This window comes from Lissotriton vulgaris, chromosome 7 (assembly GCF_964263255.1).
Source record: "Lissotriton vulgaris chromosome 7, aLisVul1.2, whole genome shotgun sequence".
Taxonomy (NCBI): domain Eukaryota; kingdom Metazoa; phylum Chordata; class Amphibia; order Caudata; family Salamandridae; genus Lissotriton; species Lissotriton vulgaris.
In genome coordinates, this window is record NC_141695.1 from 152,255,314 (window position 1) to 152,399,492 (window position 144,179).

General features: G+C 44.5%; 1 protein-coding gene across 1 annotated transcript; it reads right to left on the reverse strand.

The window, feature by feature from the left end:
* Positions 1–5,285: 5,285 nt before the first annotated feature.
* Positions 5,286–112,237, reverse strand: LOC147701035 (protein RoBo-1-like). The gene is made up of 7 exons (XM_086929295.1): positions 111,982–112,237; positions 111,213–111,290; positions 104,146–104,265; positions 102,335–102,490; positions 92,510–92,647; positions 36,913–36,924; positions 5,286–5,416 (listed from the first exon to the last, which is right to left on the reverse strand). The coding sequence occupies exons 1-7, from the start codon at positions 112,235–112,237 to the stop codon at positions 5,286–5,288; spliced, it is 891 nt and encodes a 296-aa protein (XP_086785421.1).
* Positions 112,238–144,179: the final 31,942 nt, after the last annotated feature.

Genomic DNA, 144,179 nt, shown 5'->3' on the forward strand with positions numbered 1-144,179 from the left:
TTTGTACGGCCAAAAGGACCTCCTTCAAAGAACGCATAAACAACAATGCACACAATAGCAAAGAGTTCTTCAACATTGTGAAGGAACTTGCCAGTCCCAGCTCCAACAACATCCCGCTATCACAAGACCTCTGCAACTCTCTCGCTACCTTCTTCCACTGCAAGATCGCAGACATCCACGACAGCTTTAACACCCACACCTCTACCACAGCCGCCGAAACCCAGACTCACCGCCCCCCAGTCACACAGGCCGCCTGACCTCCTGGACCCCACCAACCACGCACGCAACCTGGGGTTCCTCCTGGACTCCTCTCTGTCAATGACCCAACAAGCCAACACCGTCTCCTCCTCCTGCTTCAACACCCTCCGCATGCTTCGCAAGATCTACAGATGGATCCCCACCGAAACCAGACTGATGGTCACCCAGGCCCTCGTCACCAGCAGGTTGGACTACAGCAACACCCTCTAACGTGAACCACAACCATACTGCAGAAGAGACTCCAATGCATACAAAACACCTCTGCAAGCCTCATCCTCAACATCTACCGCCACAGCCACATCACTGCCCACCTGAAGGACCTACACTGGCTTCCCATCAACAAAGGATCACCTTCAAGCTCCTCATCCACGCTCACAAAGAACTACATGACGCCAGACCAACATACCTCAACATACTACTCACCTTCTTCACCCCCAACTGCCAGCTCCGCTCTGCTGACCTCGCCCTCACAACCGTTCCACGCATCCACTGAATAACCACCGGCGGTAGATCCTTCTCCCACCTCGCCACCAAGATTCGGAACACCCTCCCTTTCCACCTGCGACAGACCGATGACCTGCTGACCTTCCGGCAACTCCTCAAGACCTGGCTGTTTGATCAGGAGCTGCTCCCCTTAACCTCCAGCGCTTTGAGACCCTTACGGGTGAGTAACGCGCTTTACAAATATCTGATTGATTGATAGCAAAGTCATTGTACAAAACTGGATACATGTGGTGCTATCTACTAGGGCCTTACAAATACATTAAATGTGTAGCTTAGTGGTATACCAATTCTAAAATTTTTAGAGATCAGATCACAAGCACTTTGCCACTGGTTAGCAGTAGTAATATGTACACAGTCCTAAGGCCAGCAAAAACGGATACAGATAAAGAAGTCAGAAATCTGGGGGAATACCACACAAAAGATGATTATGATAAACAGTCATGAAGGCTCTAAGATACATGAAGAAAGCTGCTTCTAATTTTCAAACCAAAAATGTGTCACGCTGCCATCACCACAGTTGCCAGGTGCAGAAGTATGAAAGTGTCCCACTGATGTCTATTGTTTTCTTCCACTCTGGTCTACCCTTTTCTTGGAAGTCAGCACCTTGACACCTGCGGGTAGTAGTGTGCTTTATAAATCATAATTTAATTTCATTATCAAATGAAATTTAATGACAGATTTGTTTGCCCAGGCCGCTTTCCCTGTGTTTGCTTGTTACCACCCACAAAACGTGATGTGGCAGAGCAGGATGGATATGGGAAGACACAGGAAAGTCCCACAAATATAAGTGCATTCTATGTATTAGAAGTGTGGAAAATTGGTGTGGGGGGACATTGGCCAGAGGTGGAGAAGATCATGGGGATATTCAGCTACAGTGTTTGATCATCAGCACTTTTCTGTGTTGTGAGAAGCTGTCTTAGGATATGGTGCACACTTATGTAAGTGGGCACCCTGCACTAATCCAGACAACCCTTTTGGTAATGTTAGTGCTCGTAGACAACCTTAGAAAGCTCTTTAAGAGGTAGCTATGGAGAGCAGCCTTTTGACTTAGTCCAGAAGGAGTGTAAAGCAGCTTGTTTTATCAAACCATATTCTTATTGGTAGGGATTAAGTGAGAAAGAATCACACAGTGTAATTATAAAAATATGTATTTATTATAAGACACTCACTAATACATACAAATATCTCCTACACGGAGATATATACAATGCACACAATACTTTGCAATAAAAACAGGTAGGTAGCACAAATACACGGTGGTTTTCATGGAAAGGCAAAATCATGTGCTAAAATATTGATATGTGAACCATGACTCATTTCAAGACTACACCCAGAAGATGCAGAAGTGCCAGGGACCCAAGGAACTATCTGAGGTAAGTAACGAGGACCGCAGGCTCATTACAAGTCAATGGGTAAGTCACAGTTGCAATTTGAAAGAAAAGGACCCCTCCCTGCAGACCCGGAGGAAGCCCCATGGAAGACAGAGGGTTGGAGAGCCACCCCACTCGTGGAGCCCTAGGAACCATGAAACCTCCACCACGGAAGCCAGGTGCATAGGTGTGAAGCGGCTTTAGAAACCACAGTCGAACTCAAAGGAGGACTTCGAGAAGATGCCGCTGCTGGAGAAGGAAAATGTGTCAGGTGGAACCCAAAGGTGGACTCAAGATGAATTGTACCTTCAAGCAGAGGGTATAGAGTCTATTCCACTCAGGAGTGACCAGGAAGCACAGAAGACAAATGTCCACAGATGTCAGGAGTTGCAGGAGAATTGACGTGATCTTGGAGCTGCAGCTGTGAGGACAAAGCAATGCTGTGGAAGACCAGGAGCTGTTCACAAGATGCCCCATGTCTGATGTTGAGAGCTGAGAGATCCATGTGCGTCAGGAACACCAACTAGCCTTGGCAGCTTCAAACAATGTGGAAAGCAAAGAAGGTGTAGTTTCGGGACCAGCAAGGTCCAGGTGACTCACCACAAGCAGGGGAGTCAGGGCAGACCCCAAGCAATCATGGGAGCCCACAGAAATCAAAGAAGACCCTCAAGAGGATTCAGAGGTCGGAGGCACTGGAGGCACAAGAGGACCTCGAGCAGCTCACCAAAGATGCAGAATCACGGTGCAAGTGATGTGGTGAGGATGAAGATCATGGTCACAGGAGATACTTGAGGTTGGGGCTATTTGGAGCCCGAAGGTCAAGGAGGAAGGAAGCCAATATGTATTTGCAACGGCAAATAGACACGGTGCACAGGGGTTCTGTTCCTGCAGCTCCGACCAGGAACACTGGCCTCAAACTTGGTGAGAAGAGAGGGCAGGCTTCAAGGGATGTGAAGGACTACCACCAGTGTTGCTGAGCCTTTTGGAGTCCAGGGGAGCCCATGATCAGCAGACATGTCAGATTAGTTGCAGTGCCTGCTGATAAATGGAAGTAACTCCTTCACTTCAAGTGAGATTCCTTCAGGTGTCTTGGATGTCTACAGGACTTGTAAGGTTCCTGTATAGAGCACAGGCATGTACATTGCAGCAGACTAGCAGGGCAACAAGACCAGAAGCAGCAGGAGTCATTCTAGTTGCAGCGAAGTCCAGAGTGCCCAGACGGTTGAAGAAGAAGTGGTGTCTTGAAAGTAATATTGTCTCACGATAAATCTAGGGACCTACCTACAGGTAAGCCCTTAAGTACCCTACGGAAAGTGTTGGGATGATTCAGGAATCCCTCTCAGGGGAGGGGGAGGACAGTGGGGAGGATAATCCCATGTCATTTGTCCAGTTTCACACCGAATCGGGAGCCAATGGCTCCCTGAGCTGGTTTGAACTGGACTATGCAAGGAGGGCACCAAATGAGCCCCTCAAGCAGACTGAGTGGTGCTGGCAACATCTCCCAACAGCCCCAATCCACTAAACGCTATCTGGGAGGTGTTCACATATACCTGTGACATGATATCTATTGTTCTGCCTTCCCCTGCATGAGCTTGGCTCAGCAGCAGGAGGTAAAAATCGTTTCTCTGGTCAGCAGCAACCATGATGTGCTATACAGGTCTAGAGACTGGCAATGGGAGCACTGGGGGCCTCTCAGAGGAGCTTCACAGTGCATGGAATCATATTTGTGGGGGTATGATTCCAACATGTTTGATACCAAACATGGCAGGGTTCGTAACATCCAATTTAACAATGGTCTTCACGTAATGATGCATGGCCACTCTATGTTTTATAATGGCTGATGCACTTACAAACCAGGAAAATGGACTCCAAAGGTTGTAGAGGTGTCCTGCTCATGCAGGGGCAACCTCACACTTAGAACCGAGCACCCTGCCTTCAGGATTGAAAGTACTGCTTTAGGGGTGACTGATAGATTTTAAGTACAGTGACCTCAGATATATGGAAACCTATATCTGTTGTAAGAAGTGCTAGCACCAGATTACGCAGGCTGCAATGGCAGGTCTGTAGTTACAGTTTGAGTGATCCCCCATGGATGGCTTAATGTATGCCCTAGCCCATGGGGGACCCCTGGTGTACCTATGGCCTGGGTTCCTCAGTTGCCTATACTAGGAACTTATTAGGGTACACTATTGTCCAATTCGGGATGCACCTTAGTATTTACCATTCCAACTTAGGGGAGAAATCACAAAGACTGGGGTCCTGATTAGTACAGTCAAACTAGTCAGAAACAGCATAGCACCAGGCAAAACGTGGGGGAACCATAAAAGCAGATCCTACTTTCCTACAAGAGTCCTCTCTCAGAGGTGAGTGGGCCTTTTCTTGCTAGTCCTCATAGAGGCTGTTCAATTTTGAGATGATTCTGGGAAGAAAGTCATGCATTAGATAGCCATGCATCCTGCACCATATTGCAAGGATAATCAGGATCAGCCATGGCATCCCTCTTTCAAATTCTCATTTGTCTCAGATACAATGTCAGTAGGAAGTTAAACCACTTTGAAGTCTGGTTCATTGGTCAAACCTGCCCCAGGCATCCTGCCTCTGGGACCAATGACATCAGAAATGTTGGACAGTACTAAAATAACTTATGCCTAAGTTTTGACTAATCATATAGATGTTCAACATAATGCTCATGGTGGCTATCATCTTTATGGCTCTTCAAAGTTCACCACTCAGAGCTGTATCCTTGTTCCAAAAATTCCATCTCCTCTTTGTCTGCCCACTCTGTACTGTCGTACTCTATCATCCACATCACTCCATTTCCTCTCTATAAGTGACATACATATATACATAAGGATAATAAATGCTAAAGGCGTCAATGTGCCTACAGGTCGAACCCCTACTACAGACAAAGCTGGCCCAATGGAAATGGGATTGGCCCACAAACAGCATGGTGTATTTAGAATGTGCTTCACTTTGGCCTGATTAGTCGCCAGGATGGTGATAAGGAGATGTGGTTAGTTCAAACTGCGGTCCTGTTCATAAAACCTGACTCTTGGCATCAGATGGTTCCGGTGGCCAGAGTAAATTATCAGTGATGCTACGTATGATTAACAAGGCTGAGAAAACAATGGATTGTAAATTTCAAGGGGCATTTTAAACTTTATTGGAAGGAAAACACTTTAAATCAACATCATGTAATGTAGATGGCTCTATGTCGAAGTGTCCACCATCACAGACATCCGTGGTAGCACACCCTTGAATGATGAACCTTTTCACTGGTTTACCTGAAACACAAAGACAGCACACCTCAGTTTCTCATCCTCTAGTGTATTTTGGAAGTTGGTAACACTGTAGAACTCTGCATAACATGAATTGCTTGACTGGGTGAGTTAATGTGTGAGTATGAAAAGCTGTACATCACATAGTTTGCATGTTTGATGATTGAACTGACACTTTTTTCTACATAAAGAAGACACAAAACAATGGATTTATTTCTGTTCAGTTATGATACTAAGAACCTAATAAGAGAACATGATGTGCTACTGACTGCACTTGTTCAGAACCTCATACCCTGATGGGTAAATTTCTAAGGGCAAAAATAATACATATCTAGAATGAACACTTTTGTTGCAATAAGTCTCTTCAGTATTATATTATTTGTTCAGTATTTGTTCATTGTTGCTTTCTAAAGGATGGATTGGGCAATAAAACTCAACACAATATCAAAATTTTAAATAAATAAAAACCTCATTCCAAAGTTTATCTTCTATTTTCTCAGGTATGCAGTAAGTATATTAGTGGAATTAAGGCATCATGTGCTTGACTAACAGTACATTTTAAGAGCCCATTCTTCCACAGCAATAAGTGCCAAGCAGCCAGGACACTGAGAAATAAGGATATCAGTGATGTATATTTTAGTGGAAAGACAGCAGGTGCACTTAGAGGGGTAATAGCTTGGTATGTGGTTATCAAGCATGTTTCATATATATGTTTATTTTTTTTTATTTTTGAAGCTTATAAAGCACACGGCTACCCCCGACAGGGGTGTCCCGCGCTGCAGACAGCAGGCTGAAAAAAAAGGATGGTAGCAGCTAGAGACTGGAAAACAGCCAAGTTTTCAGTTTACTCCGAACAGCGATTCCGATGGAGTCAGCCTAAGATCTAATGGGAGGCTGTTCCAGAGTTTGGCGGTCCCTACTGTAAAGGCCCTGCCCCCCATTCTGGACCGACAAAAATGCGGGGTACCAAGAAGGCGGAGATTGCTACATCTGAGAGCTCTGGTTGAGTGGACAGGTTTGCAAATAGACTGGGCCGAGGCCATTGGGAGCCCGGAAAGCAAAAACCAGTGCTTTAAATTTAATACGCCGGGCCACTGGCCACCAGTGCAGCTTCCTCAGGAATGGGGCGATCGAATGGCTGTAGGGAATGTTACCGATCAGCCTAGCAGCCGCGTTCTGCACGATCTGCAACCGATTAATCAAGTAGGCTGGAGCTCCAAAATGCAAACTATTTGAGTAGTCCAGATGAGAGGTAATTAAGGCGTGGACAACAGTCCTGCGGGAATCAAGAGGGAGTTATGGAAAAATGTCCCTGATCATACGGAGTTTGCCAAAGCAGGCTGCAGTAACTTTGTTAATGTGGGTTTTACAGGATAAGGCGTTGTCAAATTGGAAACCCAAATTACGAGCTGCTTGAACTGGATCCGGTGGGGGATTTAACTCCGAGGGCCACCAGATTGTAGGGGAGAGTGGGGACGTCTGATTAAAGAACAAGACTTCCGTCTTATCTGTAATAAGTTTGAGATTATTAGAAGTCATCCAGGAGTAGATGTTAATAAGGCAATGATGAAAGTTGGAAAAACTGCAGTCAGAGTGATCTCTAAAGGACAACACAAGCTGAGTGTCATCAGCATAAGAGATCACTCTGACCCCCCAGGTTTCAGCCACCTTTGCTAGAGGAGTAAGGTAGATATTAATAAAATACAGAGCTGAGTGCTGAGCCCTGAGGAACACCGCAGAGAAGAGATTTTTCTTCAGATACAAAAGGCCGGAGGAAGACCTGTTGGGATCTACCCTTAAGAAAAGACCTGACCCAAGCCAGGGGGATACAGCCAATTCCAATGCTAGGCAGGTGGTCCAATAGAATGTCATGAGACACAGTATCAAAAGCTGCGGATAGGTCCAGGAGAATCAACATGGCATCCTCGTCCGCATCCATGCACTCTCGAATGGACACCTCGAGAAGTGCCGTCCCGGTGCTGAAGCCCGGACTAAAACCAGACTGGGAATCATGCAAAAGATGTTTAGATTCCAGAAAGTCAGTCAATTGCTCCTGTACCACTTTCTCGAGAATTTTTGCTGGCTTGGGGAGTAAGGATATAGGCCGATAGTTGATGAACAATAATGGGTCAGTGTCAGCCTTCTTGATAATTGGAATCAACATAGCCTGCTTCCAGGAAGAGGGAAATTGGCCTGTGAGTAGTGAAGTGTTCCAGATCGCAAGAAGTGGGCTGATCACCAGAGGGGCCAGGTCACTTAGGACCTTTGCTGGGGCCGGGGCAAGAGGTGACCCCAATCTACATCGGTCCAACAGAGTCAGAGCCGTCTCCATGGTTAGCTTCTTAAAAGATACAAAGGTCTCCTCCTGTGTGGCTTTGCGATCAGGTAGGAACAAAGCTGTGTCCTGATTAAAGGTGGATGAAATATTCTTGATCTTATCATGAAAGAAATTGGAGAGACCATCGCAAAGGGTTTGGCTGGGGGCAATCAGGATGGCCAAGGCTAGGGGATTGGAAAATTCCTTAATGATATTAAATAAGGTTTTTGCTGAGTTTTCGGCTGTCTTAATTTTCTCTACAAAAATTCCCTCATAGTGGCTCGCTTTAGTTTATGGAAATTCTTTAATACCGTTTTTTAGATGGCTTTCGCGGACGAATCATACGTCAATTGCCATTTATGTTCTAATTTTTTGCATCTGGTCCTTTACTCACGTAATGCCGAAGAGAACAAGGGCGCAGATGGTCTTGACCTTAAGGAGGCTAACGGTGCCATTGGGGCAACAAGATCTATAGAGAAGGAAAGGGAGGCGTTAAACTTGGCTACGTCTGCATTCAGATCATAGGAGGGCTGCCCTATTAGTTTAGGAAAGATAAGTTCTTGGGCAGCACAGGTAATCTTTTACCATTTCCTCCCTTGATCCCTACCTATTACTGGGAGGTCAGATGGAAGTGGCAAAGTCAGCTCAAGCGGAATCAGGTAGTGATCCGTCTAGATAAGGGGTAGGGAGGGGCGAGTAACTAGACCAGGATGATTCGAGAAAACCAGGTCAAGGGTATGACCAGCTGAATGTGTAGGTCCCTGGACCAACAGGATCAAATTTAGAACGAGCATGGAGTCTCGGAAGCTATTAGCCCGGGTGCATGTGGCCTTATCTAAGAGGAGATTAAACACTGCCAGAACAGTGAAGTGAGGGTGCTTAAGGGAAAGGTCTGCGATCATGTCGACCAGTGAAGAAAGCGAAGATGGTAGAGCGCAAGGAGGGTTATACACCAAAACACCCGCTCAAATAATGGTGTAAGTATTTGCAATAGTAAAATACAAGACCTAATTTAGTAATTTTCCTAGTGGTTATTTTTAAATGAGATTGCAGAATAACAGCACCCCCCCCTGCCTTTGTGCCCTCCCAATTTAATCCCACAAAGTGATAGCCAGGGGGGTAGCACGGTTTATATCCGGATTGGAAGAGTCTTTAATCCAGGTCTCTGTTAAAAACAAGATGTCCCATGCATGGGTAGATAGTGATGACCAGATATCGCTGGCATGATGAGGCAGCAAGCGACAATTGACTAACCCAGCCTTAAGGGTCACAGTGCGACAAGCTAATCCAGGGATTCTAGCTTGCAAGATGGAGGGGGGTTCAACTACTAGAGAGCATTGTGAACACCTAAAAGGCTGCCCTTCAAACTCCGCAGGATTGCACCGTGCTGCTGGGGTACAAGCACCGAGTCTCATTTTCAGGAGCTGAGATCTGGTCCAGCACAATCGGGTAGTCAGACACCGACCTGCAGTATGGCTGGCGCTGGTCGCGGGCCCGGCGCGGACGGGCGCAGACAGGCTTTCCTTTGGCGTGCCTTCGGCGACCCATCGGTGCACCCGCTGCGCACGTCCGCTGCACATCGTGAACTGCATGGAATTAAATAGATTAGCCCGCTAACCGCTGACTCCACCCTCGTGACTGGAAGTGATGCGCGGTCGCCCTCGGTGGACCTGGGTAGGAGGGAAAATGAGTGAAGGTTCAAGGTAGGTGAGCAAAGTAAATATGCGAGCAGAAATAAGGCAAGACAGAAATTAAAATCAGTTTGAAGTAATTTTTTTCAAAGCAATGGCAGTGTACTAGCAGCTAGCGCAACCAACCAATGTGTTGTAATATCATAGCTGCTGTGGCTGTTCAGGATAGCATTCACTTAACCATTGTGCATTTTTCTAACTGTTCCCCCCATTGTACATATGGGGGCTCAACAATTTTTTTATCTTTTATAGTTCATGGTAAGAAGAAGCTAATCTTGGGGAGATTCACTTTGGCTTTCCAGGCAAACAAAAATAATAGCATCTCACATCGGTCTACAGATGACTACATGTTTGCCATCCCCAAGTCGTCCATGCCAAAGCTGTTCCTACTGGCCACCCGTAGCCATTGAAAATGGTGCAAGTGCAGGGCCTAGTTCTGATTGGGTGAATGCTTAGTCAATCTGATTCTCCAACAACATGATCTTTCAAAAATTCTGTTTGGGCATGCTTTCAACCAATTACTAGATATTTCATATAGTTAAGTCAATTCTGATCTGGCTGCTACTGATTGTGTGTGACTGGGTGCAAAACCTGCATTTGCCACCTTTCTCTAGTCTGCTCTTGTGGCTTTTTTTTGCAGTTTTATACCCTGTGATCTTGGTTCACAAGGAGGGTTCTATGTTAGACTATATTATATATATATGTGTGTCTTGTAGGGTAGCATAATGTAAAGATCTAGAGTGGAGGTCTCTAGTTGGGGGATAGGTTCAGAAAAGAGAAGCCAAGTAACTGTCAGTGGTGAGGCTGTATATGGCCCAGAAACATAAGATCTTCAATAACCAATACTTGCTCATATGGAGCCAGTAAAGGAGAGGAAGATGGACAGAAATGCTAGTTTTCCTGCTCAGCCCCAGAATCAGCACTCTGATTAAGTGGTAGTTTTTAGCAGAGCTAGATGACAGTTCTACAAAAGAGAATTGCAATAGTGCAACCTAGCGATGATTAGGGCCTGAAATAGGTTTTTTCTAGAGCAGCTCTCCAAGAACTGAGTAATTTTCCTGATTATTTTAAGCATAAGGAAGCAGGTGGTAAGCTTCTCAATATGTACCACAAAAGAGTTTGTTATAAAAAATAATGTACAGAATTATTAGACAACAACTTACCTGTGAACAATAATTCGGCAGAACCTAAAATCAAATTACCGGGCCCATAATCCCCTACCTAACTGTCAAATAGATCCTGTCAAAATACACATACTGCATTTTTTTAGGGCAATGCATTTGTCACATTTTTTAGGCTAATGCATTTTGTCACATTTTTATATGATCTACTTGAAGCAAATGCCTTATTCTTTCAAATGGCTGCAAGTGCAGTAGTATTAAACTAAACAATATTTTCCCACATTGAAAGGTAAAGCATCATAAGTGTTTGCACCCAAGTAACTTTATTTATTTATTGCTTATTGAGCGCAGCTGTCACCCAAAGGGTATCCTGGCGCTGAGACCTGACCATGCATCTATTAAAAAAGCTACATTACTCTGGGGAACAAGTAAGTTTTAAGGTCCTTTTTAAAAGTAAGCAGATCAGGGCAACTCCTTAATGCCAGGGGGAGAGTGTTCCACAGCGTGGCAGAGGTAAAACTGAAAGCGCGACCACCCATTCTCATTCTATTGATTTTAGGGACTTTTACCAGGAACGCCGAAGATGATCTTAGAGGTCTGGCTGCCTGATACCAGAGGAAAAGAGTCTGAAGAGGTATTGGTCCCAGTCCATGCAGGGCCCTAAAAACAAGGCAGAGAGCTTTAAACGCAATTCTCTGCTGGACTGGGAGCCAATGCAAATCGGCCAAAGCTGCCGATGAAGAGGCGGACCGCGGTCGAGACAAGGCCAGTTTAGCGGCCATATTCTGTATCCTTTGGAGCTTTAGAACCAGAATCTTCGGGGCACCCAGAAGTAGTGCATTGCAGTAGTCGATCCTACTGAGAATGGAACTACGCACTACCTCAACTCTGGAGCCCCGTGGGAGATGTGGCAAGATTTTCCGTAGAGCACGGAGCAAACCCATACACGTTGCTGCCGTTTTGTTTACGGAGGCATCAAGCTGCAAATTGGGTTCGAATAGAACTCCCAGGTTGCGAGCTGACTCTGCCGCCTCCACCGAGCCCGGGATGGACACTGGCCAAAAATCGGCCAGTAGTGTACGGGGAGTTCGGTCCAAGGAGCAGTGGAGTACCTCTGTTTTTGACCGATTGAATTGCAACGCATTGGCTCGCAACCATGCTGCTGTGGCTGCCATACAACGGTGAAAGGCATCCCTTGAAATGGACTCTGAGCCCTCAAATGAAAAAATCAACTGAGTGTCATCGGCATAGTTGACAACAGATATGCCGAATGACTTTATCAGTGCTATCAAGGGACGGAGATATATATTAAATAGGATCGGACTAATTGCCGATCCTTGAGGAACTCCCTGTTTCACCTGCCTAGTGGCTGATCGAAATGGTGGTAATGCCACGGCTTGTTGTCGGTTATCCAAATAGGAAGTGAGCCAGTCTAGGGCCAGACCGCTCACTCCCGCACTCCGAAGACGGCCAAGTAGTACTTCATGGTCCACCGTGTCGAACGCGGCCGACATGTCAAGTAGCACCAAGAATGCAGACTTGCCCTTGTCGACTCGCGTTCGCAGATCATCCAACAAGGTGACCAAGGCCGTCTCGGTGCTGTGCGCTGGCCTGAAGCCAAATTGTGCAGCATCCAGACATAGATTTGTTTCCAGGAAGTTGGATAAGGCTCTTGTGACCCATCTCTCGAGAATTTTTATCGCAAATGGTAATAGCGAAATTGGCCTGTAATTAGCCGAACAGAGAGGGTCCAGAGACGCCTTTTTCAACAGAGGTGTTACAATAGCCAACTTCCAGCTGTCTGGGACAAACGCTGTGGTCAATGATTGACAGCAGATGGAGTGCAACGGAAGGAAAAGCTCATCTTGAGAAGCCTTCCAGATCTTATGAGGCATTGGATCCAGCGGTGATCCTGACGATACACTGCTTGCCAGGATAACAAATTCCTCTAACGAGGGAAAGGGAAAGCTGGACAACTGAGGCATACCTTCCTTGTTAGGTGCCCAATTGGAGCCCAGGTTGTCAGAAGGTTCCAAGGAAGAGACTGCAGATGTTACAGATTGTTCAGAATTTTTGAGTCCAGTCAGGATGGTCCTGATTTTCTCCTCAAATGCAAGGGCCAGCGAGTCGCACAGTGCCTGCGAGGCCGGGATAGTAGACGCCGTGCAAGGCGGGTCAGACAAAGTCTTGACCAATCTGAACAGGGTCTGAGATTTGTTAGAGGCCTTCGCCAAAGTGTCTTCCAAAAACTTAGCTTTTGCGATTCTTAGCTGGGCCTTGTATTCGTGCAGGGCTGCTTTATAAGCCACCTTATCCTACTCCCTATATCCTCTCCTCCATGTACGCTCCGCCTGTTTGCAGCGAAGTTTGAAGTGCCCCAGCTCTTCGCTGAACCAGGCATTTAGGCCTCTGGGCCTGTCTCTCACCTTACGCAAAGGGGCCAGGTCATCAAGAGATGATACAATATGCCGGCAGAGAGAAGCATAGCTCTTGTCCACATTCTCCTCCATCTGAAAGGTTCCCGGTAGCAGTGTGGGTCGAATCGGCTCCCTAAGGAGACGACTCCATTGCCGATTCAACTTCCTGCCGGTCGGTTTATTGGGTCTCCATGGGGCAGGCATAAGAAGGGACAAAACAATCAGGGAATGATCGGTCCAACCCTGGGCCTCGACCTTATCTACCACAACCAAGTTCTTATCAGCAAATACCAAGTCTAGTATGTGTCCCCTATCATGGGTGGGTACCTGGATCAGTTGAGCAAGTTGGATATTGCTACAGGCTTGGCACAGTTCTCGAAAGGCCAAGTCATGGGGGCCAGAAGGCCACAGGTTGAAATCACCCAGTACTAGAAAATTGGTATGCGAGTTGGAAAGGTCATAGATCAGATCAATCAGAGATTGAAGGGCTGTCGTGGGCAGAGAGGGCGGTCTGTAGCATAGAAGACCTGCTACTAAAGTACCTCCTTGAGCCACGATGGAAAAGCCCATAAGCTCAAACCCTGCTACCTCCGTAATCACCAATGCGGTCAAGGAGATAGAGTCTCTGAAGATGTACCCTACCCCACCACCCCTGCCTGAGGTGCGGGGAGTGTGCCTTATCAAATAGCCTGGCGGGCAAGCCCAGCCCAGTTCCATGCCACAGTCCTTCGTGGCCCACGTTTCAGTCACGAACAGTATATCTAGCTGTGACGATTCAATTAATAAAGCAGTCTCAGCGTGGTGCTTTATCAAAGAGCGTGCATTCAACAAGCCGCAAGACAATGTCTTGTGCGGGGTAGGAATGGACTCGGGCTCTAAGTCCTCAGTGGGAGCAGGGCAGGAATCAGCAGGGTATGGAGGGGCAGGTGCGCCAGAGGCGCCCGGGACGCGAACGGGCGCAAATGGGCTTACCTCTGGTGCACCTCCGGCGCATCTACGGCGCCTCCGCTGCACGCATACGCTGCGCGTCTGCCTACACATTCTAGTTATGGTATTACACCGAGCGGGCTTCCGGCTGCTCGAGCCTCTGACCCCAACCAATATGGCGCCTGAGTATCTCCCAGAGCGTCACTACCTACCCAAGATGGCGGACGAATCACCAGGACCAGGGACCCCAATAACTCAGTCTCGCAAACGCGGCTTGTGGGGGCACAATTTAAATGCAAGGTAAGCCTATCTAATCGCCAGGTGACAGCAGTAACAAGCGCCCAGAAAAAACAACAGCAAAATACAGCAGCGCAAATACGGTGACGCAAATTTAAAATTATCGAACTGTGCAAGTTAAAATCAAGAATCCGAAGTAATGCGCGTGATGGCAGGAAAGGTCTAAAGAGCGAGAGCTAAGAGCAGCTTTTATAAGCTCTCCAAGTGCGGGCTTCCGGCTGCTCGAGCCTCTGACCCCAACCAATATGGCGCCTGAGTATCTCCCAGAGCGTCACTACCTACCCAAGATGGCGGACGAATCACCAGGACCAGGGACCCCACTAACTCAGTCTCGCAAACGCGGCTTGTGGGGGCACAATTTAAATGCAAGGTAAGCCTATCTAATCCCCAGGTGACAGCAGTAACAAGCGCCCAGAAAAAACAACAGCACAATACAGCAGCGCAAATACGGTGACGCAAATTTAAAATTATCGAACTGTGCAAGTTAAAATCAAGAATCCGAAGTAATGCGCGTGATGGCAGGAAAGTAAATGTGATACAGTGTTCATCAATTCCATTTGACTGTAAAAGAGCAAATAGGCAAGATCCCCTTGCAGAAGTTAACATAGAAAGGCTTTACAAAGTGGAGTTTGATCTCATCCAAGAATGTTCCCGGGCGGTAATCTACATTGAACTCTAAAAAAGAAACAGTACGATAACTGGCCATAAGAGGGTATAGAGTTTGTTTGTCCGTATACCCGCCAATAGGTGCCTTTTAGCTAAGATTTCAAATGAACCCAGCATCAGTCGGGAAAACCAAAGATTCTTGTACCCAGTCTGGCCCGGCGATCTTTCATTTTCTGAAGCCAAGCAATCTTATAGGTCCTCTATGGCCATATGAAATGTCATGAGCTCTGTTGTAACTCAGAGTTACCTGTTACCTGCACAAAAGTGGCACTCTCCCAGCAGACCCTTTTGTTCTTTGCTCCAAATGCAACTGGTTGTACCAAGAACCAAGAAGAAGTGGGGGGAGATAGCATTCTCGGTGGTCTCAGATCTATCCCCCTTCTGCTCCCCTTCAGAAAAGCTCTTAAAACCTGGCTTTTTGTGTCTAGCATCTAGCTGGAGAATCTATCTATTTCTATTTCCTGTGTGTGGATGACTGGTCTCTAGCGCCTTGATGCCTTAGGGTAATTGCTGCGCTTTCTAAATCTCAAATCAAAAGCAGTATTAACCCAGCTGTGTCGCGGATTAACATGTTTTACAATGATACATTGTGTACATATAGTTTATAGAATTGACATTGAATGTTGCGTTAATCTGTTTTGGTTTATAGAAATATCCCCTGGAAGAAGGCAGTTTATATGCCGAAATGCATTGGGAAAGCCAAAATGTTTGCTGGGAGAGCTAAAATGTTTGCTCATGAATGAAAATGAACAATTATGAACTTTACATCCATGTGATGAAAATATGATGAAATAAAATGTCAAGTTTCAAACAGTTAAACTATCGCACAAATTTATTGAACCTTCCACATAGGAGGACCTACTGGAGCCCGGGGGACATACCCTAGATTTATGGGGGTGCAACCATAAGAGTTATTTCCTCACACTTGTTTCGGAGAGTGATAGCTCGGAGCACCATACAACCACTAAGACTTTCATGAATTGCGTAGTGCGCCCCTTCCAACCTGTTGTTACTGATACAGCTAAGGCCATAATCTAAATTTAGCCGGACAAGCAGGGTGCTAGTTGTCAAGCTACTTAAGTTCCCCATAAAAACTATTTTCTATATTCTCTAAGAGTCTGGTGCCCCCGAAGACGAAATGTTCTCCACTGTACAGAGTGGCTCCTAGTGCCTGATTTATGTCAATTTCAAGGACTGGAGTCACCATATGAAAAAAGGAGCAGCGGTGAGCCCTCAAAATACACCCACAATGTAGTTTGCGTCCACACATCTGCATAATCATTCAGATCATTATGTGAGTGTAACCTCCAGATCATCGAATATCTGAACACTCTTAAGAAGAGTCACTCCACTGAGAGTCGTATTTGCATGGGTAGTTGGGCAGGTATTGATAGCCATGTATTTTGTAATGCTGAGGTTAATCATCTGCCTCTGCTGCTGTCAAAAAGACCCAAAACAATCTATGAGAATCTAGAGTCGTATCGGAAATGTTGTTAATAAAAGGGTGTTGTCTGCAAACAATACGGTTGGGATCTTAACCCAAGCACAACGACGGTCATCACTCTCACATTTCTCAAGCTGTGATACTAAATCATTAATATATAAGAGAAAGAGGATAGGAGCCAGCACACACCCCTGCCTTACTCCCTGATTATATGGGATGGGATGTGTTAGTTCACCCTGGGGCCCGCATCTGACCTGGACATAATTGGTTGAATGTAGTCTAGTTAAAACTTCTATAAGATACTCAGGGACCCCCATCTCTGCCAATACCTTCCACAGAGATTCTCTGGGGGCTAGATCAAAAGCAGACTGAAGGTCCAAAAATATAACATAAAGTCTGCCACCTCCCCCAAGTGAATGTATATACATTTCAAAATGCAGCTTTTGGAAAGGTCATTTGAGGACTTGAGGCAGCTTTGTAAACTAAAGAAAATTAAAGAAAATGTGATTGTACTGTGCTGTTTAAAAGAAAGGAAGGTATGAAGGAAGGAATACATTAAAGAAGTCAGCAAAAAATGAATGCAGGCAGGAAGGGGAGCACAGGAGAGAGGAAATGAATAAGCAATGGATGAAAAAAGGCTGAAATAGAAAAGAATGTGAAAGGAAGAAATGATGGGGTAGAGGGTGAAAGGAAGTGAACAAAGTGTGATGGATGAATAGAAAGGAGGTAGAAAAGTATGAGGAAGGATAAGAAAGGGAAAAATTAAAGAAGGGGTGAAGGAAGGAGCAGGAAATATTAAAGTAAGTAATAGATGAAGGAAGAAGGAAATATTGCACTGAGGCAGGAAGAATGGAGAATGAATGAGGAAACAAGAATGGAAAGAAGAAAGTAGGCATGGAGGTACTGGGTCACAGAGGGACAGCTAGAATAAAAACAGTGTAATATTGCAAATAATATTAAAAAACAAAAGATTAAAATACATTTCGGTGTCCTTAAGACACCATGTATGCTTGTAAAGCACATATATCCACCAGAGAGGGGCTTGACACCAAATAAAAAATGCTTTTATCCAACTCATTGGCATTAATTTTACCTTTTAAGTTAACTCAGTGCTTAACTCTTAACCCCTTGCATGCTCATGACGGCCCCCAGCTGTCATGTTTCACGGTTGGCGCGTGCGGAGGACGGCCCCTGGCTGTCCTAATCCTGCCTAATTATAAAAATGCTCTCACAGCGCAAAAATTTGCAGCACATTGAAGGGGTTAAAGTAAGTACTGAGGAGGGCTAAAAACACCAGCTTTAGGCAATTCTGATTATTTATGTACCGACCAGAACATTAAAATAGCATTGGTCCCATTAGAAACCGACCAGGTGGAAACCCTAGAAAGTGCAGGGAATGGGGCAAATACATTTGTGGTGGAGCTTTGCGGGGTCAGGGGCATATGCCCACATCTCAACAACAGCAGGGTAGACTCCATTGAATTTTATGCTTTATTAGTTCAAAAGTGCATGTTAATTCCTCTCTGAACGGAGTTGAATGTCTGACTTCATTTTGAAATAGGTGGCAATGAGATTTTGTGTCTCATGGCCAGATCTTGCAACAGAACTATTTGTTTACATTGATTAGACAGGCCCAAAAATGATACAGCCCTGTCATCCCTCAACTTTACAACATTAATTACTCTATATTTAATAAAGCAGAGGTGTACTCTTTTCTTCCTCTCCCTCAGTATCTGCTTTTATTCCTCCTCTTCACACCTCACTCCTTCCCTTGTCACCAAGCTCCCTTCACTTTCTGACCTACGTTTGCGTTTCCGCTTAATTGCAGCCTCCCGCACTAACTGCTTTTCATTTTTCACCTTCCCATCTTTCTCTTCCACTCGCCTTTCATGTGTTCCTAGCTATCTGATTTTCTTCCCTTACTTTTCTCCTCTTTTCACTTTTAATTCTAATCATGTTCCAATCCAATCGTGCACTCACAATCTCTGCTTTCCCCACTTCTCTTCAAACTCTTCATCTCCCATATCTACCTTTGCCATCAGACCTCTCCTACTTCGTCAAGCTACCTTTTATGTTTTTGCTTCTTGCACATATCTTTATATCCACTCCCGGAATTCCCATTTGAGTTCAGGGTCATACATTAAAATCTTGGAGTGGCCACTCAGTCTTTCATCTTTCTGAGGACCCAGGAAAGCCCAGCCAAACAGTGTAAAATGACATCAAATGTTCCCCAGAAGAATCTTGAAAACAGAGCAACTTGGAGAACAGCAGCCACTAATAAAATAATGCAAATGCCTTGCGCACACCTGGAAACTGGTTTATAAATTACATATCAAGTTAGGGCACAGGACCCTAACCCGGTTATACGATCTACAGGAAAGATAGAAGGGATGGCAGAGGAGGGGGACTGGCCATTACGCTACACTCTACTAACTTTGACCTCAACACAATTAAGGGAGCGGAAAGCCTTGGCTTTTGCCTCTCCCTAAATGCCTCCATCTCCTTCTCAGGAGTCCTGATTTACCGTCCTCCGGGTCAGAGTACCACCTTTATAGACTCATCTAGGGATGCCTTTACTTATCTCCTGCTCAGATTCGCCAATTCTACTTTGTTAGGAGATTTTAACCTCCACTTGGAAGGCAGAACCGAACCAGGTGTAGACAACTGTCTTCAAATTATGGAACTATTCTCATTGCACCAACTGGTGGAGGGCCCAACACACCGGGCGGGCCACACATTGGATGGGGTCTGTACCAACTTTGCCTCATTATCGGTCGACACCCCACACCTCGGATATGGTCAGGCCACCTCTTTGTCCCCCTTACACTTAGGGTTCCACAAATGAGCCACCCTTACAAGTCACCCCTGAAGCCCAACGTGGGCGCAAATGGGCACAATTAGCAGACAACCCTAAGCTAGCAACCTCTGTCCAAGCTCAAACCCTCATTCTAACAGGGAAACAGGGTTGGACTCACACCTCATCCACTCCTGGCTAACCATTTTTTTTTTAAACTTTTTTATTTGCAAACTGATGAGGAAGACATAACAATGTTTGTATAATAAAAAAGAAAAACAATTACATAAGGTACCAAGTAAATGTAACATGATCACAACAAAAGCTAGTTGCATTTCCCACTTGGAACAAATTACAAAATCATTTCTTTTGTACAGACATACATAGTGTCGAAGTCAGGGGAGGGATGTAATCAATTTCAAAATGCCTATCCGTAGTTAAAAAAAAAAGGGAGAGAGGAGCATATAGGTCTCCTATAAAATAAATCCTAACTTTACTACTACTAAATTGAGAAAAATCCTAATTTCAAGACTTTCGGTATTCACAGAAGGCATTTAGGAGTCCTAAAGTTAGGAGTCCTAACTTTACTACTACTAAATTGAGAAAAATCCTAATTTTAGGACTTTCGGTATTCACAGAAGGCATTTAGGAGTCCTAAAGTTAGTAGTCCTAACTTTACTACTACTAAATTGAGAAAAATCCTAATTTTAAGACTTTCGGTATTCACAGAAGGCATTTAGGAGTCCTAAAGTTAGTAGTCCTAACTTCTGTGAATACCGAAATGAGTAAGTTCATTCTGTGACTACCAATAGTAGTAAGTGCATTCTGTGAATGCCAAAAGTAGTAAGCTCATTCTGTGAATCGGGCCCTAGAATATTAAGTAGCTGTTTCTTTCTGATTAGGAAATCGTGTATTTGTATGTATTTAAACCTCATAATTTCCGTCAGATTGTAGAGAGTTTGTAAAGTATGAAAGTCTAAAAACCCTTGAGCGCCATATAGGTCCCCCAAAGTATTGATACCATGAGTTGACCATCTGTGGGCCATTCCATCGTTGAAAATTCCCGGAAGGCCAGGATTGCTCCAAAGCTGTACTTTCGGGTGGTAAAAAGAGGTTTTGCAATAGGTCAGAATGTTAGCCCATATCCTGATAATGTCTTTGGCGGTCTTGAATTTCACCCTTTTGTAATAGTTAGGATCGTTAGTTCGTAGTAAAAACATATTAGATTCAGTTTTTAGCATGAATACGTGAAAAAACAAAGTATTTTCATTGTGTAGCAGTGATCGAAGGCGTTTGATAAATGAGGACCAAAAGTATAACATAACATCTGGAAAGTTTAAGCCACCTTTGTCTGTACTATTTTTAAGAAGCTTCAGCGATCTTCTAGCTTTTTTGTATCCCCATATAAAGCAGCTGAAAATCCCATCCAGCTGTTTAAAAAAGGAATTATTTAGAGCGAGAGGGATCGAGCGGAATAAGTATAAGAATTTGGGAAGTATCTTCATTTTAATAAGGTTGATTCTGCCTATTAAATTCAGAGGTAGTCTATGCCTTTTTTTTTTTTTTTTTTTTTTACAAATTTTTATTAAACATTTTCAAAAAAAATTTCTCCGCATTATCCTGCATTTGGTTACAGCACAATCTGATTACATAAATATTTAAGTACATTATCATACATTTTGTGGCACACAAAAAACAAAAAAAACAAAAAATAAATAAAAATCCTATGCATAAATGATACCCACATTTATACATCAATTGATAACAGAATGACAACTGAATAGAAAATGAAATAAAAGGGGGAAATAAACAGGAAAAAGACCATAAAAATGCAAAAAAAGAAGAAAGAGTCTTTCTTTCACTGTACTGGATTCATCCTACTATTTTCCACCCCGTAATAGGTTGCCATATTCTATTACCTAAAACCTTAGCCCTCCTTCCTTTTCTTTCATAAATTGCTTTTTCTAGGTTGTATATTGACAGAAGACTTGCAATCCATTCCTGGAATGGGGGGGGGGAGCTTTATTCAGCCAGTTTCTTGCTACACATAAACGATAGACTGCAAGTGAGACAAAAATAAACTCTACTGGCATATCTTCTGCCGTGCAACCCACCCCTAGTATAACTAATTTATCAGTAAGTTGGATCTTAAGGCTGAGTGATTTGTCAAAAAAATCCTCTATGGCTTTTTTCAAGGTAAACAATTGTGGGCATTGCGAGAACATGTGTATGATATCTGCTTCATTTGAATTGCATCGGGGGCATGTTATACCTGACGTGCCACCCCATTGTGCTATTCTGGCCGGGGTATGATAGAGGGAAAATACCGTCTTGAAGTGCTGCGATTGAAGAGTCGCGGAGCATAGCACTGTTCTGCCCAAATCCAAAGACGTCTGGAAAGTTTCTAATCCTGACTCCAATTTTTCAGCCCATTTTTGTGCATACTTTGTCCTTTCATCTGTTTTATTTCCTTTCAGTTCTGCATAAAGTTGTCTAATTGTACACTTATTAGTTATTTCTAAATATTCCATCAATTTACAATGTCCCATTCCTGCCGGACCACCATGTTTTTGAGTTAAAAAGCTCCTAACCTGGAAATATTTGAAAAAGCTATTATTTTCTAGCCCAAATTTCCTTTTTAAGGTCGCAAACTGTAACATGTTCCCCTGATTGTCCATTAAGTTCCCTATTTTCCCTATCCCCTTATTATGCCAATCTCGCATAGTGCCATCCCTAAAAATCTCCTCCGGTAATGAACAATTTGAAAATAGCCGCGTATAGTTATTAAATCTACCCAACCCCAGTTTTTTCGACACTCCTTGCCACACCCTGTAGGCTGCCTTCAAGGTCTTAAATCTTGTATGCTTGAAATAACTAAAATCTGTTGTATTTAAAAACCCATTTTCAGCCTCCTCCCCCAGCAGTGTGGTATAGACATTGTAGGCATTATGCCATTTTTTTAATGTAACAATGGTTGATTTAATTAATTCATTATAGTTAAGATTATTGATTTCTCGTATTTTTGAAGTGATTTTTACACCTAAGTAGGTAGCAGTCTTACATATTTCAGGAACATTTACAGCTGGTAAGTAATTTGCTATAATTTGGTTTTTTTTTTTAGTTTAGTTTGTAACAGGATACTTCACCAAATTTAAGGGCCTCTATATTAATTCCCTCTAGGGTCTGAATAATGTCAGAAGAATATACAGCAATGTCGTTGGCATATGCCGTGATTTTCAGCACCTAAGCATTAGATTTAAACAGTATAATTTTGGGTTGTGTTTGAAGGGAGTGTAAAAATGGTTCAAGTGAGAGGGCAAATAATAACTCCTGGCTAACCACTGTATGCAATGAACTTATCCCACTGGAGAGACTTGATAAGTACAAGAAACCAAAAATTCATAAAGTCCCTTGGTTTACACCCGCCCTGGCACAAGCAGATCTACTATATAAGCAGCACGAGCGTAAGTGGAGAAGATGGTACAACGCTGAAGAAAGAATAGCTTATAAAAATGGAAGAAAGCTCTATCACCACCAGATCAAAATCGCCCAAAAAAGAGTGCTACTCAAAGAAAATACAGGAGGCTAACCAAGACCATAAAGTAATTTTTTCGGTCGTAAAGTCCTTTACAAACCCTAAAGTGCTACAGAAAGAATTATCCCCCTCGCTAACACGTTATAATAATATTTCAGTGTTTTTCGAAGAAAAAATTGAAAAAATCCAAAAGGACTTTTCAATGGCACCTCTCCAGGACCTGAATGTCACCCCCGAGCTAGTTCCCGTGATCACCGCTCATTCTATCCAAACTTTTGAGCCAATTTCACCAGAACAAACTCGCAAGGCCATAGGAGCATGCAAATCAGGCTCACCATAGGACGCCTGCCCCCCCATGATTCTCTGCTAAATCATAAATACGGTCAATCTAATTATAAATCAGAAAATTAACTCTTCTCTAAGCTCAGGCATAAGTCTACATGCCCACCCGCCAGCTACGATCGACCAGCCACGCACTCGCCACCGTACCACGCATCCGCAAAGCCACCGCCGGAGGAAGATCCTTCGCCTACCTGGAACCCAAGACTTGGAATTCCCTCCCCACCCACCTTCGGCGAACCCAAGATCATCTCTCCTTCAGGAAGCAGCTCAAGACCTGGCTATTCGAGCAGTAAACTACCCCTCCGCCAGCGCCTTCAGACCCTCCCGAGTGAGTAGCGCGCTATACAAATGCCGTGATTGATTGATTGATGAATGGAAGTGTGCACTGGTAAAACCAATGAAAAAGAAACAAAAAATCGACCCCACTGTGCTCTCAAACCTCTGCCCTATTTCCCTACTCCCCCTGTTAGGCAAAATCACCAAAGGAATTGTTCACAAAGAAGTAAGTGAATTCACTGAAGACACTAATATTCTTCACCATCAACAATCTGGCTTTCGCCCCAAGCATTTCACAGAATCGTCTCTGGAAATAATGAACGCACTAAATACTATAGCTGACAGTGGCAGGAAAGCGGTTTAGATCCTACTCGACTTGTCGGTCGCATTCGATACCATCTCGCACAGTACCCTCCTGAAGCGCCTCGAACGCTGCGGCATCTCTGGTACCACTCTGGAATGGATAAAATCATTTCTCACCAACCGCAGACAAGCGGTTATCCTTGGTACTTTCCTCTCAGTAGAACGCAACATAACAACAGGAGTCCCACAGGGCTCATCATTTATATGACCCCGCTCATTTCTCTGATAGGATACTTTGAATTTGAAGTAAGTCCTACGCAGACGATACCCAAATGATCTTTCTCTGGATAGTAATTTTACAGAGGCCGAACTTAACTTTAAATGCTGCCGATCTGCAGTCATCCAGTTGATAAGGGACACCCACCTTAGATGCAACACCTACAAAACTGAAATCCTCCCTATATGGAAAGATGTCCTATTCCAGGCTTGTAATTCGTGGCCTGAGGGAACAACACCCCCGCCTGACATAGTCAAGGTAGTCAAAAAACTAGGAGTACTATTTGACCCTGCGCACTCCTTCCTTCCACACGCTACGGCCATAGCAGGGACCTGTTTTAGCCTAATCAAATAGCAAAAAAAAATCTTTCATCTAATACCACTTGGCCCAAGGAAATCAGTGGCAGTGGCCTTGATTATCTAGCGTCTAGACTATTGCAACAGCCTTGTGGCAGGAGCCAAAAAACATCGCTAAAGAAGCTACAAGTTGTCCAACACACTGCGGCACGTTTAGATCTAAAACTCCCATGAAGATTTTCGGCATATGCAGCATTAAAAGTTCTTCACTGGCCTCCGCTGCACAAGAGAATTCTAAAATCTTAATCACCTATAGAGCCGGGCCTAAATTGGGACCTAAGTATCTCTCGGCACGGTTCACTCCTTCTATAGCAACCAGGACTCTCAGGTCATCATCAGCCAGCCTCCTCAAACCACCCATTTTTAGATGTTAAACTAAAGGAGGAAAAACACTGGCCGCCTTGGGGACCAAAGCCTGGAACCTGCTACCACCTCATCTAAGATTTCTAAAAACAGAAACACAATTCAGGAAGGCTCTGAGGCATTTAGCACTCCAGACAAATTATGACTTTCTCTTATTTAGTATCCTTAGGGCCCCCTCTTACCTCCAACCAACCAGCGCCAGGATGCTCCTTGCAGAGTGGCAGTCAGCGCTTTACGAATATCAACTTACATTACATTACAAATGAGCCAGGAGGTACAGGGATGTAAAATGACCAAGAGGAGACCAGGGACTAAAACATCCTCTATTAAAACCAACTTCTCTATGGAGACTCAAGCCCGGCTCAAGTCCACCCCGGCCGTACATTCAAATTCGAGTGTCATGACAATCTGCAAGTACTTCAGGCTAACACCTGCTGCGCTATTAGTTAAAGGGGGGCCAGGCAGTAAGACTACACCTTGCGAACCATCCTTAGCAAATCAGGTCAGAGTCTGGAACCTAACTCGCACCATTGTGAGAAGCCTGCCAATGGGAGTAATTCTTGCCCCTTGAATAGTGGATCTAATTGCCCCTTGATCCAGTAATCCAAGCAGGGCGACAACCCAAAGTCCTAGGAATATCATCAACACTGGACTCCCCGAAACGTAAAATGCAAAAATCCAGAAGGGAAAAGCAAGGCGACCCAATGGATGAGTGGCAGTGGCCCTCATTATGATCTGTCACTTTCAGAAATTATGTTAGCAATGAAGCCCTACACTCTCAACCAAAGTTTCTCTCTTTTGGGACTGGGAGACAATAGACCCTTGGGGGACCAGAACGCTTACCATCTACTTGGCGAGAAATAGCTCACAACTCAATCTGACTGCTCCCACCAAAGTTCTCTCTTATCCTCAATAAACTCAACATTAACAACCGCCATTATTGCTCTCATTATTGCACACACGGCAAACACAGAAACTTGACATTTAAATGGATACCATGCAGGCAAAAGCATCAGCTATAAAGAACATAGCAGCCAAACTTTATAAATTAGAAGGAAATCTGGAAATGTTGAAGAAGCGGTGTTCATGCCTTCCAATCGTTGACAAGCTCAGCTCTCTGCCAGACTTTTTTACATCAGTAGTCACAGAATTAAAACAAAGACAAATAGTGATCACAGACAATCAGGATCATCGCATAGAGAACAGGGCTCCAACCAAATTAAAAAACAACCTTCCCACAGTCGATAACAATGAACAGCCCAAATCATGCTCCACATAATCAATGTGTAGAAGTCAAGTCTCCTACCCACATTAAAAATCAAGCTAGTAACCTTATTGCAGGCACAGACACCCCTCCTACCTCTTCGCAGCAGGCAACAGCAATGACTCAAAATAAAATCCCTAATGACTCAACAGAAATGGGCAAAGCCACGCTTAGGAGGAAAGGTCAGACGGACAACCTTGAAGAGACCGCTGAACTTATTAAATTGCTTTCCAGAAGGGAAAACAAAAACCTGAATAAGAATACAAAAAACAATAAACACTGTCATTGTGTAAAGGAACTACAATTAAACCTGTAAGCATTAGACGTGAACCCTGGTTGCAAAACGAAACCAAAGGATGACCAACAACCAAAGCCACTTAGGCCACAGAAACTCTACCCAATCTTTCAAAAGGCGAGGTCCACTGTCAGTCCAAGGAATGACCAGCAATCCATTGCACCTGTAACACAACCACTCACAACACAGCTCCGTGGAGATGGCCCGGCTGACAAAGGGCAGAAGCAAGCCCTTCAGGAGTTCGATCTCTCTCACCAAATTGACAGTAGGGAGGGCATTGACAAAGCACAGCAGGCAGGAGCAAGATGTGCTACCACCCAATAGAGATGGCAGAAGAACACTTCTCCCCTAAATAAACAGTAAGGGACTTCGGGAGATCAATGCAGCCCAAACAGACATCAGAGCAAATGTAAAAAATAGATACTGCCCGGAAACATTCGCTGTTACAATAAGGCCAAGGGTCTACACCGGAAAGGAATCAGAAAACTACATCATAGTGCTTACACCTAAATATAAATATCACGGAGGTTTAGATATATTAAATATTTTACAAGTTTTCAAATATATTCCAGTTAATACATTGCACAATAGAAGATCTTATCCGCGTTCAATTCAAGGCCCTGAACAACAATACAAGAGAATCGACAATAGCAACATGGAAAACCAGGTCAAAAGCCCAAATGATCATGACAGAAAAGGCCAAATTTGCAAAATTGGGGATCAATGTATATGAACCCGAAGTGGAAAAATACCCACGCATGCTAATAGGCAGACCCAGCAACAGAAATAGACAGTCGCAGAGAAAGTCCATTTTAAGAGGCACAACTCAAGCTGCTTATCCTAAATCATTCTCCAACTAGAGAATACATTTCTCATCTATCTCCTCTGCAACAGGGTGCAAAATCATCAAAAGAGGAAAAGCCGAGCTGCATATATACGATCCAGATGGAGCAGTAATAACACTGTCAGATCGGCTATCAAACTGCTCCTAGCCGAAAGAGATCCAACTCGCCTGCGAGCAGACAGAACAAGACCATAAAAATAATTTCATCGAACTTGTATGGGCTGAAAACTATGCTAAAGAACAGAACTGCCTTTCAATTTTTAAAGACAGGGAACAATGCTGTGTATCGAGGAAACCTGGCTTCTCGCCCCATTGGTTATACCAGGATTTGAGAAATTTCAACAACCAGGCTAAAAAGCATGATGTAGTCCGAAGACCATAGGGGGCCTATCATTCTACGTAAGCTTGGGTACTACCATAATGTCAGCAAAATCCCCAATAAGCACCAACATGGTCCAAGCCTTATACTTGCAAGGCCTGAAATTGAATGTGACCCCAATAACAATCCTGCTCTTGAATGTTTACTTCAATTGCAAAGATCGCCCGAGACATGTCAAGATGAGGCAACTGGTTGACACTCTTGAAGAGATGCTCTGCAACGACCTGAATTGCGGAATAATAATGATAGGCGTCTTCAATACTCATAACCTGGGAACAGAAATAGACATCCTACCACAAAGGAATTGCACTGGTAATTTGCCTAATAAATTTATGAACACTTACAGACTAAGGTCCGTACAACAGACACAAGCCGCAAACCACGGTACGATTAAAGATTCCCAGGGTAAACCCAAATCAACTATTGATCACATTTTTATGAGCTATTGACTTCAAGTAAAAGTGGTAGAATTTTTAAAACTAGTACAGCAGACCAGTGATCAAATCCCACTGTTCACAGCTCTTTCCTTGCAAACGGTTAGCCTGCAGCACATTATTCCCCTGTGAGCATCTAATGGGGAGGAAATACAAACGTTCTTAAGTCGACTAAAGGAAAAATTGGCCAATACTCAACATCGACTACACTGATGTGAATATATCTGAAAATTGGTCAAAACTGGTGCTGGAGCTGTACCACCTTCTACTAGGCACAAAACCAAACCATCGGTCAGAATCCAAAGAAAGGGTGTGCTGCCAATTTCAGACAAGTTGTCAAAAAAATCCAACAAAGCAAGAAGGCACTGAGACAAGCCAACTGCAACTACAAACGTGTAAGAGATGAAACTCCAAAAACAGCTGTCAGCCAGGAATACACACAAAAGAAACATATGGAACTTTCAAATATTCCCAATGGCTGTATATCCACAGTCTTTGAATGCCAAGTAGACAAGCAGAATTTTGGCTATACATCAACATGCTGTTCAGGCACCACCACAACCGGCAAACCGGAGTTCCAAGTCACACATAGAATACCATGTGGAAACACTCTACTGCAAGTCTTCTTACTATCGCTTCCAGAGTATCAATGATCACTTACAAGCAACAGCCAGCAGAATGTCACTGGTAAAAAAATTGGGGCAAATCAAACAATCATGGAAAAAACAAGTGAACTTCCTCATGTGTACAACCGTGTGCTAATAATATTAAATAACATCAGAACCAACAGAGTCCCCCGGGCCCAACGGCCTACCCGGTCACCTATATGAATAATTCAACAACCCCCGTGGCTTCGAAAGGCTCCCTACTACAACTAATCCATAAAAAAGGCAACACTGAAGATCCAACCAACTACAGGATGATTGCTCTTCTGGACATTGAGGCAAAGGCATGCCGAAATCTCCTCTTACAAGATCTACTAATGACGAGCTAACACTACCAGTCTACCAATCTGGCTTCAGGGCAAGAGAATCAAAATTGGATAATATTTTAGACCTAGCCTACCTGGTCGAACAGTCCACCTTAGAAAAACAGCACTCCCTTTTTGCATGCTTCATTGACTATTCTGCAGCGTTCAACTGTGTCAATAAGAATTTATTTTGTCAAAAACTACAAAACTGGGGGATCCCAACCATGCAGTTAAATGGCATAATTTCCTTCTACACCAGAACCTGGGTGCACGTTAAACTAACTCCGGACACAGCAACAAAGAAGGTGTACATGGACCGAGGGCTGAAAAAAAGGTTGTGTATTGGCACCTTTACTTTTATCTCATCTACTGCAGGCCTTGACACCATAAATTGGGCTGACCCGAAAGTTCTTAATGTTATAGGCTGATGGCATGGACTCGATGGACCACACGAAGATGGGCCTGCAAAGTGCACTGGACACAGTAAGCACCTACAATGACAAAAATGAATTGACAGCAACTGCTAGTAAAACAAAGGTAGTGATCTTTTGAAAATATGCTATCAAACTCAAATACCAATGGAGAATGGGTAACCTAAAATAACAACAGCAACTAAGTATAACTATCTGATGGTTTGGATCATGATCAATGGCAAGGGTACAGCAAATATTGCCTCCATAGATACAAAAGCCAAGGTGGTGACGTACGCCCTCTGCAAACTCAACTCCAAACTGCGCAGGCCAACAACCAAGCTTATCCAACAGGTTATAAAAGCCAAGTTACTTCCCTCAATTTCTTACAGGCAATTAGTCTTTCCTGGGTCACTAATTAACACCATGAAGTATGCCAACTGCTGAGTATTTAAACAGATTTTCCAGATACCAGCCCATACCGGGAATGCTTTAGTAAATCAAATCAAATCAAATCAAATTGACTTTATTTCGGATATATTGCAATCCATAAAAGCACAAAATCATTACACATTTCATTATAAAAACACCATAATATTTACAGAGTCAATCATAATTCATACATCATACACTTTTCTTAGAAGAGTGAGTAGACAAAATCAGTACCACAGATAAAGTGCAAGTAGTGCCCACGTACAACAAAGTGCATTGGTGCATTGGACTTCAGCTAATTCATAATTACTCATCTAAACATTTTCTTAATCTCACAGTTAGTTTTAAAAATTCTAGCACCTGGAGGACACTGTCAGTGTGCAAGAGCTGTAAATACATGAGGGCAGGTCTAATTTGATTGAAATGTAATCTCTTTAAAAGAGTGACAAGATACTGCCTACGGGGGTATTCGTAAAATCTGCATAAAAATATAAAATGCGGCATATCCTGTGGAGACTTCCCGTCGCAGCCACAGGGAGCTGCAGTTTTCTTAAAAATGTCCAACTTTGGTCTGATTAAAAGGTGATGGAAGATGTTAAACCTGAACCGGGTCAGCAAGAATTTTTCATGGGAGGTAAAGGAGCATGTTAGGTACAGTTCCATGGTATCACAAGTTCTTAACATGATATACTTCCTAACATTGGGTTTCAAGAGCTCAACGTCTTCTCTTAGGGCACTGCGACTGCAACATCACCCTTAACTATTTCACTCGGGTTTTCAAACAAGTTCAGGCGTCCAAGCTTCAGAAATTGGGACTTCAAGTATTTAAGCCATGGTACACACATTGCATGATCAAGCAATACAAGATCTCCCACTATCTGATGGGTTAAAGGAATTTCCTGATTTAACCATAATTTTACCCAGCATAACAGTGGTCTTAATCCAACAATGTCGGATAAGTGCTGGCTTCCCAGCTCTTCATGTACCACTAAATTCGGTGTACTTACTGGGACACATAGCAGACGCTTTAAAAAGTTATTTTCAGCTATTTGTAGTTGATCGCCGTTTGCATAGCCCCATATTTCGCTGCCGTAGAGTGCGGTGGCTATTGATTTAGCATTGTATAATTTCATCATGGCCACATTTGGCTTTTTCCCCAGTTTAGTGGCAAAGATGAAAATGGAGCCATTTACTCTGGTCATTTCCCACTTCTTCCTTGCCACATGTGGAGCCCAACTAAGCTTTGTATTAAATAAGACACCCAGATATGAAAACGTGTGGGTGATGGGGATCAGGACATCATTTAGTTTAAAAATGAACTTCTTTTTTGGTTGACGGCCAAAATTGCACTATGTAGGATTTAGAATTGTTGACCTTAAGGTCCCTATCAGACATGAAGTTATTAAAAACATTCAAGAGTGCCTGGAGACCCTTTTCTGTTCTTGAAATTAAAACCGCATCATCTGCGTATAAAAGTAAAGGAATACCCCTCGTACCAACTCTAGGACAATCTGATTTTACCTCCTGCAGTACGGCATCTAAATCATTTATATAAAAATTCAAAAGAAATGGGGCCAGGATACAGCCCTGACGTACTCCTTTATTGATGCTAAAATTACCTGTGGTTTCCCCGTTCAATGAGAACCTCACATTTTTGCGGGCCTGGATCCCGGGGGTGGCTCACTGTGGGCGCCATTTTGGGTAGGGCTGTGAAGATAGCTTCGGGCGCCATCTTGGAGCGTCCTCGCGCTCGCGCTAGGATTGGCGAGCCTACTTAAGGCGGACTCAGTTTCGAGGCGGCCTTGACAGATGCTCATTTTATTGCACACACGCTGTTGCTGGCGCTGCTGCAGGCGCTTCGCTGCGCTTTTAATTCTCCTGATTTTGTGATTTTGTTTTAACTTTACTTTGCTGCACTTCTTCCCTGTTTTTAGCAGGGTCTTGGCCCCCTTCCTCATACCGCATATAATCGGCTCCCTCACCGCCGTTTGGCGGGCCTGGATCCCGGGGGTGGCTCACTGTGGGCGCCATTTTGGGTAGGGCTGTGAAGATAGCTTCGGGCGCCATCTTGGAGCGTCCTCGCGCTCGCGCTAGGATTGGCGAGCCTACTTAAGGCGGACTCAGTTTCGAGGCGGCCTTGACAGATGCTCATTTTATTGCACACACGCTGTTGCTGGCGCTGCTGCAGGCGCTTCGCTGCGCTTTTAATTCTCCTGATTTTGTGATTTTGTTTTAACTTTACTTTGCTGCACTTCTTCCCTGTTTTTAGCAGGGTCTTGGCCCCCTTCCTCATACCGCATATAATCGGCTCCCTCACCGCCGTTTTGGCGGGCCTGGATCCCGGGGGTGGCTCACTGTGGGCGCCATTTTGGGTAGGGCTGTGAAGATAGCTTCGGGCGCCATCTTGGAGCGTCCTCGCGCTCGCGCTAGGATTGGCGAGCCTACTTAAGGCGGACTCAGTTTCGAGGCGGCCTTGACAGATGCTCATTTTATTGCACACACGCTGTTGCTGGCGCTGCTGCAGGCGCTTCGCTGCGCTTTTAATTCTCCTGATTTTGTGATTTTGTTTTAACTTTACTTTGCTGCACTTCTTCCCTGTTTTTAGCAGGGTCTTGGCCCCCTTCCTCATACCGCATATAATCGGCTCCCTCACCACCGTTTTGGCGGGCCTGGATCCCGGGGGTGGCTCACTGTGGGCGCCATTTTAGGTAGGGCTGTGAAGATAGCTTCGGGCGCCATCTTGGAGCGTCCTCGCGCTCGTGCTAGGATTGGCGAGCCTACTTAAAGCTCCCCTCTCCCGCGCAGCGGGACACGCAGGTGAGGACGCCGTCGCTTAGCCGGAGTCGTGCCAGAGTCCTGCCCGTCTGCGCTCGTCCGCGTCGAGGCAGCGCGAGGCGGGGCAGGCTCTGTTTTACACCCTAGTGTTGCTTCGCCGTTCCTGGCAGGTATGTTGTCCTACACACGGTCAGAGCTGCTGGCCATAGGGCAAATGTCCAAGGGATGTCATTGTAAGCCTGTGGACCCATTAGCTGGTCCTTATAGCTGTGCCTGTAAAGGCTGGTCACTTAAGAGCCCTACTAAAATCCGTTCCCTGGAAGATGCTACTCCTGTCACACGAAAGTGTGTTGCATCTCGAGATCTTCGTATCTGGTGCCAAAACGTTAGATCACTGGTAAAGCACCACCTGTCCATCTATGATTTGATAGAGAAAGAGGAACCCGATGTCTTCCTAATGACAGAAACCTGGCTTCAGGATTCTGATACTGCCATATTGAATCTTGCATTCCCTCAGAACTATACCGTCTTCACTTCCAATAGAACCACACGAGGTGGTGGTATTGCTATGGCAGTCAAATCCTGCTTTCCGGCTGAATGGAAACTGTCGGGACTACCTGCATGCGAAAGTGCTATCTTTAAAGTAGCTTTTTCCCATCAATTCACTTTCAGTGGTATGCTCATCTACCGTCCTCCCGGAAATGATTCTGTCTTCAGGTCCGCACTGGCCGATATGGTCAGTCCCATAGCGCTCGGTTGTGCCAATTTCAACATCTTGGGGGACCTCAATATCCATTTCGATAATGGGTCATCCACAACCGTGAGCACTTTGCTGGCGGATCTTGAAGCTCTTCAACTCACCCAGCTAGTCACCCTTCCAACCCACTCAGGTGGCCATATTCTGGACCCTTTCTTTTCCACACTTGACGGGGTGAGGTTGTCAGATCCGAGGATGATGGGGTGGACTGATCATCTGCTGGTAGAAGCCTTCTGTCCGGTCCACGATAAGCCTTTTACATCTGTAGACAGGCCTATTTTAAAAAGGCTTTGGCACAAGCTTAGGCTTGAAGAGTTCTACAGTATACTGGGACAGAAACCTCTGAGCACTTTTATCAATGTGGAACAAGGTTACCAACAGTTCTGCGCCTGGATCACCGATGCTCTGGACTCTCTTATACCTCTGCGCTGGTCGAGAGGCCGGACAAAAACACCCAGTCCTTGGTATAATGAGTCTCTCGCAGTACTGAAAGAATCCTGCCGAAAAACAGAGAGGGAATGGAGAAGATCCTATGACCCTGCTCTGAAAACTCGGTATTTTACTGAGCTGAAGCTCTACCACAGAGCTATCTGCAGAACACGAGCCGCATTTTACGCTCAAGAATTTGCTACCAGCCCCAATCCTTCAAAACTGATCTTCAAGGTACTGAAGGACCTTATGAAAAACAGATCTACCTCAGAGGTGATTTGCACAGACTCCCACTGTGATAAACTGGCCTCCTTTTTTGTGGAGAAAGTGAAAAAAATCTACCAAGGTTTTGACACACTCCACCAGAATCGTGAGGTTAATGTCCCTGATACGATGGGATATGAGACCCTGGCCATGTTACCTGAACTGACTATTGAGACCTTTGATAGGCTTAGCCTCAGGGTCAAGTCAGGTTCTCCCTCGGACCCGTTAAAGCCAGCCTTTATCAACACTCTTTCCCCGCTGTGCCGTGACCCCATATTGAATCTTATCAATATGTCATTGTCCAACGGAACGGTACCCACGGCATGGAAACAGGCAGTGGTCACTCCTATACTAAAAAAAGCCAACTCTGACCCCCGGTTGCCAGAAAATTATCGACCCATATCCCTGTTGCCTTGGATTGCTAAAGTGACAGAAGCCCATGTCAACTCTGTTCTGTCTGAGCATCTGGCTCGCAACCAGATATTGGATCCCAGTCAGAACGGCTTCCGGTCGGGACACAGTACCGAGACGGCATTACTCTACATCACGGAACATCTTCTCCAGGTACTGGACTCAGGTCGTACTGCAGCGCTTTTACTATTAGATTTAAGCACTGCCTTCGATACTGTGTCCCACCAGATACTGATCCAACGCTTACAGGAGGCGGGAGTGACTGATATCGCTCTCCAGTGGTTTCGGTCCTTTTCTTTCGGATCGTTCCTTTAAAGTGGCTATACCACCTGGCCAATCCGCCACCTATCAACTGGATTTGGGGGTACCACAGGGATCCTCGTTGAGCCCTACAATGTTCAACCTCTATGTGAAACCGTTGGCTGGTGTCGTCAAACAGTGGGGTCTTACGATGGCCTCATACGCGGACGACACACAGCTAGCGGTGACACTTAGTGGAGACCCTGAGGTGGAGGCCCCCAGATTCCGAGCGGGTCTTGCGGCAGTAGCAAGCTGGCTTCGCACCAACTGCCTTCAGTTGAATGCCACCAAAACGGAGGTGTTGGTACTAGGGAAGCACGCTGAGCTATGGGGTAACCAATGGTGGCCATCAGAGTTGGGTGTCACTCCTATTCCAGCCTCTGGAGTGAGAAATTTAGGCATTTGGTTGGACTCCGCGCTCACCTTCAGAGACCACACCAAGAAGGTGGCTGCCACGTGCTACGGCATTCTGCGGGGAACAAGGCCGGTTTTAAAGTATTTTGATCCCCCTACCAGACAGCTTGTGGTCCAGGCCTCAATACTATCTCGGCTGGACTACGGCAGCTCGCTGATGCTAGGGGTGAATCAAGCGGAGGCCTCTAGGCTCCAAAGGGTAAAAAACGCCGCGGCACGGGCCATTGTGGGCCTTCCCAGACATTGCTCAGTGTCTGGAACCATCACGGCCTTACATTGGCTCCCGGTCAGACAGCGAATTAAGTTTAAAGCGCTGTGCCTGGCCTTTAAAATTTTGAAATTTTCTTCGCCGCCGGCACTTGCCAACCTACTCACGCCCTATACTCCTACAAGATCCTTGAGATCGGAGGGGCTTCACTTGGCTGCCTGTCCACGCTTTAAATTGAGCAGAATGGGTGGCCGCTCCTTTAGGGTGCTTGCGGCAGGTTTATGGAATTCGCTTCCGGTACACATCCGAACTCTTGAAGACTTGCTCGCCTTCAGGCAGGCGATTAAAACTTTCCTGTTTCCCTTGTCTGGTTAATTTCCCTTTCTTTTGTGTGTTATGTTATAGTGTCTGTCAAAGCGCCAGGACGCCCCTTTGCTGGGGCAGCTGTGCGCTATAAAAATATAAATAACATAACATAACATAACATAACATTGGCTCTTGTGTCATTGTGCAAATCCGCTAGGAAATCCACAATCCCCCTATCAACACCTTTATCCCTCATGGTCTGCCACAGCCTCCCCCTATTTACACAGTCGAAGGCTGAGGACAGATCCATGAAGGCAAGGTGAACTGCTCCCTTCTGTACAACAGTGTATTTATTCAGAATAAGAAACAGGTTGAGACACTGGGTTATGGTAGAGCGGCCTTCACAGAAACCGTATTGGGAAGTAGACATAATATTATTTTCAATCGACCAGCTTGTTAAACGTTGAAGTAGGACTCTCCCCATGATCTTAACCATTGAATCTATTAGGGATATTGGTCGGTAACAGAAAACACTTCCCCTATCTCCCTTCTTGAAGACAGGGACTATAGTTGACAATCCCCACGTTCCCGGACAACCCACTATGGTAGCAGCATTAAATACAGCCACCAGAATGGGTGCCCAGAAAGCTGGATCAGATTTGTAAAGATCCAGTGGTATTCCGTCAGGTCCCAGGGCTTTATTTGCAGTAAGACCCATTATGGCAGCCAAGACCTCACTTTTGTCAAATATAATAGTGCCACCCCTGTCAGGGGGGGCAACATCCATGGTTCCAGGATCCTCAGAGTGATACAAGTTTTTAAAGTGACTTTCCCAATTCTCTTTGGTTATGCAGCAGTCAAGTCCATCTCCTGGGTCCTCAGCCAAAAAAGGTTTTTTAAACAGTGCCCAGAACTTGGTGCTGCTATTCAGAGTGGAGGGATCAAGTAATTTCTCCCAGGCCTCTTTTCCTAGGGACTCCTTGCGAGAGGCAGTGATAGCCTTATATTCCTTTCTGCATAATTTTACGTTCTCCCGATTCCTCGGGGTAGCTGACAAAGTAAGCCTCAATTTGCGAGCAGCTTTAGTGCAATCATGGCTGAACCACCTCAGACCTATTTTCACCTGGTTTTTATTAGGGACAGATAATAGCTCTGACACCTTCTCCGAAACATTTTGATAAGCCGCTAGAACCTGCCTAGGATCACCCCCCTCAATGGTACAATCTTTGATATCCTCTGCACACCTTTCAGCAATATTTTTATAGAGAATATCCGCAGAGACCATTGACCATTTTAACCGCCTCCTCCCATCTGTTGTTCCCAGCCTGCCTTGACTATTAAACTTCTTTCCCTTTTTTACCCAGGGACATTATAGGCAGATTGTTAGAGGGTTATGGTCACTAAATTCGCTTGAGACAATGCAGAAAGAATCTAAGAAAGTTTGCATCGTCCGAGAGACCAGTATATATGGTCTATGAAGGTACCCTTACCATGCCCTTTAAAGGTGGGGATATCAAAACAATATAGCGGGTCCCTTAGTGTCATAGCCAGTGAAAGGTCAAAGTCATCCAACAAGTCATTACACAATTCCCCCTCCTTAGTGTGCTCCATGTGGAGACAGCCCGCACGTTCACAAAACATTTCTGGTAAACACTTATTCAGTGGATCTACGCAAGGATGCACATTAAAATCCCCCATAATCATGAGGTTATGGCCCAGATCTTTCATAGAACTAGAAACAAAAGAATTTAATATAAGAATTTGATTCCTGCCTGCACTATCTTGAGTAGCATTATAAAAACTCACCATGCCAACATGGCAATTACCTCCAGATAAAACTAAGCCCATTACACCTGTATGCTGTGATTCAATTCTTCGTACTTCACAGGGTATTAATATGGAAACAAAAATTCAAGACCCCCCTTAGGCCTACCCCTTATTGATGGCAAAGCTGGCACATAGAAGGCCTTATACCCTTCCAAAAAGAGGTTACATCCCACCTCCCAAGTTTCTTGTAAGCAGATGATCGTAAATTGCTTAATATAGGTCACCCAGTTTTCATCAGACATTTTGGCCGTGAGGCCTGCGATATTCCATGAGACAACATGACATCCTGACGTTATACCCACCGGGTTTTCTGAGTTTATAGATTCACCTGTAGCCACAGTATCCTGAGCCGCAGGTACCACCCGTCAATCACACAGCTCAAGACCGGATAACACTTCGTACCTGTTCTGTGTGTTGACATTCGACCCCTATTGATGTCGCCCAACACTAGTATTCCTGTTATAAATTTTGTTTGGTCCACCTGACCCACAGGGATTAGTGATGTTATAGAAGAATTGAGTGTTCTGAACTGGAGTATAAGGTTCAAACACCCGCCTGGTTAAACTCTGTTGGGGTGTGGGTTTGCACAAATGTGCATAAAAGTATCGCAGGGGGCGCACACAGATGCTATTCTCATTGTATATCAGTGAGGAAGCTCTCAGAAAGACAGTTGCCACATGCTGGGGGTGTTTAAAATTTATAACTATACAGTCTTTTTGGAAGGTCCCACCCAGTTTACACGCCTTACTGCCATTATCTGGTCAGAATATGAAATGGGAAATCCACAATTTTTGTTAAGCCACGCCACTGCCTTATTTTTTAAAGAGGTGTGCGATTCATCATAAGGAGATGCGGGATGGGTGCCACTAGGGAGAGCATTGGTCAGTACTGCCACAAACGGTGCACAGTCTGGTGGTAAGTTTAGATAGTGATTATACCTCGGGGTCTAGGGGCTCTACTACTTTGGGGGGCTATAGTCGGTTGTAGCTGCAAGGCAGTTACCACAGGGGTGTCCAAACGGTTAGGTGTTTCAGACCCCATGGCAACTGCTGCAACAGTATTCCCCCTCCCCTTATTCCGCAGATCATTAACTTTCACAGCTTCTTTCCCTTTTCCCCCAGAGTGTACATTTCCAATAGATGTTGCAATCTGCTGTGTCGATACCAGACCACCCAGCCTTGCCACTTCCTTTACCAGGTTTTCAATCTTATTAGTTAATGGTTTAATAAGCTCCTCTATCTTTGCTGTTAAAGAAACGTCTAGATTTTTTATAAGTGAAGCAAGCAAATCAGAGTTTAAATTACCACCATTACCATTAGTGCCAGTAAATACCAAAGGGGTTATAGCAGGACTATTAAGTGCCTTGCCGTTTTTTTTTTAGCCTTAGAGTTATTGTGCTTCCCAGCCTCTTTTTGAGGTGCTGTCCTACAAGTTCTCAGGGGCCTAGTTTCAGGCTGGGTCTCATTCAGCACACCGGTATCTTCGCATAACAAGGCCAGTGAATCTGAATGGACCTCAACACTCACTACAATGGGCAATGGAGGATCTACAGAAATAACATCACTCGTATTAACCTCAATGTCTTGGATCAGAGTAGTTGGGGATTTTTCTGATAGTTCCGCTGTCATAGTGCCCTTCCCCAGAGAGGCACGTCTATCATTGTTTATCTGATTTACTTTCTTAACCAGATAATTATCCAGAGAGGCGGGACCCACCACCACCTTATCAGTTTTGGATTTAGACATTATAAACAGTAATGGTACAAAACTTACACACTAATACCCTCTGGTCTACACACTCACAAGAATAGTCAAAAGATTTGACAAAAAAGGTCTTACGTGCTGGCAGCACGTTGGAGGTCCGAATAAAACGATGTAAAGTCCCTGGCCCAGTCCAGTCTCCTCAGGCCTCTGAGGGCCACAGAGGGCCTGCCCTTTGCCCAGGCTTAGCCCGGCGCGACCCGCGCGCGTCCCGCGGGAAGAGGAGGCGTTGTCTCCTTTATGCGCCGCCCGGCGATTCCTGCTTGCGTGGGCGGCGTCCTAATGCGCTGAGGCTGCTGGGGGTTGGAATTTCTGCGTCCCCCCAGCGGAGCCAAGCCCAGCCGGGAACACCACGGTGAGGAGAAACAATGGGGGAGAAAAGCCCGGCCAGGAACACCACAGCGGAGCCAAGCCCGGCCGTGTACTGCAGCAGGTCTGTGAATTCGCCTCCCACCGAGCTCCTCGGCGTTGTCTCCTTTATGCGCGGCCAGGTGCTTCCTGCTTGCGTGGGCGGCATCCTAATGCGCTGAGGCTGCTGGGGGTTGGAGTTTCTGCGTCCCCCCGGCGGAGCCAAGCCCGGCCGGGAACACCACGGTGAGGAGAAACAATGGCGGAGCCAAGCCCGGACAGGAACACCACAGCGGAGCCAAGCCCGGCCGTGTACTGCAGCAGGTCTTTGAATTCGCCTCCCACCGAGCTCCTCGGCGTTGTCTCCTTTATGCGCTGCCCGGTGCTTCCTGCTTGCGTGGGCGGCGTCCTAATGCGCTGAGGCTGCTGGGGGTTGGAGTTTTTGTGTCCCCCCGGCAGAGCCAAGCCCGGCCGTGAGCACTATGGTGAGGAGAAACAATGGCGGACCCAAGCCCGGCCAGGAACACCACAGCAGAGCCAAGCCCGGCCGTGTACTGCAGCAGGTCTGTGAATTCGCCTCCCACCGAGCTCCTCGGCGTTGTCTCCTTTATGCGCCACCCGGCGCTTCTTGCTTGCGTGGCGGCATCCTAATGCGCTGAGGCTGCTGGGGGTTGGAGTTTCTGCGTCCCCCCGACGGAGCCAAGCCCGGCCGGGAACACCACGGTGAGGAGAAAGAATGGCGGAGCCAAGCCCGGCCAGGAACACCACAGCGGAGCCAAGCCCGGCCGTGTACTGCAGCAGGTCTGTGAATTTGCCTCCTTTAGTATTGCTGGAATTCAGACTAAGCAAACAATATTATGAACAATGGGCATCGATCATCTGTTACTACCAAGGGACAAGTGCAGCCCCCATAACTCAAAGAAAGCAACCCTGAAATAAATGTTCACGAAAGGCAAAAATACTTAGTCAGACTGTCTATCTACTGCCCCCACTGAATTGCACCTTGACTTGTCTAACTGGGGGAATTTTATTAATCAACAGGGATTTCTAAAAAACAGTTTTAGGAAATGAAAAAGACCATTATCCAAGCAAGATGACTTGGAGTTTATAGAGTCCTCTAGTAGCAACATTGGGATATTAGCCAGCTCCTACAAGGATAAATTGAGGCATCCATATCTTGAAGCAGTTCTGAATGAATCAATTCTAAAGCAAATATTCACTTGAAATCCCTAGAGGCAGTCTCTTTTGGCAGATTGTGTCATCGCTACGAGGAGTTTTTGGCCCACTTAGTTTGTATTTGCTCTTGATTGAGTCATGCGTGCTGCACTTTATTAAAACCTTTGATTTTATTATAGGGCACCTGTAACTGCCTAGACAAAATGAAACTCCTCTTTTACTTAGAGATCCCTGAGGAACTGGCCAGATGAGCAAAATTTGCATGTAAACTTAACAAACTTAAGCCGTGGTCTAAAGGCAGACCTTAGGCCCAATTTTTCTGCATGTGTTGCATTTCCTGGATTCCTAATTTTTGCCCTGTGTAACTGTTCGAAATTTACTAAATGAAATGATACAAGGTTTTTTTATTAACGACTGAAGATTCTTTGAATCTCAGCCTTGTGTGGACAAGATTATCCTTTATCATTGAATAGTACTCCCAGATATTTGAAAGTTCTTACCTGTTCTAATGGCAAGTTTTGGTGGAACCATTTATACTGATACTTTGATTTTAGGTTTTTGTTAACCTCCATCATTTCTGTCTTGGCATCGCTTATAACCATACCATTGTCTTGGGAGTAACTTGAGATCTTATTTATCAGGTACTGTAGCTCAACCTTTGTTTGGCTTAATAGGATAACATTGTCTGCATATAACAGATTTGATATATGAGTACCAGCTAATTTGGTGGATAGGTATTCATTTCATTCATTGCTTGTGTTAGGTCCGATAGAAACAGATTAAAAAGCAATGGGGCCGGACACACCCTGGCTTTAGGCCACTGGATGTTGCAATTTCCTTAGATACATACAAGCTATCACCCATCCAAACTCTTACCCAGGTCTTCGAACAGAGTAGTTGGACGGATCTTAAGAGGAAAGGTGGCATTCTTTGCTCTTTCATCTTCTGCAACAGTAGTTGCCTTTGGACACAAATAGAACAGATACAACTGCATATGTATTCATTAATACGAATAACACCAATATATTTGTTGTGCTTCCTAATCCTTTAATGAACCCCGTTTGGTTCAGAGGCATTATGGGTGTCTCTATTGCCCATGTGATTAATTCTGCGAGTAGGACTCCAGAAAATATTTTAGCTTCAGTATCCTGTAAGGCAATTAAACAGTCAATACCAGGCTGTGCCCAATCTCCTTTTTTATATATTGGTGATATTAACAACTCCTGCCTTATTTTCAGATATTGTTGATGTTTCGACATTTTCCATAAACACCTTTGTGAGATATTCTGCCCATAAAGCCAGACTTTTTTAATATAATGCGAATGGAATGCCATTGGGACCAGGAGCACCATCTTTATGTTTTTGAATTACTTTGCATACTTTGTAATGCAGTTCCTATATTCACAATAGGCTATGCGCATTGGAATAACATAAACAGCAGTGTAGACATAGGACTGAGGTCATTTAGGTCTCTACTGACTATGTTAGACTTAATTAGTTTTGCCAGCTAGCTCAGAGGTCACTAGAAGCTTTCTCGAATGTTCAGGAAAGAGTGAACCATTCTGATTTAGACAAGAAGGGATTCGTTTCTGACAACTTCATAAACATGACAACTTTGCTCCCTCAGAATAAAGAGTGTATCTCTAGAGTCGTGTGAAAACAATAGACAGCTATTTCACTCAGTCAATCGTGCATGCTTAGTTCCACCAGAATGCAGAGAAATAGAGAGACAGGCATTTTCAATAAAAAGGTGTTATTTTATTGAGCAGTATTCTTTCTCATGCAAGAGAAATGAATTGCCACACTTGCAATACTTACGATAAAGTAAAGTGCGTACAGTAAACATAGTATTATGAAATAATACTGTAAAAGCATTGATATGGTTTCTTAGCCATATGATACTTTAAAATGGATACAATATATACATACATAGAAACATTGACTAACAGACTCAACTTATGCTTCTAAGATACGCCTACCCCAGTGTACCTGACCTAAGCCTGATATGTGGGAAGGAGTAAGTAAGTAGCAGTTTTAAGTTAAAGTTAGGTTTTTGCCAAGGATCGGAATCAAGAATTCCCTCTAAGGTTTTAAGCAGCTCCGTACCTTGGTTATAGAATGAAGGAGGTCTTGTATCTCGCTTCTCAGGACTCAATCTCCCAGAAACCCGCGAGGGTAACTCGGGAACACCGAAGCTGTATTTCTCGGCGTGTGAAAAGGCAGCTTCTCCAGCGAGTCAAAAAGGGAGGGGCGGCTTCCTTCGGCTCTGGCAACAGCTGGGCTCTCGGACAAGTAGAACGTCGCTCTGCTCCCCACCACCGTGTGTTTGCTTAAGGCAACGTTGGTATATTTATACCTGAAAGGTGCCGGGTTTGACGTAAGGTTGGACATAAGACGTCACTAAGAACTAACAGTTCTTTCTGGACTCTAGGCGTTCTTGTGCAAATCAAAACAAAAGCAGCTGGAGGCTTGGTTTGTTTAAAGAACGCGTTGTGCTTTCTAGGAGTCTATGGGAGTAGCCGTGCCATGCTTTGGACTGCATGGGTTATTACTAAATATGGATATGATTCTTATGCCTTTATAAGGATATCATTTATTATAACCACGTAAGGGCATGAATCGGGAATATCGAATTAGGGTCCTAGATAGAAATACAACACCCACTCCACATATTAATTTCCATCATTACTAAATAATAAGCAATATTAAACATACGATGCATGTGTGTTTTCCAACCCACCACAAAATACATAATTGCATTTGAAATGGTGTATGGTTTATACACGAAAATGAGTATTGGTACTGTACGTTTTTTAAGCAGGGTTATCATTCAGGTAAATGCATATATATCAGCTGAACGAATTGCGAAAATTACACATGAAATGGCTCTGTATACAGAAAAGAAGGTCGAGACCATTCCATCACATATCTATACGATACTGTACATGTGCGAAAGGCTGAGGTAAAATATTGTCTCTAATGTGTCTAAAAATAAAAGCTCTGTTCTCTAAGAATAGTTCTACTTTAAGCAAAGTACCATGTGCCGGAAAAAATTGTAAATATTTTGATTTGAAAGAAAAAAATAATTTCGTTTTCTGGGGAAAAATAGTTCCAAATGTTTTCAGTTTGCTTTGTTTAACAGAACTGAAGGCCAAATTCAGAGTTCAGGGAATGCTGTGTGCATGTTGTTTTTAAAAGTTATTCTCGTTGTTCAGGGGAGAACATCATATCAGATAGGCTTGCAAAAAATTTGTCTACAACATCAGGTGAAAGTTCGACCAAGTTCGAAAATACTGAAAATGTGCAGTTCTGTGCGTGATTGCTATCATCGATGTTTGGATCAGCAATGCTCACAGAAGGTAGTACCTGTTTGATGCTGCTCTCCTCTCGTATCGATATCCATTGGTACTGCTGATGGTAGTGTAAGACAGACGTCCAACACGCATTCTTCTCCGCATAGCAGACACCGAAGCACAGGTAAGATGCAATCCTGCCAGATTGGTCTGAATGAAAGAAACCAAGTTGTACTCAGATCTCTTAGCCGGGCCAAACCGAGGACCTTAGTGATACGGTATCGTATTGCTAGTATTGTTTCTTCCATCGTTGCTGGAGTCTTGTCTGTGGATCGGCTTGCCATATCAGAGCAGAAGGAACAAAAATAAAATTCCTGCTACGAGTCCCAAAATTAAAGGTAGGCCGCCAAAGACAGAATGGACAAAATTCGGGAAGATGCCCAGAACTGTTTCAAATGGTGTTAACAGTCCCGAAAAAATTGTCTTAAATACATGTTCGATGCCACTGGTATCAGACGTGTTTAAAATTTGGCTTAACATTTCTGCGAAATGCACGGGGCAATTTGTCGATAAAAGGGTATGTATCTCTGCCGCTGTCCTTGCAACTTGCAGTTCATACGTTTCTTTGGACGAGGTCAATGGCACAGTTGTCTGTAAAAGAATAGACATCATTCTACTTAAAGTATGAATAGAAGAGATATTCACATGAGGCCATATTGCCACCTCCATATCTGGGTTGCTGTTTGTATACAATACTTGCATACAGCAAACAACCCTGGAAGTAACAGTTACGAGATAGCATTCTCCTGGCACCATTCCACAACAGCTGTGGTTGGTTATTAGAACGTAGCTACCGTTGGAGAGTTGTCTGAAGAATGGTTCTATCTGTGTTGCAGGAGTAGCGTGCAGGTGACATGAAAGGTTATTTGAAGACCCTTTGCAGGCTCCATGCAAGTTAATACCTTGACACAGAAGTGTACCGCTTAGTGATTTTTTAAAATTATTGCCACTAAGGAATACCTCCTTTTTCCTTTCACTATAACATTTGTGTGCTTAAGGTAAATCCCAGGTTGATTTGATATAACCTTTACCCAACCTTTCATACTGGCCTGCTGGTATATATTCTTGGCAATATTTAAACTGGAAAGTTGTTATTGGAATTGTAATTGTTCCGTGTATTATCCACTCAATGTCAGGTCTCTCTGAGATTGTCAATGGTAATCTGTCAAGTTTTTCAATGCTCAGAATCGTATAATCTGCTCCTTTGTGTGCCAAACAGATTTGTTTATCAGTAAGGTTAAAGATAGAAAATAATGACGTTATGTTGATTAGACGCCATGGTACGTAGCCTGAACATAGATTTTGCAACGTCCAGCCAAGCTGTACAATAGAACGTAATTGGGACTGACCATGTTGTAACATTAGCAAGTCTTGCTCTATTATATCAAAGGCAGATGATACAATACTGTCGAATTAATAAATTCTGGAAGACAGAGTGGTTGACCTATTGTCCACTACAGAAAGTGATTTTTCCAAATTTATACGATCAATTTCTCATATTTTTTCTGCTGTTTCAATTTGCAATACTTTCCAAACTTCGTTGTATGCAGCGTATATACCGGCCGCTATGAAACGTTTTTGACGCTGTTTGCGAGGTCCAATTATGAAATCTCGCAAGTCAGCACCTTCTTTAAGTAAAGTCAAGTGTTGCTTAATTTCAGCCAGTGTGGATTTCTGTAGCCACTCAAGGCATAATTTCCCTACACTGTATGTTGTAACTATCCCTGGATGTTGTCTTTGGGAATATCTTGGGTCTGGCCTGGTCATTTTGAACCCCTGTCTTTTTTTTCAGGAATCTATCTTGACAGTTGTTTGTGTCTGTGGGCCAGATCAACCATTTTTTTCCAATCAGGATTTGTTCTGTTTTGGTGAAAAATATGGGATACGTCTAATTCCACATCCAGATTGCTTTTGCCATCAGGTATGGGCTTCGTAATAGACGGTTTATTTAAGTCTTTTATCTTAGCTAAACCAAGAGAAGTAGTTTGTTGAATGGTATAATTCAGGAATATTATTTGTTCTGGGATCATGCAGGCTCTAAATAATGATTCTAGACCTTGTACCTGCCATTCTTTTGTACCCCAATTTAGTATTTGTCAACATTGTTTTCATTCCTGTCTTATTTAACATTTTAAAATAAAACGTTTCTGGATCACTGGTATTAAACCCTGAGAAGTATGGAAATGTCTCTTAAAATGTTTTTGAACTTCCTTTTGGTGGAGTTGGACAATGTTCCCATTGATTATAAGTAAAGACATTTCTAGGTTGTGCAGATTTATGCAAATAGTGATGACCATAGTGATTGTAACAGTATAATTCTTCATAGTTTGATGAACCCTGTAAATATTCATGTTCTGTAAATGTGGCTGACATTACTAAATCTGACATCATATTATTAATATTTTCAAAATCCCAATCATCAGAAAAAGAACTTGGTTTCACAAAATCGCTTAAGGAAATTTTAAACTGGTGTGGATACTTCAAGAGTTCAATCGGGCCATAAATATCATAGTCAGTTCTGTCCCATGCAATACCCCCAGGTATTGGGTTGGCTGTGATGTTTACTGATGATAGTTCTCTTTTCTCGATTAGATATGATCTGTGAGACTTTAAGACCAAGTTGATGTTCTGACTTGCTGTGTCCATTGTACTATATTTTCCATCAATGAATCTACCCAAACATAAAACCATGATGAGCCAAATGAGGGGGAAAAGTACACCTAACACAATCCAAAATTCAATCCATGGTGAAATCAGATATGTCTCTTTTAGTTGGTGAAACAGATCGGTAATTTTTTCTTTGAAGGTTTTTGTTGCTGGCTTGTCTCCATGTTCACTTGGATCATCGGAAAAGTCATCAAAGTTGATTAAATAGCCAGATGCAGTTCTGTAAACTGGTGGGATCGCTTCTGGATTTCCATTGATCTTTGCATTTTCTTTTGTTACATTTGTACATTCTGATGCTACATCATTGTTGCAATTTGGGTTTCAAGAGGCACAAGTTCCATGGCTTTGTTGCATAGTCCTTTTTTATTTACTGCAGGTTTATCTAATGTGATTAGTCTTTCAGTTTGAACCTCTTGGATTGTAGCAAAGTTTGGTCTTCTGCTATTTTTTGGTAGTCCACTGGGCCTGCTATTTATTATCAGCCACATGTTTGTGGTTTCACCAGGTTGATGGAAACAATTCTGTTTTCCTTTTTACCAGCAAGTGGCGGTAGTGCTACTGATCTTGTTCCGCTGACAGCTAAGTCAGGTACTGCTTTTCTGTAGGAAGGCCAAAATTCCTTCTTCACCGTGATCTTTTCTCTGAACAGATACCCAATTTTTGGTATCCAGACAAGTCCTGCTGGGACAGGTGGTTCTTCAGTGGTTGTTGGCTTACTCTTTATGTTACTTAGACTCTTTCATGTTTCATTCAAGTCCTGTAAAACAGCCAAACGATCTTTGATATCAAAAGTTTTTTCTTCTACCACTGAAGTCTGACGATCCAGATCCTGGATAATCATTCTAGTACCAAACAAAAGTTTGTATGGACTGATACCTCCTAGAGAATTTCTTGCCATGTTATTAGGACTACGTTGGACACCTATTAGATGTTTGACCCACCCATCACCCGAACCTAATACCCTCGCCGTTATAGATTGCTTTATGTCATGTTTTTTTCTTTCCACTACCGCATTTCCCTCAGGATGGAAGGGAGAAGAGTACCGCAATGCAATGCCCATGCTGGTCATGGCCTCTTTGTAAGCTCGAGAGCTAAACGCAGGACCCTGGTCAGAATGTAGCATGCCAATTGCGTATGTGCTGATAAAGACTCGCAAATCTTTTATAACAGTTCTGGCGTCAGCCGAGCGCTGGGGTCTACATTTTTTGTGAATCAAGTCTTAATAATTATGGGACCGTATTTGTCCGGTGGAACTTTTGCGCATAGATAGCCTGATGCTATCCAATAGTGGTGTCTGGGCAGGTGTCTGGTCCGGTTCACAACTGGGATCTCTGTTGCAGTCAGGACAATCCATTGCAAATTTGTAAATTTGTAAGCTCATCCCCAGCCACCAGTATTCTGATTGTAATTCTATTAGAGATTTCAAGATCTGTTGGTACCTCGGACCCAGTCCCATGTGTGCGTCTTCCATCAAGAAAACCTTCCGGTTCGTGTTTGGAATTGCTCTATCCCCCACTCCAGGGATTTGAGCAAAAGGAACAGAGTTTGCATCGATTAGGTACGTATTGTATGTATGTATGAGCGCTCCTCTGACAGTAAATCAACATCAATCTGGATCAACTGCCGTGAATGAACTACCGCCTTCAAGGAGAGTGGTAACAAACTGGCAACTGTTTGACGATATTTCATTTTCTTCCTGCCTGAATAGCGTAAGATCTGCTCACCTCGTGATCCGGTACAAGCAAAGATTTTAAAGTTGCTGGATCTCAAATTGCGGCGAGTTCTCATGAGACCTCTGACTGCGTCCTTAAATGAGTCTCACGTGCTACAGGACTGGAAGCACGCAATGGTTGTCCCTCTCCTAAAAAGGGCTGGAGCTGATACGTCCAACCTTGCCAATTTCGGACCTATAACCCTGTTGCCTGTTCTATCTAAAGTGCTGTAGAGGCATGTAAACACTCAGCTGACCCATCTGGTAGAAAATCAGGGTTTTTTACACCCTTCCCAGTCCGGATTTCGTGTGCATCATTCTACTGAGACTGCGCTACTCGGGGTAACGGAGAGGCTACGGCATGTTATCGATCGCGGAGAAACTTCTGCCCTCATCCTTTTGGATTTGAGCGGGCGTTTGATACCGTGTCTCATTCCATCTTATTGAACTCTCTCCGGTCCCTAGGAGTAGATGGTCCTGCATTGGTCTGGATTGCCCCCTTTTTAAGTGAGCGCACTTTCCAGGTCTTTTCTACAAAAGCCGCATCTACCATTTGTCCTTCGGCGTATGGCGTCCCTCAGGGGTCCATTCTCAGCCCCTTATTATTTAATATTTACATCAAACCCCTAGCTTCCATCGTGGAGGACGCTGGGCTGACCATTTTTTCATACGCCGATGATACTCAAATTGTTTTTCCCTCTCCAGCACTGAAGGCGACAATATGTCCAGTCTAAAAATCGGACTGTCACGAGTGTCTGAGTGGGTGCATAGGCATCTCCTCAAGCTAAACGGTGACAAGACCGAGATTGTTATCCTTGGGAAACATAAAGATCTTTGGGGCCCGCAAAATTGGCCTTGTGCCATGGGTCCCCTTCCTCAACCGTTCTCTGTGGTTCGCAACTTGGGATTCCTCATAGATGACAAGCTCTCTATGAGGCAACAGGCTACCAAAGTGGCTGCAATCTGTTTTACCACCTTAAGATGGCTCCAAAAAATTCTATGGATGTTGCCATACACTACCAGGAGAACTGTCATCCAGGCGTTAGTAACATCTCGCCTGGACTATGGTAACGTCCTCTACCTTGGTGCCGATGCTGCGACCATAAAGAAACTGCAGGTTGTACAAAATTCATCGGCTCGACTTTTATTTGTAACATCCCGAGGAGATCCTAGGCTACCCAGGCTCTTCGCCATTTACATTGGCTCAAGGTCTCGAGCCGCATTAAATTTAAAGCCCTGTGTTACCTTTTTAAAATCAAGCAGGGCTTAGCCCCACTGTACCTTCAGAGTCTTGTTCAATATTACAGGCCCAGTCGTACATTAAGATCTTCGGCTAATTGTGACTTTGTTATTCCAAGATTTAAACTTGTGAAGATGGGGGGAAGATCTTTCTCCCATCTTGGCCCTAAGTCTTGGAATGCACTATCTACTGCTCTGAAATCTGAGACGAATATGTTTTGCTTCCGTAAAAAACTGAAAACTTTACTTTTTCAGTAGATTTTCTGCTGCTCTAGCTGTTAATAATACTGTTGTGATATCCACCCTTTCTGCTCTAGTCTATCCCTTGCGCCGGGAAACCCACTGCGGGTAGCTGTTGCGCATTATACGTTTTAAATAAATAAATGTATTACTGAGTGGATAGTTGAGAGGTAGTGCTGCATACTCGCCTTTTAATGACACTTTTACCGCCAGCATGGTTTCTCCATCTATCTTTTTTTTCTGAACGCTTTTTAGTGGCTACGGAAGCCGGTTGAACTGCTTCCGCTGTGGCTCTATTAGCCAATGAATTCCCTGCAACGTGAACGCCATCACGTCGATGACTCAGTGCGTGTATCACGTGAGTCTTTTGTAGTTCTTTCTGTAAAAGAACTACTTGTTCCCAAAGCTTTTTATGTTTTATTGTGGCACCTGTTTCATCTCTGTAACCGTTTTTGCTCCATGTCTGCATGTCACTGTTATATGACTTGACGCAGTAATGCGAATCGCACACTATTAGTGTGGGGAATTCGCGATCGGCATTTTCATGAGCCATCTTTAAAGATCTTATTTCAGCTCACTGGGCTGAACAATTTCGGATTGATTCAGTTTTGGTAATCATTGGTTTGAATTTAACAGAGTGCCAGCGACCTTTAACAATCGTGCACGCTGCATTGTAGGATTTTTTCTCTATATCGTGATGGTGTGCAAATCTGTCCATATACATCACACATGTATATTGTTCGAGAGGCAGAATTTCGATTGCCAGCGGATATTCTTGTTCGTATTCTAGATCATCTAGTTTTTTCAATTTCGGTTCAAAATAGTATTTCACATCTTCTGTAGCGAGAGAATTTTCCCATTGTATCTATTTTGGATCTAATACAACTGTAATCAGATTGGGCTGATTCTGCTGTATAAACAGTTATTCTTTTGCCTTGGGCTAGGGCTCTTTTTCCTGCTACAGCAGTTTGAACCGCTGTCAGAATTTTTTCTGTAGGGCTGAATTTCATTTCAACTTGAGTGTACAAGTGTGATTTGTAAGCTATAGGTACCATTTCTCCCTCATTGGAGGTCAGGTATGTGAATCGCATTTTCCTGGGATTACTCAGATTACAAGGTTGCATACGTTGTCGCGAGTTTGCAATTTTGTTTTAGTTAACATGTCTGTTTGCAATGATCTCAAAATGTATGTGTGTTTTTGAGTACAATGTATTGGTTTGTAATCAGGTTTTATTAATTTATAGAGAGGTTTAACCCTCTCTGCATAATTTAGAATGTATGTTCTACCGAAATTCAGGAAGCCTAGTATTAATTGTAAATTTTTCAGCGTTTTCGGTGCTTGGAGTACTGTGCACTTCTCTAAGAAGTTGTCTGCCAGGCTTTTGCCTTCACTTGATAATTCATATCCTAAAAATAGGACTGTTAGATGGGAAATTCTTGACTTTTTAAAGTTGAATTTGTAACCCTCTGATGCAAACCCAAGAATTCTGGTGTTCACTCTTTTTAAGTGAGTCTCCAGGTCATCGTCCGTAAGATAGATGTCATCGACATATGATAATGCCTCATCGTCATATATTTATAGTAACTCTGTTACCCTTGCTGAGAATAATCCTGGGTTATTCTTGAATCCCTGTGGGAGTCGGCAAAATTGTTTTTTGCGATCCCCCTATTGAGAAAGCGGTCAAATACCTGCTTTCAGGTGCAATGTTTTGACAGAAGAATCCTTTTTTTTTTTTTTTTCTAAAATTTTTATTAGCATCATGAGTAACATCAGACAAATAACTCAAAAAAGCTCAAAATAGTAGGGGTATACAAAGGCATCAAACAAAACATAAGAGATACAGCATCACTGCAAACAGTATGGAAAATCAATATATCAGTTAAAACATTAAGACATAATTGATCCCCATATTTTTTCTACTTTTCATTTTTTCCCCTGTCCCCTAGTTACCGCCAAAGAGCTTTCCATGTTATAAATGTCTTTAACCAAGAGCCACCATTCCATAACCGTGGGGGGATGATTTTGAATCCACACCCTAGCAATAACTAATGTGGCACATGTCAAAAGTATATTCATCAAGTCCCGAGATATATTGTTTTCCCCAGCGACCCCAATCATAACTTCAAGTTGCGTGAGTACATTTGGCCTAGCCAGTTTAGCTGAGATAACACTAACTACATCCTTCCAAAAAATAGATAAATCAGGGCATGAAAAAAACATATGAACAATATCTGCCCCCTTGAGTGCACATATTTAGGACATTTTGTACGATAACTCAAATCGATATCACGAGCCCATTTTAGAATCCTGTCTGGAGAATAGTACAATTGGAATAAAGTTCTAAACAGCTGTAGTTTCAGACTTGACGATTGAACTGCATTATTTAGACTGTTCAGTGAAGAAGTTATCATATCAGGGGTTACATTCACCTCTAACTTTGTACTCCACTTTTCTGCCACCTTACTGATGTCATCCTTGTGTAAAGCAGAAAAAGTCCTATATCCATAACTGATTAATGCTTTGTCAGAATCTCTATACATACAGCTCCAGACTTCGGATTCGGCTATACTATTAAGGCCTAATCTGCGAGTGAGATAATCCTTGATCTGATTGTATTTAAACCAAGCCACTTCTGGTAGATTATACGTTATCTTTAGCTTTTCAAAAGTAGAAAATCCAATATGGTCAAACAGGTCTCCGAGATTACTTATGCCATGATCCGAGAACATAGTGTTAGCTGAATCATGAAACACTCCTGGCAAGCCTGGGTTAAACCAGAGGGGCGTTTTGGCATGAAATAAAGAGATATTATTCCTATTAAGAATGGAGCGCCAAATATTAACCGTGTCTTGCATCGTCTTAAACTGTACTCGTTTGAAGTAGTTAGGGTCATTAAGTCTATACAAAAACATCATAGCCTCCCCCCCTAATATGAATCTATGAAAATAAAGACAATTGTCAGGGAGAAGCAAGCTGTGAAAACGAGTTAGGAAAGCAGACCAATAGTACAATTTCAAGTCTGGTAACCCGAGTCCACCATGATCATAGGGGAGTTTAAGCAGAGATAAAGCCCGTCGTGCTTTCTTAAACCCCCATATGAAGCTGCTGATGATACCCTCCGGTCTACTAAAATATGTATTACACACTCTTAAAGGTATAGACCAAAAAAGGTATAAAAATCTAGGCAAGATCTTCATTTTTACTAAGTTAATTCGACCCAAAATCCCCAGCAGAAGTTTATGCAATTTCTTAAGGAGAATAGAGGTTTCTTTTAATAGGAGTTCGTAGTTAAGTGCTATTATTGATTCAGGATTAGAAGAGATTTTTACCCCGAGATATGTTGCCACATTACATACCCCAACTAGTGGTGTGAGTGGGGGGGAATTTATGATTACTTGCGTTTTGCTCATATTTAATCGATACCCTGATACTAAACCATATTTCTCTGCTTCGGTACCTATACCTCGTATCGCATCAGGGACATTTGTGGAGAAAACCGCTACATCATCTGAATAAGCAGTTATTTTTAGTACATTAAGATCATTTTTAAACGGGATAATCATCTCTGGCTTATGCAGTGCAATCAAAAAAAAAGGTTCTATTACTAAAGCAAATAACAAAGAAGATAAAGGACACCCCTGTCGTGTACCAGGTTTGATTGGAAAAGTAGGTGAGCATAGTCCTGAATAACATACCTTACCCCTTGGTTGATCGTACAGGGATTTAACCCATTTCAAGTATTGGCCTTTTATGCCGAATGCAGCCAGAACTGCCCAAAGGAAGTCCCACCCCACACGATCAAATGCTTTTTCTGCATCTAAAAAGATCATACCGAGCGGGGTGGGACACGTCCTAGCGATATCAAATGCTACTATAGCAGTATTATTATGGGCAGTAGTATCCCGTTTAGGGATAAACCCATGATGAAATGGTGAAACCATCTGTGACATTAGTGGTGCAAGCCTTGTTGCTAGAGTTTTTGCAAATATCTTTGCGTCGGCATTAATTAATGATATTGGGCTATAAGACCCTCTCTCTTGTGGGGGTTTACCCTTTTTAAGAAAAAATATGATTTGAGTATGATTCCAAGATTTTGGAACTTTTTCTCCTCTGCCAATAGCCTTAATGACCATTAATAGGAGCGGAATTAATTCTTCCATGCATTTTTTGTAAAGCTCTAGGGGAATTGCATCTTCGCCTACAGCTTTTCCCAGTGCTAGGGAATTAATAGCTGCCTGAATTTCTCCTGCTGTTATATCTGCCTCTAAGCGATCAGCTTGCTCATCCTCTATGTTCTGTACAACATTTTCTATCAAATAGGCTTTTATGTTATCTCCTATTGGGGTCGTTTCAGGTGTGTATAGCTTTTGATAGTAGGGGGCAAACTGAAGTAAGATTGATTTAGAGTCTTGATGTAGTTGTCCGTCGTCACCTTTTATTTCCTTAATCAGCATTTGGGCTCGGTCTTCTGCCACTTTATATGCTAAAATTTGTCCTATCCTCTCCCCACCTTCATATTGATTCAACCTGTATTTAGCTAATTTGGAAATGCTTTTCTCCCTAAAGAGATTTTTCAATGCTAATCTTGATTCCATTAATTTTAAAATTAAAGCTTCAACCTCTTTTGCCCCTGTAGTAGTAGCTAACATCTTAGATAGCCTATCTTCAATATTAGATATATCATCTAGTAACTTTTTGTTTTGAATTCTACCAGCTTTATTTTGTTGCCAGACAAACTGTTGGGTAAGCCCACGGATGCTAGCCTTACACGCATTCCATACCATCAAAGGAGATGTAGAAAACCTATTGATATCAATTAAATCCTCTATATGCTCTTTTAGCAAGCTCACAAACTTAGGATCGGAGAATAAATACCTAGGAAAGGAGAAGGGCCTAGGTGAGCGCATTTCTGTAACAACTTCTATTGAAAATAAAAGCGGGTTGTGGTCCGATGTTACCCTAGGGCAGATTGACATTGTACTGGCTGACAAAATAGAGTCAGAAGCTAAAACCATATTGATGTGTGAGCAGAGTTTGTGAGCAGATGAGTAATAAGTATAACCTGCTATGTGAGGATATAAATACCTCCAAGCATCTTTAATCGCATGTATAGTGGCCAAGTCTAGAATTGCTGCCCTCGTCTTACGCATCCTCTGGAACAAACCCTTTCTAGTTGTATCCAAATTATAATTCATAATACAATTAAAATCACCTAACACTATCCGCTCCCCCTCCCATGTAAGTAGCTCCATATTAACCTGATCGATTATTCTTGGTTCATCTTGGTTCTCCTAGCTCTTTTATAGGGTCAATAAATTATTTGAGCTGCCAACGCCGTTCCATCGTAAGTTTACTTATATCAGACCTTACAGAAAATGTGGTGGAATCAGAGGTAACCGGGGTATTTGGCCTTGCTTTAATCGATATTGCTTGACGTAATAAAAAGTTTCCGATGCAGAGCAACATTGGACGTGGAAATTGACCCCCTTTATTTCTCTGTACTAGTGGCAGTTGATGCGCCCTCTGAATCTGAGAGTCCCAATCCCAGTCAGATAAATCGGGGAAAGCTTTCTGGAATAGATTAACCATTGAGTTGCAAGCCTCTGAGGCGGAAGCCGGAGGACCGTGCCTACACCTGTTTTTAAGAACTGTTATTTTTCCTTTGTAATTGGTTTTTAACCTGCACAGAGCTCACCTGCACAAAAGCGCCGTGTTGTTGCGCTCTCACCTCCCTTCTAAGACCACCCCTGTCTCAGCGACCCCAGCGCCGCTGCAGGGCAACGCCCACACCGCCAGCGCGGTCAGAAGGCGGAAGCCACGCCCTCTGCGAGGCCACGCCCATCTTAGAACGACGAAGGCGTTAGCCACGCTTTCTGCGAGGCCACGCCCATCTTAGCCTACTTAACGCTGATCTCCAGCGCGTCGCCCTGTCATTGAGTTGCAAGCCTCTGAGGCGGAAGCCGGAGGACCGTGCCTACACCTGTTTTTAAAAACTGTTATTTTTCCTTTGTAATTGGTTTTTAACCTGCACAGAGCTCACCTGCACAAAAGCGCCGTGTTGTTGCGCTCTCACCTCCCTTCTAAGACCACCCCTGTCTCAGCGACCCCAGCGCCGCTGCAGGGCAACGCCCACACCGCCAGCGCGGTCAGAAGGCGGAAGCCACGCCCTCTGCGAGGCCACGCCCATCTTAGAACGACGAAGGCGTTAGCCACGCTCTCTGCGAGGCCACGCCCATCTTAGCCTACTTAACGCTGATCTCCAGCGCGTCGCCCTGTCATTGAGTTGCAAGCCTCTGAGGCGGAAGCCGGAGGACCGTGCCTACACCTGTTTTTAAAAACTGTTATTTTTCCTTTGTAATTGGTTTTTAACCTGCACAGAGCTCACCTGCACAAAAGCGCCGTGTTGTTGCGCTCTCACCTCCCTTCTAAGACCACCCCTGTCTCAGCGACCCCAGCGCCGCTGCAGGGCAACGCCCACACCGCCAGCGCGGTCAGAAGGCGGAAGCCACGCCCTCTGCGAGGCCACGCCCATCTTAGAACGACGAAGGCGTTAGCCACGCTCTCTGCGAGGCCACGCCCACAACACCGACCACAAATGTGCCGGCCATACCAGCGCAGCGGACGAGCGCAGCGGGAGCGCCGTTTGCGCGCCGAAGGCGCGCCTAAGGCAAGCCCGTCTGCGCCCGTCCGCGCACGACCGGGCCTAGGGCCAGACTCTATGCCTGTCCCAGCCGCCTCTAAGGTAAGCTTCTCCCGTAGAGAGCTTCTCAGCCTTAGACCTACTAAAAACAGCGCCTGTCTGGCACTTCACGACCCTACTGCCCCTTTTCTTCGCTGTGATAAATGCAAACCAGGCAATCTCTCTCTTCCGAAACCCCCGGTCCCTCCCCCTGTCCTTAAAATCTCGACTCTTAACTGCAGATCACTCCCTAAACATGCCCTGCTTATCAACCATCTTATTGCCGGCCTTAATCTGGACATACTTTTCCTCACAGAAACCTGGATTACGGAGCATTCCAACGCTGACATTGTCCTGGCCCTCCCCCCGGGTTTCCTCATCATGTCTCAACCTCGCCCCTTAGGTAGAGGAGGTGGACTGGCCATTATCCACAGGGACCACTTTACCTGTCGAACCAAAGACTGCGCGATTCAAGACTCAGAGAGCTGCCTCTTCACGATTCAGCTGTCTTCGACCAACTCCCTGTCAGGCCTCCTGGTGTATCGGCCGCCCGGCTACTCGGGCCCCTTCACAGCCGCCCTGCTGGAAACCGTCTCCTCCGCAGCACACCTGACACCCAACTTCATTATAACAGGCGACCTAAACATCCATCTCGAGGATCCCCTTGACACTGGGGCAACCGACCTTATCGACGATCTAGCAGCCTTGGGTCTGCTTCTCGCCAACTCTGATCCAACACACACGAAAGGGCACCTTCTCGACCCGGTGTTCTCCAACATCCCCTCCCTCCTTTACATCAATTCCCAACCCCTCCCGTGGACGGACCACTTTCTGGTCACGACCCATCTCCCTGGAGCTTTCAAAAGGCCTCAAAAATCCTCCACCTTCGCCAGAGACAGAGCGTGGGCCAGACTCTCGGTGGAGGATTGGTCCACAGCCCTGGACGCTTCGACCCCCAGTCTTTCTGAGGACCCCGCCACCGCCGACTCCCAAGTCAGAGACTGGATATCCTCCACCCTCGACAAACTCATCCCCATAAAAAATCGGGAGATCAAAAACAGGATAAAGGGCCAAGCCCCCTGGTACACTTCTGACCTCAGGGACCTACGCAAAGAGTGCAAAAAGGCCGAGAGGCAATGGAGAAAGGACTGGCTCCACAGTAACAAAGACCTCTACAATAGTGCAGTAAGACGCTATAAATCAGCTCTCAAACTTGCCAAGGCAGGATTCTATGACAACAGAATACAAAACGCCACCAATTCCACAAAAGAAGCGTACTTGATTGTCAAAGAACTCCTCAACATTCCATCGGCCCCCACCGTTTCCCATGCCCCCCCAGACAGAAGTAATGACCTTGCCTCCTTCTTCGACTCTAAAATCTCGCGAATACTGGACTCTCTCCCCATCATCACCCCCCACAACTCCACCGATACTGAGGTCTGCACGAACAGCCCGCGGCTGTCCTCCTTTAGAGCAACCTCCCTCATTGAGGTCACCTCCACGTTAGCCAAAATGAAAAGCGGCTCACCTCTTGACCCGGCCCTGGCCAGAATATTAAAAGCTGCCGCCCCCAGCATAGCCACCACCATCAGGGATCTCATTAACATCTCCTTACGCCAAGGCACAGTGCCGCCCAACTGGAAAAACGCGGTTGTCAAAGCCCTGCTAAAAAAACCCCATCTGAATCCTGACGACATGTCTAATTATAGACCCATATCACTCCTTCCCTGCATCAGCAAGATGGCGGAGAAACTAGTTAATTCCCAACTCTCCCAATTCCTTGAGACCAACAAAATCCTGCGCCCATCTCAAACCGGCTTTCGGCCCGGCCAGGGCACGGACACAGCCCTCCTCTCCGTCATTGAGGAATCAAGGCGCATTCTGGACTCAGGAGGATCAGTGGCGGTGATCCTCCTGGACCTCAGTGCCGCCTTTGATACGGTGGATCACCGTGTCCTTCTACATCGCCTGGCCAGGGCAGGAATCGTGGGTTCAGCACACGCCTGGATTAACTCCTTCCTATCAGGCCGTTCATTTCAGGTGTGGGACGGCAACTCTCGCTCAGACCCCCTTCCACTCACATGTGGAGTCCCGCAGGGGTCCTCGCTTAGTCCCACCCTGTTTAATGTTTACATGGCCCCCCTAGAAGATGTTGTGACCCCCTATGGGATCAAGGTTGTCAACTACGCTGATGACACCCAACTTGTCGTCTCCCTCTCCCAGCTGGACAAACATCCAGACAGCCTGCGGAACTGTCTCCAGGACATTTACTCCTGGATGTGCGAATCCTCCCTAAAATTGAACGGTGCTAAAACCGAAATTATGCTCCTGGGTAACAAATGGTCCTCAATCCCCGCCGCGGTGTGGCCGGACACCTTTGGTGAGATTCCCACTCCAAAGACCGAAGTCAAAACGCTAGGCGTTTGGCTGGAACCAAGCCTCACCATGAAGACCCAGGCAACCAAGACCGCTGGAACATGCTTTGGCCTCCTGCGGTCAACCCGCAAGATCCTCCCTCTCCTCCCTCCGCTCTCCAGGAAACTGCTGGTTCAAGGGCTCATCTTAGCCAGACTTGACTATAGCAATGCCGTCTACCTCGGTGCACCGGAGTTTACCTTAGCCAAACTCCAACGGGCACAAAACGCCGCGGCAAGACTCATAATGGACCTCCCCCCTAGAGCCTCTGCCAAACCAGCCCTCAAGGCCCTTCACTGGCTCCCTGTCCGCCAGCGAGTTGAGTTTAAAGCAATGTGCACCAGTCATAAACTCATTAATGGTGCCGGCCCGGCCGCCCTGAAAGACCTTGTCGCCCCCTACAAAGCCTCAAGGTCACTGCGCTCGGACGACGAGCATCTGGCCATCGTCCCTAAATTTAAGAAGGCTCGTACCGGCGGCCGTCGCTTCTCGGTCAAAGCCTCCTCAGGGTGGAATGCACTGCCTCGCCACTTGCGTCTGGAACCCTGCCACGCCCTCTTCCGGAAAAAACTAAAGACTTTCTTATTCCCTAAATAGTCTTCCGGTCCCCCCTCCTCTTGGATATCGCAACTCTATAGCGCGGGGATGCCTCCGGGTCACCAGGCGCTCTATAAATTTATAAATAAATAAATAAATAAATATGTTCTCGCATCAGCCCCTTCTGCCCCTTCCGCTATTCCAAAAACACGTAGGTTCTGTCTGCGTTGCCTGTTTTCCAAGTCCTCCAACTTTGCCTGCATTTGACAAATCTGAGCATCATGCTTATTTACTACAACTTCCGAACGGGTTGATCTTTCCTCAGTTACAACCACTCTGTGTTGAAGTTCCTCCATATCCTGTGATACAGTATTTACTTTACAAGACATCTCCTGCAGGGATGATTGAGTTCTTCTACTATCTTCCCGCATCTGCTCGTAATGTGCTTGTGCTTCACGTTTCTGCTCATTCAGTAGTTGGAGGATCATTTGAAAAGAAGAAGAAACCTCTCCCTGAAGGTTCCAGTTCGTATTTGTATTTAGATTCATATTACTCCCGCAAGCACCATCTGGAGGCAGATTGCTAGCATTGTGTTGTGATCCTCTGAGGCGGAAGCCGGAGGACTGTATTTGCAACTTGTGTTTTAAAAATTGCACTATTTGTCACATTTCTTTGATTTTAATCATCGCCGATCTCACCTGTTTAAAAGCGCCGATCTAAACGAGCTCTGACAGCCCTTCGTGACCAACCCTGAGACAGCGACCCCAGCGCTGAACAGGGAAACGCCCAAAGGCGGTAGCCATGCCCACTGCGAGGCCACGCCCCCTCTTACGAGTACAAAACGCTGATTGAAAGCGGATTTGGCACTCTTGTGTTGTGATCCTCTGAGGCGGAAGCCGGAGGACTGTATTTGCAACTTGTGTTTTAAAAATTGCACTATTTGTCACATTTCTTTGATTTTAATCATCGCCGATCTCACTTGTTTAAAAGCGCCGATCTAAACGCGCTCTGACAGCCCTTCGTGACCACCCCTGAGACAGCAACCCCAGCGCTGAACAGGGAAACGCCCAAAGGTGGTAGCCACGCCCACTGTGAGGCCACTCCCCCTCTTACGAGTACAAAACGCTGATTGAAAGCGGATTTGGCACTCTTGTGTTGTGATCCTCTGAGGCGGAAGCCGGAGGACTGTATTTGCAACTTGTGTTTTAAAAATTGCACTATTTGTTACATTTCTTTGATTTTAATCATCGCCGATCTCACCTGTTTAAAAGCGCCGATCTAAACGCGCTCTGACAGCCCTTCGTGACCACCCCTGAGACAGCGACCCCAGCGCTGAACAGGGAAACGCCCAAAGGCAGTAGCCACGCCCACTGCGAGGCCACGCCCTCTCGTACGAGTACAAAACGCTGATTGAAAGCGGATTTGGCACTCTTGTGTTGTGATACTCTGAGGCGGAAGCCGGAGGACTGTATTTGCAACTTGTGTTTTAAAAATTGCACTATTTGTCACATTTCTTTGATTTTAATCATCGCCGATCTCACCTGTTTAAAAGCGCCGATCTAAACGCGCTCTGACAGCCCTTCGTGACCACCCCTGAGACAGCGACCCCAGCGCTGAACAGGGAAACGCCCAAAGGCGGTAGCCACGCCCACTGCGAGGCCACACCCCCTCTTATGAGTACAAATGTGCCAGCCATACCAGCGCAGCGGGAGCGCCGTTTGCGCGCCGAAGGCGCGCCTAAGGCAAGCCCGTCTGCGCCCGTCCGCGCACAGCCGGGCCCAGGGCCAGAATCCCTGCCTAAAGCAGCCAACCCAAAGGTAAGCTACTCACGCAGAGAGCTACTATGTCTTAGACCCCCAACCTCTTCCTGTGATTACATCCATAATCTAAATGGACCTTTCACTCGCTGCTCTCTATGTAAGCCAGCCCAGCTTACGCTCCCTACAAAACCTGACAAACCCACCTCCCTCAAACTTGCCTCACTGAACTGTCGCTCACTTCCCAAACACGCGACACAGATTAACCATCTCATAGAAGACCTGGAGATAGATATCCTCTTCCTCACGGAAATGTGGCTCGGCCCACATTCACAATCAGACATGGCACTAGCAACCCCTCCGGGCTACTGCATTCAGTCCCTACCCCGCCCCTTAGGCAGAGGTGGTGGTGTCGCCATTATTCACCGAGACTATCTCCACTGTAAAACCTGCGATGCGCAGATTACCGACTCAGAAAGTCTTCACTTCACTATCAAACTAAACCCAACCAACTCACTAACAGGAACACTTGTGTACCGTCCCCCCGGCCTCCCAGGTCCCTTCGCTAGTTCCCTTCTGGACTCAGTTACAACCCAGGCCCACTCCCTATCAAACTTTATGATAGTAGGTGACCTGAACATCCATCTGGAAGACCCGGTAGACTCGGTAGCTAACGACCTGATCTTAGATCTGGCGGCACTTGACATCCGCCTACTTAACTCCGGAGCCACCCACATCAAGGGTCATCTATTGGACCCGGTGTTCACTAGCTCTCCCTCGATGCAAGCGAAGGAGGCCCTTCCCCTTCCCTGGACAGACCACTTCCTAGTCCCCTTCCAACTACCTGGAACTTTCAGGAAACCCCAAAAACCTCCCACCTACAGCAAGAACAGGACCTGGTCCAGACTCCCCACAGAAGAATGGGCTAAGACCCTTGAAAGGACCACCCCTGCACATGCAGAAGACCCGGCCACCGCAGACAAAAAATTCAGAGACTGGATCACCTCCTCCCTAGACTTAGTACTCCCACTTAGAACTAGGGAAGACAAAAACGGCAAACCTGGTTCGGCCCCGTGGTACACCGCGGACCTCCGAATACTTCGCAAAAATTGCAAAAAAGCCGAACGGCTCTGGAGGAGAAACTGGCAACATGCCAACAAAGAAGCTTACCAGACCACAGTCAAACTCTATAAAGAGGCCATCAGACAAGCTAAAGCCTCATACTACGATACGCGGATACAAGAATCATCCAACTCAGCCAGAGAATCCTTCTTAATCGTAAAGGAGCTGCTCAAAGTCCCCATCACTCCCCCCTCCACCACCCCCAAAGTTGACAGAAGTAATGAGCTAGCGAATTACTTTAATGACAAAATCACCCGTACCCTGACCTCTCTCCCACCCCCCGGTTCCCCTAGCCACCCGGAAAGCCGTTTATCCCCCGACCAGGCTGAAAGTAACCTACGCCCCATACTGCCGACATTCCGGCCAGTAACCTGCCTAGAGGTTGAACGAACCTTAACGAAAATGAAAAGCGGATCACCTTTGGATCCAGCACCAATCAGGTTCCTCAAAACCGTAGCCTCAGTCATCGTACCCACTGTCACAGAACTCATCAACAGCTCGCTCACCCACGGATCTGTCCCCGACAGCTGGAAGAGTGCGGTGGTGAAAGCACTTAAAAAAAAACCTCAGATAGACCCAGCAGACTTGTCTAATTACCGACCAATATCTCTACTCCCTGGTATCAGCAAAGTAACTGAGAAATTGGTAAACACACAATTATCCCAGTTCCTTGAAACCAACAACTTGCTTAGACAATCCCAAACTGGATTCCGCCCGGGCCTTGGCACAGACACCGCACTTCTTGCCATCATTGAAGAAGCAAGGCGCATACTGGATTCAGGAGGATCAGTGGCAGTGATCCTCCTGGATCTAAGCGCAGCCTTCGACACAGTCAACCACCGTGTCCTTCTGCATAGACTGGCGGATGCAGGACTCACCGGGACGGCACTCAGTTGGATTGAATCCTTCCTTACAGGGCGCACGTTCCAAGTGTGGGACGACAATCATCACTCATCCACCCTCCCACTCACAAGCGGCGTCCCTCAGGGCTCCTCCCTGAGTCCGACGCTTTTTAATGTTTACATTGCCCCTCTTGAGGACGTGGTAACACCATTTAACATAAAAATGGTAAGCTATGCTGACGACACTCAGTTGGTCGTCTCCTTGTCCCAACTGATCGACCACCCAGAAAACCTGACCAACTGCCTTACAGGAATTCATAACTGGATGAATACTTCATCATTAAAACTAAATGGGACAAAGACGGAGGTGATGCTCCTAGGAAAACAATGGACGACCATCCCTCCAGCACTCTGGCCCGACGTGTTCAGGGAAATCCCCCCCCCCCGAAACGTGAAATTAAGACACTCGGTGTGTGGCTCGAACCAGAGCTTACTATGAAAACACAAGCAACCAAAACCTCGGGCACCTGCTTCGGGCTCATGCGCACGACCCGCAAGATCCTCCCCTTACTGCCACCAACTTCCAGGAAACTACTCATCCAGGGACTAGTACTGTCCCGCCTGGACTACAGCAATCTGGTCTACCTGGGAGCCCCTGAGGCCACCCTAACGAAACTCCAGCGGACACAGAATGCGGCGGCACGCCTGCTCACTAACATCCCCTCCAGAATGTCCGCCAAGCCGGCCCTCAAAGCTCTGCACTGGCTCCCTGTGCGCCAAAGAGTGCAATTCAAAGCGATGTGCACGACACATAAGCTGATCAACGGATCTGGTCCGGGGATCCTCAGCAAAATGATCACCCCCTACACAGCAACCAGATCCCTACGATCCCAGAATGAGAACCTAGCTAGCATTCCTAGATTCAAAAGAACTCGCACAGGAGGACGACAATTTTCCGTTCAAGCAGCTACGGGATGGAACGCTCTTCCCCGATCCCTCAGACTTGAACCCAACTACTTGGCATTTTGCAAGAAATTAAAGACTCATTTATTCCCTAAATAGAATCCCCTATAATTGTCTCCCCCCCCTCTCCCTCCCCCTCAACAGGATCACAAATCTTATAGCGCGGGGATGCCCCTGGGTCACCAGGCACTTTAGAAATCGTTATTAAATTAAATTAAATTAAAAATTGTCACAGACTAGTAAGTCATGTCCAGAAGGTAGATGAGATAAAGAGGAAGATCTGGAAGTCACACCAGAAATAGTTGATGTCGTTAAAGGAGGTGTTACAATGTGTACAGATCCCGGGGTTGGGATTACCCGTGCAGATGTCAGGATCGTTGACCCACGTGATAGAAGAGTGTTGTTGTTGTTGGATCGGCCTTAGTCATCTCTGATCTTATATTTGTTGTATCAGCATTGAGGGTAGAAGCAATAAGGTGACTACTGGCTGATAAAGGAGGGTCCGTTGATGTGATATTATCCATAGCTTCAGTGCTCACGGTTTCTGTAGGAGATATAATTACCCCCTCTATCTCTTCTGGCCCCATGCTTGTCTCAGTAGGGCTGTTGCCTGATAGCCTTAGTACGATAGATTTCACCCCACCTTTAGCTTGTACCCATTTTCTAATAGGACTGTTCTCTTCCATCACTTTCATTGTAGCAGACTTAGGCTTGCTTATATTCCTCCTAACCTTATTCTTTATCTTTGATCTGTCTTTTTCAATACTGTTAGCCTTATCTTTGGCATGCGTTATAGATGTATTACTGCCAGAATCTAATAGTTCACAGTATTCTTCATCTGTTTCAGCATTACTGACTTGTTCTGCATCATCTGTATTTTCCAGTTCTTGTATCGCCCGTATCAAATCTTCAGCAATTATTACTGGGATTGACTCCTCAGTCGTCACCGCTGGGGCCGTAGTGCTGATAATAGTGTCTGCACCTTCATTCGTTTGATAGATCACAGTTATTGCCTGCGCGATTGGTGATCCGGTATTCTCCTCACCAACTATAACATGCGTAGAAGCGGGTGTGTGGGTAACACCAACAACGCTGGGTGGTCCTGTTGCTAGTTGCTTACCTACTATTCTCTTCCCGGCATCTGGGACTGTTCTTTGTTCAGCCCCCACTACCAGAGTAGGAGTAATTATAGAAGCGGGTGTGTTAACCTCTGCCCCGATGCCTGCTGATATCTGCTTTGCTGTTGTGGTCCGGGTATTTCTCCCCTGAAGCTTGGGAGCCATGACCCCGATCCTTGCTTTTCTCCCAGCCGCACGTGCTAAACTTATCTTACAGGTCAGTGAGCCCAACTGCTCATAAGAAGTCCAGTTTTTCCACAATGGCAAAAAGGAGTGTGGGAGACGTGCCAGACCCAGCAGCTCCCTCACCCGTCTTTCAATTAGCTGTAACCACTGCATTAATCGCCACCTCCCCTCAGCTGGATAGTGTAAATCTTTCTCCTGGGTACAGAATACTTATTTCGGCTCTGTAACTCCACAAAAGAAAACCAGGAAGTTTGTGCCAAGCTAACAAGAGTAATTAGTAGATTCTTTTTTTTCTCTTTTCCTTTGTTTTTTACTGAAATATACTTGAAGCCACTACGTTGCACTGTTCTCACCCTTTTACAGCCACACGTTGATAAACAGTGTGCCTCCTTCTTCTTGAACACCGTAGTTAGCTGGTACCAGTTAATGTGTTCTTTCAAGTAATCACTACCTGGCAATGGTCCCCGCGCAATTCCTATATGGATCAGAGGTTCTCCTCCTTAGCGGGAAAAAAGGTTGGGATAAAGAGGAGGGTATGATCCTAAAAACCTTGTTCTCGTTGCCGAAATCAGCAATGGTACAAGCAGCAAGATTGGAGATAGGAGTCACTTCTTGGGCAATTACATCCAGGATGGCACTAATACGGTTCTGGCAGCGTCTGGAGACAGGGGAACCTCCCAGAAAAATATCACAGTGGTGTAGAGAGGAAATTGCCTCCAGCGAGTTATCGTGGGCTAAAGAAACAAGACTCTCACTAAAGGAAGCCTATGGGAAGCTAGGGATAGAACTAGATACCCAGTTAGGACATACCAATATAGGCAAAAAAGAACTACGGTCATTGGGAGCGGATGTGTCCTGCATATGCGATCAAGAGTATCTCCGACAAAAAATATCGGTGTCCCATATGATCCAAGTATGGATTTCAGAAGTCCACTCCTACCCTTACTTGGATAGGTTGCCGAATCAGCACTTAAGAAGAGAGGTTTTAAAACTGAGAATGGGCATAAACCCCTGTTATGTAAATAACAGGGTTAAAAATTATATGATAAATAGTAATGGCAATTGCACATGTACGCTAGGTACCTCCTGTGATATTATTCATATTTTATTAGACTGTAGGATGACCCTTGATATACGTAAGGAGATTTTAGGCCCGCTATTCAAAACTTATAGGATTATGAATAGAAAGCAAGCTGTAGATCTCCTGGTGGGGATGGTAAATCTGGATATAGCCTGCGCCTTGGGTAAATACATGAGCCGAGTCAGGGGGTTTCTCCAGAGTACAGAGGTATAGGCGTATGGTAACGAGATTGCACTTCAATGTATGTATTATGTTTGGAAGACCTGGTCACATATGTTTTCTCATGTTCACCCTTGTAATTTTCACATCCTAGGAGGATACTGATTAATAACAAAGTTACTGGGGTTTCCTCCCGGAAAGGACTGATTTGCAATTTTACAAATTTTATATATTTTGTGTTTTTATAAAGTTTTATAAATGTATTGTGTATACTTTTATGGTTGTAATAACCCGAATAAAGTTTTAATGACTGACTGACTGACTGAAGTAATCACTCACTTCTTTTGCCTCGAACACCATGCACCGCTCCGTTACATCAGCCCGCCTCAGTCCTGTGAGCTGCAGTTTTTCCCAGTCATCAGCGGCAGACCCAGCTCAGCTGCTCCATCCCTTTTCGCTGCCTCGCTGAGAGACCGCTCGCCTCGAGTTCACAGATTTATTTATTATTTATTATTTAATGATTTTGTTAAGCGCGTAGTAACTCAAAAGAGCATCCCAGCGCTGACCTGCTTCTTCCGGGGTTTCTGCCGTCTGGTGTGTTTATGTTTGGGGGAAAAGGGAGGTCTTAAGGGCTTTTCTGAACTGGAGATAGTTCGTTTCTGTCCTGAGTCTTCGTGGGAGAAGGTTCCAATGTTTAGCAGTGTGGACCGAAAACCGACGTCCGCCAGTCTTGGCTTTTTTGACTCTGGGAGCCGAGATGAAATTTTCTGTACTGGATCGAAGGTCTCTTTTCGATTTATTGGGATTTAAGATTTCCTTGAGAAGAGGGGGGCCGTTGTTGTTGAGGGTTTTGTGGGCCAAGCAGAGGGCCTTAAAGATAACCCTCTCTCTCACTGGGAGCCAGTGGAGGGATTTAAGAGACGGTTTGGCAGAGGATCTTCCTGGTGTTCCTGTGAGTAGGCGGGCGGCGGCATTTTGGACTTTTTGTAGTGTGTTCATGGTGGCTTCCGGAGCTCCCAGGTAGATGGCGTTGCAGTAATCTAGTCTTGCCAGGATTAGACCCTGAATGAGAAGCCTTCTTGCGGTGTCGGGGAGCAGGGGGAAGATCTTCCTGCAGGCTCTGAGTAACCCGAAACAAGTTCCTGCTGTCTTTTTAGCCTGGGTCCTGAAGCTCATGTATTTCTCGATCCATACCCCGAGGCTCTTAACCTCTTCCTTGGGAGCGGGGGGTCACCTAGGCAGCTAGGCCAAAGGTGAGATGGCAGAGATGGTTCCTTGTGGCCCATCAGGAGTATCTCGGTCTTAGAGCCGTTTAGTTTCAGCGAGGATAGATTCATCCATCGGTGGACTTCAGACAAGCAGCTGTGGAGGTCAGAATCCCGCACACCCTCGAGAAAAGTGTGATTTGCTGCAGCCGAGAGCCTACCATGACTCCACCTATGCAGCAAGCAGTAAGAAATGTCCTCCTCTCGTTGTCATTCCACTCCGTGTAATTTGTTTGGGGTTTAGCAGCCGGAGAAATGGGTGGAGATGCGGGCGGACAGGCGTGCGGGCAGGTGAGCCAGCGGGCGGGCGGGCAGGCTGGCGCGCTTTTCTCTCTTCTCTCTCTGGGTGTCCAAGCTTCTTATTTGGGCACCCCCAAAGCTGCCACTGATATAATGCAGCTTTATAACAAGTATTTGCTTGCTATGGTTGCTATCAATCACTTTTTCCATATGGAAAGATGACAATTTGTTAAAAATATTCAAAGATGCTATTGTATTATCAATTCTTGATTTAATGCTGTGTGAATGATATGTCCATGCTGGGGGGGTGTATCTTGTGGAAACCTCCCTTTCAAAATTCTTGATCCCAATACTTCTATATCTTTATGGAAAGTTAGTCCTATTTTACTTCGTGTCATTCTCATTTCAGCAGGTGATATCTGTTGAGGAATTGCCCATGATAATCCTGTTTTACAATTGAGTCATCTCTAAGATAGGGCACTAATAGATTTAAATTAAAATCCCCTAGAAGATATATTCAATAAATGGATCCTCAATTGTTTGCTGCAGTAAGAAACTAATAGGAATAGAACACATGTTCTTCCTTGAGCTTACTGTAGGATGTGTATATACGTTTATAAGCAATAATGGCTTCATTTCTTGTTTTCCATGTACCGTAGCCTTACTGTTAGCAAGTTGTTATAATTTAAAACAAGTGCTCCATTTTCCTATCTATAGCTATAAATGTTGGTAGGCCCAACTAGGGCGACCATATTTATTTAGTTTAATTGGCTGCTCAAGGTATCCTTTATAGCCTTCAAACATACGTGAGTTTGTACCCCAAGTTTCCAGTAAGAATATAATATGATAGTTATTTAGCACTGAAGTTAGATATGCATTTTTTATTTTTGAACGTATCACATTTATGTTAGAAGTACAAAGTTGTATAGATTCACTAAGTTTATTTATTCCCTCCCTAGGCCTTTTAGAGTTATACTGTCAAGGTTGTTTTCTCCTGTGAAGTCCCTCTGTAATCCAGCCTTAATTTAACCTGATTGTCTTTTTTGGTTTTATCCCTTTTTCCTATATTTCAAGACCTGTTGATTTATATTTTCCTGTTGCTATTTGGGGCTATTTGAGGCTCTCTTTTGAAGTAAACGGACTTGGGTATGGTGTTTGGTAAGGCCTACTAATTTGTATTCCCCAACTTAGGGACGTTGACAGAATTCAGAGTTATCAATGTAATTTCATGGGTACTTTCTTTATTTGAAAATTCAATAACATAGATGTTCTCATTTGTGATTTCTTCTAGGGAAGGGATAGCTTTAAAAAGACGTAGGATATTCTCTCAGTTTAATATATCATTTCTTCCCCTTGAGCAATATTTAGGATTAAATATGAGTTGGATATTACCATTGATTGTTGACTTCTCACTTCCATCTTTTACAATAATTACTTAAATGTTTCCCTTTTTGATAAGTTCCAGTGACCATTTATTGGCTCCATTGATCCCTTTGGTGTCGGCAACATACTCGTATTTGGGCGGTTTTGGTTTTGATATTGTTTTGAATTTTGTGTTTGACTTTGGTTTAAATTTTAATGTACTCGGATTGTTCTTTGTATTGGAATCATTGGATAACTTTCTGTTTCCTGATTCCCAGGTTCTTCAGTTTTTACCTGAGTCAATGAAGGCTTCTTTATTTCATCCTTTTCTAGCAGTATATCTGCTCTAGCAACTGACATCTTCTCTAGTGGATTATGATCTTCTAACTACACTACTACTTTTTCCGTTTTGTTTATATGAAACTCTTCTATGTCTGGTTCATAAGGATGTAATCCACTTTTTCCTACTATCAAAGGTGAATTCTGTTAATCACATGACTCAGTGTCCACTTTACTCAGTTCCTTTAGCGTTTTTTTCTTTTTTACTCTTTTCGAATAGAGAACAGTACTTCATGTTTTTTCTGTTAGATTGAATAGACTTTTTTTCTGTGTGATTCTGTATTCTGATTTCCTGATGGTTCATTCCATTTGTTTTTACTTATTGTACTAGTATCCTTGCCTTCCAATTTCTTGGTGTTGTACTCTGTTATACGAGTTACGTTTAGCCTTGTTTCTTGCTTTATGTAGCTTTTTCCTATTTTTGTTGACAATGTAGAAGTTAGTTGCTTGTCCCCCAGGTCCTCAGTGTTTTCATCTACAGATAATCCTAAGGGTTTTTGATGATTGTTTGGCATCAACCCTTCTTGTTGTTGGTCTTGTCCTATTGACAATATTGTATAATGCATATTTATTCTTTTTCCCCAGTGATGTCAATTGAACTACATAACGTTGTAGGTTTATACTTCTGATTGATTCAATATCCTTTATTTTCCTATTTTCCAGTTGTTCATTCGACCTTTCTGTTTAAAGACTTAGGCATATTATCAACAACTAGTGATATTTATCGCTAAAGAAGCTTAGCACTTTTTTTTTTACCGCCAAGCATCGTCGGATTTTATTGCAGAGACAAATAACCGGCGATAGCGGCGAAATGCGTGAATATCACTGGAAAACCAGCGATAATCATGCATCATCACCAATAGGGTCTTAGCCAGAATTTCCACCTCACATTGGATATAATGGGTAAGAACTGGTCTGAGCAGGTGTTAGTTTTTAGCGATATTCGTGCTTAGCGCAATTTGTTTTTTATCGCTACGTCTGCCTTGCTAATAGGTGATAGTGACGTTAGCGACTGCTTTCAGTCGATAACTGGTTGGGTACTCCCACTTTGCATGTAATCAGCGATAAATATCGCTGACATGCAAAGCGGGACCCAAACCGCTCGCTATCGCCTAAAAGCTGTCGTTATCTGATGTTAGCGACAGCTTGCTAATAGGGCGATGAAATTATCTCCACTCTGTGGCCAAAAACAGCTGCAAAAGCGGCGATAATTTCATTTTGCCTGCCTTGATAATATGCCCCTTAAATTTAAGACTTTGAGGATAGTATTCATCACATTCGGTAATTTTGCCAATTTATTGATTATTGGGGCACATGTACTTTCTAAATAGGACGCAGCTGTTTGTGTTTGAGCTCTAATTATCAGGCTGTGTTCATTGATAGTTTCTGATCTATTCCGGCCACCACATTTGCCATGACATTGAGTAAATCAATTTGAACCTCCATTTTATTTGATTGAAGCATAAGAGCTTTTAATGTTAAGTGTGAAGATCTATAAAATATGTCCCATATTGACCCTAAATCCTGTTTACCCAAATTTAGTGAGCTTTGAGTTTGCTGGCATTCAGAGTCACATAGTGCTGTTTTTATGGAGCCAACTAGATAATTTAATTGCTCATCCTCTTTCTTTTTTGTCATACTTGGATCTTTTCATTTGTCCCTGTAGGTGAGGAAAAGTGTTCTTCTGATCGGTATCATTTGTACCGGGACTCCATTGCTTTTTCATTGCCATCTTGTGTCAAACACTTCTACATGACCCACCTGGTCATTTCTGCTGATGCCTGAGGAAATTCTAACTGACACGACAAAAACCATCTTGCAGCCTGCATTTCTGCCCAGGAACTGTCGCACACCCAAACCCCCTGTTCTTTTCAGTTCAACTGAAAGCCACGAGACACTCACACCCTGAGTAAAAGATTTATTTTCCATCTCCTGCTCCCAGCCTGGTAAACATCCTTGACACCGTGATCAGGTTGTCTGGACAATGGTCTGACTGATGGCCCTTGATAAGGTTGATTAAACAATGACTTGAAAGAGCAGGCTTTGATCAGGGCAATTGAACAATGACCTGAAAGACTGAACCTTGATCAAAGCCGAGTGAACAATGTTTTGTGTACCAAGCCTTGACCAGGATACCATCTACAAACATCGTCTGGATCTGGTTATCAACTGCAAATACTGCCCTGATTAAACAATGAACTAAGTCAAAGTCAAAGTCAAAGTCAGATAATTTATATAGCGCGCTACATACCCAGAGGGTCTCAAGGCGCTTGAGGAAGGGTGGGGACTTACTTGTCGAATATCCAGGTTTTAAGTTGCTTTCTGAATGCTAGGTGGTTTTGAGTGAGGCGAAGGTGAATGGGAAGTGAGTTCCAGGTTTTAGCCGCCAGGTAGGAGAAGGATCTTCCTCCCATGGTGATTTTGTTGATGCGGGGAACAGAAGCAAGGGCTTGGTTGGAAGAGCGTAGCTGGCGGGAGGGGGTGTAGAAGGAAAGTCGCGTGTTGAGGCATTGGGGTCCAAGCTCGTAAAGTGCTTTGTGTGCATGGGTGAGGAGGCAGAAAGTTATCCTCTTATTGATGGGGAGCCAGTGGAGGTTTTTCAGGTGACCAGAAATGTGGTCTTTACGCGGGATGTCTAGTAGGAGTCTGGCTGATGCGTTCTGGATGCGTTGGAGTTTTTTCTGAAGTTTTGCGGTGGTACCGGCGTATAGGGTGTTTCCGTAGTCCAGGCGGCTTGTAACCAGTGCGTGGGTGACTGTTTTTCTAGTTTCGGTGGGGATACAGCGAAATGTTTTTTTGAGCATGCGAAGAATGTTGAAGCAAGATGATGAAACGGTGTTGACTTGTCTGGTCATCGAGAGTGAGGAGTCCAGGATGACGCCCAGGTTCCGTGCGTGGTCCGTCGGGATGGGTGCTTTTCCAAGGGCCTCTGGCCACCAAGAGTTGTCTTGGGCGGAGGAGGAGGTACCTAAGATAAGGACTTCTGTTTTGTCTGAATTCAGTTTCAGACGGCTGTGCTTCATCCACTCGGCTATTTCTTTCATTCCTTTATGTAGGTTGATTTTGGTGGTGTTAGGGTCATTGGTGAGTGAGAGGATCAGTTGAGTGTCATCTGCGTAGGAGATGATATTGAGGTTGTGTTGGCGTGCGATGGTCGCGAGGGGGCTCATGTAAACGTTGAAGAGGGTGGGGCTAAGAGAGGATCCTTGTGGCACGCCGCAAATGACTTCGGTGGCTCCTGACTTGAACGGTGGGAGGAGGACTCTCTGAGCTCTTCCGGCAAGGAACGAGGTGATCCATTCCAGTGCTTTTCCTTGGATTCTGATGTTTCTGAGGCGTTGTAACAGGGTACTATGACAGACTGTGTTGAAGGCTGCAGAGAGGTCAAGGAGGATGAGGGCGACTGTGTCTCCATTGTCCAGTAGAGTTCGAATGTCGTCTGTTGCTGCGATGAGTGCGGTCTCAGTGCTGTGTTTGGCTCGGAAGCTGGACTGTGAGGAGTTGAGGGATTTGTTGGTTTCGAGGAAGGCAGCGAGCTGGTTGTTGACAGCTTTCTCAATGACTTTGGCCGGGAATGGAATGAGCGAGATGGGGCGGTAGTTTTTGAGTTCGGTGGGGTCAGCTGTGGGTTTTTTCAGAAGGGCGCTGAGTTCGGCGTGCTTCCAGCTTTCCGAGAAGGTGGCGGAGTTGAGGGAGCAGTTGATGACGTCTCGGAGGTGTGGTGCTATGATGGAGTCTGCTTTGTTGAAGATGTGGTGAGGGCATGGGTCTGTGGGGGATCCTGAGTGGATGGAGTTCATCAGGCGGATGGTGTCCGCAGTGGAGATTGGGTTCCAGTTTTTAAGGATGTTCAAGGGGGGTGAAGGTATGGTAGAAGGTTGGGTGGCTTGGTCTCCGGGTTGGGAAAGCATGAGCTGTGCATTCCTGGAGTAACACTGATCATACAAGAGATTTCCTGAGACAGAGCAGAGTGTTACACACAAAGTATAGTAGTCTTGGTTTTCAAACAACAACAGTATCATGCACTAATAGGCAATGACTTTAACTAGCAGATCTATACCCAGGTAATATAGAACCTACATAGATCGGATTTGGTATGACAGAAAAAAAGTATTTTGGCCTACATTTACTAAAGCGCTTTTGCAATGTGTCACAAAGCGATGTATAGGTATTCATTTTCTAGTACAAAGTATGTGTTACGCAGTGAAGGTGCCCTTTTCTGACAAAAAAGCTTTTCACTGCTTCGCAGTACTTTAGGTTTTTGGGCGGATCAGTGCAAATCCCCATACATTTTCACGTGGAACTTCACCTGCCAAGATGCCAGACTAGTCTTCACATAAAAAAACAACAAAAAAATACCACCACATTGAAGCAGGTGTTAACAAGGGGAAATGTGTTTCTTCCTCAAAACACACATGCAGGCCTGCGCGCTGAAGTGCATAGCACACATCCAATGCCAGAGATCTGTTTGAGTTTGCCTAGGAACAGAATTTTGCACTATGGTTCTGGTGCAAAAGCTATGCTAGACAATGCTTACTCACCTCTACGCCATAGTGCGGAGCAGCAGGCCAATCTTAGTAGATATAGGTCTCCGCTGCTTTTTCTGCATTGTGCAATGCAGCACTGCACATTTGGTTACTGTGCTATGTTGCTTCAAAATAAGCAAATATGGTCCTGTGTCTCAGGATACAAGGAACTGGGCCAGTCCCCTTAAAGAGTTATTGCTCAACAAACAACATAAACATCCAGGTTATAGACAGCAGTCTAACTCTCAGGTGACAGATATGGGGCTATATAGCTAATCTTCTGCATGAGGATGAAACCTAACATGCTCCTCCTTAGGAGTACATAAGTAGTCTCTTTATAAACACAGGCTCTGGTTTCCTGCCTTAGACCCTGTGCTTCATTCCTCATTGGATAATGCACTACTCACTTTGCTGCACCATTCATTCTGGAATCCTTCCCATTTCCTCAGCCAGTGCTGTTTGCCACTACTTGCTGTTATGCATTATATATGTAGTATACATTTGTTTCTCCCATCGCACCCTTCCTGTATAAAATACATCTATGACGCAGTGGACGCACACAGCAGGTGCGCCATAGGCACACCAAAGGCAAGCCCGTCTGCGCCCCTCATGCCTGGCCCGTGCCTAGTGCCGGTCCCCCTGGCAGTTCCTCCATTCAGTCCCATAGGGCCTTCAATTATTCCAGAGATTCGCTTCTAAAACTTAACTCAGGTAGGACCTGCCATGGCCCGGCCTTATCTCCTGAGGACTGTGATAAGTCAGTGACTTGTGATATATGTAACATGTGACTTCTTAACCTGAAAGTGAGTACTCTCCATGTACCTAAAGGAAAGATTGCCACTGACACAAATCAGGTTCTGTGCACCCTTTAAATGCACATTCCTTGATAAAGCACGCTCTGGAGTTCGCAGACTTTTAGATGCTCAGTGCCTAGACATAGCATTTGTCACAGGACCCTGGGCTGATGCATGGGCTGGACCAGATCTGGCCCTAGCAGTCCTGTCAGGCTTCTTCTGTCATAGGGTAGACAGGATAGGAAAAAAAGGGGGAGGTATTATAATAATATTCTGCCAGACCTTTACAGGCTCCTTTACTGAACTTGCTAGCCGAAAAGAGGTTAAGGCGCTAGCCTTTAAAATTCAGCTGTCAAAGCATTATTTTCTTTAATTTTTTTGTTTAAATCGTTTTGTTTTTTATTTTTAAAGATTGCATCAACATGAAAGATACCATGTATCACATAAAGTTGACCATACAGTGAACCATCTATCTACATTGAAGATATATTACGGTTGAACAGAGATATATAGCAGAGAAACATTTTGATGTTGTTACAGGCTAAGCTACCAAATGAATCCCGACAGACAGGGCATATTCAACTAGGATAACAGCCATTATATATTATTGATGTGGCTCCATTTGCGTTTTGTGCAGGTTCTTTGCGTATCCTACAGTTCGGGCAAGTGGACAGACGTTGCAAGCAAAAAAAAAAACAACAAAAGCTCAAAACTAACAGCAGCAGCTTGTACCGACTTCCAGGTGCGGCTCTTATCCCTGCCTCTTCCCCCCCCCCTTTTTTTCACCAGCCTCTTCCCCTTCCCCAGCACTTCAGGTCATCCTCCCCACCCACTGCCCATGTCCTAGCGCACCCCAGGTGCCAGCTGGTATGCGTGCACTTGCATGTCATTGCAGATGTTTGCTGTCGGGCTACCAACCCCCCCTATCTGGACGTCTCCTCCACTTCCTGGCCGCCTCTCAGGGTCATCTCCCCAAATTCACATCAGGGCCTGAAGGAGTCCCTCCCATTGTGCTGCTATAGGTGTCATCCGCAGCCCCAACGTCTCTTCCCGCAGAATGGTGATTCCTTCTTCTTTGGACCATGCTAGGAGCGAGTACCTCCATGCCCGTATGCGTGGTGGGTTTCGCGCATTCTATTTCCTGGTTAGGAACCGCTTAGCTACCACTAAACCTAGGTCTAAGAAGCGAGAGGAGACCTCTGTGGTCAGAGACCTGTGGAAGTGGTGTAATAGGTAAACAGGCCATTTAAAGGGTATGTTGCAGTCCGTGCAAGTATGCAGCGCTTCGACGACTGCTTGGCAAATAGGTGTGTAACTTGTGACAGCCCCATAGCATGTGTACCAGTTCAACCCCCACCTCCTCGCACTGAGGGCACATCGCATCTGTGCGGTGAAAGTAATTGTTTATCTTTTCAGGTGTGAGGTATGCTCTGTGCACTATAAGTAGTTGTATTTGTCGGAACCTCATGTTCCTAGGATTCCGTGTTGGGCTCTATAGCATCTTTTTTCCATTCCCTGTCCTCTAACTGCCGCTCCAGGTCTGCTTCCCATATGCGGCGCAGTGGGTCTAAAGTTATCGCTGCATGTGTGCGAAGGGATGCTGCAAATCAACGGACCAAGTGTCTACCACGTCCCATGACATGGAGGTACTGTATGGTTAGGTGCTGGCTTGGTTCTGCTTGTAGGTCTCCCCATCTAGAGGTTAGTGTGGACTCAGCGAGCGGTGTCTTAGAAATTGTCCCAGCAGCTTTCCCACCTCATCAACCAGGGACTCATATGGTATGAGCATGCCATCCCGGTACAAGTCTCCCAATGTCTGTATGTCAGCTTTGTGCCAGTCCATTAGTTCGAAAGATGTGAGCACCCAAGGACCGCTGGGGGAGCCCAATAATGGTATAGCCTGTGCATAAGAGACTAGTGTTTTGGTGAGGTGCAGACAGCGGCAATAGCACCTATGAGCCACCGCCATGTGGAGACAGGTAGGCATTGGGGCTTTAGAGGCTGGGTGGAAAAGCTTGGTGATATCATTCAGTGAGAAGAGCGGGGCTAAGGTCGCAGTGTATCTTCATGACCCCTATATTCAAGCCAACGTGCTATCCACTGCAACTTGCAGCCAAATAATAGTGCTTGAAACAAGGCGCCGCTAGTCTCCCTTGATCAGTGTGCAAGTATAACTTTTCTAGTGCTATCCTATGATGCGCATTGCCCCGTAGGAAGTCCCTGAGCAGTTTAGTAAGTGTGGCAAAGAAGGCCGCTGGTACACAAATAGACAGGTTAGTAAAATAGTACAGGAGTCGAGAGGAAGTATCACCATCTTGGATAGTGCCACCCTGCCAGTTACTGACAGCGGTAGCGTTCTCCAAAAGTTCACTTGCAATTTGATGGCTGTCACTGCTCGTCCCAGATTACCATCAAAAAGGTCTGCTGGTTGATGGTATATCTGAATACTGAGATAGCGGAAAGTATCCCCCCTTCCACTGCACCCTCGTGCCCTCTGAGATATAACCCTGATCTTGTGTGTCTCCCTTGAATGCGTAAAGGCAGGACTTGTTGGCATTCACTTGAAGGCCTGAGAGAGTGGCAAAGTCACGTAGTGTATGCTCCAATTGGGCCGATGCGCTTCCCACATCTCTCACGAATACTAGGAGGCCATCTGTCACATATATCCCCTAAAGGGACACTGCCAGGGGTTTGATTGTGAGTGCGAACAGGAGAGGCGATAGAGGGCACCCCTGTCTGGTGTGTATAGGTATGGCGTCTGAGATGTATGGTCACAACCGTACTCTGACTGTGGGGTTTTTGTATAACAGGTCAGCCATCTGGAGGAAATCCCAACCTAGATCATACCGTTTCAGCCCTGCCGTTAGATAGCTCGACTCCTAGTAGTTGAAAGCCTTCTCAAGGTCCAGCACCAGGCATCCCACCCTGGGACACCCCCTCACACTGTCCGAAGCCACACTGAGGAACCTCCATAGATTGAACAATGTGCTACTCATGGGCACAAACCCATTCTGGTCGGTATGGACCAACCCGGGAACCACAGGCGCCAACCGCTCCACCAGTACTTTGGCAAGTATTTTGTAGTCCACATTTAGGAGTGCCAGTGGCATGTATGAGCCTAAGTTTTCAGGGTCCCTTTCAGGTTTAAGCAGAGACACCAGGTAGGCCTCTCGCAACGATGGGGGCTATGTTTGTTCCTCCAGGGCTGTTGCATACAGGGTATGGAGTCGCTGCGCCAGTGGCTCCCTGTAGGCTTTGCAGTATTCAGACAGAAGGCCATCCGGCCACGGCGTTTTCCCGAACGCCATTGACCCTATCACTTTGCCTATTTCCTCTAGGGTGAGGAGACCATTAAGGGCCTCTTGATGTGCTCCATTAGGCTGTGGGTAGATGAACAGGTTCTAGGAACCTCTCCAGGACAAGGCTTGAGCATCGTCCTTTGGATTGGTACAACAGTGAGTAATAATCCAACATTACTTTATGTATCTCCCTCTATGTGTACACTATATCCCCCTCTAGTGTGTGTATGGCATGAATTGGGGAATATCTGCTTTCCTGCTTCAGTAGCCAGGCTAGTAGGACACCTGTTCTATCCGCTTTGGCATGGGTGCGGGCTGTGTGGGCAGTGTAGTTGTGGCACCTTAGTTTTCTATGAGTTCAGCGTGTTGTGTCCTAAGCTTTTCAAGTAGGCTGGATTGTCCATCGCCACCCTCCCCCTCACGTTCATACTGCAGTAGTTGTGATTCCAGGCGGGCGAGTGACAAAGATAACTGTTAGCATATGGTCCATGTGGCACCAAGACAGTGGCCTCTAACAGCAATTTTTTGGGTATCACATTCCATCAGTTTGGAGCAGTCCCGTTCCTTTAGTACTGAGTTCATTTTGACCTCCAGGGCGGTGGTCGCTGGCTCCATCCGCCCTCCAGTGCTCATATTGAAGGGGTCCAAACAGCCCGTGCGCAGAGACCACTGCAGTAATTTGTCTCTCATCCGGCCAATTACAAGCTGCTGCGCCATGGGCATTCGCAATTAACTGCCAAGGGGGTCAAGACATTGTCTATCATCACCACTGTACTGCGGTGTAGTCAAGGCTATGCTCTACGGTGGTGGAGGTCCGCATGGATACTGTCTCCGCAGGCCACAAGAGTCTACTTGTGCGGTAGTGGTATATTGCAGTGCTCGCTCACAGTCAGTGTTTCCACCCCGCACCTGTTCAGCTGTGCAATGTTGGACAAACTCCCAGAGTCCGGCTGAGGGGGTTACGAGGTTCTCTGTGGTAATCTTAGCTGGCCGCTCGTGCCCTTTCGAGTCTATACTGTTATCTCTTGATAGGCACTACTGGTGTATTGATCTCAGCCTGCTTACTGGTGCACAGTGCTGTTAGGTCGTACTGAAGATGTGGGACTGCTCTAGTCACAACCTCTGAGTGCCGTCTCCCTCACAGTGGCCCAGGCCCAGGCACATCGCGCAGGGCCTCGTAGTTCCATCACCCTGCAGCCACACACCTTTCGCCACAGCAAGTCCTCTCCAATAGCCACAATTCACCAGGGCCCGTGTCACTCAATTTCAATGGGGTGCTCTGCGCGTGTGCTATGCCAGCTATGCTATAGGGTCCAGCACAGGTTCCAGTCTTGTGTATGTCGCTCCCATCGGCTCAGGCAGCCCCCTCCAATCGGCTGTCGACTGAACATGGCCCCAGCGTACGGGCCCCTAGATAGCGTCACCACTATAATCTGTGCTCCTGGAGTCAGGGGTTGCGGGCAGGGGAGTAGATTTGGCACTCAGTGTCCCCAGCAGCAGTCTCTGCACGATGTTAGTACCGCGCTCCACCCCTCTCCTCTGCTACCATTGCCGCCCTGCATGGGCAAACATACCTCAGGGGGGCCGGTTGTCACCCCCTTTATTGAGCCAGCTACGGCTTCAGGGGGGTGTTGTAGTTCAATTCCGGGCCTCTCACTTTTAGCTGCAGTCCTGTCGCGTGACGCCAGGCCCGGGTGAAAGCCCCTCACAGCTCCGGGTGCTGACACCTAGGCGCAGGCGGTCCTCCTTCAGCTTCGGTCTCCTGTGTACGGCAGACAGGGACATACAGTCCAGCTCCAGTCGCAGGCACGCAGGCGCGGGCAGCCATCGTATAGCACCAGGCATCCGCGTGCATCCACAATACGGGCAGGGCCAGATGTTCATTGCTTACATATTCACAGCCTCAATGGGCCAATTAGCCCAGTAGTAGGCTCAGCAGGTGCCGCTGGGTTTCAGGGGTCTGGTCCCAATCACAATTTGTTGAGATGGCGCTTGTACAGGATACATATATCAGAGTTTTAGGAGTAGGTGAATGGAGCTTAAAGATGTGCGTCCGCCATTTTGGCTAGCTAGCCACACCCCGTAAAAAACATTATTTCCTTTAATGGAAAACTTTGGTGCTCCGGACCCCTGGGACTTGTTATGGTTTCTTCTCCACTTTTTCTCAGTTCTTAGATTTGGAAATTGAGTCACCAGATTTTACAATTCTAGGTGATTTTAATATCACCTCCGCTTTATTTAGAAAGCGTTTTTCACCGGATCAGACACTTCCTTCATCCCACTACCGCCTTGGCTACTCTCAGCTGAGTATTGACGGTGAGAGTTGGTCCCGGGGAGGTGAAGGCGTCACGGCGGCCATATTGCGTGTGGTTGCGCCCTGACGCGCTCTAGCTCTCTACAAAAGGGGCTTCGTTCTGGCGCGCAGTATAACTTATTTCACCCTCTGAGGCGGAAGCCGGAGGTTCTTAAGCTCTGTCTCTTTTTATTTTGTTAGTATACCTATGCTTGATTAAAAAGGCATTTTTAGTTCATTTTTAAAAATTGTGTGTGCAATTCACCTCCGCTTTATTTAGAAAGCGTTTTTCACCGGATCAGACTCTTCCTTCATCCCACTACCGCCTGGGCCACTCTCAGCTGAGAATTGACGGTGAGAGTTGGTCCCGGGGAGGTGAAGGCGTCACAGCGGCCATATTTCGTGTGGTTGCGCCCTGACGCGCTCTAGCTCTCTACAAAAAGGGACGGGCCTACTCCACGTAGCGGACGCGTTTGCGGACGAGCCGGAGTCATGCCGGAGTCATGCCAGAGTCATGCCAGAGTCATGCCAGAGTCATGCCCGTCTGGGCCCGTCTGGGCCCGTCCGGGCCAGGTCGGGCCGAGGGTCTAGGAACCTTGTTCGCTCAAATATAATTTGCCCCGCTATAAGGTATAGTCGTGATGAACTTTTTGCCCTAAAGGGGAGGGAAAGTCCTTTTTGCACAAAGTTGGATACATATCTAAGGACTTTGAAACCATGCATAGGATGTAATTATAACTTGGTCAATCCGAGTAGGATAGAGGATACATCCCATCTGTTCCGCCTTGCACTATTGAATTGTAGGTCACTGCCAAAACATGCGATCGAGCTCCACATGCTCCTGGAGGAACGAGACCTTGATGTACTCTTCCTCTCGGAGACATGGATGGATGAAAGCTCAGAGCCTGATATTCTCCGTGCTCTACCCTCCAACTTTGCTATACTGAGGCAAGATCGCTTAAAGGGCCGGGGGGGAGGTATTGCTATTATCTACAGGAAAACTGTGATCTGTAGAACAGAGGAAATTACGATTTCAGGGGCTGAAAGCCTTAATTTTGCGATCTCCTTTTCCCCTACCTGCACCTTTTCTGGAATTTTGCTTTATAGACCCCCAGGCCCCTATGGCCAATTCTGGGAGGACCTTTCGATTAATGCGATAAATTGTGCTAGCTCTGTCCACAATTTCACCATTTTAGGTGACTTTAACATCTATTTTGATAAGCCTGACTCGCCAGCTTGTCCTAATTTGACCTCCAATTTGGAAGTGCTCCAATTGAAGCAAAAGAACACATGAACGCATGAAGCAGGACACATCTTAGATCACTGCCATACCAATATGGACACCCTTAGTTTTGATAATTCTATTAGGATTCCCTGGTCCGATCACTCATTATTACTTTTCTCCCTGACCTCAGAGGAACAGCTGGAACCGGTTAGTGTCTCCAAACGGATAACTCGAATCTGGTCCAAACTTCCACTCGACAGTTGGAATATGAATTTGAAGGAAACATTACCCGTTTTAACGAATGATCCTTTGGAGGCTGATGTGCGGTTTAATCAATGGGTGGAGGCCTTTTTGGATCTTACCCTTCCTAAGAGCAATCTATCCCATAGAAGCGGCGGAAATAAAAAACCTTGGTACACCCCTGAGTTGAAAGCTCTCAAGTTGCGGTGCAAACAAGAGGAGAGAAGCTGGAGGAAAGACTATACTGCAGCCAGTAAGGAGAGCTATAGACTATCCCTAAGGAAGTATAAACAGGAAATAAAAAATACACAATCTAATTACTTCCAGATAAAAATTAGCTCAGCAGCCCATGCGCCCAGAGAAATTTTTAAAATATTCAACTCTCTTGTTACCCCCCTGTTCCGACAGCTGACCCTGACCAAGCAATTACACCCTGTAATGAACTTGCTAATTTCTTTTCCACAAAGGTGGCTAATATATTTTCTTCTTTTCAACATCCTCCCACTGAATATAGCTTACCCCCTTATGCGGGAGTAACTGAGCTCCAGCATTTTGGTCTACTAGATGACCCGACCACCAAGATGCTTTTAAAGAATTTAAAATCTGGCTCTCCTTTAGACCCCGCACCCCCAACTATATTGAACCTGGTGTCCGATACTGTGACCCCAGTGATCCGGGAGGTGATCAATTCCTCCTTAACAGCAGGCGTAGTGCCCCCTCCCTGGCAACAGGCAAGAGTGAGGGCCTTGCTAAAAAAGCCTAATCTTAATCCGGATGACTGGGCAAATTACCGTCCGATATCCCTTCTGCCAGCTGTTAGCAAACTTGCTGAGAAGCATGTAAATTCCGTGCTCTTGTCCTTCTTGGAGGATAGTAACTCCCTGCACCCCACACAGACAGGCTTCAGAGCAATCTAGTACAGAAATAGCCTTGATCACAGTGGTGGAGGAAACAAGGAAGATCATGGACAGTGGAAGCTGTGCAGCCATACTACTTTTGGATCTTAGCGCGGCCTTTGACACCGTGAATCATTCAATTCTGATTCAGAGGCTAAGAGAAGTATGTGTCACGGGCCAGGCGCTTAATTGGCTGTGCTCCTTACTGTCCGATAGGTCGTTTGCGGTGGTTGAGGACAATGTATCCTCCCCCCAAATGCGTATACAGTGTGGTGTTCCCCAGGGCTCCTTCCTCAGCCCTACCATATTTAATATATATATGAGGCCATTGGCTGAGGTGGTGTTGCCCTGGGGGGTACAGCTGGGGACGTATGCTGACGACACCCAGCTCATCATCTCCCTGACCACCCAAGCCGCCCCGTATGCAAATCTTTCCACCTGCCTCGATAAGATCCATGATTGGATGGATAAATCTTTTTTAAAGTTGAATGGCGCAAAAACGGAGGTGATGATGCTGGGATACAACCCACCCACCACTGTTGAAGTGTGGTGGCCTACCAGTCTTGGCTAGCCGCCCCAACCAAAGGAGAAAATTAAAAGCTTGGGGGTCTGGTTAGACCCAGCTCTGAATTTTGCGGTACCGGCACGGAAGGTTGCAGGCACCTGTTTTGCTTATATCAGGCTACTGAGGAAAATTGCCAGGCTTCTTCCATTTGAAGCCAGGAAGATCATGGTGCAAGCGCTGATCCTAACACGTTTGGATTATGCTAACACACTATACCTCGGGACTCCCCTAGGGACAGTTAGAATTTTACAAACAGTACAGAACTGTGCAGCACGAATGCTACTGAACGTCCCGCGTAGGTCTTCCGCTAAGCCTGGACTGCGCCAGCTCCACTGGCTACCAGTGCAACAGAGAGTGGAGTTCAAGGCCCTGACTATGGTACATAAGGCAGTTAATAAAACCGGACCTGTCCTTATCCAAGCCATGCTCTGCCCATATAACCCCAAGCGGACCCTGAGATCCAATAACAAATATCGCTTAGCGGTCCCTAAGACAAGGAGAATGCGTACGGGGGGAGATGCTTATCCCTACAGGCCACACATCTTTGGAACAACCTTCCTGAATCAATCAGAATGGAAGTAAATCACTTAAGATTCAGAAAATTGTTAAAGACCTTCTTGTTTGCTTAAATCTTGGAGTGTGAATGAGTTTTGAAGCGCTGGGATGCCTCCCGGTAGCCATGCGCTATACAAATGCGTAATTCATTCATTCATTCACCTAGTAAACTCTGTGAATATGGACGCGACATGTCTCATGCTGCTTACTCTAGGGTTGGAACAACGGGTAAATGAACCAAAGCATCAGGCAGGTCATCGTCTTGATGGGATCTTTTCTGACAGCCTCACTTATCCACACCAACAGTCCTACCCTTACTATGGTGTGATAATAGAGCAGCTATGTTTATTTTAATGTAGCTTATTTGAAGACACCTCAGAACAAAATGGATAAATCTAGAAGCTACCTTATCAGAAACACAGCCTTGCATAAACACTGAACCGGACAAAGCAGCTAACCTATATTAATGTTGGCTGGAGAACGCCACAGATAAAATTGCACCAATCAAACCCCGTAGGAGAAACCAGGACATACCCTCCAAACCTTGGTTCACAAAATACCTAAGACTGCTTAAACAAGCATGTTGCTGGCAGGGAAGGAAATGGAGGCATCATTATGAGGACTCAGAAATAAATAGTTATAAACCTATTTTAGCCTCATATAAAAAATGTATTTTTAAAGAAAAATCCAAATACTTCATTCAGAAGATAGAAGCTTCCAAAAAACTCTACAAAATAACTTTTTGTAACTGTCAAACAGCTATCTAAACCTCTACAAAAGGGGTTTCGGGGAATGGATCAAACGTTTTGTAATTCACTGGCCTTAAGATAAGGTTAAGTCGGTCTTTAATCTTTTTTCCTCTAATCCTTTGAAGGATCATAACGACTACCCAATATAAGACCATTGAATGTTATGTTGACTCCCAACTCATTAATAACGAATGGAAATCTCATTTAATCTCTTTTGCTGAACTTTCCCAGGGCCAAATTACAACCTTCCTCTTGCAAACTAAATCAGGCTCTCCCCAGGATCCCTGCCCATCAAAAATCACACATTTAGTGGCTGACACTATTTCGGACAACCTAACAGATATTTTTTATCTTATGGTTAGGTCATCAAAATTCTCTAGGGCCTGGAAGATAGAGCATAGTCTCCCTGTAATCAAAAGAGTCAACATAAATCCTCTAGATACTGGGAATTATTGTCCTATTTCCAGATTGCCCCTTCCGGCAAAATTAATTGAGAAAGCTCCAAACTCACAGCTCACAGCTTTCATCGAGGACCAGATCCTTGCCAAATCGGATTTAGGAAGCATCATAGCACTGAATTGCCTTTGATAAGTGCCCCATAACTGATTACATCCTAAACCTCCAAATCCTGCTGAAGAGACTGGATGATATTGGGGTAAAGGATAAAGCCCTTGCTTTAGTCAAATCATTTCTGTCAGACATAATCCAGCTTGTTGGAGCTGACAATTTCAAATCCCCATCCTTCTCATTCCCCTGCGGCGTCTCTAAGTCTGACCCTTTTTAACATCTAGGTGGCCCCTTTGGCCAAGTTAATTAGATTATTTGGGTTCCCAGCAGTTACCTATGCAGACGACACACATCTAGTGATCTCTGCATCATCTAATATCTCAGAGACAACAAAGCGATTTTACAACTGTATGCAAGAGATTGGAAAATGGATGGCCCTAAATTTCTTAAAGCTGAACTCAGGTAAGACTGAGTTGATGGTCTTTGAAAAGGATACTTCCTTCTGGTCCCAAGACTGGTGGCCACCTGAACTTGGACAACTTCCACCGCCAGTCACAAAGGTAGAAAAACCTTGGAGTTATCTTTGATTACCAGTTAACCTTCGAGGGCGTATGAATACTATTAAGTATGCCTCCTTTTTTATGATGAAACTCTTATGGAAATGATTTTCTTTCATTCAAAAGGACCTGCAAAAAACAGTAGTCTCTGCCTTGATACTTTCAAAGATTGACTACTGAAATGCTCTTTTTGTAATTGTAAGAAAAAAGGCTGAATAAGCTGCAGATCCTACATTCTCAGCTACTCACCTGTTATTAGGCATACCCAAAAGAGAATCTGTCTCAGCTGCCCTTCCGCTTCTCCATTAGTTACCTATTGAGAAGCGTATACAGTTTAAGGCCCTATGCATTGCTTTCAGTGCTCTCCATGGAGAAGAACATCAGAAAACGTGGTATTTCAATTCAAAACTTTTATATCATATCTGAAATCAGTATATTTATTTAGGTTCTTCATAAGTAAGGCAACACAAAAACACTACTACATTCAGTAAATTCCCAGTAGTGTGTTACACCGTTGGTATAATATGTACAAACCATATATACACATAGAATGCTACTGAAAATACAGTCAGCTCAGTCCATCACTCTCTTTTTTACAAATCCTGTTGTTGGTGATTCCTAACCCAAAACGGTGCCTGGGCGTCGACGTTTCGGTCTCTACTGTATAAATCACACCAAGACCATCATCAGGACTACTGTTGCACAAAACATCTACAAAGAAATATATACAATATGTACAATCGGTCTCATTATATCCACATTCCAATGTCCAATATACTTAATCGTCTGCTGACATTAAACCATCACCTCACCCAGTGTGACAGAATATATACAAAACACTACCTGGCTTAATACTCACTGAAAAAGTATATCTTCTCAAGAATATTCTCTCTGAAGTATTCAAATTCCACTGTAGTTAACCACTATTGTAAATTAGTCCAACTATCGCCCTAAAACCGGTGTAATAAAAACATGAAACAACCAATCAATAGAGCCACAGGCCACATCCATTCCACTTATATGGCATCCACCTCGGCTCCCTGCTTACCTTGATTTTAATCTAAGAGCGTACTTGAGAACGCGAGTCCAGAATTCGACTCCGTGTGCAAAAAGTATTACCTAAAAGACACAAGCAAGGAGGGCTACCGTCACACTCCTATCTCCTTTACTCTGAGCATCTTCTGTTAACTGACATGACTTGGCTCAATGAACAAAATAACAACTTACAATTTACTATTGAGTATAGCAATGAGCGGATACATTTTCTAGATTTACAATTAATCAATGACAACGGTAGTCTAGTGGTTAATCTGTACACGAAGCCCACATCCCGCAACACTCTGTTGAAATACTCTAGTCATCACCCCAGGAATTTAAGGGACAATCTCCCCTTTGGCCAATTTTTAAGAATTAAACGTAATTGTACACGCAAAGAGGATTATTTCAGAGAAGCTGAATGTAGTAGTGTTTTTGTGTTGCCTTACTTATGAAGAACCTAAATAAATATACTGATTTCAGATATGATATAAAAGTTCTGAATTGAAATACCACGTTTTCTGATGTTCTTTGGAGTTATGGTACATAGATATGACATTTGAAAAAGATTCAATAAGATAAAATAATACCTCAAGGCGCAATTTTTCTATGAATGTTAATTACCCAGTTCCTTGGGGAATATTGGGTTGCCCTCCTCTAGCAACTCCATGGAGAAGGGCCACAAGTTTTTAAGTTGAGATTTCAATGGTACCTTCCACCTCAGAAACAGTCTGTAATATCATTGTTCCCAGAGTAAAAAAAGAAAAATGGGGCGGGAGAAGTTCTACTAGCAGCACCTCCCTTCTCTGGAACAGCCTCCCTTTATTCTTGAAAAAGGAATTAGACCTTTTCTGCTTTAGAGAAAAACTAAAAACATGGCTTTTTAATCCCTAGGAGCCTATATCCCTTGGCCACATACCTGGTACTGCCCAGTTTGCAAGGTTGCGAGCCTAGACACCTCAGGTTAGTAGAGTGTGTTTATTATACATTTTTATTTCATTTCACTACTTGTAGGAAAGGAAAGGGGAATGCACTGTCCATCCGCACTACCCAATGCAAACTCCCTAGATGTGCAGCAAACAGTAGTTTTGATCCAAATTGACAACGCTCCCGAGGGTCTTCCCTTCCCTGTGGTGGTAGCAGTCAGGTTAAAATTGACAAACCCTGCTCGGCATCTTGGGCAACTGACCAAGAGGCAGATTTACTAAGATTTTATGCTGTGTTTGTGTCACAAAATTGAAACATATCAGCGCCAAATCTTTTTGTCCAATTTTCATTCCAGCTCTAAACTTGTTAAGCACTGGAAAGAACATGAAAGTATCTTGAAGCATCACATAGCACTGCTTTGCATTACTTAGCGCAAATGTGGCATACTATGGGTAGTGCATGGGCATTGCTATGCAGCCATCCAAGGTTTATGACACTAAACTCAATTTCCTAAATAAACTAAGCGCCATGAAGGAGAAATAATTTGTTTCTTCTTCATTTTCCAACTTTGCATGTGTGATACACTATACAGCACCCATACAAAGGGAGAAATGTTTCAAATGAGTCTAATCGTAGTATTTTGAACTTAAAGGGTATACTTCCAGTACAACACCTCTGCTTGACTCACAGAGACACTTTTGCACTATGGCGCAAAGGCATCTCCATGGCATATGGCAGCTAATTTCAGCATCGCACTAGGGAGAGGGTAGGAGATTGCCATATTTCAGTAAATGTGGTGCTCTAAAGTTCTCTCCTTCTCACGCAGTGCAGAATTTGCAGCTGCTGCACTGCTCTACATGAGAAAGTCTCTTGGAACAGGCAGATGTCAAATAAATCTGTGGAAAGACCCGAATGAGGGTACTCAAGTTTTGACAGCAAACCAGCAACATTCTAGGACATGATCTTAGTATGGAAGTGCAGGTGCAGCTCAGTGTTGCCCAAAACATGAGACTCTAAGGCTATGGGGGATAAAAGAAGAGGCCTAACACAACTAAGGCAGGGGATACAAACTCAAGAAGGAATTGGGGCAGAACATTGGAGATTAGTGGGGAATAGCTGCACGTTGGTGGGAAGGAATTTAGAGATTATTTTCCAGAATATCACTATTGCTGGTAGACAGACCAGGACCTCAGTCTAAAATATCTAGGTCAGAGAGAGGGATAAATCTGCTGGAGTTCGAGACTGACTACCTATCCCCAACAGCAACTCAGAAGGGCAAAGGCCAGGATCCCACCCTTTCCTTGGGTGTCAAATGCTTATTAAAAAAATGCAGGTGGACAAGGTTAATGTTGTCTCTCACTAAACAGGCCCTAGTCCCACTCTTGACCAACTACTGATCCAAACCAAGATTCCTACAACTGATAAGAACACAGTGCCCTCTAATGTTTTTGGGTGATTGGACCAACCAACCCTGCTTACCAATAAGATGTTGTCATATTCAGGGATTTTCAAATCTGTATTACTAATCAACCAATGACATACCTTATTTTTAAGGTGCCCTTAAGACTCTCCACTGCATCTCTGGGGTGGGGGAACCCCAGTTAAAATGACCACATAGGAACAGCTAGCAGGGGAGAGGGTCAGGTAGGACTGAGGCTGCGGGGCGTTGCTTGAATCTGCGAGTGAGGCCTTTATCAATGTGCCCTATACAGGACACCCAATCCTAACGTTTGCACCCCTGTACCGTCTAACCCACTTGCTCCTGACTTTTGGGGGCATAGATCACCTCGAAATTGTGAGAACTGGTCAGGACCCATGCTATCCAGTAACATTGAGGGGACAGCTGAAGGAGTACTATTACCAACACTGCTAGTCAACTGTGAGGCAACATTTAAAGAAGAAATCAACTGGCTAACAGAATGTTCACAGTAACAAATCTTATCCAACAAGGGAGAAATACATGCATGCAAGGAAGATGAACATCTGTCCAAAATCCCATTTCAGTCTATAGGTGGTTGTACACGTTCATCAGCCGTAGATCTATTTGAAGCCTGCCCAGACAGCAGCAAAGGGGGGTCTCCAGACTCCTTGCTATCAGTACTATGATTGAAACTGCATTGTAATTTAGAATGTCACCCATGCTTTGTTTTATGCTTCCTTTTGGAGCTAGGTTCACTTTCACTGATTTGCCCTTCCCCGGGATTGCCGAAAGATGTAGGATATGTCAAGGCAGCCATGTGGTGTTTAGCCATATCCAACATTAATCCAGGGGTGCTAGGTGGGACTGAAATGATGGGCAAGCATACTGAGCTCATGCACACAAGAACACGCAAACAAGGTTCCTTAACCAAGCTACTCGGCCAAGTAAACAATAAAGGTGCCACACAGAGCCGTGTAGTCACATTTCCTGAATGCGTTCCAGATGGTACAGCAGGTTCATGCATTTAGATGGGCCAAGTTTAAAACCTTCTCTGGACTCTGATGGGCATGGATGGGCCCGCCCTTGGCCCAGGCGTTGCCCAGGCACAAGCCAAGCATGTCCAGCACCATAGTCTCAGGTGCGAAACTTTGTAGTGATTATGATCATGTAATCCAGCCCCTCTCTGAGCATTGGTGCTATGAAAGCAAGAGGATCTCTGGGGCCGAAGGTCACTGCCAGTTATGCAGAGATGTTCAATATGGCACAGGGCTCTGTACCCCCACACATAGCAGCAGTAGTGCTCTTCTACTATTACCACTACTCCTATGAATATATAGTATCCTTCTGACATATGGGTCTTTACCACTACCACAATTTTATCACCACCAAAGCCATGCATACAATCCTAAATCTATTTAAAATGCTTTCGAATTCCACTTCCACTGAGAGATTCGCTTCTGTGCAGAGGTCCCTCTTCTGTACAGTCATGGTTGTAATTAACTCATTCGTTATCAGGAATTTGGGCTACAGCATTAGTACTTTCGTAAACATTCCATATCACGTACTCACCACTGGAGCACTATGGGCCAGATGTACGACCCTTAAAATTTGCAAGTCGCAAATTGCATCATTTTTTATATTAAGCAGGTTTTTTTTTAAGAGCAGCCTGTTTTCCTGAGAATGGAAATCAAACTCCATTTAAAAAAGAATAATTTAATGTTTCGGTTTCATTTTTTAAGAGTAGGCAGAGGTCCATGGGACCTCTGCCTATTCTCAAAAAATATTTACGCATACATTCACAAAGGGGAAGGGGGCCCTGGGGACCTTTTCCCATTTGCCAGTGGCTTATCACCTACTTGAAGTAGGTGGAAAACTTCGAGTGTTTTGTGACCGCTATTTGGAAAAGATGCCCTTAGCATGCCCCTTCCTAATAGCGAGTGGCAGACCCTAATTTACGAGTTGATAATAGGTCACAGACTTGCAAAATAGGGTTCATACATAGGGCAGACCAATCCCCAACCGCCAGCTCCGCTCCGCTGACCTCTCACTCGCCTGCGTCCCGCGCATCCAAAGAACAACCACCGGTGGGATATCCTTCTCCCACCTCGCCGCCAAGACATGGAACACCCTTCCACTGAGCCTTCAAGACCCAAGGCTTGCTGACCTTCAGGAGGATACTCAAGACCTGTCTGTTCGATCAGTAGCGCCCCCCAACCCCAGCACCTTGAGACCCTCGCAGGTATGTCGTGAGCTTCACAAATCATTGATTAATTGATTGAATATTGGGGTCGCAAACAGGCAGATTTCCAGTTGGCAACGGCAAAAAACTGTCGCACATCTGGTCCTAAAACCTCTGTCCTGAACAGCCCAAGCTGGATTCCAGAAAGATTGATTTATAAGTATGTGTGAGTTACTATTATAGTACTTTAGCTTACTCATGAATTTCTCAAGTGCACCTGGAATACACCTGGCATTTTGCTTTTTTGTGTATTTATTTTAGCATTTTTCTCTTCGACGGTCCATACTTTGGACTAAGCCATCTTCAGATGTTTATAACAGCTGTGACTAACAGCTCTCACACAGAAATTGTTTGTGTTTAAGTCACAGCTATAACGGCAGTGGCCACACCCATTTGAGAGATCCCCCACCTTTTAACCCATTTGAGCTCTGCATGCAGTTCTTCTTAAGAGTACAGCTATGTCAGGTGTGCCTATGTACCTCAAGCAAGGAGTCATTAGCCCGTTACATTGACCTGTTAACATGTTTCAGGTTCAACGTTACTCACATATCTATGACCATGTTGTTTCTGTTCCACTCTACCCATTTTCACTTCCATGAAATAAGTGTATTCTTTCTTTAATGTATAACACTGTTTTTCAAAATGTAAAATGCTGCTGCATTTAAATAAATGCATATTTTATGTATTTAATAAATAAACGCATATTTTATTTTAGCATTCTTGTCTAGTGCTCTTAGACACAACGTATCAGTTCGCTGTACAATTATACATCATTATGCAAAGCTTTTTACTGGGACCTGTTAATAAGTAACCTTATGAAATAACTGATAACAATGATGCATCATCCATGAGGGTTACCTGATCTACTTGTTCTACTGTAGGTGACACACAGGTACTCCATGCCTACACAGAGAATGTCCTCCGTAGGTGTACATCCATTAGAGAAATTGTTCATGTGGCAAGTTGGACACTTGTATCCGTTAGCCGTCACATTTAGAGGAGGCACTAAAGGGACAAGGAATATACATCTCAGGATTTTTTCCACTACATTTGAGGAATTGAAAACATCATAAAAGGTGTTGATTTCTGACCCAACGTCAATGGGATATGAGGACCTGTCCTTACATGGACCACATCACTCCCTGTAAGACTGTCCCAGTTACCCACCTCCATTAGGTAGCTACTCACTTCTCAAATCTCCCATAGAGTGGGAACCCCATTGTACAATCCTGGACCAACATACATAATCCAGACTGGGAAATAAGCAAGTCCATCAATACATCTCCTCTACTGTGGACATGCAGCACCAAAGGTCCTGCCAGTCTCACCTGCAATGCAAGCTGTCTCAGCATCATTATGAATGAATAGATTAACATTTTCCCCAGAACCTCTGACCACAACACTGTTGCCCATGGACTTCACAGGATAAACCTTGGAGCCAACACCATATACTTAATTGAATGTCGACTGTGAGGCCTATTCACTCTCCACTGGGATAGAGAAGCCAACCATCAAGGCTTATTCTTGGAGAAGTATTTAATAGAGACTAAGATATTGCCCGATAAAGTAAATAACACTAAAAAAAACTCAAGATGGCAAAGGCTTTTATTTACATGTGTGTCAAATAGTAAATTAAACACAATACATAGAGAACCCAGAAAGGCCCCAACACCTTCTTGGGTTGAGGAATAACCTAGAACATTAGTATAGTGTTCATGCATGTGGTTGCATTAACTTTGGTGTCCCAATGGGCTATGATTGAGTTGAATCCGGGAACTTTGGGACGTTCTACAAGTGAGGCAATGTTTCAAAATTGCAACAATCTTATGATTTTTCCAAATCTGTTCTAAAGGCTCTGGCCTGGGTGGACTAGTCTGCTGGTAGAAGCTTCAGCTACTCCGTTTTTAGTCAGTACCCTGTTTTAAATCCTATTAAGTAACCCTGGGCGTAGTAGGCATAGTGGGGCTACGCCAAGCTACGTGAAGTGGGCGAGAAACTACCCCCACCTACGCACTTCGCGTAGCCCCACTACGCGCCACCCGCCTCCCTCCCGGCCTCCCTAAATACTTAAATTACCTTTTAAAAATAAATTAAAAACCACTTACCTTGTACGCTGCGTCCCCCGGGGCTCCCTCTCGTAATTGCGCCGCCGTCTTGGAAACTAAAGCGCATGCGTAACCGCCCGCACATGCGTATTTCTCACGAGAAATGCGCATGCGCGGGCGGACGAGCATGTGCATTAATATCCGAGACGGTGGTGCAATTACAAGAGGGAGCCCCGGGGACGCAGCGGACAAGGTAAGTGGTTTTTTATTCATTTTTAAAAGGTAATTTAAGTATTTAGGGAGGGCGGGAGGGAGGCGGGTGGTGGGCAACTTCGCTACGCCCACGGAGTGGGCGTAGTGTTGCCTGCTACGCCTACTTCACAAAGGGCGAAGTAGGCAACACTACGCCCACTCTGGGCGTAGCGGAGTACTTAGCCCAGGGTTACAATTAAGGCTGTCATCTCTGCACAACCTCCCTCTCACATGTACTTTATTTTGTTTTATAGCAGCTCTCATACCAGGGTAGGTTGTTGGAACACTTTACACACACACACACACACATACAGAGAAAATGTACCATACATGTGTATTAAGAGTATAGATACTGTTACATAAGGCAAAGGGGACTATAAGATGTAGGATTCACATGCTACTTATGCTGGTAGGCATGTTTTAAGAGTGCTTGGTCTGGAGAAGCACACATCTAGGATTCAGAACATAACACAGTGGTTAGGGTTGACTTTACTAATAAGAATGTATTTCTACCCAAACAAACCTTTTTTTTAGCAAAATCAGGATAAAGAAAGATTGGGAAAACATAACTTTCTAACATATACCATCCAGCTTGTATACAGCTCTCTGTTGGCAGTTCATAGCTCACTGTGCTAGGTTACCATTGCAACTCATGAACTGCACAGCTACAAAAGAATCTCTGTGACAAAAGAAGTAGCCAAATGAGCTATGCACATAAAACACTGTTCTGAGAAAATGCATAGTACATGTTCTTTGCAGCAGGCATATTAATCCTCTGCACTACTTGCGGTGAGTCAAAACTGGCACTAGACAAAACTTCCATCTCTTGCCAGCAGGTACTTTAATCACTAGAGTAATCTTGACACTTTTATTGTTGCCTGAAAACTGCTGAATACAGAAGAAACTTGCTGTGCTTTTAAAACCAGCCCCCACTTAGAAAACCACCCTCACTTCCTTCCATCCAACTGATTTCCTGTAGGGCTAGTCTAGCCTTGCATCCTTCATGTTCTCCATCCAGCTGGGCCTTGTACAGATCATCCCTTTATTAGGACAGCATCCATTTTTTGAAGAGAAATTCAGCTCCTCCTTTTGCAGAGGAAGTCACCTTGTCTACTCCTCACAGGTCACACCAGCCAAGCAAATTCTAAGAGTGCACATTTTGTTCCCAACTTGGGTAGGAAAATAGCAATCCTTGAGATGTTTGTGTCAAAGTAATGCACTTGTTTTGACCTGGTGCAAAGATATCCAAATGAGAGGCTCTCTAGAGTTTGTATCCCCCTTTAGTGATTTAGTGGTCAGGGCAAGTGCGTGTTTATTTTAATAGGCCAGCCTCTTTTTAGTATGGGTGAAGTACATCTCATTATTGTATGTGAGCTTCGCAGGCTTCTCCGGTGACCATAGAACAATTGTATCTTACAGGCTATTCAGGGTATGCTGTCTCACTGGAGGGCAGTCCATATTAGTAACCATTATCAATCCACAGGCTTTCCACTATTGGGCCAGTGCTGATACATTCTGGTGAAGTTTTAGTAAATTCCACTTTGCTGGCACTTTCAACTTACAGCAATGACTTACATTCTTGTAGGATCTACTGCTGGTATTTCTCTTCCTCAACCATATATGAAGGCACCTAAAATAGTACTCCTGTCATACCTAGACCTACCAAGCCACTTCCATGTCACATGGTGGAAACATACTCCAAGTAGTTCTCGTGTGGCAGCTTGTGCTCAGTTTTTATTTCAGTAGTTTTATTTAGCAGTCACTTGACCCAAAGGTACCAGGTATCAGAGCGCTTTACATGAGCACCGGTGGCATTACACAAGGACACAATCATTTTTTGTTAGGCACGGGGAGATTATGTGATTCGCCCAATATCACAGGATGATGAGTGTCATTGCAGAGACTCGAATCTGGGTCCCCAGATTTAAAGTCGACCGCCCTTGCCTTTAGACCACGTCCTCTCTCTAGAAGGTTAGCACTACCTCCACTTCTAGGACCCTAGCCCACCAAGTATTCTATACCTAGCCATTATTTTAGGGCAACAGTATCTGGCCTGGACTCACCATCCATCTTCAGCTAGACATTGCTGATAGCCTCATCAGTTGCAATGATTATGTGTGTGCCAGGGGATTGTGAGGACATTATTTGACTGGCCTACTGTTTCTGAAAGAGACATAGTTGGACAGGGAGTGGTGGTGTTACAGGTGAGCCAACCTGATGCTGTTTACAGACACAGGCTTTAGGTATTCCTGGCTGTTGGTTGGGGTTTGAGGTTTGGCACCTTACCTCCTATACAATCCACCCACAGCAAGGTCTATTACCTCAGTGGGGCTTCTAAAATAACTCTGATTAATCTGCTGGACTGAAACCTGTGCAGCTGGGTGATTATTTGGGACATTACACTTTAAGTGACCATGTGCCCCTCAACAATAATGCCTATAGCTATTGACCTGAGGTGCTTCCTTCCTTCCTCCTCCATTCACATTTTTCAGAAACTTAAAAAAGGGAATTACTGTTTTCATTCCTGACATTTCGGCCTTTTGCCACATGTTCTTGCCACCAAGGTTGCTTCTTCTGGTATCCCTGTTCACAACTCACTTATTAGAATGTGCTGTAAATAGTGGATTGCCAATACTCAGTGAATCAATCATGACAAAGAGTTTCTGAACTAAGTAGCAACATTGATTTATGCACATCATACTAAGCAATCCATGGAAGATTGACAGTTTATTTCCCTTTGCATACTGCCCAAACTTAAAAAATTCTCTAAATAAATGTTTTTCCAATTCACAGTCAGTATCTTCTTAGGACCTTTTATTAGTGTTAATACTGATTGGAACATTGGGATGATGGATGCTCCATTGAAAACAATGGAGTGCTCAGGGCTTCTCACGGCCGGTAGAAGCACTGAGCATCAACATTCTAATGTTTACCAAAGACCTCATGATGCCCAAGGAGATGTCAACCCCCTCGGCCCCGTGTAACAGATTAGAACATTTAGCCCTCTATAGGAGAAATGCTCTAATAGCCTTAGAGCCCTCCGTAGTCAGCTCTACTGGCCATTAAAGGCCACGTCCTTGTTAAAAAGGCCCTTGACTTTGGCTTGGGCCTTTAACACTGAAGGAGGCCTTTAATGGCCAAGTAGAGTCTGTTATTGCAGCCTCTAGGGCATATTAATGTTCCACCCAATTCCGAAAATGATAGAAACCTTCAGGCGGGTCTACTACGCTCCAGTGGATCCATGTTGCCTTCTAAAGAAAGTGCTTAGTAAAGCAACTATATTTTCTCATCTACACATTATGGAAACAGGCTAGTTGCCAGTTAAAAAACATTCACCCATGAACTTACTGGACATGGAGGTGTAATAGTCTGAGATGCATCTCTCACCGTAAGGCACTACAGTGGCAGTTGGAAGCACGTACTGTCTCAATTCTAGGGCAAGCTTCACCTCCTGTATCTTCCTCTTTCTGCTAAATGTCTTCCACTCTGTCCATTTCATTCAGTTTTATCCTGTGTGCCTTTTATTCTTTTTCACTAGTAAGCCTTTGTTTCTTGATTTGAAACTCTACATCCCACTTGAGCGCTTTGAACCTCCACCTTTCCCTTTATCTTTCAAAGTGGGCAACCCTATCTGTAGGGGAAAGCAATGCTGCAGGATTAGGTATGTACCCAGTGGGGGGAACCAGGGGCACAGGAATAGAAAAGGTGGAGAATCTGAAAAGACTATATATATATACCTACTGCTATTTCTATGCTTGTGATGATGATAGTTTCACTATTAAATCTTTTGAAATTCACACTGATATTAACATTTAACAGGCACATTTACTAGGTGTATACTATTCACGTTTAGACTGACAACAGCTCATGTAGGCCTTTCAAAATGGTTAGTGCAGTGTCTGGCTGCCATCTTGTTCCATCTTGTGTATCTTTCTTTATTTCAGGAGAAAATGAACCAGCAATCGCAAATGGTGTCACTTTTGTTTTCTGTTCCTATTTGTAAAGTTGTGTTTACACATTCTCACAATCATGTGCAGAGCACTTCTTGGATCAAGCATATATCATTATGTCACGGATAACCATTAGTGGAAAGTATGTTTAAAGTTGGATCATTCTGCAGTAGCCTGTGAAAATAATGCATTTATGTTATCTTCATGTCCCCTAAAGTGATTGACCCTTCGTGTGGAAATTATGGGCAGTTGTATCAAGTGTTAGAATTGTGGGATTTATACTAATGCAATGTAGACAGAGATGCAGGTGCATACCACAGATGCCCTTTCACCTGCCTTTACAGCAGAACCCTTTTTTCCGGCATCCTAACAGAACCTTTCCATGACTTATCAAGGCAGGGTGGTCTCTTTATGGTAGAGCAGACCTCGCTTAATTTGCCTTTGAGACGTATAATAATGTTTGTTCATGATCTTTGATTTGCTTTGAATATATTGACTAACACATGTATGTATTGATTAAAAACGAATTTGATGATTTGAGTTAAAAACTTTGCTAACCCTTTGATAAACCTTTATGATTTTGAAACTTAAACACTCTCTGTCTTACTTGTGGAGCCAAATGTGCTTCATGTTATTGGTTTGTATTGCTAATTGATGCCAGCCTCAGTCTTTTCTAAGGATTTGTCAGAGTGCTTTCCGAACCTGAATTAGTACAAGAAGTTTCAAGGAGCAAAACACTATATCACTGGTCACATTATGGACAAACTATCACCTCAAAAATTCAGTCACAAAAATCTGCCTTATGCAGCCCTGCATATGTCTTTTAGGAAACAAGGGGGACCCTATAAGTGGCTGTGGACCAAGCGTTAGTAACAATTTGTAAGGAAACAATGGTCCAAAGCAGTGCATGAATAAAAGAAAAATATTTAAGCAAAGCCTCAATAAGCCGCCTGTATTTATCCAAGTCCAGCCGGACAAGGAATTTATTTTCACAATGTAAGAATAATTGTAAGTCACGTTACAAAAAATACAAGAGCACAATCCTGTGCTTTACCACACAACAGAAAAGGGTTAGGGAGAGTTAGAGGTTAAGAAGAGGTTTTACAGGCAAGAAAAAGAGCAAACTGGACACTTTTTTAAAATCAAAAATGCAAGTGTTTTGCCAGAGTAGTATGTACAGCGAATGATACACATTGTTTTATACCGTACAACTACTGTAAAAGGTCGACGTTTCGATCCTCCGCTCTAAGATACATGGGGATCATCATCAGGACTTTTTTATTGTGTTGCCTGTTGGGAAAAGTTTTATACGCCTGTGGAAGAACAGGAGAAGAGAACAAAAGTTTTTCAGGGTTTCATATTTGCAATATGGAAGATGAGAGTCAGCATTGCTCTACATTTTTATGAAGACTATATTCGGATTCGCGGTGACTGGGCGAAGGGTTGTGATGTGCACCGTCAATACATTTGAGTGAATAAGGTGACATTTCAAGCCTCGAACAAATGAATATGTACTCTTTAAAAAAAAAAAAATTTTTAATTTCGGTGCAGTGTGGGCTAGTTCGTGCATGACACGATTTGACAGGGGGAATGAACGGAGTCCGAGTGAATTCGAAGTGACTAGTGATGCGGACGTGTGCGGGTCTTTGTAAGACTGCATAATGACAGTGTGTTAAGGCTAGCCTGTGCAGTGACTCACTTAGTCTAGAGCGTGCAGGTTATTAAGTTACCTCTTATGGGGAAGAGGTGCAATTGAAGAGGTTATGGTTTCAATAGCTCTGGGTTAGCGGCCAGCTGTCCTGCCGGGTTGTGCCACATAGGTGAGCGAGCAAGGTCTGCAGGCGATGCTGATGGCCGTGGCCACGTTCCCGCATCGGGGAACTGCTAATGGTTAGTCCTTAAAGAATCCTTTGAAGAATCGAAAGGCGGATTAAGTAGGATTCGGGCAGAAATAAAGATCGGGGGTTGGGCTGAGCAGGAGATACATACCAATTGATTGCCGGGTCGCAATATGATGGCGGTGCCGGGGCAGTGCTCGATCAGCTGTGGGGGAGAGAACGGAGATTGAATTACCAGCGGCGGTGCAGCGCTGGGTGTTCAGAGGAAGCCAGCGGCGGCGAGACACGGCTTACCTGGTAACACGAGCGATGTCCTCGTATACCACGGTGCGGCCGATGCTGCAGTTGGTCCGTGAGTGGACTGAATGCTGGAGGCCCTCATGTGATCGACTGGTGGTGGGCGGAGCCACGTCCTCAAGGGGGCGCGGCCGCGGGTGGTGAGAGAGAGTGATTTAGTGACCGTGGAGAGCATGGCGGCCATTTTGAAGAGGGGTCTCTGAATGAGCTGGTCTATGACTCTGTGCAAAGGGATAGCCGGGTGCTCCTTTGGTGGAACATTTCTCCGAAGCAAATCACACAGAGGACAATCTAAGATGGACAATCTTGAAAGTGGTGAAATTGCCCCAACGTGGAGGCAACTTGGCACAGTTATTGAACAAAGAGGAATTGAAAAGTATCCTACAATTTGACACTATCCGTACTGTCTGAATCGAAGTGAAGATTGGACAACTTTACTATAATTTATTTCGTTTCATTAATGCCTATTTTTCCAGCATGAAATTTTTCTAAAAAATATGAACTAATTTATTTTATGTCACTTTGCACTTCACCTCACTAGCACCCGGCTATCCCTTTGCACAGAGTCATGGACCAGCTCATTCAGAGACCCCTCTTCAAAATGGCCGACATGCTCTCCAAGATCACTGAATCACTCTCTCTCACCACCCGCGGCCGGGCCCCCTTAAAGGACGTGGCTCCGCCCACCACCAGTCGATCACATGAGGGCCTCCAGCATTCAGTCCACTCACGGACCAACTGCAGCATCGGCCGCACCGTGGTATACGAGGACATCGCTCCCGTTACCAGGTAAGCCGTGCTGGTAATTCAATCTCCGTTCTCTCCCCCGCAGCTGATCCGAGCACTGCCCCGGCACCACCATCTTATTGCGACCCGGCAATCAATTGGTATGTATCTCCTGCTCAGCCCTACCCCCGATCTTTATTTTTGCCCGAATCCTACTTAATCCGCCTTTCGATTCTTTAAAGGATTCTCTAAGGACTAACCATTAGCAGTTCCCCGATGCGGGAACGTGGCCACGGCCATCAGCATCGCCTGCCGACCTTGCTCGCTCACTTATGCGGCACAACCCGGCAGGACAGCTGGCCGCTAACCCAGAGCTATTGAAACCATAACCTCTTCCATTGCACCTCTTCCCCATAAGAGGTAACTTAATAACCTGCACGCTCTAGACTAAGTGAGTCACTGCACAGTCTAGCCTTAACTCACTGTCACTATGCAGTCTCACAAAGACCCGCACGCGTCCGCATCACTAGTCACTTCGAATTCACTCGGACTCCATTCATTCCCCCGTCAAATCCTGTCATGCACGAACTAGCCCACACTGCGCCGAAACTTTTAAAAGAAATTTTTTCAAAGTGTACATATTCATTTGTTCGAGGCTTGAAATGTCACCTTATTCACTCAAAGGTATTGACGGTGCACATCACAACCCTTTGCCCAGTCACCGCGAATCCGATTATAGTCTTTATAAAAATGTGAAGCAATGCTGACTCTCATCTTCCATATTGCAAATATGAAACCCTGAAAAACATTTGTTCATTTCTCCTGTTCTTCCACAGGCGTATAAAACTTTTCCCAACAGGCAACACAATTAATAAGTCCTGATGATGATCCCCATGTATCTTAGAGCAGGGGATCGAAACGTCGACCTTTTACAGTAGTTGTACGGTATAAAACAATGTGTATCATTCGCTGTACATACTACTCTGGCAAAACACTTGCATTTTTGATTTAAAAAAAGTGTCCAGTTTGCTCTTTTTCTTGCCTGTAAAACCTCTTCTTAACCTCTAACTCTCCCTAACCCTTTTCTGTTGTGAGGAAAAGCACAGGATTGTGCTCTTGTACTTTTTGTAACGTGACTTACAATTATTCTTACATTGTGAAAATAAATTCCTTGTCCGGCTGGACTTGGATAAATACAGGCGGCTTATTGAGGCTTTGCTTAAATATTTTTCTTTTATTCATGCACTGCTTTGGACCATTGTTTCCTTACAAATAGCCCTGCATATGTCAGCAGCATTCTGTACAAACTGCTTTCAGCTGATTGCTTGTCCTTTAATTGGTGCATGTGCAGTTCTTCTTTGACAGTCCTAATAAGATTTGCCAAATAACTGCAAATGTATCCAATAATGAATCTGCAGATTGAACTCCCTTCTGGATTCTAAAAGTATGCGTTGGTAACACTACTATGGTGGATTTATAAGTACACATTTTGCAAACTGAGGTTCTCTTTAAACATTTTTAAACCTTTTTCATTTTCAAAAACCTGGTCACATGTTGGATGACCAGATCAGGCATGTTCCTTACCCTGAAATCTTTCGTGGTTACATTTGTCTGATTCACAGCACTTTCGTCTGACCAGCATGGAAACATCAGCAGTCGTGACCACGACGTCTTTTCCACAGGAGCCCTTTTTGGCAGGCTCACCACAACCCTTGTATGCAGTTAATATGACGTTTGGCCCTACGTGAAAATAAAACATTTTCCGGTTAAAAAAAAGGGAACAGAAGCAGCCTAATATCTAACACCTACACAAGCACATGCACTCTATCTCCGAATGACATTGTGGCAACTTGGCCCATTTTTAGACTATTTTTAGCATATTTTCATTCCTTTTTCTAGCCCTTCAGTACATTATGAACTTGCTTCTCTCAGTGCAATGTGTGTTGTTGAGATCAAAAACTACTTTTCTGAGTTCTAACAGCAGCAAAAGTTCCAGAGGTTAAAATATGTTATAATACGTGTAAGAGGGCACAACTGATTGATGTGGAATACAAACGAAGTGACATACAAATTAAATTCAAATATTGAGCTAGTCGTGTGTGGGTAACACACACTTCTCTCCCCCATAAATCCTAAAACATTTTTAGAAAATTCAAGACCCTTAGCTGTTCTCCATCTGCACTGTGTACCAACTTCTTCCAGCATTTTGTAAATGGTCTCTTTAACCTAATTTCCAGGCTATAATCCCAGCAATGCTCTTTAAACCAAGTTCAAATGCATTTTGCTTTAATTGCTGTTATCGGACCAGACCATCCATAAGTTTGGATTGACTATCTCACCAATGTTCCAGTACTTTACCTTCCACACATGCTAAACCAAAGGAGCGCAAAATCCCATAATTGTTAACCCCAAATTATGTGAAATGTCAGAAAATTGTGAAAAAGTACATGTAAAGTACACAAAATGCACTTTGGGTGATCTCGAGCGAACACTGAACACAGGTGCATTCCTCATTTTCAAAAAGTCTCAGAGAAGGGGAATGGTTCATATTGGAAATTTCTCTTATGGCACATTTTCTGCCAGAATCTTTCTCCCGCAAGACTATTTATGCTTGAACAGCTTCCACATCAGAAAATATAATAAATTACACAAGGGCGTTCCTCCAACATTTTGTGAAGCATACATAATGGGAAATTACACAAGCTTTCTGTAAAATTAGCATGGTCTTACTTATCACAAGCTGTGCTGAACTGTGCCTGAGCAAATGAGGAAAGTCCAGAATATTTGAATGAATGTTCTGCCCAAGAACAGCCGCCAGGGACTCACATTCATTGAAATACGGATCAGCTGTTTTAAAGTGGCTTCGTGTTTCACAGTGCAAGTGGCAACCCACCTGCACTTTTAAGGGAGATTAGAGATCCCCTTGCAGTCAGGTGCAGTGACTGTACCCGTATGCTGGGTAACGTCGGAGGAGGTCATTAGGACCCGTTTTTTCTCCCTCGAGAGGGCTGCTGTTAAGAAGCGCACTGAAAGTGCACTACCTTTTTTGGGCGCACTTTCAGAACACCTCTTAAAGGCATGTTTGTGTCTGTGCCCATGTTGGAAATAGGGCAGGGACGCAGATGCAAAGTGATTCCCTCATTTAGATGGATCCACGCCAACATGCAAATGTGGAAACGCCCTCTCATGATAGCACTGGAGCAACTTGTGCACCAGCGCTATCTGTTTTACAGAAGGGCCCACTCAAGCGTCTGTGGCTCCTTCTGTAGTACCATTGTGCCCGGGGGGAGCTCGAAGTGTGTGAACATGCCTTTTGTGACCCTGGGCACAATGTATAAAATGAGCCTAGGTCGGCAATGAAGACTCAATTCATCCATGCATCCATGGACACGTACCTGCTGTTTTATTCCGCAGACCACTAACGCAATGAGTCACTCCTTCCCGGCACTGGTCAAAATTGCCAGAGCAACTGCTACCGTTGACTCTTAAGCAACGCTCACAAATGAGGGAACTCCCTGAAAAGAAAAGAACATTTATTTTGTCAGATTTTGTGTGCATTTAGATTTTTGATTATGCAACTATTTTACTACTAGGCCCATCATGTTTGTCAGAAACTAATATTTATGATATATGTTGGCTCCGAGAACATTGTCAAAGGTACACTCTGGTTCTACTGTATCACATATTGCACTATATATATTGGTATTGGATTAAACCGCGCCTACATTTCTCTTTTTGAGACTATTGTCCAATCTGGGAACTGTGTACATTAAATGATGCTGAGCCACAGGCTGGTGAATTATTTTCTATATTTTATGCACCTAAGAATTGGCGTGACAAGTAAACTGCTTAAAATAAACAAGCACTGGCAGTGCACATAAGTCTGGCTTATAACTGAAACTTCCTCTTCTGTCATTGACACATTACGATGGCGGGCGGATCGCCACTGCCGGGCTGGCAGTGTCCTTGGCATGCGATCGAAACCTTGAAATCCGCCGGTCAGATTATGATGGCAGTGGCGACCACGGCGGTGTGAAAATATGTCCGCCGCTTTTCCACTGGTAGCAATCCACTCGCTGGCCTGGCGGGCAGAGCTAGACCGCTAAAATGGTGCTGGTGCCTAGCTTTTTCTGACGTCCGGATTAGGATACATGCAGAAGCCAGCTTTTCAGTGGAGCTCTCTCTGCTATGGAAAGGCTGACCGAGATTGTGTTTGGGGGCCCGTTGCGGGCCTCTGCATGTTGGGGCGGTGTGGGTGCACTGGGGGCTACTTTCCACCGTACCAAGTGGCAGGCACAGTGCAGTGCAAACCCAATCTCCGCTAAGTGGTGGCCGGAATAATTCCAACTGCCATCCTAATAAGCCCCTAAGTCATCATGAATGCACTCTGTCACTCATTCCTGGACTGATAGATCGATTCATCCACCCAACGGGTCAGTCTTTCATTTAGCCAATAATCCACCCACAATAAAACATACTGACAAATGCCCACATGTGCGATAAATAAAAAGAGTGCACATAGAAAAATGAAAACATACCACCTCCTAAATTTGATGAGAAAAAGCTGATATAATATTAAACATTAGAAGAGGCTGTCATCTTTCAAAGGTATTGTACACTGTTTACAACTGTTTTACATTCAACATAGATGCCTTATTAAGTACCAATGTGTTAGCCACCTTGGAACAGAAAAAGCAATGACACAGTTTGCAAAATAAAATCTGAAAATGCTAAAGCCATATTAAGCCAAAGTGGCCGACATAACACTTCTAAATATGTTGACCATCTTGGAAGTAGAAAACAATGACATACTATAGACAACACCATTTCAAGATGGGCAGCTGGTTTAGAAATAGTCATTTGCAGTAGGATGCAGCAAATGGAATATGGGGCAAGCGAGCAGCCGGTAGGAGTGTGTGTGTGTGAGATGCAGGACGCTCATAAAAAATAATGAAGTAAATTAAAGCTGACATATGAGATGAAAGCATCGAACCTAATAGATTGGCCATAAGTCCAGACAAAGAAGTGCCCTTGTTTTCAGATGGATGTGCACATATGATCTGGAGAAATGCTGTTACTCACTGCCAATTGCAGAATTGGGTGAAACAAATGCCCCATGCAGTATGCTGTCATGGGGAGAAGCAGAATAAGAATGGCACTTGAACAGATAGAAGAGGCCTGGCCCAAATGTGCTTTATGGATGTATGTAAGGAGAGTTTTTTTAAAAAACTTTTCATAATAAGCTTATCAGAGGAATATGAATGGATTGCTGATGTGCAGGAAACGTTGTGGCAACACTATCCCACCCGCTCAAGCTACTGCATGTGCTGCCACAGGAGTGGGCGCTGCAAGCACTGCTAGTACATGGAGACCACGAGGGCCTTCATGATCAAGGCTGCCTCATTGCCCTATCATTTTGGCTCTTCGGGACCTCTCTAGGGGGCAACTAGAATCCTATTGTCCCACGGGATAGACAACCGCCTTCAGGCCCGCAGGATAGTTGTAAGTCAGCCCATCTGAAGACCCACATCAGCGCCAATGCCAAGGAAGAAGAAGCAGTGCGAGGTATAGTGCCGGCACCATTGGCTGGAGATTAGATCCTAATGAGGCACAATAAGTGAGATGACAGAGATAGGCAGCATTACTCCTTGTGTAGCTAGGTACCTTGGAGCATGGTTGAGAGCTTTAGCAATCTTTCCAGGAGTCGAGCTGACAGAGGGTGGAAGTGGCCCAGCGAGGTCCACGGTGTAGCTTGCCCCCCCGTAATGTGCTCCCCTACACTTGGTCCTAGCCTAAAGTACTGCATGTTCTTTATTGGGTTGCCACACAAGATTCGATTAGTATCCAAATAGTCTTCAACTCCAAGCCATACAAAACACCAAAAAGTGGAAAGAAAGTCGATGCTCCAATAAAACCAAGATCTGTGCTCTATGAAGGCACCGCCAGTTTTATTCTATTCACACAGTGTTAGTTTAATATGTAGAGTGCGGCGATTGACAAGAACTGTACATGACTATCTTTTCAGAGGCACACAATTTATTGCTCTCGACTCACAGTCAACAGAGAAGTTGCTCCCTTCTGCAATCCCATTAAGAACTGCATGGGCGCAATCCAAACATTAGCTGAAGAATTAGAGGGAGAGAGACAGGTGCCCTCTTTTGGGAGTGGAGGCAATCTCCCCCACTCTCCCTTGATACTCAAAAGTGCTTGGTGGTGTCAAACGTAACCCACAAGGTAGGGTCGAATGAGGTCGGGGAAAACACTGGTGTTGCTGAAAAACCACTGGGGGTAAGCAGAGGTGCATGCATGCTGCTAAAAGTAACAGCATTCAGCTCTCCATCCCATGAAGTGACAAGCAAACAGGATCTGCCAGAAAATGCAAATTGGCCCATGGAGCATACACTTAACTAACCTACAAATGACTCTAGATGGTTGTTGGGCAGGCTGGCCTCTTCCACCATTTCATTTGCCTCTACCTTGAAAGCTACCTCCTAGCTGCAGAAATGGGTCTGGTAGAAAGAGGTACAATAGCGTTTACTTTGGTCTCTTGGGATCAATCTCCTTATCATGACTGAAACTAGTGTAATATTAAACATCTAAATAAGTAGTGCCATCTCCTGAGTCACTAATGGAGTCCAAAGCAACAGGAGCAAGCTGGAGTTATTCAAAAATAGCAAGGTCCTCCTTGCAAAATAACTGTAACATCATAAAAAGTGGGTGTGCTTCGTCCTTCGAGCCCAAAAGAAGTCACCAAGAATACACGAGATTCAAGGAGAACCCTTGGTTATTCAGAAGGAAACAGGTTCCAGTGACTACCAGCAGCAATTAGACAGGTGTGAAAATGCGACCACCTAAAACCACCAAATGGGCGACACTCCAGATATTAAGTCTGGATCAAAGATTACTATATCTCTAAATACCATCAGTGCAGAAAGGTGTTATGCTTGCAGTAGAACATATCAGGTACCCCCCGACCTTGGCATCATGGAGTTCAAAGAATAAAGCAACTGTGCCATCCTGCAGGTCACAATAAAACTCCCATCGAATTATGATCCCAGTCACTTGCAAGCTGAGAGTAAGGACCAGAATGCAGTGAAGGCACAAAACACCTGTACCTTGCAGAATAAATTAATTTTCACCCAAAGTACATTTTCTTTATTAGAATCATTAAAAAAGACAGACCAGTACAAAGTAAAAGATTCTGAAACAGATAAGGCACAATTTCAATTGATAGTGTGCTTTTTGTTTACAAAGGAATACCCATAATTACTAGGATGCAGTATAGTTGTTTTCAAGCAAGAAATGGTATGGCAGGAGCTTGAGATTGCATTTCATGTGCTGGGCTGCCACTCAAGGTTCCCGCACTGCACCCCTCCTGTGCTTGTAACAGTCTATTAATTGTAGCAGGAAGTTCATTGCCCTGAAGAAAGAGATGGAGCAACTGACTGTTCAAGACTATCATCACGGGGGAGGCAGGTCTTATCCGGAGGGTCTGGAAGGATAGTCGTAGCAGCTTCCATCTCAACTGGCTGACAGTAGGATCACTGCAAAAAATGTTTAAACCGTGTCCTTGTAACTGCTGCATAAATTACAGTAAGGGACCATTCATTTTTGTTTCCAGGCTGGAACTTGGTCTTTTGATGGGAAGACTCCCAGGTGGATTAGAAGCAGACCATGTTGTATTGATGAGGGCTTATGACTTATGAGGTAGGGTTGTGGACTCCAATCTGCGCAGGTTTGCAGAATCATCCATCTGTGTTTTTTTAGCCATCTCTGCTTCGTCAAGTGTCCAGGCTAGTAATTTGGCTGCATTATTAACAACTTTTTTAAATACAGTAAAACTGATGTTTAGGGCCCACGATTTGGACAGATTAAGGGTGGTTAACGCTTGCTGAAGCACCGTTAGCCTGAAATTTTTGATTGTGTGCTGGTTTTTCATTTCTGTCCAGTACAAGGCAGCCAGTGAATCTGGTTTTGCTAATATCAATTTTCAACACAGTTTGATATGTACTTTCATCCTTACCAGGGATTGATGGAATAACGCCAATTCCATCTGTTCCCTTTAAAGGTTCCAAACCGTAACTATGTGTAGGGAGACATTTAACTGCCATTACTTGCAGATGGGAGTGTGAGATGCACCACAGCTTTGTTTGTAGTGTTTTAAGTGCAAAACGCAATTTAATAGCCAGAGCCGTACTTTGAACTAGGTGCTCTTTAAACTTTAGTCTTGAGTCTAGGCCCACTCCTAGGGTATTTGTAGGATCTGATAATCTCTAGTTTGTTCCCTTCTGTTTTCCACTTGAATTTGATATTGAGGTGATAGGTATTTGCGGATAAACTGATGACCTTTGTTTTTCTTATAGTTCAATTCTTGACCCAGCACTTCTATGCATGGAAGTAATTAGGTTATCAGGTGCTGAAGACCTATTGGGGCCTGGCTACATAGAACAATGTTGTCTGCATATTGTAGGTACCTCTGTGGGCTCTTTGCTAGTTTGGGAGAATTGCTTAGTCCTTCAGATAACTGTTCATCTAGGTCTGCCATGACGATGTTAAATAAGCAAGGGGCAAGCATACACCCTTCTTTAGGCCGGTGTGTAGCTTCGGTAGTGCCCCTATCTGTCCATATTTTCCCAAGGACTCTCTCTGGATCATGTCAAAGGCTGATTTTAGGTCAACAAAGCAGGTGCATAATTTAGAGGTCTTACGAATAGCTTTTTTAACAAGGAGACTCAAGGCAAGGAGGTTGCTCATTGTGCTCATGCCAGCTCCGAACCCTATTTCTGTAATTGAATTAATGTTGCTGCATGCAGCCCGAGCCTCAAGGTCTAATAGTTGATTAGAGGCATACAATTTGGCTTTAACATCGATAAGCATGATCAGTCAGCAGTTCTCTGTGTTGGATCACTGTGCACTGGATTCAAGCTATCCTGGCTGATGAGGGGAGAAACCCCGAAACCGGTCGTAGGATGCCTGGTTCCAGGCAGGGGAGGACCTGGCTTGGCAGTTCGGGTTGGACTGTTCGCATGAGGCACAGGGCCAAGACTGATAGTCAGGTCTAAACTGGGGTGGTATTGTGAGCAAAAGAATGATGGATTTAACCCAGATCTCTACACTGGGGGGAATGTTTTGATTTGTTCTGCATTTCGTCATTCAACTGTGTGTCTTTTGGATATACGGTCTGCTTTGAAGATAGGATTTAATTTTTACTGTTAAATACAAGTCCTTGGAACAGCATGATGTAATTAATAAAGGTTTCATGTTACTTATGTCCCAGGATCACCTTTCTCTACAACACCTCACTACCACTGACATTTTAACAGTTGCATTTCGGTGACCAGCGCAGAATAACATGGAAGTAGCTACCCTTAATACAAATAATCAAATCGCACAGCAGGTATGGAAGAAGAAAACAACAAATAAGAGAGCGAGACCCTTCACACACAGAAGGGAACTGGGTAATGGCAAATAACAGTAAGATGTTCCCTGTTGTATTCTGTCTATTCAAGCTGTCCTTTTACATACACACCCGCTCATGTGTGCCCCCATATTCAACCAATTTCAAGAAACAACGGTCCTGAGCACATTGACAAGTGTAAGCAAATGTAATATTAGACATAATGGTAACTATATAGTTCTCCTGTCCAGCTGGAACAGGGATTTATTTTGATAAAGGAATAAAGTTGAATACAAAAAAATATGAAAATATGACTCACTCCTGTACCGTACTTGTGAGGAAAACAGAGTAATAGAAAGGGTTCAAGAGTTAGAGTTTACAGGCAAAGAGACAGAGCAACCTGGACACTTTTTATATCAGTGTAGGTAGTGTTCTCCAGCGTAGACTATTAACAGTGATACATAGTAGTTTACATGTATGTCTACTTAAACAAGTCGAAGACGTTTCGATCCATTGCTCAAATAAAAAGGATCATCATCAGGACTAAAATATGAAATTATCTTGCCTGGTTAGATTAGTACGCCTGTTGAAGAAATTAAAACAGGAAGGAACATAAGCATAAAGTTATGCAGAAAAGTCAGCATTTCCACATTTTAGCATTTTTCGGAAGCGCAGTGAACCCACTGGTGTTGCGCCAAATGACGAAGTCACATGAGGAATGAGTGCGATAAACATTGTGAAAGTCGTGAATGACCATGCTGCGCAGTGAGTAGAGACCACGGTGAGACATCATATTGTTGCCTGGCGTCTAATTCCTATAAAGTGACTAGCATCAAATGTGCTTAGCGAGTCGAAGTGAGCGGCTACGGCGTTTGGATGGGGTGGAGGTAGTCGACCAAGCTCGGGAAGTCAGCTTCAGTCTTAGGGTGCCATTCAGGAGTTAGCGGGCAAGGCAGCTAGTGAGTGAGGGGTGGGTGATTCACACGTGTGAAAGGAGTGCCAGATGGAGTGAGTGCACTACGATAATGGTATTGTGCTAACCGACACGGGAGGGTTCAAGCTTACCTCGGTTGCGAGGATACAAGTTTTGCGTGGCATACACTGCTTGAAATTCATAGTTTGAGGGTGGTATAGCCGGTTGAGCTAGAAGGGCAAGATTGTAGATTTAATTACACTATGGAAGGTTCAGGAAATAACACAGAGTGCTAGTTGCGGCCGGGGTGCCTATATCTTACTGAACAATGGAGCTCGTTTTTAACTTGGAGGCTTTGAAGATCGTGTAAGGTTACACGTCCTTTCTTGCGGTCTCGAAATAGATAAGATACGCTGTGAAAGAGAGGGGTTTTGGTTAAGAAAAGTAGGCGGGAATAAGGAACGGGAAACCAGAGGGATCGCAAACTTACCGCGTTGCTGAACAATGTCAGTTACTGGCGGCGAGGGCGGCTGGATTCTGCCGGAGTGCTCTTACCGCTCTGTGTTCTAAGGGACCACGGTGCCCCCATATTAGAGCGTCAGTTTCAGGTGATACTAGGTCATGTGCCCATGTGACTGGGAGGCAGTACTGCCATAGGCTTCAACTACGGCGGACATCTTGGAATGGTGAAGTGAGGAGATTGTGTGAATACAAACCGGCGGTAGTGCAGAGCAGTGTTAAGTGAAAGTGAACCAAGTTTGTGACTTAATTAAAAACATGATATTATTAGACATTTAGATTTCAGAGAGCAATAATGTTGTCTACGAAGGCTATGGTTATTCAACCAATTGTACATTTAAAATTCATGAAGTCCTGTTCATTTTTGAAATACAGGCTACAGTAATGAAGTCCAGTCCTCACTTCTGTTGAGGCCAGTCCGTATAGTATCAAACTGAATGATGCTTTTTAGTTCTTCACGATTCATGAGCTGAGCTAGGTTGCCGCCTCTAGGTGGTAATTTGACAACCTTTAGTATTTTCCATCGGATGTCATCCTCAGTATGGTTCTTTTCTGTGAAATGTTCCGCCAATGGTGCGTTGGGGGTTCTGCATCTGATCCGACTTCTATGCTGGCTGAAGTGGGTCTTTGCTTTTTGTGTAGTTTGTCCCACATACATTTTCGGGCATGGGCACAGTATTGCATAGATAACATTATTGGAATTACAATTAGACAGAGATTTTAGTTCAACATTGACACCAATATGGGTGAAACTACGGGTCTTAATTGTATATCCACAGACATTGCAACCTCCACATTTGACATGTTCTAGTAATGGGGGAAGATTCCAGTTAGATACAATAGTAGATCTTGATGTAGGGGCAGGAAGGTTGAGGAAATAACACAGAGCGCTAGTTGCGGCCGGGGTGCCTGTATCTTACCGAACAATGGCGCTCGTTTTTAACTTGAAGGCTTTGAAGATTGTAAGGTTACACGTCCTTTCTTTCGGTCTCGAAATAGATAAGATCTGCTGTGAAAGAGAGGGGTTTGGGTTAAGAAAAGTATGCGGGAATAAGGAACGGGAAACCTGAGGGATCGCAAACTTACTGCGTTGCTGAACGATGTCAGTTACTGGCGGGGAGGGCTTCTGGATTCTGCCGGAGTGCTCTTACCGCTCTGTGTTCTAAGGGACCACGGCATGGCCATATTAGAGCGTCAGTGTCAGGTGATACTAGGTCATGTGCCCATGTGACTGGGAGGCAGTACTGCCATAGGCTTCAACTACGGCGGACATCTTGGAATGGTGAAGTGAGGAGATTGTGTGAATAAAAACCGGCGCTAGTGCAGAGCAGTGTTAAGTGAAAGTGAACCAAGTTTGTGACTTATTTAAAAACATGATATTATTAGACATTTAGATTTCAGAGAGCAATAATGTTGTCTACGAAGGCTATGGTTATTCAACCAATTGTACATTTAAAATTCATGAAGTCCTGTTCATTTTTGAAATACAGGCTACAGTAATGTAGTACAGTCCTTACTTCTGTTGAGGCCAGTCCGTATAGTATCAAACTGAATGATGCTTTTGAGTTCTTCACGATTCATGAGCTGAGCTCGGTTGCTGCCTCTAGGTGGTAATTTGACAACCTTTAGACAAATCAGAGAGGATAGCATGCGTCACTACCTTTTCACCTGTGTCAAATAAAATCAACAAGTCTATCCTTAAACATTGGCCCACAATTAATGCAGGCCCCATTAATTTAGAGAGACCCCTCTTTGCCTTCCGCAAAAGCAAGAATCTTAAGGACCATCTGGTCAGAGCAGCACTACCTGCCCCTACATCAAGATCTACTATTGAATCTAACTGGAATCTTCCCCCATTATTAGGACATGTCAAATGTGGAGGTTGCAATGTCTGTGGATATACAATTGAGACCCGTAGTTTCACCCATAATGGTGTCAATGTTGAACTAAAATCTCTTTCTAATTGTAATTCCAATAATGTTATCTATGCAATACTGTGCACGTGCCCGAAAATGTATGTGGGACAAACTACACAAAAGGCAAAGACCTGCATCTGCTAGCATAGAAATTGGATCAGATGCAGGACCCCCAACGTACAATTGGTGGAACATTACACAGAAAAGAACCATACTGAGGATGACATCCAATGGACAATACTAAAGGTTGTCAAATTACCACCTAGAGGCGGCAACCGAGCTCAGCTCATGAATCATGAAGAACTAAAAAGAATCATTCAGTTTGATACTGTACGGACTGGACTACATTACTGTAGACTGTATTTCAATAATGAACAGGACTTCATGAATTTTAAATGTACAATTGGTTGAATAACCATAGCCTTCTTAGACAACATTATTGCTCTCTGAAATCTGAATGTCTAATAACATCATGTTTTTAATTAGGTCACAAACTTGGTTCACTTTCACTTAACACTGCTCTGCACTAGCGCCGGTTTTTATTCACACAATCTCCTCACTTTACCATTCCAAGATGTCCGCCGTAGTTGAAGCCTATGGCAGTACTGCCTCCCAGCCACACGGGCACATGACCTAATATCACCTGACACTGATGCTCTAATATGGCCGCGCCGTGGTCCCTTAGAACACAGAGAGGTAGGAGCACTCCGGCAGAATCCAGCCGCCCTCGCCGCCAGTAACTGACATCGTTCAGCAACGCGGTAAGTTTGCGATCCCTCGGGTTTCCCATTCCTTATTCCCGCCTACTTTTCTTAACCCAAACCCCTCTCTTTCACAGCGGATCTTATCTATTTCGAGACCGCAAGAAAGGACGTGTAACCTTACACGATCTTCAAAGCCTCCAAGTTAAAAACGAGCGCTATTGTTCGGTAAGATACAGGCACCCCGGCCGCAACTAGCGCTCTGTGTTATTTCCTCAACCTTCCATAGTTTAATTAAATCTGCAATCTTGCCCTTCTAGCGCAACCGGCTATACCACCCTCAAACTACGAGTTTCTAGCAGCGTATGCCACGCAAAACTCATATCCTCGCAACCGAGGTAAGCTTGATCCCTCCCGCGTTGGTTAGCACAATACCGTCATCGTAGTGCACTCACTCCATCTGGCAATCTTTTCACGCGTGTGAATCACCCACCCCTCACTCACTAGCTGCCTTGCCCGCTAACTCCTGAATGGCACCCTAAGACTGAAGCTGACTTCCCGAGCTTGATAGACTACCTCAACCCCATCCAAACGCCTTAGCCGCTCACTTCGACTCGCTAAGCACATTTGATGCTAGTCACTTTATAGGAATTAGACGCCAGGCATCAATATGGTGTCCCACCGTGGTCTCTACTCACTGCGCAGCATGGTCATTCACGACCTTCACAATGCCGATCACACTCATTCCTCATGTGACTTCACCATTTGGCGAAACACCAGTGGGCTCACTGCATTTCCGAAAAATGCTACAATGTGGAAATGCTGACTTTTTTGCAAAACTTTATGTTTATGTTTCCTTCCTGTTGTAATTTCTTCAACAGGCGTACTAATCTAACCAGGCAAAATTATTTCATGTTTTAGTCCTGATGATGATCCTTTTTATTTGAGAAATGGATCGAAACGTTGACGACTTGTTTAAATGGACATACATGTAAACTACTATGTATCACTGTGTATAGTGTACACTGGAGAACATTACCTACACTGATATAAAAAGTGTCCAGGTTGCTCTGTCTCTTTGCCTGTAATCTCTAACTCTTGAACCCTTTCTATTACTCTGTTTTCCTCACAGGTACGGTACAGGAGTGTGCCTTACTTTCATATTTTTTTGTATTCAACTTTATTCCTTTATCAAAATAAATCCCTGTTCCGGCTGGACAGGAGAACTATATAGTTACCATTGTGTCCTATATTACATTTGCTTACACTTGTCAATGTGCTCAGGACCGTTGTTTCTTGAAATAGCATATACCCTTGGTCCTGAGCTACCTACTGGGTCCCCCTTGTTTTCTTATAAACCCATATTTAACCAAGACACCTTGTTGAAAGTACAAAAAAGATTTCCTCCTTTACTAAAAATAAAGATTTCACAAGATTTTTTTTTATTTTGCACACCATAAAAAATTCAGAAACGCAATTTCACTTTCATTACAAAACACATGCAATTCCTTAAATTGAAGAAACAAACTTAAATACCACAGTCTCGTTGACATATATATGACTTCAGCTTATATGACACAAATAGTAACACATTTCCTTATGTATCAAGTCATTACTGTTGCTGCATCACAATTTATGAACATATATCATTAAAATATGTGTTTCTCAATATCACAGAAATACACAATATAAAAACAATACTCAAAGAGAAAAAAGTTATCGACGTGGCGCTTCAGTGAGCTGGAATTCGTAGACACCACCTTCTTCAGGACAGACTCATGGGTTAAAAAAGCAGTATTGTTGAAGCTCTCTATATAAATGAAACAGGAAACAATGTATGTGTAAATATTCAATTAAAGGAAGTATTCTAATGACATACAAACAAGGCATCAGAATTGTTGTGACCAAGCTATTTATCAATACAAATATCGACCATGTTGTGCAAAAAAGGGTCTCAATTTCTATAGGCAGGAATAGGATACGGCCATAACCCATCCCATGTTATACATACTTCCATGCACCTTCATACTGGACAGTAGACCTAAGATAGAATTGTAGTATATCCATATTCACATGTACATCTTCTTGTTGATTTGATTCAATTTATCTCCTGGGGTCTGGTTACACCTCCGGTTATCTAAAATATTATATAATTTATTCAATGGAAGGTGGGGAGTAGGTATAGTACCCTTAAACTATTCTCAAAGAATAACCTACTAGGATTTTTTCTTGCCATAGGATTCATGACAGAATAAGCAAATCTTAATTACTGGATGTCTAGATGTTTCAAAGTTTCATGATGAGATTCATCAATCTCTCTACATCGCAATCTAAGTTAAGGATATATCTCCTTTTTAAGTCCCAATGATTGTTCTATCCACAAGGGGAAAAAAAGACAAAAGGATTCTATACATTAATATTCTATGTATTCACAGTTCTATCAAGGTTAAATGTCTAAAAGGAAAGGTATTTATGCTCACCCTTTGATTTATATAGGTTTATCATATAATCTTGTTGAGGACCACAATTATTTTGCAGGGATAAAAAATACACTTCTGGTTTATTTTACTTCTATCCTAACATTCTACTCTGAAGGCCCCAATATTTACTAAACCGTAATGGCTGTTGGCTGCGTAAATCAGAAAATACAAATGAAAAAGAAATGCTTAGTAGATAGACTAAATCTATTCTAGTGTACCTTTTCTCCCAACTGGTATTTTATTACTTCAGTACCCATCCGGGAGAGAATGAGCTATTGTCTTAAGCTACTACATTTCAAGAGAGTCATGAAATGTAACATTTAAGTCAAATAGAGGGCGTCATAGATTGAATGAATGAAGTAACTTCCTCCCACTCTTATTGCTTACTCACACAAGCCACCAATAATGCTGGAATTACAAATGAAAAGGTCCTCTAGGAAATACTGTAGTCCAGAAAGATTACGTATATGTTTCAAAGTACATGTTGAAGTCTTTGTTTACTTTATGTCCTTAGAAATAATATTCCCATTAAAAGAAGATCCAGCCAACACATTTTGTTTGAACAGGATTTTGAACTTCACCAGTCTGTAAGTAACATACAAAAAACAAGAGTAAAACAATTCTTGGTGGCACATTGTGACAATAAAACGCTATTCAAATACATGAAGGGAAACAGAACAAGCAATTCCTTTACTACCATACATATATTAAAAAATAATACAAAACAATTATATATCAACACAAATAAAATATGACAATACTTTGAAATAAATCTAAATTTAGAAAACAAGAATTACAAAAGAACAAAAAAATCACATTACACAATTTTTTAAAATCATAAAGATGTAATGAACTTGTGTACATGTTCAATGAACATGTAGAATCACATGTGTATAGAGGGAGACTCAAACATGTGAAAATAATATGCGCACTCCCATCATCCAGTGCTTAGTTCTCAGTAACTCAAGCAAAGTAATACACTAATAATGTGTCTTGTACAAAAGTTCTAGGATAGTTTATGAGTTACTGAATCCCCAGTCATCATGTTTTGAGTACCTTCATTACCTTTTACTCTTAACCACAGAGGGTTCAGCCACATTATATCGACTACATGTACCCATATGAGGTTTAAATGGAACATACCTCATAAACCTTTGTTCACTTTATACTCCAAGTATAAGACCTTTTACGTACTTTGTGAAATCCTTCCAAGTGTGTTGGAAAAATGTCTAATGTAAGAAACACCTCTCATATTCATGGATGAGATCATGAGATCCATCCAGGGAAACAAGTTAGTTCTATCAGAAAATGGTTTGGGAGGTATCCATCCAGGGATGATACCTAGAAGGATTATACAAATGTTATATAAATGAATGATGAAACACCAACATAAGTCAACAATATCCTGCAAATAGCACATAAAATATCAGAAGGATTATACGGATGAAGAAGACGAAATTTCTATTATGAAAACCTCATGTGACAACTGCAATAGGGCTCTTAATAAAATCCTTACTTCATGAAGACGCACAACATTCAGTAACATAAGAGTAAACTGTCTGCTCTTTTGCAATTCTAGTTTTCTAAAATTAGATTAATTTCTAAGTATTGTCATGTTTTATTTGTGTTGATATATAATTATGTTCTATTATGTTTTGATGTATGTATGGTAGTGGACAATTCTCTTGTTCTGTTTCCCTTCTTTTATTTGTACATACTGTTGTATTGTCGCAATTAGCCAGTAAGTATTGTATTACTCTTCTTTTTTTGTATTACTTATAGCCCTGATGAAGTTCAAAATTATGTTGGAACAAAAAACGTTGTCTGAATGTTCTTTGCATGAGAAAATATTTGGTATGGACATAAAGTAAATACAGATTAAAGCATACTTTGAAACATATACGTGACCTTTATGGACTACAGTATTTCCGGGTGCATATTTTCATTTGTAATTCTCATCTATTTCTACTGGACAAAGGTACTGAATGAGGGTGGGTACTGGAAAAGCAGTGCACTGGGCTGCAATTTGTTGGAATTTTTAGTGAGGTGCAGTATCTTTAGTCTGCATTTAAAGCATGATTTGTGTTACTAAAGATGCAATGTTGAACTACTGCCAGTAGAAGATGTCACTTATTAGAAATCTGTCCAAAGCCAATGGAGGAAGGGGCTCCTACAACATCAGTGCTCAAAGGAGCAAGAACGCACTCAGTTTCATCATCAGCTGAAGCTGTCTGCAACTGTGGCAGCAACTGGGAGGGTAAGAGCAAACTAAGTGTAGTTCCACTGGATTGGGCAAGGCTTCTGGGGGTATTGCACTGCAGTTCTAAGCAGAGTGCTAACCACTGACCTGAGAACATAGTTCCCTTATCCCAGTCACAGGAAAAATTGAAAATGTGATCATGGAATGTAGTGGAAATACAGACCAAAATTGAAGATTGATAATTTCTGTATTACCTACCCGCTTCCATTTAGTAGCAATGCAGGAAAGATGGGCACTAACTCCGTCACACATTCGGCATAGATATAATCTATCAAGTTGGCAGTAAAAACTGACATACTGGTCTACCCAGCTGGTGGCCTAGCCCTCTACATATCAGCTGATATTAACAGAAAAATAGCAGATATTCAAGATGAACATCCAAACGTACAAGCTGTGTAGCTGTCGAAGTGCTTTCAAGACATTGTTAACCACTGCCAATAGTAAACACAAACTCACCCATTCTCAAAAAAGAAAATAGCAGCAATTGAAACCTTAAATGCCTTTATCATTGGATATACAACATATACACCCACATAATACATCCTCTTGATGGGATTTCAACATGAACCTGTTAAAGGAATCCCAGCTGATCAAGCACTGGAAATCTAAAACCAAATTGGGCAAATACAACCTTTCAAAACCTCCGCTTCCAAGAAAGGATAATTGGGGCCTGACCTTAAGGGAAGTTATGGATCACCTGGGCCTGAGAATCCTAAACAGAAGAAATAGCAGGGAGGTATCAGCAGAATACACTTTCTATCCGGGCAAGGAACATTCAACCCTTGATTACACTTTGGTTGGCATACATCTCTACCAAATGTTAACACGTTTTAAGATCAAAACTTGCCTTGAAAGTGATCACCAACAAAAAGGAATCCAGCTTAATTTAAGCAATAGACAGCATGCCCAATCATAGCTGGAAATCAGCATTATCACCCCATATGAAATAAAAAAGCTCAAATGGACACCAAGCTCAATTATTCACACTTAAGCTTACGCAAGAACTGTATGGGAAAATATAAGGTAGGTCAGCATAGATCCAATAGCACAATGAACCCAATTTCCAGCAGCAATACTGTCTGCAAAAACATACGACCACAGAGGCACACATGTTTGCCTATATACCCGCCCAAGAAACGAACAACTGAGATTACAGCTGCAAAACATTACTAAATCATGGCCTGAGTATATCCCAAAGCAGGCACTTACCAGTGGCCCATACAAATAGCTTGAGCAAGCTGAGAAGCTTGTACAAAAATCAATATATGAAAACTATGTGAAAGAGAGAGATCAATACTCTGTACCTGCCCCGCCCGCCCACACCTTAAAACGTGCGGCCACTTACGGCATTTTGAAGCCCGAATACACCCATGCCAAAATCCCTAAACACTGTCCCACGTTGTCTTTCGCTACCACTTACAACTCAGCGACTACGCTCAAATGCCTTTACTTAAATACCAGGTCTATGGTCAAGCACCATCTTGACATTTTTCTTCTGCTGCAGGCCGACCAGCCAGACTTTTTATTCATTTCCGAAACCTGGCTCAACGAAGGATCCCTGCCTGACATCCTAGCTGCTGTCCCCTCGAATTATTACATCCTGCATGCCGACAGACCCGCCGGCAAAAGAGGTGGAGGTGTCGCTGCGATCATTCGCAGCTCTCATCAAGTCTCCTCTCTACCATCTTTAGATCTGTCAGGATGCGACAATCTGCTCTTTAATTTGAACACTGATTTAGGAACATTACTCTTGATCCTGCTATACCGTCCCCCTCAAACCTCGCCTACATTCATCACATCCTTTGCCGAACAGCTTGCATCCCTGACCATCTCCCATGGCAAAATTGCATTATTAGGAGACTTTAACCTATGGCTGGACTCCACTGAGTCTGATCCTCAGGCAGCCAGTCTTAAAGAAACACTTTTGGATTTGAATTTTATCCAACACATCCATCTTCCTACCCACGACAAAGGGCATAGCTTAGACCAAATCTGGTCCCAAAACACTTCTCTTGCTATTAATTCCATCATGCCCTGCATTTGGTCGGACCATTACCTGATCAACTTTACCATCACCATAGTAAGCAACAGAAGGTCCCAATCTCAGCCAGGAGGGAAAACTAGACTGTGGAAGAATGTCAATATTCCCACCTTTATCGAATCCTTATCCACCTCCCCTCCCTCATTCGATCAGGACATTGACAAAATGGAAGAAGCTTTCTCAGGCTGGCTACTTCAGGCAGCTGACGCTCATGCTCCCTGCACCAACTTTCTTCGCTCCCGCCCCAACGACGCACACAAGTGGTTTACACCTGCTCTGAAAAACTTTAAGCTTAAGGTCCGTCAATTGGAGCGAAAATGGCGTTCTGCCTACTTAGAGCAAGACAAGGATAACTACCGTAGAGCTCTTAGGGACTATCATAAGCTGATCCTAAAACATAAAACTGAACATTTCTCTGAAAAAATTCTCAAAGCTAATAATAAATCCAGAGAACTATTCAATATAGTAGAAAATCTCAGTACCAGTGACAGAACCTCCCTCCCGATAACTCCCACTCAGGAACTCTGCAATTCACTCAACTCTTTCTTTTTTGACAAAATCTGCACCATTAAACAGAGCATCGCCACCACTCAGTCATCTCTCTTGTTCCCCGATGTTTCCCATAATCCTGCCACCTTGACTTCATACCCTCTAATTGATACTGTTACTTTATCCAAACTCCTTACCAAAGTTAAATCCGGATCCCCTGACGACATCTGTCCTCCTTTCATCCTGAAAGAAGTAGGCTCCCTCTTCCCCGAGGGCCTACTCCCCCTGTTGAATGGTTCACTCACCCTAGGGAAGGTTCCAAGTAACTTTAAAAAAGCCCTACTCATTCCCCTTTTAAAAAAGTTAGGAGCTAATCCATCAGACCCACTTAACTATAGGCCCATTTCTTTGTTGCCCTACTGCGCCAAACTTTTGGAATCTTATGTCTGCGAGAGTATCTCCACTTTCCTGGAGAAATCTGAGTACCTTGCACCCAACCAGGCCGGCTTCCGCCCTTGCCACTCAACCGAAGCAGTCATTCTTTCGGTACAGAATTCTTTGAGGCGGAATGCGGACGAGGGGATTCACCAGGCCTTGGTGTTATTGGATCTTTCCGCTGCGTTCGACACGGTCGACCACACCATCTTGGTCGACCGTGTCGAGCAGGCTGGCCTTAGAGGCTCAGCTCTGAGTTGGATCCGCTCGTTCATTTCTGGCCGAACTCAATCGGTCAGACTGGGTACCTTCACGGCCCCCACCATATCCACTAACTGTGGAGTGCCTCAAGGCTCTTCACTGTCCCCCCTACTTTTCAATTTATACCTGCGCCCTCTTCTGTTTTCTCTTAGAAACGCCAATGTAACCATCTTCAACTATGCCGATGATTTGCAGCTCATCTTCCCCCTTAACACCAAGGACTCTGTGGTAGAGTTTCAAAACATCATGTCCCACATTTTGAGTTGGATGAGCTGCAATCACTTAAAACTCAACCCAGGAAAGACCGAATTGGTCTTACCTGGACAGAGCATACATAGTTGGAATCCCAGCTTTTGGCCTTCCTGTATGGGCGCCCCGCCGTCTAAGTCATCTTCGGTAAAAAGTTTGGGCATCCACATCAGCGAAGATCTTTCCTTGAAGAAACAGGTGGGAACAGTTGTTTCCTCCAGCTTTTTTCAGTTGAAAAAAATCAAAAAAATTGCACGTTATTTTTCCTTTTCCGCTCTTACTCAGATCGTCATCTCTTTGGTCTTATCCAGACTGGATTTTTCCAATAGTCTCTACCTTGGGCTCCCAAAAGGAGAGCTTAAACGCCTCCAGCTGGTTCAGAACCAAGCAGCCAGACTCCTTTTGAATATCCCCAGAAGGCAATCAGTTAGATCTGGTCTGAAACAATTACACTGGTTACCGGTGGAACAACGTGTGGCCTTCAAGGCGGGCTGCATTTTATTCAAATCTCTACATGATACTGGCCCCCTATTCACCAGGAACCTATTCCATAAATACAATCCTTCCCGACATCTCCGGTCCACCCATAAATCTCTGCTGACTGTGCCGTCGTACAAGAGGAAACGTCTCGGAGGCAGCTGCTTTGACCATCTTGCAGCTGTCTTCTGGAACTCGCTCCCCCCTCACCTCAAACTATGCGATAATCTCCTCAGTTTCAGACACCTTCTGAAGACCTGGCTCTTTTCTCAGGCATACCCTTGAGCTGCCTTTTCCTTTTCATATGACTGACGCGCCCAGTTCCTCCCTATAGCGCCATGAAGCCTCTGGGCGTACGAGCGCTCAACAAATTCCTGTTAACATTAACATTAACATTAACATACTGGCAGAAACTGTTGGTAGCCACAAGAAGGAAAAATGCAAAAGAGTTCTTGAGACTTGTGAACAAGACTATGGGACCTAGACCACCTCCAGCATCATTCAACAAAGCTGATGAAATGTAGGCGGTCAACCTGCAGGAAACGGTAGTAATGTAAAGGTTCTATTTCTAAAACCATACAAGTGGGATATAAACATGGCTATTGTCCCTTCAGGACCAGAACTCTACTCTGCTCAAGAATCAATCACCCTGAAAGCTGTCACAAAAACAATCATGTCAGGTTGCTGAGACAGGGCTCCTGGCCCCAATGGCCTACCACTTGATATCTTTAAAGAACATCTGCAATACTCTGCAAAATATCTATGCTCGCTCTTTAGTCATGTTCTTTTCCATCAGACAAAACCCGCCAGCTGGCAGGGTTTGATAATAACCTCAGTTTACAAAGCTGGGAACTAGTTCCTACCATCAAATTAAATGCTGATAGCCTTAGTGGATGGAGAGAAAAAATATTTTGCCTCAATGCTATTTGCTAATAAAAAAAAATCCCTAGTGCCTCCGAGCCCAACTGGCTTTATCAGGGATGCAGGAACGTCAACTAATATTTTGATGCTTTCCCAAATTATTAAGGGATTGGGACTGGAACTACACTTTTGGGGAAAATGCACATTAGCATTGGCTTGAGACAAGGATATGTCATTGTGCAGTTCTTTCTCAAGTTATATCTGGCAGAACTCACATCTACAGTCTAGAGGTCAATCTCCAAAAAACAAAAACAATGTCTATCAGAACAGAGAGGTTTCCAGGGCAGTATACTATTTGAACAGTGATGTGTTGGACTCAGAACAAGAGTACAAGTACCTGGGTATAATGTTTGATGCAAGAGGGACATTTGCAGCATGTAAACGTTCATGGCAAAAAGGAGAATTACCCTGTTAGCTGTGTTTTACACATTAAGGAACTCTCTAAATGACCAATATCTTCTACGTCTGGGTGAGGTCATCGCCGCAAAGCTAGCCCCCACCGTACAATATTGTGCGGCAGCACTCAAGGAGGAGGGTAGTTGGAATCATTGAAAAATCCATTACAGACATCTACCTACAAGTGTTTTAGTTGCTGTGCCATACATCCATTGCACAACTAAAGCTAGAATTCAGACTGTGCAGACAAGACCTGGCAAGCTTTGTTGCTTACTTGAAAATGTTTTATAAAAATAAAAAGAGCAAGGAAGGCACACTAAACAACATCTTGTGGAAAGCAGTACCTGGTGCAGGCAAAGCCCATGCAGGTGAATACATGATCTTAGCCATGCAAAGGCTGCATATTGAACCACTCTGGGTGCTTTCTGTCATTCATGGTTTTTTTTAGCAGAGCCCTGAACTCAGGGGTCAAAAAGTCCTCCATGTTCTTGGACAAGAATTTAAATCTAAAAGATCACGCTCACGGAGGACGATTGGTCCATATATAGGGCCACCTGAAACCACAGAGCCATTTGTGGAAACCTTTGGCCTTACAGTGAATCTGAAACTTAAGGGCTATATATTGGGCTGGTTTATTATTTTACATAACTCTCCTTCTTGACTACCTGCTGAGACTGCTTCTTGCCTGTGCAATTGCATGAGGGAGGACCAATTGCACTTTTGATGCATATACCCAACATTGATAGAAGAAAACATGACTACTGAAGCATCATTCTAAAAGAAAAAGCATTGGCACATGTAGGAAGGTAGTAATAGCCTCCCTTCAAGGAGATGACTCAATGAAAGATATTTGAAATTCATGTCATTAGCCGGTAAAAAACTGCTAACGATATAGTCCTTGCTCATCCAGATGACCTAAGACTGGACAATGTTGTTGAAATAGAATACAGTAAGGGAGGACCCTTAAACCTCAACTTGCACATTATTGTACTTAGTGAGGTCTAAATGGCGAACTGTCGATGGAAATTGGCATAACTCAACTTTAGAAAGTTTCAAATCTATGCTGAAACTAGTGAGGATGCATTTACTGTGTACAATCTAGCACTTTTAAGATCTCTTTTAATGTTGAAAAGATCTGCAATAAAATGTTGTATATGTTTTGTTCTTATTTAATGATACCCACTTTCTTTGCACAATTAGCACTATAAACACAAATGTTTTTTAATTGGTATAAAAATCTTTGGTTAATAGTGGATTTGCACATAATGTATTTATAGAGTGTCAGGTCTGCTATTTAAATTGTTTATGTGTTAAAACTTGATAAGCTTCTATTAGCATCTGATGATCTGCACCATGTTGTTTTATTGTTTGATAGATAGACAAGAAGCTCCCAGTTGATGTTCCAGTTACACTGATCATTTATTTGTAAAGGTTTTAATTAGGTGACTGTGGTCACCCCTCCTTTCCCACTGATGGACTTGGGGGCACTGCTGGTACAATAGTCATCCTGTTCCTTGGGCTCGCCACATTCCGCCTCAGTCTCCCCTTCATCCACATCCACTACCCGACCGTCCTCAGTGTCTCCTCCCCTGTTACTGTACAGACAGCATCCATCTTATGCCACCTTTCTTCCTGCACACACACCAGGGTCTCCTTCTCTGTACTATTGCTGTCTTCCCAGAACCACTGTGGTCCTTTCTTCATGGTACCTACTCACTCAGGGGGCCATGTAATGCCCTCACGAGCCACAGGAGGACTGCAACTCCCTTTTCCTGGTTTGATGGTGTCGGCAATATAGGAAGTCCCGGGCACAGTAGTCTCCTGACTACACTTCCTTCCCAACAAGTATGGACGTGTGGGGCATTCAGTGATGGGGCAACGGGACCGGAAATCCACATTATTCTGCAGCCTCCCGGAAACATGGAAGGTCTGAAATGATAAAGACTGTTAGGACAGGAACCAACGGAGCACCTTAGAGTCAGAATCGCTATGCAGTGCTAGCCAGGTGAGGGGGGAATGATCTGTCAAAAGGATACATTTACAACCCAATAGGTCATACTGTAGGGCTTCTGCAGCCCTCTTGATTGTCAGGCATTCCTTCTCTATGGTGGCATAATGTACTTCCCTGGAGAACAACTTATGCCTGAGATGCAAGATTGATGCAAAAACCACAGTTGATGGACAGAATGCAGAACAATGTCATACATTCACCCCAGTAAAGAGATCTGGGCCTAAATCCATCATTTTTTTGCACTCCACACCACCCCAGTTCAGACATGGCCATATGCAAATCAGCCTTGACCCTGTGCCTCATGGGAACAGTCCAGCCCGAACTGCCAAGCCATGTCTTTCCTGGACCGGAATCGAGCATCCTAGGACCGGTTTCTGGCTATCAGCCGTCTTCAGCCAGGGTAGCTTGACTCCAGTGGTGTGGAGAGCATGGGACTCACGTCTGAGCATACTCATCCCACTTGGGGTGACAAATGCAAAAACCACAGTTGATGGACAGAATGCAGAACAATTTCATACATTCCCCCCAGTACAGAGATCTTGGCCTAAATCCATCGTTTGTTTACACTCCACACCACCCCAGTTCAGACATGGCCATATGGAAATCAGCCTTGAACCTGTGCCTCATGGGAACAGTCTAGGCCGAACTGCCAAGCCATGTCTTTCCTGGACCGGAATCAAGCATCCTAGGACTGGTTTCTGGCTATCAGCCGTCTTCAGCCAGGATAGCTTGACTCAAGTGGTGTGGAGAGCATGGGACTCACGTCTGAGCATACCCATCCCACTTGGGGTGACAAATGCAAAAACCACAGTTGATGGACATAATGCAGAACAATGTCATACAGTCACCCCAGTACAGAGATCAGGGCCTAAATCCATCATTTTGTTGCACTCCACACCACCCCAGTTCAGACATGGCCATATGCAAATCAGCCTTGACCATGTTCCTCATGGGAGAGTTCAGCCCGAACTGCCAAGCCATGTCTTTGCTGGACCGGAATCAAGCATCCTGGGAACGGTTTCTGGCTATCAGCCTTCTTCAGCCCGGATAGATTGACTCCAGTGGTGTGGAGAGCATGGGACTCACGTCTGAGCATACCCATCCCACTTGGGGTGACAAATGCAAAAAACCACAGTTGATGGACAGAATGCAGAACAATGTCATACATTCACCCCAGTACAGAGATCTAGGCCTAAATCCATCATTTTTTTGCACTCCACACCACCCCAGTTCAGACATGGCCATATGCAAATCAGCCTTGACCCTGTGCCTCATGGGAACAGTCCAGCCCGAACTGCCAAGCCATGTCTTTCCTGGACCGGCATCAAGCATCCTAGGACTGGTTTCTAGCTATCAGCCATCTTCAGCCAGGATAGCTTGAATCCAGTGGTGTGGAGAGCATGGGACTCACGTCTGAGCATACCCATCCCACTTGGGGTGACAAATGCAAAAACCACAGTTGATGGACAGAATGCAGGACAATGTCATACATTCACCCCTGTACTGAAATCTGGGCCTAAATCTATTGTATTTATTTTTCACTCCACACCACCCCAGTTCAGACATGGCCATTTGCAAATCAGCCTTGACCCTGTGCCTCATGGGAACAGTCCAGCCCGAACTGCCAAGCCATGTCTTTCCTGGACCGGAATCGAGCATCCTAGGACCGGTTTCTGGCTATCAGCCGTCTTCAGCCAGGGTAGCTTGACTCCAGTGGTGTGGAGAGCATGGGACTCACGTCTGAGCATACTCATCCCACTTGGGGTGACAAATGCAAAAACCACAGTTGATGGACAGAATGCAGAACAATTTCATACATTCCCCCCAGTACAGAGATCTAGGCCTAAATCCATCGTTTGTTTACACTCCACACCACCCCAGTTCAGACATGGCCATATGGAAATCAGCCTTGAACCTGTGCCTCATGGGAACAGTCTAGCCCGAACTGCCAAGCCATGTCTTTCCTGGACCGGAATCAAGCATCCTAGGACTGGTTTCTAGCTATCAGCCGTCTTCAGCCAGGATAGCTTGACTCAAGTGGTGTGGAGAGCATGGGACTCACGTCTGAGCATACCCATCCCACTTGGGGTGACAAATGCAAAAACCACAGTTGATGGACATAATGCAGAACAATGTCATACAGTCACCCCAGTACAGAGATCAGGGCCTAAATCCATCATTTTGTTGCACTCCACACCACCCCAGTTCAGACATGGCCATATGCAAATCAGCCTTGACCATGTGCCTCATGGGAGAGTTCAGCCCGAACTGCCAAGCCATGTCTTTCCTGGACCGGAATCAAGCATCCTGGGAACGGTTTCTGGCTATCAGCCTTCTTCAGCCCGGATAGATTGACTCCAGTGGTGTGGAGAGCATGGGACTCACGTCTGAGCATACCCATCCCACTTGGGGTGACAAATGCAAAAACCACAGTTGATGGACAGAATGCAGGACAATGTCATACATTCACCCCTGTACTGAAATCTGGGCCTAAATCTATTGTATTTATTTTTCACTCCACACCACCCCAGTTCAGACATGGCCATTTGCAAATCAGCCTTGACCCTGTGCCTCATGGGAACAGTCTAGCCCGAACAGCCAAGCCATGTCTTTCCTGGACCGGAATCAAGCATCCTAGGACCGGTTTCTGGCTATCAGCCGTCTTCAGCCAGGATAGCTTGACTCCAGTGGTGTGGAGAGCATGGGACTCACGTCTGAGCATACCCATCCCACTTAGGGTGACAAACGCAAAAACCACAGTTGATGGACAGAATGCAGAACAATGTTATTCATTCACCCCAGTACAGAGATCTGGGCCTAAATCCATCGTTTTTTTTGCACTCCACACCACCCCAGTTCAGACATGGCCATATGCAAATCAGCCTTTACCCTGTGCCTCATGGGAACAGTCCAGCCCGAACTGCCAAGCCATGTCTTTCCTGTACCGGAACAAAGCATCCTAGGACCCGTTTCTGGCTATCAGCCATCTTCAGCCAGGATAGCTTGACTCCAGTGGTGTGGAGAGCATGGGACTCAAGTCTGAGCTCAATCAGTCCCTCAACTCCTCCCTCCCCCCCTCTTCCCCTAGTTCCAGTATCTCCCCCCTTGTCGCCTACCCCCTTATATCCTATCTCTGTTCTACCTACTACCTCTCCCAAGAGTAACGCCTACTCCCACCCTACACTATCTACTCGAACTCTCAACACCAATACTAGCACCGACTCTCTACTCCCCTGTGACTCTTGTTCCCTCCTCTCTGAGTCTCGCATTCTTCTACCCAACCTGGTTGCCCTCACCCAACCACAGCTGTCCCCCACAGTTAACTGCCTTACCACCAGCTATGACTCCCTTCACCCTCGGTCCCATACTCTTCTCCTTACTGTCTCCCCCACATCTCCCATGATCCTGGATGTTCTCCCTCATCCAATACCTACCACCCACACCCCTAATTTTTTAAACAGTACTGACACCTTTATCTCACAATCACCTAATTTTTCTGCCTTTCTCACTTCCTCCTTCACCAATGATTCCCCCTTCCCATACCACCCAATGCCCCTTCCCCTCCCTCACCTATCCCTGACTCCCAACCATAATTCCCTGCTCCTCCAGCCCCCCTCAATTGCCTGGCACCTCCAGCGTCCTTCCTTACTCCCCTCCCCTACACCCTGCATCTCTCAAACAGGGTCTGCTTCACACATTTCTCTTAAACCTCCAAACCTGTTCGATATTTCTACTATCGACTCGCCCCCTCCTGTCTCCCTTACTACCCCGCAGTCTCTTAGTACTATTGAACACTCCTCTCCTTGTGTTCTCCCCCTGGACAAACCTCCCCTATCCTCCTCTTCATTCTACTCTCCCTCGTCCCCTCCAGCCCCTCTCCTAGACCCCCCTTTCACCCCTCTTCTCAACAACACTCTTTCGTCCATTCACCTCTTTTCTTCTGACTCCTTTAACACCCCCCATTGATGCTCCCTATCCTCCCCCCTATCTCTATCGCCCCCCCATACTCCTCCAGCAACTCCTATGTCCCCCCCGCTGACCACTTCCCCTCACTTGCCCCTGATCTCCCCTGCAACCCTCATCACACCTACATCTACATCCTGGACTACCCTTCCCCCTTATTTAACAAACGATTTTACCAAATCCAATGCCCCAATTACTCCCATCTCCTTGGTCCCTCCCCTCCCCAATTAGAAACCTCCCACCCGTCATAACCCCCTTCTCCTCCCCGCCGGGTTTCCTCCACCTCCCTCTCACCAATTCCAACCCCTATTTCTCTCCCCTCCCAATAACTTCTGATCCACTCCATTCCTCACTTCTTACTTTTTCACTCCTTAATGTTGAGCTTCTCCTTTCGCCCCTTGTTCTAGAATTCTCCTCCCTTAGATCCAACGTCTCACTCCTTACAAAAGCCCACTCCTCTAGCCATTCACGCACATCCCCACACACCACCCCCCCCACTCCTCCTCCAATAACAGCCCCCCTGGTACTGGTATCGTCGATTATACTTCTCACAGTTCCCTCCCCCTACAAACTGCTTGACCCCCCCAAACCCATTGATCCTTCCATTTCACCTCAACCCCACTCGACAACCGCGATTTCTAACTCGCATCATGTTGCTTACCCAATTCCCATGCAGGTTAATCTTTCCACGAACCCCACCGTCTCCCCCTTCCCTCCTCGTCCACAAATACCCCTTTTCTGCAGTCCACAATCCCTGTTCTCCTTGGAACGAGTCGACTCCCCCTTTACCCAACATCGCCTAGACCCCCACAACAACTAACCTCCATACTCCCTGATCCCCCTACTCAATACCCTGACCTCTCTCCACTTCACTGCATGTTGATTAACTGCCGATCCGCATCCTGCCACGTGACTGATATTGCGGAAACCATCCTGAATGAAAACATAGATATTGCTTTCCTTACGGAAACTTGGCTCAACCCCCACTCTACTCCTATCCTTGACCTTCTCATTCCCCCTGGATATTCCATCATTAGGAAAGAGAAAATAAAGCAAATTGGAGGTGGCCTTGCCCTAATTTTTAAAACTGAACACACTCTCACACTAGTTCATTCCCAAGACCCTTCTACCTTTGAATACCTCTGCGTCGATCTTACCACTCCTGACTCCCCCACCATTTGTCTTCATACTATCTACCACCCCCCTGGCGATCCCATCCCTTTACCAAAGAGCTTTCGGATCTCATCACTCAATCTTTGCTCACTCACTCTAACAATCTCTTTCTCGGTGACTATAACATCCATTTGAACAATAACGACGAACCATCTGTCATCCTCCTTAAAGATATCATGGACATTACTGACCTGACACAACTCTGCCAAGCCCCGACTCACTCGAAAGGCACCACCCTGGATCCTATTATAACTAACAAGGATCTTGCCTCTCTCTCAATGATTCTTCCAGTTGACTGGTGAGATCATCACCTTATCCTCTTCACTTTGAACTGCTCCTTTACTATCCCCACTCCTATTGGCTCCCTACCCTTAAAACATACCCGCAATCTTCACCTTACACCCCTGGTGAGTTGGAATCTTCTATCAAAACCTGCTTACTCCTACCCCCTCCCTCTCACAGCACCATTGACCTTACTGAACACTACAATAACTATATCCTGCAAGTGCTTGACCAAATTGCTCTATCAAACTTAAACATCAAAAAAATATACTCCCTAAATCTAGGTTCAACTCTGACCTCAATAATAAAAGACGGGCCCTCAGACAATCTGAACACACATCGAGAAACCATCCCTCCCCTGATAACCTGATTCTCCTCAGAAATGCGAGAGCCAAATACAAGAAACACATTTTCACTGAAAAAGCCTCCTTCCTCCCTTCACAACTTGACTAGGCCAAAAACCATCCCAGAGAACTCTTCAGCATCGTTAAAAAACAAACTTCCTCTGGCCCACTAAAATACTTGAAACTGTTGAAAGATGTGAAGAAATCACCAGCTTCTTTGCGAACAAAGTCAACCTGATCAAACTATCCTTCTCTTCTCCTCCTCTCCCATACCAATCTACAGTGAGCCAACACCTCCTTCCTAACACTCCTACTTCACCTCGCTCCTCTGCCCCTTCATGCCATGACGCCTCTCAACCCCTCCCTACTCAATCCCATCCCAACCCTATCCCTACTGACTCCCTTACCAAAAATAATGCCTCCTGGAACGAATTTTGTCCAGTATCTGAATCCATTGTCCTCAACCTTATCTCAAAACTTAAACCTTCGTCTCACACCAAGGATCATCTCCCTGCCCAGTTAGTTCAGGAGCCCAAACACATCATTGCACCAATCTGGACCAAGATCATCAATTCCTCTCTTACCACCGGCTGTGTCCCTGCATCCCTTCAACTTGGTCAAATCTCCCCCATCCTCAAAAATCCCACCGCTGACCCTAATGACTTGAACAATCTACACCCTATCTCTAATCTTCCCTTCCTCTACAAAGCCCTTGAAAAATGTGTTATCTCACAGTTAGACAACCATATCACTTCATTCAATCTCCTTGACGTCTTCCAATCTGGTTTCAGAAAAGGATGCAGCACAGAAACCGCTATGCTCAATATCACAGATTATATACATCACTCTCTTGACAAAGGTGAATCCTCCCTCCTTATCCTCCTTGACCTCTCTGCTGCATTTGATACTGTCCACCATCCTACCCTTCTTAACACTCTCAAAGACCGTTTTGGGCTTTTGGGCATTGTTCACCAATGGTTCACCTCCTACCTCCAACATAGATCCCAACAAATCAAGCTCTGTCACTGCCTTTCCAAACCACAACCTGTCTCACTTGGAGTCCCACAAGGCTCTATCCTTTCCCCTACCCTCTTTATTCTATTCATGGAACCACTCACCCTTATTCTCAAACAAGCTAAAATAAACTATCACCTCTATGCTGACGACACTCAACTTTATTACAAAATCAAAACCCACCATGACATTCTTCACCTCAATGATACTTTGAACAAAGTCCAAGCCTGGTTCCATCCTAATCATCTCAAACTGAATCCCCCAAAAACTGAAATCATCCTTTTTACTCCCAAAACTAGTTCCCTGCCTATTCAACTCTGGATCAATGATATAAAAGCACTCAACTGCACCTTCTCCTCCTCTTACTTCAAATCCTTGGGCATCAGCATTGACAAAAATCTTACCCTCATCCCTCACATTAAAAATGCTGCAAAAGGCGCTCTCTTCTCCCTTCTCCACCTTAAAAAAATCAAACTTTTCATTCCAGCTGATGACTTCAAAATTGTTGTCCAGTTGCTTGTACTTTCTAGAATTGACTACGGCAATGCCACCCTTGTAGGCACCCCAAAAGTCCATCTTGCCCCAATTAAATCAGTCCTTAACCTGGCCGCCAGACTTATCTCTGATTGTAAACAATTTGATCACATTTCTCCTATCCTGAAAAACCTGAACTGGCTCCCTATCGAAGGTAGATCTACCTTTAAGATGGCTTGTATCACTCACTAAGCCCTTCACTAAAACACCCCCTCTTACCTCTCAGACAAACTACACAAAGCTGGTTGCTCCAGGTCCTTGAGAAGCACCAATGCCCTTGTCCTCATCCTCCCGAAACTCAAATGTAAAAAGACTCAATCAGGTGCCTCCTCTGGCAATGCCCCCACCATTTGGAACTCTCTCCCCAAAGACCTTCGCTGCAACCCATCCTTCCCTCTCTTCAAAAAAAGACTCAAGGTACTTCTTCTCAACAAATATTGGGGTAGCTAACATCTTTATGATGATGAAGTCCCCTGTTTCTCTATTCACATCAACCCACCCCTCTCTCTCACGTACCTCTTCTCCCCCCTCTCCCTCTACCCCTCTCTCTCCTATCGTTATTCCGCTTCCCCTTCCCCCTCACTCATTACTTTCTTTTCATAAACTCCTTGGTCTAACTAATGACAGTTTTCTCCCATTGCGAGCTATTACTCACCTTGTAATTGGTTTTATTTACATCATGATGTTTATCTGTCTATAAAGCGCTCTGATTCTCCTGGATCCAGTAGCGCTATATAAAACTTTTGCAATAAATAAAATAAATAAAAAAATTAAAAAAACAGTTGATGGACAGAATGCAGAACAATGTCATTCATTCAGTACAGAGATCTGGGCCTAAATCCATTGTTTTTTTGCACTCCACACCACCCCAGTTCAGACATGGCCATATGCAAATCAGCCTTGACCCTGTGCCTTATGGGAACAGTCCATCCCGAACTGCCAAGCCGGGCTGCAAGATGCAAGAGATGCAAGATTGGGCACAGGTCGCCCTGCTATCGAGTTGTGATGAAACAGCATCCAAACCATGACTAGAGATGTCGGTCTGAAGCACAAAAGTCCTGCCAATGCTAGGACATGTAAGAACAAAGGTCTGACATAGTGCCAAATTCAATTGTTGGAAGCTATGCTCCTGAACCCCAGTCCATGGCACATATTTCCCTGTATACTTGTGAGATAGAAGGTCCGTGATTTAAAAAAACTGTGGAACAAACCTGCGCTATATATGTCCCTGAAACCACACGAGGACTTTGAAACAAGGCCTTTTTCTGCACCTCTGTTTGTTCTAACTAGTATTGGTATCTCCATTGTTTTGAACATTTTTGGGGCAGATGTATCAAAAAACCAATTTGCGAGTTCCAAATAGCGATTCATTGCGAATCGCTATTTCGGAATCGCAAAATGGTATGTAAGAAGAATTCTGTGATAAAATAGCAATTCCATAAAAATCGCAGAATATTTTGCACATTTTTTGCGATTTCTAAAATAGCGAAAATCGCAATTTAAGAATTCGCAAAATCGGGAACCATGCAATGCAGGAACAGGCTGATGACATCACAACCAGGAAGTTCCAGTGATTGCTTGCACCTACTACCCACAGCCACACCCAGTGGCAGTTGGAAAAGTGTGCTGAGGCAGAGCAGACCTGTTTGGAGAGCAATGGAGGCACAGAAGGCACAGGAGGGGCAGTCTTTGGAAAAGAGGAAAAGAAAGCAGAAGTTTTCAGAAAAGGAGCAACAAGTGCTCATAGAAGAAATGGTGTGTAACCATGAGGACCTGTTTGGCAAAAAAGCATTGAAAGTACCTGACTCCAGGAAAAGAAAAATCTGTCTGGAGATCCAGGAGAAAGTTAACTCTGTAGGAGTCACCACACGCTCCATTGATGAGATAAAAAAAAGGTGGTATGACATGAGACTCAGATCTAAAGAAAGACTTTCTGAGAGGATCAAAGAGGCAAACCAAACAGGTGGTGGAACTTCTGTTGTTGACAAACTCACACCCCATGAGGAACTGATTGAATCCACACTGTTACCTGAAAGTGTGAGTGGAGTGGCTACCATTGACAATGCATTAAAGCTTATTTTTAAACCAAATAATTGGGAATAATATTTCCTAAATTTTGTACAATTAGGTGCTGTTCAAAATTGGCATTTTTCGGTTTGTTCAAAAAATACGGCGGCAAGTGCCTATTTCCATTTAATCTTTGCTCTTGCAATTTTCAGAGTGCTAGTGCAACAGTGCAATTCTACATTATGCATGCCTGATTAACTAAAAAATAATTCACTGAAGAAACGGAAAAATAACTCAAAACAATTTCCTACAATACCAGTCTTAAATTCATCCAAACGTCTAGAATAAATATATGATTCTCCAATTACATTTGACGCATCAAAAGTGCTTGTGCTTATGTAAACAATAATAATGTATTAATGTGAACATTTCACTCCTTTCATTGTAAGCCGATTTTCGATACAATACTCTATTTAAGGAATAAAGTGCAAGTGCATGGGTAATTTAAATACCACTACTTATGTATGCAATGATAACTTTCTCAATGTAAACATTTCACTCCTTTCACTACAAACCAGTTTCAATACAGTACTCTATTACGAAATAAAGTGCAAATGCATATGTAAACTAGATTAAAAAAATTCTAAAATCTGTTTAGTTTCAGTGCCAAAATATCAAAAAGTGCAAATGCATAATAGTTCCGATATTGCAAGTACTGTTTTTACCCACTTAATAGCTCCGGTCCTGTTATTACATGTATCAGAAAATACTATCATTGTAGAATAAAAAAAGAGAAAGATTCTCTTAAAAACACAATCAATTCATGGTTCTAAGTGCATATTTACGTATTATGAACTCTTTATCATATTTATCAGGACAGGCAAGTATAAAGGTCCTCATCTACGTTAAGCCCATATGATTCCTTGCAATTAAATTCTAGGATAAACTATGTCTCTAACTTCTGAAGTTCTCTTTCCCTGTCTCCCCCTCTCTTTTCTTGGGGACCTCTGCTATGCACGTATATTGTAGCCTTACAGGGTTACTTTGATGATGGGACTCAAAGTGCCGCGCAATGGGATACGTTCTGTCCTGATTGACAATCGCTTGCCTGTGTTGCAGGTTTCGTTGGTGAACAGGTAGAGTAGTTCTACCTATATATATTTTAGGATAAGAGCATTGTAACAGATACACAACAAAATTACTTTTGCAGGTCATAAAACTTCTGATAGTTACAGTTTAGTTAAAAAAAACCTGAAATCTGTACGATTCATGCCATGTTGACATGCCTTACATTTCGAACATTTTTTAAAACCAGGTTTTTGTTTTAACCAGTTAAAGATACCCTTCTTTTTCTCAATGAATTCACTTCTAAAGATCAGGTCTTTGGGCGATTTGGATTTCCTATAAGTAATCTCAGGATTTCTTTTCACTCCAGGACCCAACACCGGATAATTTTTTACAAGATTCAAGTGTTTTCTCAGGATAGATCTAACTTCCTTATGTTTTATATTAAAAGTTGTTATAAATCTGGAATAATCCTGGTTACTGAAATGTTTGTTCTGTTCCTGCTGTTTTTGAGTTCTAGAAGGTTCAAACAGTATCTTTTGCCTCACCAGATTTTTCGCTTTGGTGGATGCCCCTTTAAAAATATCTTGCTTGTATCCCCTTTGGGTAAATCTTTGGGTCATCTCTTTTTCAATTTTATCAAACTCTTCCTCGCTGCTACAAGTTCTCCTAGCTCTGTAGTACTCCCCAAACGGAATACTTCTAATTATTGCGGCTGGATGAGCACTTCCCGCATGGAGAACTGAATTTCCAGCAGTAGCCTTGCGAAAGACAGTTGATTCTAGTTTACCATCAAGGGGTCTGATCCGAATGTCCAAGAAATCTATTGTGGTTTTACTGTAATGACCAACAAACTCTAGATTTAAAGAGCTTTGGTTGAGGTCATTAATAAACAGTTTGATGTCTATCTCCGTGCCCTGCCACAGCATGAAGACATCCTCGATAAACCTGACCAATAACAGAAGATGTTCAGTCCACTGTTCGAGTGGACCACCCCCGTGCACCCGTTCCTCCCACCAGCCGAGATGTAACTTGGCATAACTGGGGGCGAAACAGGTGCCCATCGCAGTCCCCCATTCCTGCAGAAAGAAATCATCGCCACAGAGAAACATTTTTTTAGTGAGACACCACTCTATAAGCTCTAAAAAGCATGCTATTTTGGGTGGCAAACTGGGCTGGCCTTCTGTTAAGATAGTATTCACTCGCTCTAAATCCATCTACATGTCTAATACTGGTATACAGTGTGGATATATCTAATGTCAGCAAGACCATGGTTTCATCATCCCATCGAATGTCAAAGATACATTTCAAAAAATCTATTGAATCTTTAATATAGGAGGGGAGTGATCTCACTATTGGATTAGGAAGTAATGTAGTATGTGACGTAATCTGCAGTGCATTGCTGGCGCACGAGTTATAGTTAGCTGAACTAACTATAACGGGGGAATTACAATGGTTTTGGATGAGTGAAATGTCCAGATAACTATAACATGTGTGAAACCTATGGTTTTTTCAGTGAATTTCTAAGGTTTTTTTAAATGCTAATTCCTAACTATAACGTGGCTGAAACCTATGTTTTTTTCTGTGAATATATATTTATATCTGGACCCGGACCCGGTCCCTATGCAGAGCACCGGGTGCTGAGCACCCTAGGAGCAGTGGGTCACTTTGGAGAAAAAATAATACAAAATATATATATATATATATATACCAAGATGTATTGAAGACAAAGTGGGTGTATAAGTGTCTGAATGGATGATTTAGTAGGTGCTTGACTGACTGTATAAGTGAGTGATTAAGCGTGTCTTACTAAATGCATGGGTTAGTGACTAAACTGCAGGCTCCTCCGCGTTCCCATTGATGAGAGGCACCCACTTTAAATGGCCGGCCCAAGGGGATGGGGTCCCGGGGCTAAAGAATGGCCCAGGAGGGACCCGCATGGAAACCTCCCTTTTTTAATTTAAAAATACAAAAAAAATACAACGGTCATGCCTCAAGGATGTGGACCCCAGGGCCTTCCTTTTTTATTAAAAATGGGTGTGGCCCTGGGGGATGAGTTCCTGGGGTTTAAAATGGTGCAGGGAAGGGGGGCTCCTGGCCCCCTTCCTCAAAGGTGGAAAAAAATTCTGGCAACTCACCAGAGTCTCTGCCTCCTTTCTCCACCACTCTGCAAACACACCTCCTGGTTGGAAGATAAACATCTCTTGGCTGCTGAGGGTCCTTAGGGGCCAACAAGACCTCCTTTTACCTCCTGTAAGCCCCTCACAGTGGGATTGCTGAGAGGTAGTCAGAGGCATGCCCCCCTTTCCCCACCACTCCGCAAATGTGCCTCTTGGGTCACTGCTGGTAGGCAGATTAGTTCCCCTGCCTCCTGAGAGCCTCTTGACTAAAGAAGACTTCTTTCCCCAAGCAGAAGTGTGCCAGGAGGCATATTTGCAGAGTGCTGGAGAAATGGGGCATGGACTCTGACAACCTCTCACTAATCCAGCTGTTTGGGTTTTAAATGGAGGTCACAGGTGGGCTAGTTGGCCTCCAAGGACCCTCAAGAGCCAATGTAACTTTGTCCCCCAACTAGTAGTGCATCAGGAGGCAGGTGTGTAAAGCGGAGCAGAAAGGAGGCATGGTCACCGGAAATCTCTCTGCAAACCCACTATATGGGACTTGCTGTAGGTAACAGGAGGGGTAGTTGGCCCCCAAGGAACCTCAATAACCGAGGAGACTTCGTTCCCCTACTAGTAGTGCACCAGGAGGTTTTCCCTCCTACGAGGTCTAAGCAATCCAGTTGTGTGGAACTTACTGTTCAAGTTCAAGTTCAAGTTCAGGAATTTGTATAGCACACTACTCACCCAGAGGGTCTCAAGGCGCTTGAGGGAGGGTGGGTGCATTACTTATCGAGTAGCCAGGTTTTTAGTTACTTTCTGAAGGAGAGGTGGTTCTGTGTAAGTCGGAGGTGAGTGTTGAGAGAATTCCAGGTTTTGGCCGCTAAGTAGGAGAAGGATCTTCCTCCCGTGGTGGATCTGTGGATGCACGGAATTGCAGCGAGGGCTTGATTGGATGATCGTAGTTGGTGGGTGGGTGTGTAGAAGGACAGTCGTGTGTTGAGGCATTCGGGTCCAAGGTCGTAGAGGGCCTTGTGTGCGTGGGTGAGGAGACGGAACGTTATTCTCTTGTTGACGGGGAGCCAGTGGAGATCCTTCAGGTGACCGGAAATGTGAGCATGATGGGGAATGTCAGTATGAGTCTGGCTGAGGCGTTTTGGGTGCGTTGGAGTTTTTTCTGTAGTTTGGCTGTGGTCCCGGCGTAAAGGGTATTTCCATAATCCAGTCGGCTGGTGACCAGTGCGTGGGTGACTGTCTGTCTTGTTTCAGTGTGGATCCAGCGGAAGATTTTTTTTTGAGCATGCGTAGGATGTCGAAGCATGAAGATGAGACAGCGTTGACTTGTCTGGTCATCGAGAGGAAGGAGTCTAGGATGAAGCCCAGGTTACGTGCGTGATCTGTAGGTATGGGTGCTGTACCCAGGCCCGGTGGCCACCATGAGTCGTCCCAGGCAGAGGGGGATGATCCTAAGATGAGGACTTCCGTTTTGTCCGAGTTAAGTTTTAAACGGCTGTTCTTCATCCATTCGGCTACTTCTTTCATTCCTCTGTGTAGATTGGTTTTGGCGGTGTTTGGGTCATTGGTGAGGGAGAGGATCAGCTGGGTGTCATCTGCGTAGGAGATGATGTTGAGGTTGTGCGATGGATGTGAGGGGACTCATGTATACGTTGAAGAGGGTGGGGCTGAGTGAAGATCCTTGTGGTACCCCACAGATGACTTCGTGGCCTCTGTATGAGTGTGCTATGATGAAAGCGGCGGAGAGGTCGAGTAGGATGAGGGCAACTGTTTCTCCGTTGTCCAGTAGCGTTCGGATGTCGTCTGTAGCTGTGATGAGGGCAGTTTCGGTGCTGTGTTTGGCTCGGAAGCCGGAGTGTGAACGGTCGAGGGAATTGTTGGATTCAAGGAAGGCGGCGAGCTGACTATTGACGGCTTTCTCAATGACTTTGGCGGGAATGGGAGGAGTGAGATGGGGCGGTAGTTCTTAAGTTCAGAGGGGTCTGCTGTGGGTTTCTTCAGAAGGGCGCTGAGTTCGGCATGTTTCCAGCTTTCTGGGAAGGTAGCGGAGTTGATGACATCGCGGAGATGGGGTGCGATGATGGAGTCTGCTTTGTTGAAGATGTGGTATGGACATGGGTCGGTTGACGATCCTGAGTGAGTGGAGTTCATCAGGCGGATGGTGTCTTCAGTGGTGATTGGGTTCCAGGCGAAAAGGTTGTGAGAGTGCTGTTTTGGTTCGGAGGTGGGTGGAGTGGGCTGTTCATCGGACTGGTTTTCAAAGCTGTTATGTATGTCGGCGATTTTGTTGTGGAAGAAAGAGGATAAAGAGTCGTAGAGGTCTTCGGAGGTGAATATAGCGTTGAGCGTGTGTCCGGCAAGGTGGGTGGGGGTGTCAACAAGTTGTCTGAGTCCGAGATTGGCCAGGTTGTCCAGAAGGGTGGTGGTGTTGCTGTAGTTTTTCTTTTCCAGGTGGAAGTTGAGGTCTCCCAGTAGAATGTAGTTCTCGGAGGTGAGGGCATGTTGGCTGATGAAGTCGGTGATGTCTTCGTTGAATTGTGTGCGGGTTCCTGACGGTTTGTAGATGAGGGTGCCTCTAAGTGTGGTCCTGGGGTCGGTTTGGATCTAGAAATGAAGCTGTTTGGCGGTCGCTAGGTTATCGTCGGAGCAGATCGTGATTCCGAAGGTGTTCTTATGGACGATGGCGATGCCTCCTCCTGTTTGGTTGGTGCGGTCTTTTCGGATGATCTTGTAAGCGTCCGGGATGGCTATGGCGATGTCGGGGGCTGATGAAGCGTTCATCCAGGTTTCTGTAAGGAAGGCGACGTCCGGCGATGCAGTGTCGAGTAGGTCCCAGAGTTCAGTGAAGTGTCTGTGGACCGAGTGGGTGTTCAGCAGGATGCACTTCAGGTGTTTGGAGTTGGAGCTGTGTTTGGAGGTAGTGGATTTGGTGTGGGTCCTGGTGCAGGCGAACTTGTAGGAGTGGCAGGCGAAAGGACCATGGGTGTGTCCTGGGGCAGCTTCCCAGCATTGTGGTGTGCGTCCGGGGTTAAGGGCAAAGAGGGTAGCGGCGTCAAACGTTATGCGGGAGGAGTGGGTTTAGCGAGGACCAGGGGGTCTGGCGCTGGGCGCGGTCCAGGCGCGGACGGGTGTAGACGGGCTTACCTTTGGCGCACCTTCGGCGCGCATGGGGCGGATCCGCTGCGCGTGTACGCTGCACGTAGGTCCATCTGTCATAAATGGATATTGGAGGGGGCGGAGGGAGGGAGGGGCAGCTGGGAGGCGGGAGCGAGGTGGGGGGACGGGCTGGAGGCACAACCACCAAATGGCAGCGACAACAAGGCAAACAGGACGAGACTGGGGCATGATGTGAAAATGCAGCTATGGGCACAATCAGGCACAAATTAAACTAAGGAAGCTATGCGGGCAATGTGAGCAGTGGAGCCCTATGATAGTACACAGGCACAATTCACAATTAAGCACAAATATTATTATAGGCAATGCGAGCGCTTGAGCAAAATTAAGCGCTACAAAACTGAGCAGGCAATTAAGCGCTACAAAACTGAGCAGGCAACAATTAAATGTGAGTCAGGCTGGTCAGAATTGTTTTTGGAAACAGTGGGGAGCAATGCGCTACGATACCAAGAGGAGATACCAGGGAGGAGTGACCGCTACTGCCGGGGTCAGGCTGGAGGTAACAAGAGGTCCTTGGGGGCCTACTACGCCTCCTGTTACCTCTAGTAAGTCTTACACGACTGGATTGCTAGGAGGTGTAAGAGATTTCAAAGGCCACGCCACCATTCTCCCCCATTCTGCAAATGCGGCTCATGGTTCACTAGTGGCTGAGGATGAAATCCACTTTACTCTTAAAGGACCTTAGAGGCCATGAAGCCCTCCTGGTGCCTCCTGTAAGTCCTACACAGTGGATTCCTGAAAGCTGATCGGAGGTGACAATCAAAATTAATTCACTGAAAAAAACAAAAGTGAAAGGGATGTAAAAGATAGGAATTAGCATTTAAAAACCTTTGCAAATTCTTCCTTGGGACCTCGCACACTCTGGCCAATGATTTTCTCCTGCATGAGAGCTGAGAATCACTTGTGAATCATTTAGATGCTATACTGCATTTTAAATAAGGCTCTCTAGCATCCATAATAAGGCTCCCTGTTTTCCGTTTTTACGGATTTTTACAGATAAATACAGACAGAAAAAAATGTGTTTTCTGTCTGAATTTATTTTTTAAAGTGGACAAATACAGAAAATTGTGCTTCTTTTCAGTGACTCTCTCAGTGAAGTCTTTCATAAATTATAGTTGAACAGATGGACAGTATGGGAAATTAAAAAATAGGATGAAATTTCTTTTAATAACATACATTTATGTTATAATGTTAGTATTTACCAGTGTATGTATTGTTATGTAATACTTGACAGCTTAAATAGCTAAAACGTGACAGACATCAAAGTATGATTGTGTGTCTATCAGTTACATGAATATGAAAATGTACAGTTTTGGATAAATACAGATATAGTGGCCCAAAAATAAATATAGATATATACAGATGGAAATGTTAAAAAAATAAATACCATAAATCCGGGAGCCCTAATTTCAAAGCATCTGTAGAAACCTTTGAAACTATTTTTTTAAACTAATGTTATATGGTGGGGTAATGTTTTAATATGTACATTTATATGCAATGGTTTTGATTGATCAAGCAATAATTAATGTACTAACCTACATATCTCTCTTCTAGTAGTAGTCCCAGAACAATGGCACCACCACCAAATTACTCAGCACAACACAGCTTTTCTTCCAAACATACTTTCTGGGTGCTCACCCTAATTATCACATCCCCTGGATTTTCAATGTCTTTTCAAGCATTGCTGAAGATTTTGCTCTGCAGCAGGGAGTCTTATGCCCTCTGGAGGCAATGGGTATGGTGACGTTCTGGAAGGACGGAAATACATAAATGTAAGGTGTATGGTATTATGCCCTCTACTGACTGTATGTATGGTTGCATAGCAATACTTTCTCAATGTGATTCTCTCGAGCTGCTGTTTGATTAATAGTAACTTTGTATCAAATGCCTGAGATTGACACAAGCACAGACCTTAATTCTCATCAATGCTTTATTGGTTATTAGTTCACCATAATGATTGCACATATTGTATAGGTTCACTATAAGTATGCATAATGCTTTGTTGATCCCTGCAATACTGACAATGATCCCTGTTAAAGTTATGATTAATCTTACTTAGTATGTTTGGGCCACCCCTCTAGGAGGTCACCAGTGGTTACACAATGTAATCTCTTGTGTGTTCCTTCTACCACTTTACATATATTTAAAATACTGCATATCATTTAGTAGTGTGTGTGTGTGTGTAATAAATATACATCTCCTTATTCTAAAGAAAATGTCATGCTTGAACAATAATTTATTCTGTGTTATAACTGCACAGGGGCACTGCCTGCCACCACCAGTGATAACATGC

Bases quoted from the DNA above. Each gene is read 5' to 3' on its own strand.
- LOC147701035 (XM_086929295.1), bottom strand. From the start codon at position 112,237: ATGTATGTGGGACAAACTACACAAAAAGCAAAGACCCACTTCAGCCAG. The intron at 102,491-104,145 runs GTACGTGTCCAT...ATTTTCACGTAG, and splicing joins TCTGCGGAATAAAACAGCAG to GGCCAAACGTCATATTAACT. The intron at 92,648-102,334 runs GTAAGGAACATG...TTGTCCCTTTAG, and splicing joins TAACCACGAAAGATTTCAGG to TGCCTCCTCTAAATGTGACG.